General features: G+C 39.6%; 1 protein-coding gene across 4 annotated transcripts; it reads left to right on the plus strand.

Moving 5' to 3' along the window:
* The first annotated feature begins 3,144 nt into the window (after positions 1 to 3,144).
* On the plus strand, positions 3,145 to 94,903 carry GRB14 (growth factor receptor bound protein 14). Of its 4 annotated transcripts, XM_030580991.1 has the most exons (14): positions 3,145 to 3,320; positions 5,735 to 5,867; positions 55,743 to 55,899; positions 65,573 to 65,694; positions 67,595 to 67,669; positions 77,594 to 77,734; positions 79,972 to 80,082; positions 80,274 to 80,369; positions 81,075 to 81,155; positions 83,884 to 84,000; positions 84,095 to 84,164; positions 84,237 to 84,324; positions 89,270 to 89,363; positions 94,229 to 94,903. In XM_030580991.1, exons 1-14 carry the CDS (start codon positions 3,145 to 3,147, stop codon positions 94,373 to 94,375), a joined length of 1,608 nt encoding a protein of 535 aa, XP_030436851.1. In that variant the 3' UTR covers positions 94,376 to 94,903. The 4 variants fall into 4 exon arrangements, with proteins under 4 accessions (XP_030436851.1, XP_030436849.1, XP_030436848.1 ...); XM_030580989.1 differs by lacking the exons at positions 3,145 to 3,320; positions 5,735 to 5,867 and adding an exon at positions 33,396 to 33,580; XM_030580988.1 differs by lacking the exons at positions 3,145 to 3,320; positions 5,735 to 5,867 and adding an exon at positions 33,396 to 33,580 and having other exon boundaries at positions 84,095 to 84,324.
* The last annotated feature ends 49,276 nt before the right edge of the window (positions 94,904 to 144,179 follow it).

Raw genomic sequence — 144,179 nt, forward strand, 5'->3', positions numbered from 1 at the left:
ATATTCACCTTTTGTTAAAACAAATTATCCAGCTAATGGCACTACTATATATAAAATCAAAGCTTTACCATATGTACAGTGTTAGTCCTTTTCCTGCTCCAACACATTTTTTACAGATTTTGTGAAAGTTTAGATGTTACCTTCTTTCTATAGTTTAACTTTATCTATGTCATAAACATCAGACTAAATTTACTACTTTATGATTCCTATCTACCCCAGATCCTACTTTTCTACCTACAAACTATTTATTTTAGTACCCCCCCATATTCTCTCCCCCCTTCCCTTACATTCAGGGTGGAGTTTAACGAGTCACACCTGCCTCAGTGAGTCTGCAAAAATAAATCTGCCCTTCCCTGTTTCTCCTCAGAGGAGAATCCTGCCAGCCTTTTACACCATTACATCAACTCGCCAATTATGATGAGTCATTAGATGTTATAACATTCAGAATACATTTGCAAAAGTCAGTATATAAGAATTCTTAATCAGCCCAAATTTTTCAACTGCCATAGTATGAGTGACAGAGAATGAACTGCTAGAGGACAAGCACAAGGAATTCCTAGTTTTATCAACCTCATGCAAAATCATCTGTAACTAAGACAGAATGAAAACTGCTGGTTGTGTTCCTATTTTAGAACATTCTCACTTAATAATTAAAATGTTATTCTCCATATCTGGATTTCTTCAGTGAGTTTAGAAACAGCAAAACATTTTATCCTGAAACATTTTGTTTTCTCATTAGTCTTAAAACATTTACTTTCTTTAAGTGAAATACCATCAGAAGAGTTCTATGTACTTCTACATACTTCATTGGGAGTTAAGAGTGGGCCCTAATCTTTTCACAAACACTTTCTCTCATATTCACTAGCATGAGTGCATCTTACCCAGTTAGTTCTGTGCAGTTAACATTTTCTCCTTAAACTGAGATTCAGGTGTTTTGTGTTGGAGTCAGTTGAGTGACACCAAAAACAATTTGGAAACTGTCATATTTTTAATCTGAGTTTTGTGCATATAAAACTGAGTCTGAGTTAGGCTTCCTAATCTGAGGATATTGCCCCAAAAGTGCAACTCACAATTTGACTTTATGCTCTTTGAGGATGTCTACACTGCAATTAAAACCCACAGCTAGCCCATGCTTGCTGACTTGGGATCAGGCTAATGGACTATATAATTGCTGTGTAGACTTTTCAGCTCAGGCAGGAGCCTGGGCTCCAGGACCCTGTGAGAAGGGAGGGTCCCGGAATTCAAGCTGTAGACCAAGCCAGAATGTCTACAAAATAGCACCTCACCCTGAGCCTCGCAAGTCTGAGTTAGCTGGCAGGGTGGTGTAGATCTTTGAGTAGATGTGGCCCAAGGAATGTGCGTGAACATGCATCCAGCGTGCTCAAGCCTCCAGCTGGGATGTATAATCTCTTTTTGCATGTCTCTGCATTCCTGTAAGGGCCAAACCCCATCTTGGGATCAGTTCATTGTTTTGGCCCATGGATGTTGCCTTTTGCAGATCTGCTCATTTCTTTCTTCTCCAATGTGTAAAAATATGTTCCTATCTCACAGAGATATTGGGAAGTTTAGTTAATGATTTGTAAAGCACTTAGAACATTTAAGATGTGTATTACTAATGGTCCAGATCCACAAAGAGATTGATGAGAAGGGATTTTGAACAAGGGTTATTCACCGCTCAGGTAGGTGCCCTAACCACTAAGCTATAAAGTCACTTGCAGTATTTCTGGCTGGAGGCATATTTAATTATTTGTACAGAGTAGACTGGTTTCAACAGGAGCGATTGAAAGAGAGAGTCAGCAGAATACGGGTAGCTCTGTGGTTAGGGTGCTCTCCCGAAAGGAGGGAAACTCCTGTTCAAATTCCTTCACATCATCAGGCAAGAGAAGGAACGGAACCAGGATCGTTTAATACCCTAATCACTGGGCTAAAAGTGATAAGGAAGCATGTCTTTCTCTCCAATACTGGGTGAGTCCTGTGTGGAGTTACTCGATCAGGCCCTGCATGAAAGAAAGGTGAGACAACACTTATCTTCCTATTGTTTGAGACTCCTGCTGGGCTGAAGGCATGACATAAGCGGCTGGTTGCGTGCCTGAGGTCTGCATGCTCAGAGGCAGAAATGTCAATGGCTAGGGAACTTTTATAGCTGAAATGTTAGCAAGCACTTAGTGATTTGGGGCACTTACTTAGCTGAATGGAGGTTTTCTGGCCCACAGTAGTGCCTCAATCTGGGATGTAGGCATCTAAGCCCCACTGTGGCTCTGGGCAACTGTGTATTAGTACTCACAGGTCCCAAGGATGCCTGGCCCCCCATTGGGCTGGGGCTGTTTATGCGCATAAAAAAGAGGATCCCTGCCTCAGGAGTTTACAAACTAAACTTGGGGCGTGGGGGAAAGATATTTTAACTTTCTTTTTACAGAAGGGGAAGGGGGCTAGGGAGGGAGATCCCATAGGAGGTAGGTGGCAGAGGTGGGAATTTAATCAAAGGCTTCCTGAGCCTAGGTCAGTCCCTTAGCCCCCTGGCGCCCCAACCCGCGGTGGAGTCAAACCATTGCTAACTGTCCCAAGGAACTGCAGCTGGCCAGGGAGCCAGCGACTCTCACAAGGAACCGCCCGTGTCAGGTGCCGGGAGGGAACAAACCTGCCCCCTTCCCCCGTGCGTTAAGGGTTAATGTCTCTGTTTCTGTAGCGGGGCGCGGCTGCAGAGTGACCCCAATAAGCCGCTGCCCGCCCAGCTCTGGAGTGCAGGGAGCCTGAAGCCCGGGCTCTTCAGCCCGCCCTTGTCCCCCAGGCACCTCCCGGGCTCGGCTGCTGCCCAGCTGACGGGGTCCCCGGGTGTGCGGCTGTGCTGGCGTGGGGCGGGCGGGGCTCGCCCTCGGCAGGGGGGCAATGAGTTTAGGGAGCCCGCCTCGCCCAGGTGCCCCTAGCGCGGGAGTCTCGGCGGCGCAGGGCGCTCCCCATATCGCTGGGGAAGGGGCTTGGGGGGCTGCTGCAGCAGCCCGGGCGGCGCTCGCGCTCCCCCCCGCAGTCCCCACCCTACAAGTCCGGCCCGCCGGCTCTCACGCTCCTGCCTGACTGATCAGCTGCTGCCAGAGCCTCGCGTTCGGGCTGAGCCAGAGGATGGTACCTAGAGGAGGTGCCGCCGCGATGGCTGCCCCGCTGCCAGATTTGCCTAGGAGCGCAGGGAGGGCTGCCGGGACGCCCGCTCCCTCCCAGCAGAGCAGCGGGGACTTGGCTCCTTCCCCCTGGCTAGCCCAGCTGTCTCCTCTCATCCCCCCTGCAGTGCCCCAGTCCCAGGCGGGACCCCGGCCCGGGCCAGACAGGTAAGGTTGGAAGGGGGGTGGGGGAGCGGCTCTGCAGGACGGATGCCGGCGTGGGTGGCTACAGGTGGCTCCAAGTTCCCGGGATCTAGCAGAAGCGTTATCCCGCCCCAGAAACGCGCCGTCTCCCCTCCAGAGCCTCACGGGCGTCTTGGGGGCAGGCTCCCAAGCGAAAACAAGGCTCGGAGATGAACGTGTGTTGGTTACAGGAGGCGACGCTCCTGTTCTGATGCTACTTACACCCAGGTGGTGTGCGTGGCTCGCCCCACACTCTGATCAAAACCAACCAGAGGAAGCCATCGCAAAGATCTGATGTCTGAATAATAGTGACGTGGGACAGGGATAGAACAAAAACTATTTGCACAATTTTCGGAAAATACTATCAAAGATTTGCCACATCCAAGGCAGAATAAGGAAGTTGCAACTGGAAATAGAAATAGAAAGAGCTGTGAGGTGTGCTGTAGCGGGAGCATCTTTTTCTCTAATTAAAATAACCCCCCTTTTTATTGGCTCTGAACAGATACTGTTAGTCCCCACTCCTGCAAACGCTTAAGCATACGCTTACCTTTCCTACTGTGAGTAGTCTCTTTGAAATCAATAGAGCTACTTACAGTAGTAAAGTTAAATACACGCACAAGTCTTTGCAGGATAGGGACCTTTATCCTTTGTGTGGCAATGTTTTAGTCTTCGCTTCTTTAATTTCTTCCTTAAGATCTTTTAACCCACATTTTACTTTTTTAAAGGTTTTAAAGTTGAGTCTTATCAGCAACAAAATATTTCACACAAGCCATCAACTTCCACTGACTTTTTTGGGACATACAAATTGCTGTTTGTAGTTTCAGAACTTGATCTGGCAAGGCTCTGGGCAACATTATACACCACACTTTTTTTTTAAGTGAAATGAACCAGCTTGTAAGATAAGAGAACTCCTTTTGCCAGGAACATCTACTATTAAAGCAGCTTCTGTAAGAGTTATTATCACTCGAAGTGATTTTTGTACCAGGTACTTTCACCAGTCGTTAAACTCACATTTCAAAAGGAAGATATTTCAACTTGTATTAAAAGAAAGGTAGCTGCTAGGCTTTTATGAAGTGTCTGATAGTTTGTCTACATTAACTTCTCCCACACTTCAAAACATTGTGAGCACAATACTTTCCACTTCTGCTAAACACTATATATTCCCTGTAAATTAATGTTCTCTAAATACTCCAAGAAACAAAAGCAGCCTCAACAGTAATTTAATGATGTGGAAGAGTCTAAATATTTTTATCATACCAATTAACAAGTGACCCATAGAATGACACTAATACAGTAATGAAGAGGTTAACTATTAACCCCTGTCTTCAACTCCCACAAATTGGAGGTGAGGAAATGAATGCTTGCAAAATCAAATCAAGATTTCTGGTGTTTTGATTTCTATTGCCTAGAAGAATAGGTGCTAACTTATATTTTACATGTCACAAAATTGTGTAATGTAGTGTGCACAGCATTCTAAAAGCTTAGGACTTGCTGGCTAAAATTATTTATTTTTTAAATTAATGCAAAAGTGATCTTCCAAAAATAATTATGGAAGTGGTAATCTGCTCAAACTCTCACAGGTGGCTGGTGGTATTTGAAAGAAATACAAACTTAGATTTAAAAAACATGACCTTATTCTTTTGTAGTCCGTGTTCACTTATACTTAATTAAGGAGTCAAAAAAAGAAGACAAACAAAGGCAGTTAGAGGCAGAAAGGAATATTTATCCTATGTGAAATTCCAAGCTATGAATCACCTTGGGACCTGACCCTGAAAAAACTCATGCTGGGGCCTTGGGGAAAAGCAATTTCGGGGGCCCCTTCCATAAAAAAAAAGTTGCAATATTATATTCTCGTGGGGGCCCCTGTGGGGCCTGGGGCAAATTGCCCCACTTGGCTCCCCCCACCTCCGTGCAGCACTGAACTCATGCATGTACTTAACTTTATCATGGGTAGCTCTGTTCAAACAGATAGAACTACTCGTTATAGTAAAGTTAAGCACATGCGTAAGAATCGGGGCCTGAAAATATTTGCAATACCTGAAAACAGTATGGACACACTTAAGCCCTCATGCTGTAAAGATTTATGCTAGCAATTAATTTTACATCCATGAGTTGTTACTGGGATTTAATTTAGTCACCCCAGGAATTGAAATTTGAGGGGGTGTTAAACAGGGGCTGGGAAGAGTTGGAAAATGACTAAATTGGTAATACTGTGACCACTGGGGAAGATAGAAGAGTTTGGAGAGTGTAAGAAAATCCTGCATGGGCAAAATTAATCATGTGCATTTTAATCAGTACAGCCTTTTGATAAAAATAACTAATGTGGCAAATCCCCTAATATTAATGTCCTAATGTATACTGTATTTATATAAACCCTGCTGCATATTTTGTTGATGTAGGATCAAAAAGAAAGAGCTTGGTGTGTTGGAAATCCCATCAATTCCAAACCCTTTTCCTGAGCTATGTTGCTCTCCGCTTTCATCAGTTTTGTCAGCCGGCCTGTTTCCCAAGGCAACTTCAAGAAAACAGCAAGTAAGATTTATGAGTTATTTTTTGTTAAAACACTTAGTATTTTTTTCCTCCAATCTTCAATGAAATATACAATTATCTACTTAACTGATCCAATTCTAAATAATAAATATTCCCAAGAAATTAAGATATACAGTCTAATAAACAGACTATTAATGGTGGTGATAATGACTTTTTGGACTCGAATATTTTTTATAATTGAGATGTGACTGACTAATCTGTGACAAGTAAAGAGAAATAGCAAGCCGGTAATGCTTTGTCATCCTTCAGTGAAAAATTAAATTTATACCTTGCCCATCATTATAATTAGACCATAGCAGCTGAGTGTCCACAGTAACTGAACAGCTTTTCATCTAAAGAATCTAATGTTGTCAGTATAGCTGTAAAAACAAAACATTTTGATAATTACAGAGCTTGGATACTAAGCTTCTCACCATGCTAGGTGCATAGCGGGTTTATGTCCAAATTATGTGGCATACATATACAATATTCATTAAGTGAATCTCTTAAATGCGAGTCAGAGGAAGCATTATCACAGCTTTCAAGAGTTCAGGTAAGATTTGCACTCCAATAGTGGGTCATCTTTTCTGGGGAGGAAAAAAATAAGTTGCCAGAAACTATTCTTTTGTAATCCATGTTCACTTATAACATGCTTGAGCATAGATGGATACTAGAGAGCAAAAGCAGTTAAGCTTTCATTTCAGCATTGATCACTGCTGATTTCTTCAGTTCAAACTTTCATTTTGTTCTAAAAAATTGGTCCATCTCAACTCTTCAGTTTCTTTTATTTTTGCGGGCGGAAAAAACTGTATCTGGGTGGAACACTCTCAGTGGTGCTACCTCTGGGGCGTTGTCTCTGCACGCTCATTCTCTGGTTCTCTATGGGATCTTTCCTGTGAGGTATCTTAAGAGGCAGGACAAGTGCAAGAGGAGGTAGAGCTGGTGAGTACCTACTCACTGTAGTACTGTTCCTTGTGCAATCTTCAGATTTTTACTAAGAAACTGTGGAAGATAACATGGCTACCAGCAGCATTCATTTATCTGGAGTTGACCCCCTCCATGCCTGCTGCTGCTGTTCAACAGCATGGGGACTGTCAGTGGCAGCATAGCTTCTACTGGAAAATGTCCTCCTGTGGTATGTGAGGTGTCAAAAATCTGAGGGGGGAGGATCTCTTTGATAATCCGTACCAAACCCTTTAAACCTGTCCCATTAGAGGGTACTGTGTTCTGAAAGAAGTCCATCTGGATGGCATTTTCAGGCCCCTCTTGTTGTCCTAACATGAGAACCCCTGTCATGGAGAAAATCTGGCCCACTGTTCCAGCTGCTGAGTCACGATGTCTAGCTCCTTTCTGAAATGTGTCTTGAGGCTGATGCAAAGGATGGATACAAGGGGCTTATCAGCAAAATGCAAGGGTAGCACTTTGGTGAGATGCCAATTCCTGACCTAGCTGGTCCCTCTTCAGAGTCTCCGTCTTTCAGTATTGGCCTCTGACAACTCATTAAGCCACAAGCAAGAAGCTTTGTTTTTCTCTCTCAACCCCCTTTTCCCTATGACAAGTTCTGCGAGAGTGTCCATTATTTTAACTTTTTGGCAATCTCCTGCTCTGAAGGTTGGGGGTGTGTGGTGGGAGACTGGAGCTAGAGAGCACCACTACTTTAACCTTCACCACCTAATTCTGTTTTGGGTCCTTCTTGTCTTCACCTAGGAATAGCAGTGGTGTTTGCTTATACTATTATTGCTCTGTTTTGCAATAAAGGGGTAAAATTGTCATAATTCTTGTCAGTTTCACAACTGCCCACGGGATTTTGAATGCCAACAGTGAAACTGAGTGCACACTTGTAATTTTAATGCCTGGGAAAGCTCTAAACAGCAGAAGAGGAAGGAAGAATACATTGAATCAGCTCATGTTTGGAAAATTCTTTGCCATCATAAGGGCTAGAGAAATTTTTTTTTTAAAGTAAGTTTGAACATCTCCTATTGAAGGTTTAGACCTGTCTCTGCCTCCACTCAACATGGCAATCTTCCTACTTGAAGCTAGTAAATGGATTTTTCAAGTCCTGCTTTAACATGCAAGAACCCAAGTGCATAATGTTTTAGCCCATCCAGTTGAAAAATACTTGTCTTCATTAGTTAACTCGATACTGAGGTTGGTGTATGAAGGGTGGGTAAACTTTTTGGCCCAAGGGCCACATCTGGGTATGGAAATTGTATGGCCGGCCATGAATGCTCATGATTCCCTGCCAATATGAGCTGCGGGGGTAGCGCTTGGGGCAGGTCAGTGTGTGGAGCCCTCTGGCTGCCCCTATGCATAGGCGCTAGAGGGGGGAATATGCGGCTGCTTCCCGGAGCTGCGTGGAGCCACGGCACATGTGGAGCAGGGCAAACCCTGGACCCCACTCTCCGTCGGGAGCTTGAGGGCCAGATTAAAACATCTGAAGAGCTGGATGCAGCCCTGGACTGTAGTTTGCCGACCCCTGGTGTATGAGTATAAATGTAAGTTTCATATCTTTACTGCTTTTATTGCAGTCTAGTTCAGTTAAAGACTCTTGCCCTGGGACCCAAATCTATTTGGTCCCATTCCTACTCTTTGTACTATATTATTGTCTCTCATTTAAGGAGAAAAATATTGTGTGTGGTAAAAGCAGTATCAATGGATAAAATCTCAGTACTTCTTCAAAGATGGAGTTAAAATAACTGTATTATATAGGGCCTGATCCAATGCTCAGTAAAGTCAAAGGGGTCTTTTCTATTGCTTTCACTGGGCATTTGATCAAGCCCGTAATATCTGTCTGCTGAGAATGCCAGCACTTTACCGATGTAAATTGCAATAAACCTATAGCTTACAGTTAAAGAAAAAATGCTTTAAGTCCAGAAATATGCTTATTAACCAAATATTGACTCTCATTTCTGTTTGGCTTTGCAATTCAGATTTAAACCTTCTAATACTTTTTTTTTTTTTTACAGTAAAGTATTATCTTCCTTGCACATGGGTAAACAGATGTGCAGAGAGCTGAAGTACTTGTCAAAAAGTTTCACAGAAAAAATGTAAGATTCTCTGTGCTAAAATTCATGAGTCCCAGTTCCTAGTGGTCACTTTAGCCAGTTATTTTTACTCCTTTGTAACAGAGCTGCAGTATATTTAATACATATACAAACACTATTGTGACTATTATAACTATGCAGAAGTACTTGAATGTTATACTCTACTGGAAATCTCAAAGCCACCTTGTCATGGTATAATTCCCCACTCTGAACCTTAGCGTCCAAAAGATGGGGTACCAGCATGAATTCCTCTAAGCTCAGTTACCAGCTTAGTACTTGTAGTGCTGCCACCAACTAGGAATTCCAGTGCCTGGTACACTCTGGTCCCCCCAAAAACCTTGCCCGGGGACCCCCAAGACCCAGTCCCTCTGGATCTTAACACAAGGAAAGTAAACCCTTTCCCTCACCGTTGCCTCTCCCAGGCTTCCCCTCCCTGGGTTACCCTGGAAGATCACTGTGATTCAAACTTCTTGAATCTTACAACAGAGAGGAAAATCCACCTTCCCCCTCTCCTTCTCTCTCCCCCTCCCAGACTCTCCCTGAGAGAGAAAGTAATCCTAACACAGAGAGAAAATTAACCTTTCTCTCCCCCTTCCCTCCTTTCTCCCCACCAATTCCCTGGTGAATCCAGACCCTGTCCCCTGGGGTCTCACCAGAATAAAAAAAACATCAGGTTCTTAAACAAGAAAAGCTTTGAATTAAAGAAAGAAAAAACAGTAAAAATTATCATTGTAAATTTAAGATGGAATATGTTACAGGGTCTTTCAGCTATAGGCACTGGGAATACCCTCCCAGCCTAAGTATACAAGTACAAATTAAAATCCTTTCAGCAAAATACACATTTGAACTCCTTCCAGCCAAATACACATTTGCAAATAAAGAAAACAACCATAAGCCTAACTCGCTTTATCTACCTAGTACTCACTATTCTGATCTTATAAGAGCCTGTATCGGAGGGATTGGAGAGAAACCTGGTTGCACGTCTGGTCCCTCTGAGCCCCCAGAGTGAACAACAACCAAAAACTAACAGCACGCACACACACAAACTTCCCTCTCTCAAGATTTGAAAGTATCCTGTCCCCTAATTGGTCCTCTGGTCAGGTGACAGCCAGGCTCACTGAACTTAATCCTTTACAGGCAAAAGAGACATGAAGTACTTCTGTTCTATTAACCCTTGATTATCTGTGTATGACATACCTGCAATAATGGAATTCATTATCTCTCTAAAAAGAAAAATGTAATTTGTTACTGTCAAATACTTTAGCCATGAGAACTATATATAATAAAATGTTTTCTCCTTCATACCTCTGATGTGTTTTTGCAGACTGTCACATTAGACGCTTCCTTCTCACTTTAATTTATTTTCCTGATGAATTTAAGCAATAGAGACAAGTAAAGGAAAATTTTACAAAGTTACCTTCTATATAAGCCTAGCGTATCATTGTCAACCAAGTATGCTTCTAAAAGAAAAATGCCTAAAAACATTATAAAAATAAGACAAACTAGAGAGATACAACAGAACCATTTCTTATATTCAGAAAATACAATATAAAATAACTCTTCATTTTATCAAACCCTTTTTCTATGTGAAGTCTTACCAACTGTTTTACAGGTACTTACCCAAAGACATCTCCAGAGTGGTCCATTTAATTGATTTTTTGGGAGGGATTTCCCAACATTTTCCCTATAATCTTTGGTCTCAGGAAGGAGAGGTTTAATTTGACTCATGGTCTGTTCAAGATATCTGTGGTTTTCCTCTATTAATTTCTCCCACCACACTACAAGTCAAAGTAATCAAACACCATCCTCATGTGGCTTCCAGTTTTAAAATAAACTACAGTAATTCCCTAATTTGAAAGAGATTTGGATTATTTATTGGAATATTATCTCAGATGTTTCAGACACTTGATTGGAATAGACGTGTATAACCTAGATTGAACAATGGTGTCCTCCTAATTTGCATATCTTTTTATTTATTTATTTTATACACCCTCTTAGCTCTCAAATATCCATCACCCAGCCTAATTGAAATTGTCAGTTCTATTTTATTCGTAGTCTTTAAGACACACCCAGAGATGGAGTTACCACTTAGTGTTAATATTTTAAATCAATCTTTCGTTTTTGACTAAGTATGAACTTTTACTTTCCCAAGCTAAAGTGTACTCTTCTGTTGACCTTTTTGTCTCTCTTTAAAGCATTGTCAAACACACCACAGTGAATGCTGACTGACTAGGACACCTGTTTAATGGGACTGACTTGCCGGAATTGAGTTTACGTGGGCTACTAACTTGCTTTTATAGCAGACTGATCAATTGCCTACATGCTTGGGAAGTGGGACATCTGTGTTTAAATGTTATTCAGTTCTGCACTATCAACACAGCTGTCAGTCTCCCATTTCCTCATACAGTTTGGGAAAGTTTTGCATTATGTCATCATTGACTGCAGTTCTGATATTATGGCAACATTTATTAGAACAGAATTTTGTACCACAGGTGCCTGAAACTTACTGTTAAAACAGGTTTCAGAGTGATAGCTGTATAGTCTGTATCAGCAAAAAGAACAAGGAGTACTTGTGGCACCTTAGAGACCAACAAATTTATTTGGGCATAAGCTTTTGAGGGCTAAAACCCACTTTGTCAGATGTGTGCAGTGGAAAATACAGTAGGAAGGGGTGTGTGTGTATGTATTCTTTGCTGCTTTTACGGATCCAGACTAACATGGCTACCCCTCTGATACATGAAAAAATGGACATTGCCATACCAACTCTAATGAGACTAATCAATTAAGGTGGGCTATTATCAGCAGGAGAAAAATAACTTTTGCAGTGATCGTCAGGATGGCCGATTTCAAACAGTTGACAAGAAGGTGTGAGTAACAGTAGGAGAAAAATTAGCATGGGGAAATAGTTTTTACTTTGTGTAATGACCCATCCACTCCCAGTCTTTATTCAAGCCTAATTTATTGGTGTCCAGTTTGCAAATTAATTCCAGTTCTGAAGTTTCTCATTGGATTCTGGTGTTTTTTTGAGAATTGTGACTTTTAGGTCGATAATTGAGTGACCAGGGAGGTTGAAGTGTTCTCCAACTGTTTTTTTTTTTTTTAATGTTATAATTTTTGGATATTCTAATGTTATAATTCATGGATAGTCTAATGAACCAACACCATATAAACAGAATAGCTTTTGCTGAAGAAACTTAACACTCTTGAACAGATAAAACTATACAAGAGCTTTGGTTTAATAAAACAAATAATAATAATAAAAGACTGTGTACTATAAGGCCAGTAGGGTCACAAATCTTGAGTTCTTTTTAAGTGAGGAAAGAGAGACTGAGATGGGTATCCCAAGGAGTGACCTGTACACTTTGAGGCACACTGGTGGTACTTGAACTAATACTTATCAATCTATTTAAGGTATTTGTAAGACTTGATTTCAAGGAGCTGCATGGGTGTGAGATTGCACCTGGGTGGGATTGATTGCAAGATCAGGCCTTGGTCTGAGAATACAAAATGCTAAGTTGTATTGCTCTGCTTAGAGAAAACCAATCTGTTCCCTGCTCTCTCTTATTTTTTCCTTAGTGCACGAGTAATACAAGAACAGAGACAAAATCAGAGTCTGTCAAATTTAGAACACATAAAAGGAAACACTTCATATAGTAACAGTACATATGCAATCAGTCTGTGGAATTCACTTCTGTAGGAAATCACTGTCAAATACTGTAGCTGTAATATAAGATGGCTGGATAGTTTGGGCCATAAATAACTCGTGTATATATGCATGCTCAGCAAAGAGTAATCAAATATCTTGCTTCAGGGCATAATATGTTCCTCTGCAGGGATCAGGAAGAAAATGTAGCCCTAAAGTACAGCTTTGCAGAATTGGCCAAGTGTGTTGGTGGGGAATTTTGCCTTTCTCTTAAGGGTCAACCATTTGTTATCGTCAGAAGAAGTATATAAGAATTGAATCTATGGTATGATCAGGAATGGCAAATCACATTTCTATCTTTGGTATATTTTATTGGATTCTATGCATGCTATACTACATATATTTTTATATTCCTTGTAGTTTCTTAATTTAAAGAGGAAAATAGATTAAAGCTCTGATCTTTGTTTTGTGCTTTAAAGTGTGACCATTAAATATATGAATGTCAGTACTTTCTTCTGTAATTTATATCAAACAAAAACCAACAGAAAAATGGATGTTTGTTTTTCTGATCATTAGCAGATTACCCAATCTCTTTACATTCTCTAGTATACTTTTTCATTTTCCCCCATTCATGTTAAATAAAGACCAGTATTTAAAGGGTTATTGAAATTATTAAAGCCTTGAGTCAGCTAAGTTTCAGTTTTCAGTGGTCTGTGATGACAAAACAAGAGTAATTTGCTCTGGAGTGACAGTTCTTGCTTTGCTCAAGGATAAGCCAAAAACTATTCTACCACAAAAGTCATTCAAGGTAATTAGTGCTTTGAGTTTCCTTGAATCCAATTTGAAGTGTAAAAATAAAACTACAATGAATCTCAAGGTAAAAAGAACAGTTTATTCCTTGAAATGTTATCTTCGTGTGTTTCTCTTTCTTGGTGTTCTCAACAAATGGATATTTTTATCATTGAGACCAAATACGCTTTAAATAATTCCATAATTCTCATTTTAGAAAAACAGTGCTGTAAGAGAACCTTAGATACACATTTTAAGTTCCAGTATGATTTGCTTACTTTCAGAATTTCTTGCCTTGCATTAGTAACTTTATTTAAAATTTCATGGCAAAGAAGAACTTTATGTCATAGAACATGGCTTTCTTTAAATGTTTACTAATCAAAGGTTAAAATTAACATTAAGCATTTGACACTCTCATAACCCTTCTGCTTTACTGCCGCTATAGTTCAAAGTTTTTCAGTATTTCCATTTGAAACCTCATTTTTCACAGTTACAAATAGAGCTGTTAGCAATTGTGCATTGCTAAATATCTGACAAATTTGCTAAGTCCCAGTGACAAAACTTGATTAAAACAAACATTATCTCTTGACTTGAAAACTCCCTCAGGCTTAGGGTTGATTAACTGAAATAGAAAGGGGAGACACCTGTGCTCCCACTTGAATGGTTCATGAATTTCCAGTAAACTGGTGGTGGTTGTACTTGTGAATATTAGGAGTCATGTAGGCCTTTGAACTATCTTATTTTTAGATTCATTTTTGCACTTGTAAATGCTTTTCATATAAATGCCTTTAGGACTCATTAACCTTAAAAGCAGCAGAGTCCTGTGGCACCTTATAGACTAACAGACATATTGGAACATGAGCTTTCGTGGGTGAATACCCACTTAGTCAGATGCATGTAGTGGAATGAAGTGGGTATTCGCCCACGAAAGCTCATGCTCCAATACGTCTGTTAGTCTATAAGGTGCCACCGGACTCCTTGCTGCTTTTACAGATCCAGACTAACATGGCTACGCCTCTGATACATGAACCTTAAAGTTTCATTTCTTTCAAATTTTGTTATTATGCTAAGATTTATTTTTTTTTAAGGCTGAGAGTACAGCAGAGAATTGAATGCATTAATGAGGATTAGATTTTTTGCTTAAAAAAATGAATGAAAACTATATAAAACAATGACAGCAAAAAGTTTTGGTGGTAAGTAGGTAGAAACTTAAGGATAAATGCTATGTTTCAGCTAACCTGAAAAAGTAGTCTGCTAAGCAAAGTCTTGTTCTACATACAGACCTTTGTACTGCTATAACAACTGTGTGTGTGTCTACGTGTGTGTTAAACGAGAATAGTTATATCAGTACAGCCTTTAATATGAATGCGACTCAACTGGTATAAAGGTGTCTTATGTTGGTATAGTTTTTCCTTTTTGTATGCTGAGATATACTGTTATAACCACACTTTCATACTGTAAAAGCAGCAAAGAGTCCTGTGGCACCTTATAGACTAACAGACGTTTTGGAGCATGAGCTTTCGTGGGCGAATACCCACTTCCTCAGATGCATGTAATGGAAATTTCCAGGGGCAGGTATATATATGCTAGCAAGCAAGCTAGAGATAACGAGGTCAGTTCAATCAGGGAGGATGAGGCCCTGTTCTAGCAGTTGAGGTGTGGAAACCAAGAGAGGAGAAACTGGTTCTGTAATTGGCAAGCCATTCACAGTCTTTGTTCAATCCTGAGCTGATGGTGTCAAATTTGCAGATGAACTGAAGCTCAGCAGTTTCTCTTTGAAGTCTGGTCCTGAAGTTTTTTTGCTGCAGGATGGCCATCAGCTCAGGAATGAACAAAGACTGTGAATGGCTTGCCAATTACAGAACCAGTTTCTCCTCTCTTGGTTTTCACACCTCAACTGCTAGAACAGGGCCTCATCCTCCCTGATTGAACTGACCTCGTTATCTCTAGCTTGCTTGCTAGCATATATATACCTGCCCCTGGAAATTTCCATTACATGCATCTGAGGAAGTGGGTATTCACCCACGAAAGCTCATGCTCCAAAACGTCTGTTAGTCTATAAGGTGCCACAGGATTCTTTGCTGCTTTTACAGATCCAGACTAACACGGCTACCCCTCTGATACTTTCATACTGGTAAACTGTTGACCCTAGGGGAATTGTGCCACTTTAACTATATCTCTGTAGTTAAAACAGTACAACTTTTGTGTGTAGACTAAACCTAATAAGCTGCTATGTATTCTCTACATTTTCATTCTTCGATAATTGGAAAGATGTGTTTTAAGATGTTTCCAATCTATTGTTGGGATAAATTTAGCTGATGCGTCAGTTGATGAATACTGTGGTTAGATGCTGATAGATATTTGGCTGTGTGTGTGTGTGTGTGTGTTCGTTCCCTCTATATGCTGCCTGAGCCATGTGCAGACAGCTGGCACAGCAGACCTCAAGTGGTCCGCTCAAGACCGCAAGATTCATTATGGGATGAAGGCACTCACCTAGGTTTGTCAACAAAGTATGGTACTAGTATGCTGTAGACTCTTCTGGATCAGTAATGCATGGATGTCTGTAACAGTGGACCAGCTCACTGAACTGTTGGACTGTTCCTCCCTAGGCTAGACAAAGACACTTCCTCTGAGCTACATTTTTATACCCCAATACAAACAAGTTACGCACTGCCCCTTTGACATAGTTAGTTACTGCTCCCTGACATGGCTAGTTACTACCCTCACCTTGTACATGTTGATTTGATTTAAAACATTTTATTACATACTCTTATCCTGACCTTATCTTTTAGGAGGGGTCAGTGTGTTCCTGTTATCCTTGGGGAATGTTTTTGTACCATCCTTGATATTGGGATGCGTTTGCTTGAGTACTTTGTGCCTACTACATTCCTCTGCTTTTTGTCTTTTTATGGAGAGGATGTTTACCCATTATCCTGGAAAAGCATAATGCACAGACTGAAAATGACCCAGTGGGCTAAAAACTGTTTTTTGGCCATTTTTGCTTTACCCATGATTTATTTCCTTCCTAAGTGAAGTACTTTGTATGTGGTTTTTATTGAATTCAATCTTGTTGCATTCAGATCAATTTGTCAAGGTCTTTTTGAATTCTAATATTGTCCTCCAAAGTGCTTGCATCCACTCCCAGTTTGGTGTCATCTGCAGTTTTTACAAACATACTGTCCCCCAATCCCAGAGTGTCAACTACTCTCAGACTTTTCTATTGTATAAAAAGGTGCTGGCAGGATCTCCCAGAGCAGTTGATCTTGGAGTTAACATCCCACTGATCTACATGATGTAGTTCACGTCTCTGAGCCATTGTCTCAGACTGTCCCAGGCACACCATGCAAAGGTTACGTTTGGTTCCTGTTTCTAGTCAGTTCCTGTTGCAATCATGAGGGCTAGAATCTTTTGTTTATCTTAGATTTCATTTAATCACATGAGAACTGGGACCATTGTCTCTATTCTACAATACCTATGAATTAATCCAGTCCTGAAAGCAAGGAAGCAAAAAAAGTGTCAATGGAAGCTAGTTTCATTGCCAGTCGACTTCCTTTCCAGTTCACTTTGTCCTGGTAACATGGCATGTAGCCTCCTGCCTCAGTTGTTAGTTCTCTCTATTTTTTTCCCTAACCTCCCTCTTTCTCTTCCAGAGAGAAGAAAGTGAGGCAGGGGAAAGGAGTCTAGTAACAGAAGAATAAGGGGTTTAAGATTGGTGAAAAGGAGAGAGAGAGAGGAAGGACAGCAAGGAAAATTCCTTGGCTGCAGAGACTTCCCAGTCTGCTGACAGATAAATAGGATACTCTCTTGACAGTTTCCATGGGGAATCAGATGGGAGAGTCTGAGCTTCCAAGTCATGGGTCTGACTTGAAATTTTGCTCAGAATCAGCCTCTTCTTGCAGGGACAAAGCATCAGCTCTGGCTTCTTCATTGCACAGCCTGTCTGAGAGCTGCTCACCAGCTACTCTAGGAGTTAATCAGTTTGAAAGGTAAATCCAAGTGTTAAGAGACCCTCTTGTCTTTATTTTCATAGGCTCCTGACTTCAGTGTCTATATGCTAAATGCAGTCTCTGTCCCAGCCCTCAAAGCCCAGATTTGTTTCTTGTTCTCATGAGGGCAGCTGCCATGTGTGCTGTTGATGAAGGGAACTTGGAAATGATTGCCTCTTCTACAATACAGTGGGGACCTGTCCTTCCCTTCTGCCCCAACCTGGCTGGAAAACAGAGATCAGCCTGTTGCCCCTAATCTTTGGAACCAAAATAATGATTCAGAAATTCACTCCTGGGAGTTGTAGTTCAGGTGTCTCATGCACCCATTCTCATCTATAGGCCAGGCTTATGATATGCCACAGCCTTTTCTCTTGGTAAGGGCATGTGGTGCATCATGGGATACAAAGTCTGTTCGGGTAGCCTGGCCCATACAGGAGAACAGGGATATGAAGCACTGTGGTGATATATACAAATTGAAATGTTTTTATGTTATATATTTTTTTTTTGGTCAAAACTGTATTGATGGAAAATTTCTGACCAGCCCTACTATAGACCCTTTTTTCCTAGGAGAAACTGACGAGGTGTGTCTATATGTGTTTCTCTGCATTGATTTCCTTTTGCACCATAACCTCTAGATGCAGACACATATAGAAGTGTCATCTTCATCCATATCTCCAGAAAGGCCAGCTTGCAAGATATAGAAATTTCTTCCCACCACTCTGAGGTGTCTGGAGAGCTCCCCCTTATCTTTTTATTTACCTCCCAAGGCAACACATTCTACAGAGCCTTTTGATGAGTGCTTCCTTAGAATCCTCCCTTCTCTTTGAAGCTTCATTGACTTGCCTTCTGGGAAGGACATTCATGGACTCATCATATTTGCTTCCACACCCATCACTCAGTCTTGGGAAGCAGGGGCGACTCTAGGCATTTTGCCACCCCAAGCATGGCAGACAGGCTGCCTTTGGCAACTTGCCTGCAGAGGGTCCAATGGTCCCCCTCGCGGCAACCGGCAGAGCGCCCCCAGTGGCTTGCCGCCCCAAGCATGTGCTTGGCATGCTGGGGCCTGCAGCCGCCCCTACTTATTGTCCTTCCAGTCCACTAGTACTACCTTGCTTTGGCTCAATACTCTTGGCATCTATGAACAGTGGATTCCCAGCTACGTGGGTTGGTGGTGTGAGGATAGATGAGCAAACTGCTTTAGCCAAAACTTGGGGCTAGCTAAGGTTATATGTAGTCTCCTAGAAATGTGATATATTTTTGTTTTTATTTGCAACCATTTCTGTTTCTATTATCTCAGCTTAATATCACTTAAATCTCTGTCCTTTAGTAATGAATTTATTCTTGTTTTATTATAATTAATCTCAGTGCTGTTGTATTTAAGTGAGATATACAGGCTGGTGTATATTCTGTCTCTTTGGAGACAGCAGATCTGTATTTCTGTGGGCATTCAGTGACAGGCTGGATGCTGTAGGGAGATCCTTCCGAAGAGTTTGGGAACGGAAGTACACCAAGGGTTATCTTGCAAGGCAAGGAGTGGCATAGTCCCGAACAGTTTGTTTGGCTTGCTAACAGACTGGGATGGTGGGGAGCTGCCACACATTATGGCATCAGCATATCTTTCCTTTGCTAAGTTAGGAGAGTGGCTTTCAGTTCTGGATGCTGAGAAAGCATCACTGCTATACTGGAGACCTAGTGCCATATACCTTCCATTTAATTTAATGGAAGATGTGTCATTCAGTCCCTTTTCACTGATTTTAAAATCTCAACCAACTTTCTTTTCCCAAAGAGCTAGACATGCCAAGTAAGGATAACAAACCAAATAGGGAAGAAGAACCAGGGTTGCAATAATTTCATCCAGTTTATAGGTTTTAGACATATGGACCTCTTTATTGTTTTGCTAAGAGTATGCCTCCGTCTCAAACAATAAAAGCAAATCTTTTTGCTTCTGTGAAAAGTCCCACTGACTTCAGAGGTGTTCCATGCAGGTGCAATGTTCTGCTTGCACAGATCCAGTTGTAGGAACAGGCCATTGTACTGTATATTTGTAAACCAACTTGGTCATCAGAGGGGATGTGGCTTTTTGACCTCACAACAATTTTGTATAAACATCTACATTACCTCATATACTGTAGGTTTGTAAAAGGGACAACTTAGACACTATTCACTATGGGATGAGATATTAACTAGTTGGTAGTTTTCGCCATAAGCTGTATTGTGCGAATTTCTGAGAAACTAAGATGTTTTGGGATCAAAGCTTTTATTATGACTATCTCTACCTTGTGCCTTTTTGGCTTTTTAAATTTTTTACGTCAATGTAAATCAAATTCAACATGGTTTCTATCCTTAGATACTGTGCAGCTTTTTTTGTTGCAGAAGAATGGTGTGATCCCAGTGCATCTTTGGACTGTTGCATTTTAAATGGTTGGGAAGCTCTTAAGGGGTGTATGTATGAAATTTAATTTTATTATATTTCTATCCAAACTGAAAATAGGAAACCATTAAATTGTGAAGATATGTACTCGGAGGTCTCTGAAAAGAGAAAGTGACCTGAATTCAGGGAGAAACACTCACAAAATAAAAATGTAGCTGCAACAGGAAGAATTTATATTTAAATAAACAGAACATACTGCCAAGCAGATGCCAACAGCTAAACCTGGTCAGTGACATTAACATTTGATAAAATATATAAAGTAATTTTAAGTAACTGTTAACGAAAATTGTTTTGTGTGCATGTATTTACTTTCCAGTTATACGCTATTCAGGGATATCTGTGATGACACTTGACCATTCTAAACTGGACTGTCATTTGAAGGCTATTAGAATGCAAGACATTTCTAATCGCATTTGGATCCTAGTTGTCACCTACGTAACTAAGTTTACCACTGCAATGCATTTAAGATTATTTCTAGCTTCTCGGTGAGAACAGTTCATCTGGACAAGAGTGGTTTTCACTCACGTAGCCCATGGTAAACTGACACTTTGCTACTTATCTTGTTGTCTTTCTGTTCCTCAGCCTATCCACTCCCCTCAGCACTAAAAACTGTGAGTCAGGAAAACCCAGATGGTAAGGAAAGCCTGCTTTCTGTAAGAAAAAGGATGGGGGCCACTAAAATCACAGTTTTTTATGGTAGCGCGTTTGGCCATCTATCAATTACTTAGTGTAAGGGGTTTGGGGCAGGGGAACCATCTTTGTGTACAGTGTTTGTACAGCACTTAGCACAATGGGGTCCTGGTCCATGGCTACTTCTCCTAGGCATTCCTGAAATGCTGCTGCTGCTGCTGCTGCTGCTGCTGCTGCTGCTGCTGCTACGACTACAAATAATTATTAATTTGGTGCACACTTTTTTCCTGCAGGGCCAAAGACTGATACAGCATATTGGGTTTCAGAGCACCAGGACTTCAACTTTCTCCTATGACATTTCAGTCTTAAGCCTGGTCTATACTACACGATTAGATTGACATAAGCTGCCTTGTGTCAACCTAGCTGTGGAAGTGTCTTCACTTAAATTTAGCTCCTGCTGACATAAGTGCCTCTCTGCACCAATTTAGTAACACCACCTCCGCGAGTGCTGTAGAGTCACAGTTGATGTAGTTAGGTCAATGCAGCATCACTGGAGATGCTCTGTTGCTTATGTCACCTGTTACTAGCATTCAAGAACCATCCCACAATGCTCCATGCTGACAATACAATCGATACAAGTGCTCCTGGTGAGGACGTGCACTGCTGACACAAGAAGCCAAGTGTGCCTGCACACAATTGACTTAACTGCAGTGTCTGTATGCCAACATGAGTTAGGTCAACATAATTTTGTGGTGTAGACTTATTAGGGAGGTGAAGAGGTTAATTATCTGACCTTCCTTAGGCAAGATAGGCTCCCCCTATGTGTGTCCTTGCTGCAGAGAGGAAATTAGGTAAATTCCAGCTGGGGAAAGGTTTCTTCAAGCACCTAGATTTGGGGGAACTTTTTCTTATTGTATGTGTCAAGAAGCAAGAGTTGACATCCTTTAGGAAATAAAGGAGCAATCTAGTCTGGAGAAACCACCATCCTCAGGAGAGCACTTTTGCTTCAGAAAAAGCCACATAAAGCAGGGTTCTGCCATAAGGAGCTGGTAGAATTTCTAGCCCAATTATCATAGATGATTGGGCGTTAAGAGATTACATTGGATCACTGAGAATATTCAGTGTGTTTAGTTGTTTCTCTTTGTGAGTGCCTACAATGAAGAGCTACAGCGGTGCAGCTGCAGCATTTTAAGCGTAGACACTGCAGCGGTGGGTTCTCACATTGCTGTAGTTCAGTGGTTCAGACTTTTGTACTGATGGCCCTTTTCACACAGCAAGCCTCTGAGTGTGACCCCCCCATACATTAAAAACACTTTTAAATATATTTAATACCATTATAAATACTGGAGGAAAAGTGGGGTTTGGTGTGGAGGCTGACAGCTTGTGACCCCCACTGTAATAATCTCATGACCCCATGGGGGGGTCCCAACCCCCAGTATGAGAACCCTTGCTGTAGTTAATCCACCTCTCCAAGAGGCAGTGGCAAGATTGATGGAAGACTTCTTCCATTGACATGGCACTGTCTCCATGGGGAGGTTAAGTTGGTATAGCTCTCATCTCTAAGGTGTGGATGTAGCTCTGCTGATTTAAATTCCAATGTAGACCAGACCTTAGTTATGTCTAAAGCTCTTATCACAAGATACTGAGGAGTGTATTCTTCCCATGCAGGCTTGCATGGGGAGAAGGGAGTTCTTAAAGACCATGCTTTTGCAAAGGGACTCATCCTGTCATATAGCTCTAAAATGAGAGCCTCTTAGTGAAGGAGATCTAAAAAAGGCAACGTCCCTTTCACCCAAAAAAGATAATTGTGCAGGGAGGAAGTAATGATAAGATGGGAGAAATGAGATGGCCAACACAAAGGAAACTCCCTCCTCTTCTCAGTCCCTAACTCTGATGCTTGTCATAGGAAGGCATTCTGTTGCTAATAAGCTGCCAGTTTGGCCCAGCCATTTTAATGACAGCTTTGTTAATATGTGAAATTACTGACTCAGTCAGCTCCAGATAAAGATTTCATGATATTGCTTAACTTTGAGAACTTGCGCTGTGTGTGTGTGTGTGTGTGTGTGTGTGTGTGTGTGTGTGTATTTTAAACCAATAAGCAGATACGCTGTAACATTCCTTTTTCAGGTACAAACGTATATACTGTGTGGCAAGTACATGTGCTAAATACTGGTTTATATGCATATACACTTCGGAACTTGCTACAATATTCATGATGTGCAGCAAAGCAAGATAGTATAAATTTTCTTGTGACCAAAACTGAAATTTTCAGCTAGTGCCTGCACTTAAGCTATAAATAGGCTTTTTATATTAGTTCTGTTATGAGAACTCCTATTACTGGTTGCATTAAGACCTTGAGTTTGTGAGCAGCTGCAAGCACTTGATAATGACATAGAAATGCTTTCAAATGTTGAGAAAACATTCTTAAAAACTTCCAGCTCTTTTCCTCATTACTAATAGTTATTGATATATTAAGGGGAAAAGAAAACATGAAATACAAGGGTTTTGTTATGACTGAGTTGACAGAGCTTTGGAGTTAATGTCCTTTGATTTAACTTGAGCATATCAATTATTACATGAATAGCAAAGCATTGAAAAGTACACAGATTTCCAGGAATTGCTTGTTATGAGGAGTTTAACAATCTGCAAATACTGACCAGAACAGGAAGGGTGGGGGAATGGGCAGAGGAGGGGGAGAATCCTGCATTATGCTATCTAATGTGACTTCTCTCACAATTTTTGTAGACAAGAACCTAGAAGAAAGCAATCTTCAGCTGTCTCCACTGTGTATCTAAACTTGGGAACAGTTGACATGCAAGGTGGGAACTAATATCCCCACAGCAGCTGTGCAGATGAATAGTCTAATAAGGCCACAGAACATTCCGGGATTGATTTTATTTTTATTTATAGGTTTTTCCATGTTCATCACCATAATATCGGAACATCTCATAGATATTTAGCCTCTGATATAGGGAAGTATTCTCCCTATTTTACAGTTTGAGCAAGTCACTGAATATTTGTCTCAGTTCCCAGCCAGGGGCACAACCAGAATTTTCCAGGTTACCTCCCAATCTCCTCTGGTCATTACCTCAGCATCTCTTCTCCCTTCATAACCTCAGGGGTTCCCCAGGGACTCTCCGATCTCTTTCCCTGTCCCAGTGAACCTTGCTGGGAAGCACAGCTCAGGAACCAGCACTCCCTGCCAGGACTGAGGAATCTAGCTCCACTTGCTGAGAATCCAGCACACAAGTGGGGCCCTGCCCTAATGCTGCTGGGCATGCAGCAGCATGCCAAACTCGACATATGTGGTATTGGCTCAGAAAATAGATTTTGGGGAGCTGAGCCCCCTCTAGCCCTAGCCACTTGCTGCCTATGGCAGCCCAGGGTTCGCGAAAGCGGGGATCCGAGGCTGAGGCATCCTGGTAAGTAGACCAGACGTGGGTAAGAGAGAGCTGCTGGGACTGGCCAGGACTAATACTTCCCCCATGCTTCCTGCTCTGTGGCCAATGGGGAGGCGCTGCCCCCCCCTGCCATTGTGCCCCTTTCCTTAGCTCATATGCATAATCTGTAGCAAAACCTGGAGGTAAAATCCAAACTTCCTGAGGCCCTGTTAGTGCATTACAGGTATGGTCATCTGGCTAGACTTTCTAGCATGAAAGTGCTTCTTTTTTGTACTTACTGTCTGAATGTCTCTTTGGTCTCCTCCGACAACTGTTTGTCCCCATTGAAACAATGTTTTTTTAAAACCTATTTTAATATTAAATTAAATGTAGTTGTAAACTGTGTTTTTGTGTAGAGCTATATGGAGATTGATTTCACAGCAACTTTCAAGGTATCAGATTTGTTCTTGTTCCATGCTGGAATGTCAACAAAACCTTTTGAACATTTTGCAGAAATACATTTGTATTGAAATGTTTCTTTTTGGATCAAAACCTGAGCTTTTCAGTTCAGGAAGGTCTTTTTGGGTCCTGGGTGCTCTCTGATCCCTTCTGATGAGAACTGACTCTCTCACTTTGTGCCCTGGTGCTTAGAGTATGGGCATGGAATGTTGGAGATCCAGTCTCAAGTTCCTGCTCTGCCAGACTCAAGAGTGATCTGGGCTGAAAAACTCTGCCCTAAGTCACACAGACTCTGATCATCTTTCCCAGTGAAACTGATATGTCTCTGAAAAACTTTTTGGTGAGTTGTCATTTAGTCAATGTTCTGATCAACTCTAGTTTTGTGTTTGCCTTATTAACTGGAGATAAACCATACAAAGCTGATGATTTTCAGCCATCTTTGGAACATGGTGCATTTGGGTGGGGAGCTGAAGATAAGTAGTGTGATAACTAACCAATGTGCCATCTACCACTTTTTTTTTTTAAATTAATGGGTTGAATCATTTGTGGTACTTTGGGGATTTTTTGTGGCTACTAGGTTCCATTAGAATGAATTAGAACATTGTACCACTGTATTTTTTTAACAAATAGAACCTAGACTGCATCCTTGAAATTACTCTTTAGAATAGACAGGCACAGGGATAAAATAGGTACACAGCATTGAAAATTAAATGTTAATAGGGGCTTGAAGTAAGATCTGGCAGGAGTTCTGTAACTCACTTTTTACTCATTTTATCTAGGGCTGTCAAGAAATTTAAAAAAATTGTGACATTAAATAATAGAATACTATTTATTTTAAATATTTTGGATGTTTATCACATTTTAAAATATATTTAAATTACAACACAATACAAAGTATACAGTGCTCACTTTATATTTATTACAAATATTTATACTGTAAAAATGTATTTTTCAACTCATACAAGTACTGAGTGCAATCTCTTTACATAAAAGTTGCACTTACAAATGTATAATTATGTGCAAAAAAACCTGCATTCAAAAATAAAACACTGTAAAACTTTAAATAAGGCTACAAGTCTACTCAGTCCTCTTTCTTGGTCAGCCAGCCACTCAGACAAACAAGGTTGGTTACAATTTGCAGGAGATAATGCTGCCTGCTTCTTGTTTACAATGTCATCTGAAAGTGAGAACAGACATTCACATTGCACTTCTGTAGCCAGCATTGCAAGGTATTTCCATGACAGATATACTAAACATTTGTATGTCCCTTCATGGTTCGGCCACCATTCCAGAGGACATGCTTCCATGCTGATGATGCTTGTTAAAAAATAATGCGTTAATTAAATTTGTGACTCTACCCCTTTTGGGGGAGAATTGTATATCTCATGCTACGTTTCACTCACATTCTGCATATAGTTCACGCTATAGCAGTCTTGGATGATGACCCAGCACGTATTTGTTTTAAGAACACTTTCACAGAAGATTTGACAAAACGCAAAGAAGGTAACGACGTGAAATTTCTGAAAGTAGCTATAACACTCGACCCAAGGTTTAGGAACCTGAAGTGCCATCCAAAATCTGAGAGGGACGAGAGTCTTAAAAGAGCAACACTCTGATGCAGAAACTATAGAACCCAAACCACCAAAAAAGAAAATCCAGCTTTCTGCTGGTGGTATCTGACTCAGATGATGAAAATGAACATGTCAGTCCACACTGCTTTGGATCGTTATCAAGCAGAACCCATCATCAGCATGGAAGCATGTCCTCTGGAATGGTGGCTGAAGCATGAAGGGACCTATGAATCTTTAGTGCATCTGGCATGTAAATACCTTGCTATGCCAGCTACAACAGTGCTATGTGAATGCCTGTTCTCACTTTCAGATGACATTGTAAATAAGAAGCAGGCAGCATTATCTCCTGCAAATTATAACCAGCCTTGTTTATCTCAGTGACTGGCTGACCAAGAAATAGGACTGAGTGGACTTGTAGGCTCTAAAGTTTTACTCTGTTTTGTTTTTGAGTGCAATTATGTAACAAAAATTTGTTTGTAAGTTGTGCTTTCACAATAGAGATTGCACTTCAGTGCTTGTATGATGTGAATTAAAGAAAAGGAATAGTATTTTTCATTTTTATAGTGTCTATATTTGTAATAAATAATATAAAGTGAGCACTGTACACTTTGTATTCTGTGTTGTAATTGAAATAAATAAAATGTAGAAAAACATCCAAAATATTTAGTATATTTTAATTAGTATTCTATTGTTATAAGTGCGATTAATTGCGATTAATTTTTGTGTTGACTACGTGAGTTAACTGCGGTTAATTGACTGCCATATTTTTAACACATGAAGCAGGGGGCTAACAGGTGCACAAATCCTTCATGTGAATGGTGAACTTTGAAGTCCTGTAATACATTGAGCATATTAAAGGACAAGGTGACAAAAGCTGAAGTAATGCATGGAGACTCTATGGCAACAATGGATATTAGTTTGAAGACTAAAATTGGCATGGTAATTATGCCATATAAGAGAAGAAAAATACTCAGAATATGATAGATTTATCAGCTGAGACAAACTAACTCAACTCGGTTACTTTTATCGTCTTCTCCTGGGGTGCTCTGAATTAGAGAGATGCCTGAGTCCTGAACAGCTTAACAAGTAAAAGCTATTCAGCTTCTTGAGCCCCCTCTGAGGAGTTGGTGGTATATCTGCAAATACAGTAGATTGTGGGATGGGGGATATGACAGAACCTTACTAGGAAGAGGAAATGAGTCACTCGGGCTAGACTTCTGATAAAGATAGAAACTGAGGAGATGTGGGGAAAGGAGAAAAGAAAACAAATAGTAGGCGACTTTCTTTTATGTCCATCTAACACATATATAGTCAACAAGCCCATCTCGGGTCCCTGGTGTCTGCTTACAAAGCTCCTCCAGCCCCAACACTAAAACTGCTTGGGAATTTTCAATTAAACTGTTTTTGATGGAAAATGAATGATTTGGTTTTAACACAACTTTAATCAGTAAATTTTCTCAGGTCCATGATGGATTTTCTGGGCAGAGAGAGAGAGAGACTCTCTTGACCAACAATAGCCTGGTGGTTTTGGCACTCACCTGGGATGTGAGAGAACGGGGTTTAAGTCCCTATTCCAAATTGGGCAGAGCAGAGATTTGAAGGAGTGTCTCCTGCCTCCAAGGTGAGTGCACTAACACCAGGGTATTGTGGGGTGGGTTGGTCTGTCTCTTTTTGCAATATTTTTTGAAATGTCTCAGATTCATCCTAATGTGTAATGAGAAAAATTTCTGAAATCTTAAAAATCTTTGCAGGATAGGAAAACCAGTTCCTGCCTACCTCTAACCCACATCTAAAGAAACTGGCAGCATTTTACCCAAGTCCCAGAACCACTTCTCACTATTTCTTTCCGGGGGGGAGGTCCCTCTGAGTGAGGCTGGGGGTGAAATCTATTGCTGGTGCTCTGAGGGCTGAAAAGAAGGGGGACACATGTGCTGTGCCCTGCCCTGCCTGCAGGGTGCAGCAGAGAAGTAGCTGTTCCTTCACATCTGCATGTCTGAAAACAAAATGAATATAGCCAGGAGTCCTGGATTTTGTATAATGTTAACCTTACATACTTATTTAAACCCTGAGCTTTGCCAGAGGTTATAAGCTGTGTGAGTTTCATGTCAGTGTTTTTTTTTTTTTTTTTTTTTAAAACCACTGTGAACTGCATGCTAGTGGAACATATTACTAAGTGAGGCCTAAAACGTGTGGCTCGTGGTAATTATTCCTGGTGAAAATCAATCCTGCTTAGCTTCTGAGGCCTTGAATATGATTCTACTCAGGATGATATTCATATCCACACTCTGTTTCATGTACCCTCTGCTAGGTAATTATGTGACGGGACTCCATGTTTCTAAAACTAAACTGACTCTTTATTAAGAGAACTATTCATAGTGGTGCTGCATCTGCATCTAGCATTCCATCCACATGCATGTAGAGAAGCTGCTTTGGTATCTCCTCCAAACTTTTATCTCTTGCAGCCTGTGCTCCTTCTGTCAAGTTCCATGCATGTTACTACTTACTCCTATTGAGGAAATAAATATTGAACCTTGACAGAAGTTTGTCTCTTAGCACAGCCTACAGAGCTTGTAAGATCATCTGAGAGCTACTGTTCTTAGAATAGAAAAGTGAAGCAGCATATGTCTAGGCCTTGTTTGTCAGTCTTTGTGTCTCTGGCAGCATGCAAGTGCCAATTTCCATCTCCTCTACTCCATTAGCTAATTACTGGGTCAGTCATGATAACACGATGCAAGTGGATGGGACGGGGGCATGGATCAGTGGCTGTGTCTCAATTCCTGTGGATATCTGGCACAAGCTGAAGAAGTTAATAATGATACAACCAGCTGACCAAATTCGGTGATGAATCCTGCTCACGTCCCATCTGAGGGAAGAAGTAGAGGGGTTTCAAAATGTACACAGTACACCTGTTTCTTTGCCTCCTCTTGATCCTGGTTGCTGCACTGGCAGCTGGCTGTTAACTGAGCACCACCAATTGACTAATCTGGGTTCAGTTTTCAGCACAGGACTCAGAATCTCAAGGCTATCATGCTTTGCTCTTAACTTTCCCTGAAATGGATGATGTTATACATGGCTTGTACACAATATAGGCTGGAGAGGTCCATGTGGTGGTATCCTCCTACAACTGAAGAGTGTGCTGTTGGAATTCTATACTGTACCAGGCTAGTTTTAAGAAGTGCAAGTTAAGTAGATGGAAGATCAATGTGGAAGAATAGAGGTACATAGTTAACGATGATGATTCAACCTTAATTGTAAACTTCCTAGGTATCTAGAATTCAAGTTTAAATATTTGGCTATATGTACTGTGAATGTTGTTTTACAGGGTAATACTTTAATGCAGCTGTCTCTACGTGGGAATTAATAAATATTTACGCCAGACCTACTTCAAGCATATCTGAAATCACATTCCATGTTCAGTTTGGAAATAAGACCTTGTTCCATTTTATGTGAGGAAGCAAAATGACTTTAAAGTCTGAAATGTTTTGTCTGGTATGCTTCAATTTTACTTAAGAGAATACTTTTTCAGAAAAATGCAACTCTACCATATAACATGTTTCCTCAGTAACCTTGGTAGTATAACTTTGATACTTCTGGTAAAGAGACAGAAACTGTCTGACCCATTTAATGGCTCTGGTAAAGAAATGCAGATGCTATAGCTAACAGACTTCTTTAACTATATGTTGGTCTTTTATGGTCATCTAATACTAATGTATTGGGTTAAAATAATAGTTCTGCAGCATCTTTCATGTAAGGGTCTCAAAGCTCTTTACAAATGCTAATGAATTTAGCTTCTCAATGGTATTATCATTATTCTAAAAATGTAGAAACTGAGGCACAAAGATTGTGACTTGTCCAAGTTCACATGCTGTATTTGTAGAGGAGGTAGCAACAGAACTTAGCTCTTGTTATTCCTGGGCCAGGGCTTTCATAAGACCAGCCTTCCATCACTAGAAGTGTATCCATACTTCATGTGCTATTGAAAAAACACTTGATTGTAGCTACTGATTTTCATGAGCTTTGCACAGGTTTTAGATATGCCCCCCCTTCAGTTGATTACTCTTATTAAAAAAAAAAGGCAACAAATGTACTTGCTTCTCTAGAATTTATTATCCAATATAACATACATTTATGTGTAGTTACTCTCAAAAGTACTATGGAAAAACTGCCACCTTTTTACTCAGCTGATCTGCTCCCTATATGTATTCAGAGTAATATCTGCTATTTTAGTGATGAAAACAGTTAAAAGTGGTACAAACACAGAGTGGGCTGGATTCTATTTCTTATGCATCATCAACATGGATGTTTACTAAGTTGCTGCTCTAGAGCTAGATCAGTAATAACTTCAACCTACAGAAGGCAAAGGAGTTGAATACATGTACTTAAGATATTAGCCTGAAAAATTTTTCTGAAGTTGAGGTCTGCTTATCTCATTCATCAACTTAACTTTGCAGAGCTGGTAGTTGAAAGTTCACCTGTTCATCCCTTTCCTTTAGGAGTCACAGTAAGAATGGGATTACCTGAATTGCTTTCAGTATGCTCCTAACGCTTGCAGCTCTGCACTATAAGATAATGACTATAATCAAATCTCATGCTTCAGGGCTTCAGATGGTCACTTGTAAGAGTCAGGAAGGATTTTTTTTTCTCCTGAATGCACATTTGTCCAGATGTTTCAGAGGAAGGCAAAAAAATCCAGACTACATCAGAGATTGGCCACAGCTGGAGATGGGGTACCAGAAGGAGTGGGCCAATGCTGTGCAGTGATCAAGAGAATCTTCTTTCTAGATGAAATAGCTAAAGGTAAATAGCTAATGGAATGGGGGAGGTGGAAATTGGCACTTGCATGCTGCCAGAGACAGGGAAACTGCCAAACAAGGCCCAGACAAATGCTGGTTTCCTTTTCCTTTCCAGGAAAACCACTGTCAGGCCTATTTCACCATTTTATTGAAATATTTTTTTTGCCTGAGAATGTCCTTTTATTTATTTATTTATTTATTTATTTTTTCATGCACACAGCTTGTAACTGAAAATAGCCTAAACTGAGTTCCCTTGAGATAGCTCACATGTTCAGGGTCATACTGACTGCCGTATTTGGTATCAGGAAGGAATTTCCCCCCAGGTCAGATTGGCTGAGACCATGGGGGTCTCTCATCCTTCCCTCCAAAATGAAGCATGGTTTGGCTGCTGGGATCATCTGGACATATGTTACCTAATCAATTCTCTGCCACTGCAGGAACCTCAGGCATTAGTGGCACCTTAGTCTCTGCTGTTTTCTGCCTGTGTCACACAGTTTAGTCTCCCAAGAACCAAAATGCTTTGGTGTCGCTAAAATATTGTGGGTTTAATATAGGTGAAAACTAATGGCCCATAATATACAGGCAGTTTAATGGTCTCTTCTGGTTTTATCTCTATGCAAATTTAAAAGTTATATTTTTCTAAACAGTGCTGATTTGATATGGATATAATTAAAAAACTGGAGCAGACAAACACAAATAGTCTCTCTGGGGAAAATAATCCTCTGCTTCACCTTGTAGACAAATAGGAAAATATTATTCATTCAACGAAAAGCATTGAAATTCTTGGCCGCCAACAAGGAACTTCAGGACTTGAGGGTAAGATTAAACTGATTTTGGTTATTTTTATTCCCTTTGCAATAAAGTGGTTGATGCAATGTATTGGGATTACTATTATTGGGGTGTTTTTTTAATCTCACTTTTTTGTAGAAAATTAAAAAAAAAATCTTCATGGGATCTTAAAGCTCCAATGCTGCCAACTTGTGCATGTGTAACTGTATTCCTGAGAGTAAAATGTTTGCAGGATTGGGGCCTAACACCAATGTTTGTGTCTCAGGTTTTACTGCAAACATGTTAGTCACATTATGGGGTAAATGGTGGAAAAAAATATACAATCAAACATTAGCTACTATAAATGTCAAAATCTGAGAATGGTGGTAGGAGGAGATGCTCTTTCCAGATGCTATAGAAAGGTAATTAAAATTTGAACTTCAGAAGTAACTATATCTTAGAAATTTCCAACACATAGGTATAATGAATTCTTTACCTAAACCTTGAGATAAGCATAGTATAAAGTAAGTGAGTACCATGTCTAACATTTGGGAGATTACAAAGTTACCATGATTTTGGTTTTTCTGTAGCCTGAGTGTGAAATGAACCAAAGTGAAAACTGAGCATCTTCTACTGAGCTAACAAAAAAGATTTTTGCCACATTTTAACTGGTTTTATGACTTATTAAAACTATATGATTAAAGTTAACTAGACAAGGATCAAATTCTGGCCTCCAATCTAGATCCTTTTATCACTGTGCATCAGTTTACAGCAGCTATTCATCCCTGCCCTGCCCCGCCTGTCATAATCAAGGCCAATAGATTTTGAAACTGCAGGAAAATGTTTGCCTGTACTTCCTATTATCTGACAATATTTTGTCATTCTTTAACAGCATCAACATACTACAGGTGAAATTGTTATATTTAATCTGCATATTGCTCTGTGCAAAAGCGCATTAAAGCTCTGATTCAGGGCCTCATTCTGCAGAGTACTTAAGAATGTGTGAGAGCCCCTGAAGCCAACAGGGCTTATCAAGGTCATCAAGCACATGCCTAATTTTAAAATCATGAATGGGCACATTGAATTTATGAGCTCTAATTATGCCGTATCAGTACCAGTGGCATGTTAGATATGATTATATTTTTTGTTAATTATAGATGATGGTATTGTTTCTCTTTAACGCATCAGCATTTAATTCTTTAAAATCACTGACTAATGTGGCTTGTAATCAGTTTTCCTTCCCCAACACATTCTGCGCATAAATGGCTGCCTTCATCTTCCAATTATTTTCCCTCTTCCCCTCCCCCCACATCTCAAGGATAAGGTGGTTTTGGCATAGATTATTATAGTATTTGCCAAGTCATCTCTGAACATTTCAAGGATATGTACAGTACTCAGACATGCACTAAATAATTTACTCAGTGTTTTTTTAAAGACCGCAATAGCTGTGTATGTTACACATCATTATTTGAAATGTTATGAACTTTTGACATGAACTGTTGTAGATTGTTTACCTTGTTAGTCTAGTGTGAGCGACATTTTAGATGCTACATATTCGATCAAAAGAGGCTTGTGTTTAAAACATTTTAATCTTATAGTTCTAATCATATCTACTGCATAATCTGCTTTAATTTAAGTCATTTTAAGAACAGCATATTTTAAATGTAATCTAAATATGCCTACTTCTTAAAATTTTAAAATATAATGATGTTCTGTCTGTAAATTAAATACTTAAACAAAAAAGTCACAATTCTTTTTCTTCCAACCAGCAAAGAAGGCATACAATTGCTCTAGTTTTTTGGGGGGGGCGCGGGGTGGAGGAGGCTCCTGTGTGATTTAAATACTTGTTAATCTGCTTCTTTAAATATCATAAACAAAAGTATCAGAACATATTTCCAAGGACAAAGGAGGAGTTTGCAAGCCCTGTGATTGGTTGGTTGCTAGTTAGTCCTGTCCCAGAGTCATCCTTAATTGGCTTTGGGTAGGGTTGGATTCACATAAGCAGGGTGACATTTATTGCATTCTTACTTGTTTCTTTGCACTGACTCTAAAGTATTGGGTTCTGAGAACTGAGGCTTCAAGGAATATTGCCAGGGAGTGACTTTATTTCATGTATGACCTGAATGGAGGCTGTTAGTCTAATTCTGTGAAGAGCAGACATGAGCTTGTATGCAAGAAGGGTAACTTTGCCAGCGATTACTCCAATAGTTCTTCAAAAAAGGGTAGGGCATTTAAATAAGTGTGTAACATTCACTGTAGTGTGTGTGTGTGTGGGGGGGATAAGTGGTTGCACAGTTTAAACAAACAATGCTTTAAATACATATAATGTAGCCATATATAAGCAGATATGATTTTTAAAAATCCTGTAATATTTTAAGAAAATAGTGAAATGTCTTAATTTCCTCTAGTTAATTTAATGCTTATTAGACTACTTGTCGCACATACCTTTTTCTCTCTTATAATTTTTGTTATACTGTACCTTACAGAGAAAATTGTATGTACAGAATATCTTAGTTGGGCCAAAAAAGCTAAATATAATTCCATTTATTAATATTAAAATATGCCCTTTTTATAAGGTTTTTAAGAGCTCGATCCAAATCCCACTGAAGTTTGGATCAGCGTCTATATTCTTATACTCTCTTACTGACTCTTTTGGCTAAGTTTCAGTTTAAAAATTGAATGTAAGCATTAATGTTTAGTTTTAAAAAAAAGTTAGAAACTGTTTTAAACTTATTTGTTCCAGTTCTTAGTATAAGGATTTAACTTTTAAAAATGTACTTATGATACAAAATCATACAATTTTGATATTACAGCTTGCAAATAATAACCAGAGTTAGAAACTAGCCAGTCTACATCATCTGGCGGTATAGACACTTAAAAACAACAAGTTGAGTGAGGGAGATGTCGTCTTTTCTAATACAGTGGTATTATTTTATATTAAATGCAGGAATCTCCATCATTTTTTAATAAACCCATGGGATTTTAAATAGATTTGCAAAGGTAGGTTTCATTGCCATGTGCTATAGTTTTATTTCCCTGAAATAAATGAAATTCTAGTGAACAGGGTCTTTTGTTACTCAGTTGCTCTTGAGACACTGTCACAGCTATGAAAGATGGAATTTCAGTGAAACATCGTTGTAGTTCTCAGAGGCTTTCAAGGCTGTCTCTACAGAAATAAGACACAGTGCATGTTGTTATGACCTGTTTGGCCCATGGTGTGTACACTATTTGATCATACAGCTTTTGTAGCTCTTATTACTCAGAAAACAGTTTTGGCTCAAATTTTCTCTCAAAAAAAGTACTTTAGGAGAATGGTAAGATTACCCAGTTCAGCATTCAAAATTTAGGAAATGCCACAATTAAGGTTTTACATATAACTTAATTTTTCTGTCTTATGCAATATGCATTATGATACTGTCCTAATTAGATGATTGCATACTATATCTAGGGTATAATATCCCTCCCCCCCATCTTAGATATGCAAATAGCATGTTGTAAATGTCTGTGTCCTTGTCCTTGTCTCCTGGCATTTTGTTTGTCCTAATAGTCCAATCTTAACTGATTTGCTAGAGAAGAAAATTTTCTTCTCTGGCTTCTAAAACATTTGAATGTTAAATTAATCAATACTCTTGTATTATGGATTTTATTTTCAACAATCCTTTCATGTATTTTAGGAAATGAGGTAGTTAGCTTCCAAGATAATTCAGTTGTAAACTTAGGTGGTCTACACGTGCCACAACCTTTCATTATTGCTCTATTTTTGTTTATTGGGCATTTTTTTAATGCACTTTGCGTAATATAGACAGAGTAATACACAATATTACCCATTACACTTGTGCTGTACACACTGACATAGGTAAAGGTGTACCTGTAACTTTGGAGTTCCCTGGTTTTTGAATACTTTACTGGCAGCCTTAAAGTTTTTGTCAGAATTTTGGGTGTGCACTAATGAAGGAAAAATTTAATTCCACATTGGGGAGTTTATTTTTTGCTGTTTAGATACCATCCGTGCCCAATCCTCTGAAACTTTATAAGGTATGCCTGAAAGACCCCATTCTTCCACGAATCTTGGAAAGTGTTTAAGTGTTCTTTACATACTTTACGGATAGACAGTGAATGGGACAAGTGTGCCAGTCAGCCCTTACCCAAGCTCCACACAACTTCACTAAGTCTTTTAACATGCAGCTAAGTGAGCTATGCATGCATGCTTAGTACAGCCTTCCACATTTTATAAGCTCAGTGAGAAAACTGCAAAATGTACTATGTGCACCCAGAGTCCGATAGTCAATGGATATCTGATCCAAACAACTTTTTACACTGGAATACTCAAAGGCACATGTCCTTGATTAGGGCTAATTCAATGCCAAATCTACACTTCCTGATACAGGTTGTGCTCTTTGTATCTGTGCATGTGGCATACCTTCTGTATGGATCTCTTTTCTCCCCGCTCCCACACCCACCCCTTGAAGGATGACTTAGCCAATTCTGTAACACCATCTTCCTCAGTGTTTTCCCCAGGAATTGAAATTCCAGGGGAGTGTTTGAATATATGGGGGACGGGGAGGAGAAGAGGATCGACGAGGGTTGAGATTGTGAGGGTGAAGATGGGCTGTATAGTGCCATAGTAAAAATGCTACTCAAGCCTACTATGAAACACTACATCTACATCCTTCTCTTGGCTTCTTGTAATTTTGCACAAGTCTTTGGTATCGTCTTGTATGTCCATTACTTACAGTCCTTCATGATATGATCATGCAGAAGGCAACTTCTTTCAGAACACAAAATTCTATTCAATGAGGAAAAAGAATGCTCAACTGTAGCTGTTGTGACTAGGAGTAGTAAGAGATGAATTCCTACTTCTTTAATCCCAGGAAACATAGCACAAAGATTGGGTCAAACCACTAGTAGTGATGATGAAAAAGTTGAAGTTAAATCTTCATTTGTTTGTTGTATGAAATGCCACTCTGTGTTCAAAATTCTCTTTTCTGTCCTGATCACATAGCAGTCCCGTGCTGGTAGCACCTCACTCCACTCAACTGTAGGTGTTTTATAAGACAGAATCTGTAAAAGCAATGTAGAAGTTGAGTAGAGTCAAGAAATCACTATTGTAGATTTGTAAGAATCAAGTCTGTGTACTTTTTCAGCTGGCTTGACATCCTATAAAGAGTCAATATAAGTCAACTTCTGGACTGAAGTCTTTGTTTCTTGCAGTATGTTTTCAGTGGATATCTCTGATCCAAGGGTAGCTTCTATTGCTGGACAAAGATCTATTACTGTTGTAGCAGATGCTGGGATGACATTGTTTAATGACCCAGGTGGTTTCAACAGTAGACTTACCAGAGAGAAAATGGTGACCATCTTCTCTGAACTTAGTAACAAAAGTAGTCCAGCAGCCTCACTACTTAGATCTGTTCCATCTCGGTAGGTACTTTCCAAAGCCAGTAATAATGGTTGCAGTAATTTTAAGACGACAGCCAAGAATCACTCATGAGAAAGCCAGCAGGTTTTCCCAGGTTGGACTGATCTGAAATTCAGTCCCAGTGTATCTTCTGTTTTGTTTCCAAGATGTTCAGTCCTTCTGGACTCTTGCAGAAAAAAGAATATAACACAGCCATTAAATTTCTGGCTTTGTTAATGTCTTTTGAAGATTCTGCAGCTCGTACTAGAGCAAGCTGGAGTGGATGGCCTCTGCAGTGTGTATAGGAGAGTTTAGAATTACACTTTTCTCTGAACAAAGCCTGCACTCCACTATGTCTTCCAGAGAAGTTTGCAGCTCCATCAAATGCACAAGCAGCCATCTCTTTGGGGTTCAATTTACAAGCATTTAACTCTAAGATATCACGGATGCAGCCAATGTCTCTTCTATAACCTGAACATCTAGAATGTATCTGCTGGTCTACCACAGCTATCAAGATAACATATGCAAGAACTTAATACTTGACATCCGTTTGCAGCGGTGCATTCATCTGCCATGTATGCAAATTTTCTGAATGTGGTGAGAGAGTTCTTTACTTTTTTTTCAATTACTAAGTCTCTCACTGTTGCACCGCATGCTTCTAACCAGTCAGTTTTGTTTCTTGCAGAAAGATAATGAGCATTTGCTGGTCTTGTTCGAAATCAGTGTACAACTTCAGGACTAACAAATGACAATGCACTTAACATTGGCCTCCAGTTTTTAGTGTGTAGTATCTCTTGCTTAAATAGAAACTATCATACAACAGCCATGTTGGTTGACATAAACTGAGTTGTCTCCAACATTATTAACAGCCTTATTAAGTACTTCTAAAATTGGCTTTGATAGTGACTAGCTTATAAGGCTTTCTGCATGCTGAGGCAGTCCATAGGCATGCAGTCCATAGGCATTTCATGTAGGTTGTCAATATTGGCTTGGCTGATCAGTCTGAAAAACCAAGTTCCTCCACTTTTACTTTATAAATTGATGAGACGCTCACATCTTGAATACTGTATTCCAAAGATATATTGGAATTGGAAAAGGTACAGAGAAGGGCAACAAAAATGATTAGGGATGTGGAAAAGATTCCATATGAGGAGAAATTAAAGACTGGGACTTTTCAGCTTGGAAAAGAGATGACTAAGAGTGGATATGATAGAGGCTTATAAAATGTTGACTGGATGTGGAGAAAATGAATAGGGAAATGTTATTTACCCCATCATTTAGCACAAGAACCAGGGGTCACCCAATGAAATTGAAGAGGCAGCAAGTTTAAAACAAATAAATGAAGTATTTCTTCACACAATGCACTGTGGAACTTTTTGATAGGAATGTTGTGAAGGCCAACATTATAACAAGGTTCAAAAAAGAACTGGATAAGTTCCTGGAGGACAGGTCCATCAATGGCTGTTAGCCAGCATGGGAAGGGATTCAACACCATGCTCTGAGTGTCCCTAACCTCTGTTCGCCAGAAGCTGGGAGTGGACGATGGGATGGATCACTCCATGATTCCCTGTTCTGTTCATTCCCTCTTGTCATAAACAGATAGTTAAGGGTTAATGTCTCTTACCTGTAAATGGTTAAGAAGCTCAGTAAACTTGGCTGACACCTGACCAGAGGACCAGTCGGGGGACAAGATACTTTCAAATCTCGGTGGAGGGAATTTTTTGTTTGTGGTTCGCTCTTGGGGCTAAGAGGGACCAGACGTGCACCCCAGGTTTCCCCAATCTTTCTGAAACAGTCTCTCATGTTCAAAATAGTAAGTACTAGCTAGAAGAGGCGGATTAGTCTTATGTTTGTTTTCTTAACTTGTGAATGTGTATTTTGCTGGAAGTATTTTTACCTCTGTTTGCTGTAACTTGAATCTCAGGCTAGTGTATATGAGCTGAATACCCTGTAAACATTTTCCATTGTAATTTTACAGAGCTAATTTTAACTTTTTCTTTCTTTAATTAAAAGCTTTCTTTTTTAAGAAACTGATTGATTTTTTCCCTTGTTTAAGACCCAAGGGGATTGGGTCTGAACTCACCAGGGATTGGTGGGAGGGAAAGGTGGGGGAAGGTTAATTCCTCTCTGTTTGTTTGAAGATCCAAGGAGTTTGGATCAGTGTAGCCTCTCAGGGTAACCCAGGGAGGGGAAAGTCTGGGCAGGGGAAAGGAAGAGGGATGGTTTATTTCTCCTTGTTTTAAGACCCAAGGGGTTTGGGTCTTGGGTTCTCCAGGGAAGGTTTTTGGGGAACAGAAAGTGTGCCAAACACTACATTTTGGCTGGTGGTGGCGCTATCAGATCTAAGCTAGGAATTAAGCTTAGAAGGGTACATACAGGTCCCCACTTTTTGGACGCTAAAGTTCAAAGTGGGAAAAATACCTTGACACCTCTAAAGCAACTGGGATTGGCCACTGTTGGAAGACAGGATAGTGGGGTAGATGGACCTATTGGTCTGACTCAATATGGCCATTCTTACATAAAATTAATTATAATAATAAAAAATTTTAGTACAGAATCTCCCCAAGATAATGACCTCTTGAGATAGCGATGATGTGAGATACCTTGGCAAATAATGCATTTTAAAAATCTTGGCCTACTAGGAAACACATATTTATGTACATTTCCCTGTCACAAATCTAGCATTCTGGAGTGAAGTCACTAAAACATAGTCCAACAAATAAATGCTCTGGCTGCTGTTGTTCATTGTAATACTGTTCACTTCATTGCTCTGTCCCCAATGACCCTGCACTGTCCCCTTCTGCTGCCACCTGCCATTGTGACCTCTGCGAGTTGGTCTCTCAAGGTTCCACCCAGCTCTCAGTCGGGGAACCTCGCTGCTAGTGCAGGCTGGGCCGTCTCCTCCACAGAAACACTGTCCTGCAGCAGGTCTAAGCACTTTGACTCTAGTGGTCACTTAACAAACCAAAAGGCTCTCTATGGAGTCTAATCAGTTTTATCTCTAAACAGGAGAGAGGGAAAAGTCTAATAGTGCTTGGGACTTTTGGGCAGAGCCCACACCACCAAGCAAAACACCTGTGCCCAACCCTCCGTCCCTCTTCACTAGTATATGCCATCCAAACCTCATGTGTAGGGAGTGCAGTTCAGTTGAGGGTGACCAGTGCTTAATTTGTAATAAGAGGGGTGCCGGGGCTCAAGCAAGTACTTTTATAACTGATGTGACAAGCCCAGAGGTCCCAGGGCTATGAACTGCCAAACCCAAGGGGTGCCGGGGCTCAGCCCTGGCAAGCACTAGCACAAATTTAAGCACTGAGGGAGACACCCTCATTTAGGCAGGCTACGTACAGTTCTGCTGCCCTTTACTCATACAATAAGTATAACATTTCATGACCCCCAAATTCAATACTAAAGTGATTTGTAGCCCAGCACCAGCTAAAATTGATCAGTTGGGCAGCACAGCTCTGGCTGCTAGATACCTAGGCAGAGTAGGTGTGTTCATGTAAATACAGTCTGGTCCTGACACCTTTCCACCCACCCTTGGCTCATCACTAGCTGTCAAGGGAGAGCTCATTCAGACCTTGCTTACAAATCATAATTTGAAATCATTAGGTAGGCCAATATAGCTGGCAAAATGTTCTGACATTATAATAAATAACAACTGTATGAGGAAGCTAGACTTTGTTTATACTTTTCAAACTCATTATTCTTTCTCAGGTACAAGTATTTTCTCCTGTACTGTATATGTTTTTAAAGTGTGTATTGTTTAAATTTCAATTCAAATTTTCAGCCAACAACTAAATTGGGAACACTGCATGTAACTGGGGGGCGGGGTGGGGGAGAAATTCAGGGGGAGTGTAGACCCTTCCCTAGGGAAGTGTAGGAAAATCCCTGATATTCCCTGACTATGGGCTGCCACAGTGGAGGAGGGAACAGAGACTTGGGAGGCCAAAGGCAGGAGTGCATATGAGATGATCAGTTGGGATATGTATCATTTTGTCTCCTTGTGGACATTAGGCAAAAGATAATAAACAGCCCTAGGCTGTGTTGATTTCTGTATAGCCCCCTCAACTAATGCTTCTAGGCAACTACCACGGGCAGGAAGATCCCCTAGTAGAGCAGCTCCAATGGAGCTGTTTTTCCAGGGACGTGGGGAGAAGGGGGTAGTAGAGGGAAGGGGTGCAGCAGGTCTCCATGGGTATAGTTGTAGTATTCTTGGGATCCTCCAGGTTTGAAGGTGGGTTCTGCAGAGAGCAACCCCCACTCCAGAACAGTTGTGGGGAACGCCTTGCAGAGACTTCCTCCCATGAATCCCTCCCAATAAGTTTTATTACAGCTATTTAAATCGCTCTAGTGTAGAAACAAAGTTGGGAAAATGTTTATAAAGGGGGAGAGTATCATTCTCCTTTTAATATAAAAACCAGTTCAGATCTTTTTTTGGTTAGTTCTTACTAGTATATTTATAGTAACTACACAGACTGCATCATGTAGTATAACATGTAAGATCTAATCATACTATTATTGAAATCAAGGTCAAAGCTCTCCTTGACTTGAACCACATCATCTTTAGGCTTTTCTTACATTACATACTATTTGAAATAGTAGATTTTTCCTTAGAAGAATGAATGCACGTTTTGAAAGCAGTCTCCCCACTGTTTTCTTTTTTCCAAAAATATGCTTTAAAAATGTCACAAATATACTATTTTTCTCCTATTTTTTGAGTAATAGATTTATATACAATGTTAAAAATGGAAAAAAAAGTGAAGTATGAAATGTTATGTTGGTATTCAGTGGTTATTGCAAATATATTGTCAGACAATTTTAGAAATAGCAGCTCTACTTCTTTTCAAATGAAAACTGAGCCTTAGTTCACAAAGTTTTTTCAATTGATGGTCATCTATTCCATAAGAATTTGACTTAAGATGTATCCAATAGAGTGGGCAAAAGTGAAGGTTTTTCAATTATAAAAATTATTGCAATGGCATTTTTTTTCATGAGAAGAAAAATTAGTTGCATTACTTAGCTGATCTTTGGCTATTCTGCTAGTTCCTGATGGATGCTCTAGTCACCTTCATTTTCTTTTTGAAAAGCTGAAAGGAATACATACTCCAAATATGTATCTGTTGTACCCTAATATAGACAAATGCTATTCATACCATTGCCACTCAACTACATCTCATAAGAATAAAATGCAGTACAAGCTTTATTACCTCTAGAATGTACTTCCATGATTCATGCAATTCCTTTTCTACAGACCATACATGGACACTGCTTGCTACAGATGTTATTCTAAAAGGGTCTGACTTTTTCTCCAAAAGGGAAACCCTAAAAGTCAGCCGGAAAGGTGATTTATTGAATATACATGAAAATATGCATATCTCTAAGCATTGTTCAAATCAGATCTGTACATTTTGGCCCCAAGATCATTCTAACAGTCAGAATTAATATTGTTCTCTCTCTCTCTCTCTCTCTCTCTAGTCTTGGTAACTTTTTACTCTTCTATAAACGTTTTTTAACGAATATGACTAAAAGTATCAGTCTGCATTAAAAGCATTTATTTATGTTTGTCTGAGAACTAGTTAGTCATTAAAAATAAATGCTGATACATTCATGGGATTAGTTGTGGTAATAGGTAAACATAGACACTACCATGTACATGGAATGAGGAATAAGGCATGATAAAAGCATTCTGTGACATTTCATGCTAACTAGGATCTTCTTTTATAAGGTTTCATAAGTCATACTGTGTATAAAAACCAAGTGCATATATAGCATGACATGTAACTGTGTCATGCCCATTGTTTAAAAAAATATTACGTAAGATAACTTATAAATGACAAATTGCAGTGTTTTAAGAACTGATTGTCTGTCTGATTAGATTGGTTAAAGTCAGGATGGGTGTAAAGAACCAATTTGAAAGTTTCCCCCCACGCACCTAGTGTACCTAACTTCTGGCCTGCAACCGCCATTATACTTTAATCCTGGGCCTTTTCTCAGCAAAAATTGCCACTTAAGCTAACTCTTATTCAGAGTTAGTGATGAGAACATATATCTGTTAGGCTGAAAGCCATTTTTTCAATTTGTATTCTGGTCCCCAGAGGTGAAAGGTTAGTGCATTAATTTGGGAACTTTACATAAAAGCACTCAAATTGACATACCAATGGTGTCTATACATGGATACATCTGGAGGCAGTAGTTTCTTCTTGGAATATTTTGTCTTCCTAATCCATAAGGACGATTGGAAAAATGGACTTAATTAAAGATGCATAAACACCTGAGCACCTTTTTTTATTTCAGTATGAAACTACTTTGTCTAAAGGCCTGACTGAACAGGGAAGTCTTGTTCTGCTTCTTGAAGCTCACAAAATCCCAGGTTCTGGTATATTGCCAGAAGGAATGAGTTTGTTGTGGGCACTAACTATATTCAGATCTGCCATCTGCTGGGTCTGGGGAGTTCAACCCAGAAATCTACAGCAAGAATAGCTCACAAACTGTGACCACTGAGACTGGAGGCAGGAAACGAGGTAATTCCATCCTGGTTAGAATTATGATTAGTGTGCTTTTGTCCTAATCTAATATTGTCTTCTAGCTCTTTGTTATTAAAAGTATGAAGTATTGCAGCAGCACAAATAACGCATCCATGCTGGTTACAGAGCTACTGTAATGTCTGATTACTGAAGTGCTCGGCTTACTGCTCTGGTTATTGAAGTACTGCTAAACCTACTCCACATGTGGGGGGGGGAGTATGTGAGTGTGAAGTTTTTCCATAACTGCTAAGTCTTTCCATAACTTCCCATAGGTGTCTATCGGGAGCTGGCTTGTGTGGAGAAGAATCAGAATAAAAACTGTTCAATAGCACTACTGGATGGTTGATAAAGTACCTTCTTAGCACTTTCTATGGGATAATACAGCTAATACTACTAGGAATTTTGAGACCATATGAGAATTGCGGCTGAAATAAAGAGGAGGATAAATATTGTTGGTGGTTTTTCCATTTTTGGCCCAGGTGATTATTACTGACCACTGTGCTGCATACAGAAAAGTGCAAGCACTTTAAGGGTACATCTACACTGCAACTGGGAGTATACATCCCAGCTCAGAAAGACAGATAAGTGATAGCAAGCCAGTGGTAGTGCAGATGGTAGCTCAGGCTAGCTGCCTGAGGATATACCCTGAGGGGGGTCTGAGAAGGTTTTTATCAAGTGGCTAGCCTGAGCTGCTTGCCTGTGCTATCGCTGGCTATATTGTGACTGACTGATTTATTGAGCACTGGCTCAAGCAGAGCTAGTGTGTGATTGATTGTCTTCCTGAGCTGGGAAGTATGCTCCCAGCTGTAGTGTAGACATACCCTAAATGAAGGATGAAAACCACTATTAATATTGTTTATTATGGAGTCATTTAAGGGCCAACCAAGAATGGGACCTGTTGTGCTAGGCCCTGTACAAACACAGAGTAGTAGACTGTCCCTGCCTCAGAAAGCTTATCTAAATACATAAGACAGACATAGGGTGCGGGAAGAGGTATAATGCACAAACCACCTACATAGCTGAACATCTGCAATTTGAATGTTTATGATATTATTAGCCTAATGCTATGGAAGGCAGCTACTGGTGGGAAGCTGCTATGTCAGTCATCCTGGGCTGCTCTGTAATAAAACTGGGGGAAATAAAACTGTTTGTTTATGTTCCTCTACTCAGAGGGGGACTAAGATGAAAATGAGGTCAGGTGGCATAGTCTAATAAGGTAAGGCACTGCTCTGGCCATCAGGAGACCTGGGTTCTGTGCTTGGTTTGACTACTAACTTTGTGTAACCTTTGGTAAATCACTTCACTGCTCTGTGCCTCAGTTTCCCCTTCCATTCTGTGTGTATCTGACTAACTTAGACTGCCAGCTTTTCAGGGCAGGACCTGTCTTCTACTGTATGTATATATAGCATTTAGCAAATTGGGCCCCTGTTTCAGTTGAGGCCTCTGTCTGCTGCTATCATACAAATAATAAGGCATGGGGGGAAATGTGGTTAAAAAAACTGGGAGTTTGGACATGTATTCCAAGTGCATTTATTTTAATATTGGGCATTTAGATTGTTGTGAATGCACTACTGCGCTTGTCTCCCCTGTAAATCCTGGCTGTTTTGCCTGACATAGCTGTTTGAACAGAAGATGCAGCTGAAAGGCTGATCTTAGCTGAAAGACACCTGTGATTAAATTTTAAATTAGTGTGATTTTAGGTCTTATTAATTTCCCCAAGTCTGCAGATATTTAACTGTATACATGTTTCTGAAACTTAAATGAACTTCTTCCATTTTCCATTGCGTATTCAAGTGTCCGGCAAGTGATAAGTTTAGGCTATGCTGAGCATAGTCTGAAGAAAAGGCTTGAAAAGGGAATGAGCAGAATTATGGAAGGGCTTAAAGACATAGACAAGAAACTTCAGTTTAATTGGTGGAGAAGACAGAGGGAATAGAAGAGTCCAAAGATAGTGGTGATATGGTCAGAACAATGCTTGAGGCAGATTATTTTAATGGGCATGGGTTTTTGGGGGGTGTGTGTGTGTGTGTGTGTGTGTGTGTGTGTGTGTGTGTGTGTGTGTAGACTGGAAACGGGAGGGGAGCATGGTTTGTCAGTTGGACCAGAGAGAAGATGGTAGAAATAATCATAAGAGGAGATCATGAAGGCCTAAATGGGATTTTAAGATGTAATGGACGGATTCTAGACATGACCACTAGGACAAGCAACAGATTTTCAGATGGTTTTGATGTGGAGGGTGGGGAGAGGGATCATAATAGTCAAAGTTGACCTTAAGGTTATGAGCCTGAGTGACAGAGAACAGGAGGAGTAAAGAGCTGTTTGGGAAGGAAGATAAAGGTTTATTTTGGTGGTGATTAAATTTTAATTTGATTGAGAGACAACCCTAAAGGAGATGACAGAGACCAAATATGATTCAGATTGAATGGAGGGAGACAAGTTTGTGGCCTTGCCTTCTCTATGTATTGAAATGGCTGCCCTTTGAGCAGGGGAGAGAAATAGATAACTACTTTAACATGCACATACAGATTATTTAAAAATTATTTCAGCAAATAGCCATGTTTGTTTACAAATATGCAATAAGGTATTTTGTTAGCCATTTCAAAGGAATAATCTTAAAACAAAACCTAGTAGGAAGACCAGCGTTTTGGTTTTTCCACAGTCTTTGTAAAAATCCCGTTCTGGCCTTTTGCTTTTTCTAACATGTGCATGCTAAATATTTTTATCATGTGACAAAATACTGTGTGTTAGATTCAGTTGCTGTATGCTAGTCACTCAATGACATTCTGGGCTCTACACTTGCTGTGGCTTTTTCAGATGATTTTTAGTTACAGAATTCACAATGATCTAATGTGAATTGTATGGCAAAATGTAGCACAGCTCATCTGAAATTTGTGTATGTGAGAGAGAAGTCATAGATATGTGGGTTTTTTCCAAGTCTTTAAATCTCAGTGGTGTAATGCATTCTTTCATTACTACTTGGCTGGGGTGATTTGACAAGATTTAGTGGCACAATTAATGTTGCACTCCACCCCCTCTCCCTCGTCAGTTCTTTTGATATGTTTTTCAGTTTCTTCTTGACTTCTTTGAACATCTAACATTCTTCATATAGTAACCAAGGAAATTGGCAATGTTTAGTGCTCTTCTCTGCTCATAATCCTTTCCTTTTGGCAGACATCCTTTGGAAGAAAACTGATTTCTCATCAATTGGGGAAAGTGCTTGGCCATTTCCTAGTTGAGTCTCCTATGAAAAAATTTAGGCTTCCAGTAAGTCAGAACTTAACCTTCAGACTCTGTTATCTAGCCTTGAAGTGTATCAAGAACCTTTGCTCAATAGTTATTTCTGCTAGGAGTAAATCTCTTACTTAATAGACATGATTCTGCATAGCTATATATAAAGGCATAAATGTAGCATACATACAGCACAAAAGGAATTGCTTAGGCTTTTTACGCTAAAACTGAAGTATTTCCCATACCCCCATAACTAAAACTTTATGTGCAGCTTTGAGATTATTCTAATCCATATAAATATCCAGTTACTTATTGAGGTATTTGAGCTTTTTATAAAATCTACACACACTAACTTGCCTGGAAGAATTCAACACAATGTACTGAATCATTCATCAGGTTTAGACTGGTCTTCCCTTTTTCCATCCCCAATTATTCTCCTTCTTCAGTATTGACACTAATGTGTCTTTCTTTTTCCTACTTATAAGCCTCTAGATCTTCTTTATCTCCCTCTCTTCACACAAGCATGCTCCGGTCTCCCCCACGTACCTGTCCAAATATCAACCTATTTCCTTCATTTCTTTCACCTCTAAGCACATTCTGTGCTTTCTGCAACTGTTGCCCTCCAACTCCATTCTGAATTCCCTCTTATCTGGCATCCGCCTTCTCCTCTTCACTGAAACTGCTCTCGCCAAGTCTCTAAAGACCAGATCTCAGGGCCTCTACTCTGTCCTTGCCTTCTTTGACCTTTGTGCTGTTCTTGACATTATTGATCATACTGTCCTTGAAATCTTGCCTTTCTTTGGCTTTCATGTTTGTCCCTTCTACCTACTGACATATCTACTGACTGGACAACCAGTGTCTGGTTACTGTGGGTGGAGAAGGCAGAGAGGTGCCAAGTCATCACCTGCATCAGCCCTACTCAGCTGGGGCCACCTTCTACCTGTGTCTGGTGGCAGCAGCTCCCAGCCCTAGCTCAGCCAGCGAGTCCCTTTTGACCCGGGTGGGGTAGTGGGAGGGGAAAAGCAGAGAGTGATAGGAGGGGGGAGAAGAGGGTGGGAGGAAGACTCTGGGGAAGAGTGGGGCAGGGGTGGGTCCTTAGGGGAGATGGGGGGGCACTCCCGCTGGAGTGTCTGTTTCTTTAAATTATTAAGAAGTTGGCAACCCTAGTGAGTAATTCTCCCATTTCCTGTGAGATCAGCTATGTCTGACTGATGTAATTATAACAACATAATCCCAGTGTAGACAGAGCTATGTTGATAGTGCTTAGGGCTTCCATTAATATAGCAACTTTGTTTAAGTTGGTGGTGGTCCTACACCACAGGAAAAACCCCTTCTGATGAGTGTAAGCTGCATCTACACTACAGGCCTATGCCTGCATAGCGATGCCAGAAGAGTCTGCATCATGCAGACTTAAACATATTATGGTAAAAACTGAACTCCTTACCTATTCTATTCTTCTAGACTGGCTCCTCCCACCCCACCCCATTTTGTCAGCTTTAACAACACTAATATCCTTTTGTCATTTAAGCCTGTAACTTGGGTGTCTTCTTTAAGTTCTTCTTTTCCCTTGCTGTACACAGCCATGCTGTGTCCAAAACTTCCTGCTTCCTCTATAAAATCCCTGAAATCCAATCTTTTTGTTTCCATGTTAGTAAAACTCTTATTCCAGCCCTCATCTCAAGTGTTGACAATGTTAACCACCTCCTATCTGGCTTTCCTGACACCAACCTTGCCCCCCACCTCCATTCTATATTAAATTATCTTTTTTTGTCTATTCATCTGCACTTTCCTCTTTCTTCACTACATAACATTCAAACTTCTTATCCTTGCTTTCAAGGCCTTCCACAACTCAGCCATTTGATATGTATCCACGTTTGTCACTTATTTCATCATCCCCATCCCCCAACTTTGAATATCCTATTTGTCTACTGCCACAGACATTGTCACACTTGTTGTCCTTTAGGCATGGAATTCCTTCTGTAACCATAAGACAGTATCTTTATTCCCTACCTCCCATTTTTTTGTTACGTTCACTTGTCTTGTTTCAAGTTAGATAGATGTTGCCCCAGAGATATTTCAGTCTTCCTGTTTGAGCTAGATACTTTAATAAAAACAAAGGGTCCTTTAGGCTTGACCACAGTACAAATAATAATCCATGGGAGATGTGGCATATATTTGTGCCAGGTAAAGGGAAAAATTTGCCTGGACAATGTAGGCTACTATCAGAGAATAATGCCTTAACAAGCAGACAGATTATCAACTTTTAAATTTAAAGCTGAAATTTAAAGACTTCTCAGCTTTGTTCCCTAATCTATGTTCTTTCTCTAATGACACCAGGAGGATAAACTGATATTAATATTGGCATTTTTACCTTGAAGCCTGTATGTTATAGTTCAGCCTAGATTTCCTGTATAAAATTGCTGCCCCGAAAGAACATAATCTGCTCCTCTTATTGAATAGCAGGAGCTGCTGCAGGATGAGTGCAGGGCGGTCTTGCTTTCCAACAGCCCCCTCCCTGAGCCTCGTAGCTCCTTGGGGCAGGAAAGGTGGGAGTCCCCTAATTCCCTTAGTGCATAGGTCTCCCAAATGCTTTAATCCAGCCCCGAATGTGTCAGTAATGGATTTACTTTATGTAAGAACACCAAATTCTATTGCCCTCTGACAAGCAAAGAATATGTTAGACAGTTAAATATAAAGCACCATTTTAAATATTGGTGACACTTGACACAAACAAGAACAAGGAATTCAAATGTATGACTGATGACCACCTGCCCTTAACTTCACTGATCAGAGCAAACAAAAATGAGAAGTATGTGGTGTTAGCTTGATTTTGTAACTCCTTTCTTTCCCTCATTTTCATAGGTGACTTTTTTTTATTTTTTGTAAGTGTACCTGTATGTGGGTGTATATTCCTAGTTTAGGAGGAGAACTGTGAGTGCAGTGCAAGCCCCCTCGCTCCTCCATCGTCCCCTGCCTCCCACAGCCTGGGACTCAGGAGATAGTCCCTGCTCTGGCACAGACTTGCTGTATGACTTTGCACAAGTGACTTAGTGTCTTGATGCCTCAGTTTCCCCCATCTGCAACACAGCAATAATAATTCCCTAGCACGAGTGTGATGAGCACAAATTCACATGTGCTTGTGATGTACTCACATGTAAAGGAGGCCATATTGGTGCTATGGTAATACAAATAATATCACCTAATTAGCTTAGAATAGGAGAGAGAAATCTGTTATGCTCACATTTTCCTTCTTTTTTTTTTTCTTTTACATGATTGCATAAGGTAGTTTCTGAGAGTTGTGATGGTCTTTTCTGTCTATATACCTGCTCTTTGTGGGTAAATGCTAGAGAATGAAAAATTAAAAAAAAAATTCTGGTAAGGTCCTTAAACTCTCTAGATTGGCATTCCACCACACCCAGGAAACCTACCTGGTGATGGAGACGCTACATGATGGGCAGATAGAATCCTGCCTGTTGGTTGATAGGCTAACAGTAGCTTTTTAAAAATATCCACATTTTCTTAACTGTGTTGCAAAATTTTCCCATTTCTAGTGGAATTCTCTGTGATAGTGATGGGAATATTGCTGGGAGTTGTAAAATGTTTCAGAATGCCTCCATTGTAGTGCAGTGTGCTACAACTCTCATTGCCCTACTCTGCCAGCTCAATAAGCAAACCTTTCAGACTAGAAGAGGAGACAGTTGGGAGCTAGAGTGCAAATGCTTCAGGCAAACAGCCTGTTAGTTAACTCTAAGATAGTGGGTTGTTGATGATCATGCATAATACCTGGTTTTGACATACAATAATTATCTGTTTAATACATGACCGAAACTGTAAAATCAGTACAACATGTGCAAAGTTCTATTCACAGGGCAAAAAAAATAATTGTGGTAGTGATGACCTAACGTTAAGCACCTAAATCTATATAAATGTGGACTGGTTTTCAGAGATGTTGCTCATCTATGGTTGTCAATAGGTGTTCAGAGATGCTCAGTATCTTCTGAAAATCAGGTCATTTTGATTTCAGTGCCTAGGTTTTGGCACTCAAGCTCAGTAGTTTTGGCTGTTAGCTCTAGTTCGCTCTTTACTTGTATGGTAGTTTATACATCTTATTGCATTGTCTAGACCACACATTAAATGAATTAGATTTTAAACTCTTTAGGACCGAGAGTGTGTCTTTCTGTATGTTTGTATAGTCTCAGCATACTGAGGCCCTCCTACTGTATTGTAATACAAATAACACAGTCTGAAGAGAATACCAACAGGAATTAGTTTTCAAACCTGATTCTGTAGGATTTGCAAGACTCCTCCAACAAATCCATGAAGTTCACAGTTGCAGCCCTTGGTCTGGTAGGAGACTTCTCAGCATGACAGATTGGGAGAATTAGGGGACAAAAAAATCCCCTGCTCTGGTTACCTTTATGCTTCCTTTCCCCTCTGCTGCTCCCTCTTCATTTCAAGCTGTTACTGCTCTCCTATGTTAATGATATTTCAAAATAATTCACACAGTATTCATTTCCACCTTAAATAGAAGTCAACTGTGATTTGACAATCTGAATAAGATGACTAAGGAAACAAATATAATCAGGGCCCACGAGAGGGGCGGGGAGCCAGTACAAATTACCAGGGCCTGGCGGGTCCAGAAGGGGGGCCCGCTTCCCCGGCTTCATCCGCCCTGTTTAGCTGGTCCGCCCTTATTGGGAGGCCCAAAAATTTTTCTTCATCAGGGCCAAAACCCGCTCTCGGTGGCCCTGAATATAATCCAAATAAAATTTATACTGTGACACTTCTGGGTTTGTCTTTTGGCACAAATGCTTTCACGAGTCTCTTTCAATGTTCAAAATGTAGTGATAATAAATAAATGATAATTAAATTGATCAATCCCCCATCCCACCCTTCAAGCAATATAATCACTTAATAATGCCTGTTGCACTAGAGGTGGTGCCTTCCCTTTATGCACAAACACTTATCTGAACTGAAGTAGAAACTCTTCCACTTTAAGACCCTATGTCTATCTACGCTGAAATGAAAAACCTGTGGCACCAAGTCTCAGAGCCTAAGTCAATTAACTCAGGCTTGCAGGGCTTGGGCTGCGTGGCTAAAATTTACAGTGTAGATGTTTGGGCTCAGGCTGGAGCCTGGGCTATGAGAGCTCTACCCTCATGGGATTTCAGGGCCTGGGCTCCAGCCCAAATGTTTTACATTGCGATTATTAGCCTCACAGCCTAAGGTCCTCATGCTTGAGTCAACTGACCTGGGCTAGCCACAGCCATGCTGTGAATCTTCTATTGCATGTAGATGTACAAGTACCAGGGTCTGGGGCCCACTTTTAAAATGTCCTACTGTACTGGCATATAGCTTTACACCTGCCAGGTGCTTAAAATAAGTAAAGGAAGCAGCCTTTGTCTTCCTTATCTTTCTGTTTCAGGTCACTGTCTTGGTAGGTGTCAGGAGACAGCCAGCCATCTTCATTCTCTATCCATTTCCTAAGTTCAGGAAAGGTATAGCAAAAATAGAGACAGACATTCACTTCTACAGCTTATGAAGTACCTGCCTATCAGGGGAGGTCAGTGTGGTCACATTCTTGGCCATCACTTTATCCTCATTTTACTTCTAGAGAGCATTTCTCTTCTCCCTGCTTCTGGCAAGAAAGAAATGTATAGCTCTACATTTTAAGGAAAGCCAGCGTCTCCGTACATCCGCTTTCAGGTGACTCTATTCTTGGAGACCTTTGAAACAAATACATTCTTAAGAAATTTGCCTTGGACTTCTCTCAAATGCATATACCCAGAAAATGCATATGGTATATTTTTTCTTAATTTACAAAGAAAACAAAAGGTCACTCTAACTTGATGAGACTTACCCTGTCACGCTTACTTCATCAAACTGTAACAAAAGTTCAGAAAGATTCTTATGCAGTCAGTTGTCTCCCAGCAAAATTTGGATCTTTTGCAAGGAACAGAACTAAATGGCACAGTGTAGCTATGCTTTTACAAGGCATCACTTGTCATAGCTGAGAGTAGGGGGTAATTGGATGTCTTAGACTTAGGCAGGATGTATTCGCCTGTACTGAGAAAGTGAGGAGACTTAAAATATAAACTCTACTTTAAAAACCTTTTTTTGGTTTTGCTTCAGCTGTAATGTTATGGTCCAAGGTGACCTCCAAGGCTTCCCTGTCCCCACACCATATGGCCTCAGTCAGTTCATTATCAGGATGTGTGTTGCAGTCTTCAGTATTTTAAAAAGCCAATTTCTATATGTTCAGCAGTAATACAGAGATTAGTCATCTGCACTGCAACTCTTAGCCATTTTAAAAGAAAAATGTGTGTAACAAAGGCCTCAGCATACACTGCGTGCATATTCTTGCTATGAAGTGACATTACATGACTCTTGACTTGATGTATATCTAAAGGAATCTCTATATGAAAGATACATACTGGCAGGAGACGAGTTTCTGGAATGGGAATCACATCTAGCTCTGCAACCAAAATGTTGTGTTACTGTGGGAAAGTCACTTTGTTCTGTTTCTCTTCCACAGTTTGGCTTATCTGCTTAGACAGTAAGCTCTTTAGGATAGGGCCCACTGCAATGGGACACCAAACTTAGCTGGAGCTTCTGGGTGCTATATTACTGTATATGATGAATAATACCAGTGTATCTTGAACAGTTGAGCATCGTAATTTTTTTTTTCTAGGACTGATAGATGCTTCTTTGCTAAGTTGTTCCAATCTCCTATGACCTTTGCAGAGACAGGAATCATTCCAATGCATAGATCTAGTCCCAACACCTACAGGGACAGAAGCTGGGATGATATTGGGGGGAAAAAAAACAGTTAATGAGAATCTGACACACATTCAAGACATTTTAAGGAACTAACTCCATCACTAACAAACAATCTCAACTACCCCTCAGGCATCATTCCCTTATGTTAAGGCACCTCTTTCCCATTGTATTGTAAGAATTGCCATTTAATCTGCCATACAGTGACCTAAGGTGACCAGATAGCAAGTGTGAAAAATTGAGATGGGGTAGGGGGTAATAGGCGCCTATATAAGACACAGTCTTATATATCAGGACTGTTCCTATAACATCAGGACACTTGGTCACCCTAAAGTGACCTTGCATTCTGGCTGCTCTCGTGGCCTATATCCCCTGGAAAGCTCTATTTGGATTTGCTATCTCTTAGCCTGGGCACATGTTGCTACTGCTGCAGCAATGTTGTCTTTTCTTGAGACACTGACTGCATGAGTTAGGGGTGGGATTTTCTGCTGGCTGTCTAGCTAATACTTGAGTGGAGGAATGGAGTTCCAGGGTGGATTTGGCCTTCAGTGCACTGCTGCTGATGCATGGATCAGGTGCTCACCAATAAGCCTTTCACTGGTTAAGTGAGATGAGATTCAGAGAAGGATGAAGCAAATGTTTAAGGGATGCAGGATTGCCTCATGAAGGAAAGCTTTAAAAGGAGCCAAATACATGTAGCTCATTTAAATTACAACATAAGGGAGGACAAAGACATGATAACATAGTGTGTCAACCTCAGAGGACCAGATGAGTTATGCACACTAGCATGATAAAAGGGTCTCTAGATGCATTTTCTCCTAGTGTAATAAAAGACTTTTAAGTTGAATATCAAGAACAACTTTATAATGCTGAGGTCTCTGTGTCATGGACTTTGAAGGGAAGTGAGACACTTAGTAAGACAGCAATTTGTCTACTTCAGAGTTGTTTCAAGCTACTAGAAAATACATACACTAGGGAAAAAGCTCTGTACTGGTGGGAGATATTAATGAAATGGTCTAAAATTTATTTGTTCTCTACCTTTCAATGATTTTAAAATAGCTGTAGGATTAAAATACTCTGTCCAGAACAAACAAAACTCAAGCTAATAAAAATAAAGGGCACAGTTTCAGATTGTGCCATTTTACTGGACTTCAGAAGATCTAAAAGATCTTTTTTTATATGCATATTTCTCCTGCACCTATGTGATATGTTGACTGATCCATCATTTTTATAATTAAACTCAAAACACTTACTTATGTTAATTCAGTGATAAAGTTGAGTTCTAATACCGCAGTGAAGTAAATGAGAGCCCAGGCTTTTGCCAGTGTCTTCTATATTTTTCATTGCTTATTTTTGTTATCTCTTTAAAAATGGAAAAATAAAAATAAAGGCAAATTCAAAATACGGTGCTGAATTAATTCAGTTTCAAGATTCTGTTATAATTGCATGCAAATCAAGAAATAAAAAAATGTTTCCTGAATACCAGAAACTCTTCCATGTTGATTTTAATTGGAGCAGTAGTGCACAGCACTTCAGAAAATACACCAATAGCAAGTTTCATTAATTCCATCTGATTGGTTGTAGTTTGGTCCTTCAAAGAAATGGAAACAAAACAAATTGCATCTGAATTGACTTCTGTATGCATTTAGAATTCATCTTTTGGCTGGGTACAAACATGAGCAATTTCAATTCAAACCTTCAGTTCTTCCAAAAAGCTGTATGGTATTAAAATAATACACATTTCCCTATTTTTCAGAAGTGTGGATCTTTACTGAAATTTTCAAGTCAACAGCTCCTCATTGCTGAAGATCACCAGAAAATTACAAATTTTATATAAAAAATGTAATACAATAGGAAGGAACTTGGAAGTTGTAAGGATAAAAGATAAGCAAATCAGTGTGTCCACTTGTGCTGTGTTCCCTCCTACAATATTTTGAACTACTCCCTAGTTACTCATAGCAGTCTTTCACATGTATCATTTTTGTTCAGGTGCATGTTTTTAATTCTACTTCCATTCCCTTGTGTCTCAATCCTTTTTTAATGCCCTGATTCTTGCTTGTCAAAATTCAAACAGTCTTGTGGAATCTATCCTTTCTATTCCCTACAGAATTACATACACTCAAATTAGCTCACCTCTCTTTTTTGTCTAATTTCTTCCAACAAATTCAGACCTGGTTTCACTAACCTTTCTGTATAGCTCATTCTCAGGATCCTTGAACTGTACCATTCGTCATCTGCAGCATCATCCTTGTCTAATATTAATGTGGAGATCCAGTTACTAGAAGGGGACTTGGAAGCTTTCTGCTTTTGTTGAATGTCATGTTACACTTTTAGGTTCTTGTCTCAGTCATAAGGTTTGGAGATGAGTAAGTTGTCTGGGCTGATTTAACCAATCCCATGCAATTTTAAATGTATGGGCATTTTAGCTTTTCCAGTTTATACTCATTGTTTTTGCAGGTAATTAAAGTATACAGTGAGGATGACACTAGCAGAGCTTTGGAAGTGCCAAGTGATGTAACAGCCAGAGATGTATGCCAGCTATTAATACTGAAGAATCATTTCATAGATGACCACAGCTGGACACTGTTTGAACACCTTCCTCGCATAGGTATAGGTAAGATTGCCTTGTTCACAGCATAAAAAAGGTATCATAGCTGCTTGTGTTTTTGTTTCGTTTTTTTAATGTAGGAAAATTCTAGGAAGCTATTCAAACTCATTCTTCTGTTTTCCGCATTTTTTTTTCTGATGCAGAGTCATAAGGGATGCTCTTGCACTGATCCCAAATTACCTTGACCTGAATCTGAAGCAGGGGTCTTGAGGACATAGATTCTTCACACTTATGATAAATGGCTTTTAGTTCTTTCCTGCTTCTTTTTTTTTTTTTTTTTGGACAGTTTTCCCCCTTTTACTTTCTTGACTTGCTCTTGTTTACCTCTAGCAAAAGAGCTGGGCCCATATTCCAGTGCAAATAGTAGCTGTGCCACTTCAACACAACCAGTTGAAATTTTTGAGAGGGCGTAGTTGATGAATATCTCTCATACAAAGGACAGAAGAGCTGTCGTACTTCATACTTTTATGTGGACAGTGGGTGTCTATCCCTCTAAATTACATCTTTCTATTGAAGTAGACTTGTCAACATCCTACTGCAATACAGTCAATTAGCTTTGTGAGGTTTTGATTTAAACTCCAGAGAAATTGACCTACATTTTTTTAAACTTCCCCCCCAATCTACATATTAAATACAAAAGAAGCCTACATAAAAACAACTGAGCTTAAGATTTTAAACCCACAAAAATCAAGATATTCATACTTCCGCTTCCACAACTATATTTGCCTTGTTGGTATTATGTGTTGTCATATAAAGTGTAAATGTTTCTGCCTTATTTATGTGTAATGTGACGGACACCAACTTTTCTGTGTCTCAGATAACTACTGTAATGTGGTGGTGGTGTTGTGGTCTCACTTCCTGATTTCAGTGTATACATAGTTTCAAAACTCTGCAATAAAAAAGTAAAGTAAGATGTATCAAGTATCGGACATGTTAAAAATGTGTAACACAGCAAAGATTTGCCAAAGAATTCGTGTAGATGTCTTCTCCCAGAAGACATCATCTTAAAAGTTACTTTACTCAGACAGTCTAAATATCATTTTCAGTATAAAAAGGACAATATCTTCCCATATTAGATTTTGTGATTTATTTTTTAATTTTTTTTGAGAGCTATAGTGGAGAAATCTACTATAAATCAAGTCATAAAACTTACCTCCCCCTCCCCATCAGCAGCTATGAAATCACCTGGATTCAATTTGTAACTAAAAGAATAGTCAGTAATGCTAGAGTATTTGCCCAGCATAATGAAATTTTATTCTCCCTATGTGGCATGGAAACACCATAACGACTTCCAGTGTAGGACTATGGCTAGAGAACAGGAAGCGGAAGGCATTGCTGGAATGTTTTTGCATCTACAGCTTCTAGAAGATTCTTGTGATGTGAGATAAATTTAAAACCGTCTGCAGGCTGTTCTACCACATGAAGGGAACTATACTAATACCTAGCAGTTCCAGGACTGAAGCTACCTTTGGCCACCTCTGTGTTTTGTGCTGAGTGTTCCTTGTTGCACCAGAGAGTCTGGCCCAATCACAGAAGATTAGGGTTGCAAGAGCCCTCGGGAGGTCATGTAATCCAAGCCCCAGCTCAAAGCAGGACCAACACCAACTAAATCATCCCAGCCACGGCTTTATCAAGACGGGCGTTTAAAACCTCTAAGGATGGAGATTCCACTACCTCCCATTGGTAACTCATTCCAGTGCTTCACCACCTTCCTAGTGAAATAGCATTTCCTAATATCCAATCTAGACCTCCACCACTGCAACGAGACCACTGGTCTTTTTCCTGTCATCTGCCACCAATGAGAACAGCTGAGCTCCATCCTCTTTGGAATCCCACTTCAGGTAGTTGAAGGCTGCTATCAAATCCCCCCTCACTCTTCTCTTCTACAGACTAAACAAGCCCAGTTTCCTCAGCCTCTCCTCTAAAGTCAGGCGCCCCAGTCCCTGGATCATTTTCATTGCCCTCTGTTGGACTCTCTCCAATTTGTCTACATCCTGCCTGTAGTGGAGGGACCAAAACTGGACACACTATTCCAGATGTGGCCTCACCAGTGCCAAATTGAGGGGAATAATCACTTCCCTCGATCTGCTGGCAAAGCTCCTACTAATGAAGCCCAATGTGTCGTTAGCCTTCTTGGCAACAAGGGCACACTGCTGATTCATATCCAGTTTCTCATCTACTGTAATCCCCAGGTCCTTTTCTGTAGAACTGCTGCTTAGCCAGTCAGTCCCCAGCCTGTAGCAGTGCATGGGATTCTTCCGTCCTAAGGCAGGACTCTGCACTTGTTGAATCTCATCGGTTTCGTTTTGGCCCAATCCTCCAATTTGTCTAGATCACTCTGGACCCTATCCCTACCCTCCAGTGTATCTACCTCTTCCCCCCAGCTTAGTGTCATCCGCAAACAATGTGTGTTTATGTAAAATGATACCCGACTGTGCAGCTCAGAGTGTATTGTTACCCGACGTTTTGGTCCCCTTGTGGGTTAGCATAAGCAGGCAGAATCCCTGGAATGATGACACAGTCACAAACTCAGTAACAATAAAATGTGGTTTTAGTATTGGAAGAGCGAACAAAAGCAGCTCCCTTCCGGCTTCTGGTGCTACTAACTTCAAGCCCTTTTTCTTTCCCATTCAGGAAGCATACTCTCACTGTGCTGTCATGGGTCCTTCCCTTCTGGGAGGATCCACACCCTGTATAGGCTGCCTATGCATATGCCACACACAGAGACCGAGCCAGAACATACTGCACTATGTTTAACAGCAGTATTTTAAAGATGAGCCACAAAGCTAAAATTGTTTTTGCCCTTTACTGCTCTTTTATAGTGTATAAAGACAGCCAAAAATATTTTTGCAAAAAGGTTTTTTCCTTTGTAACATTTCAAAGATATTTCTAACTTTTTACCCTGAGTGCATCAGTTATAAGATACTTCCAGCTCAGAGAATAAGGCCAGAGTTAAAACTGTGTCAGAACTGTACATTGACTAAATGTGCTATCGGGAGAAAGCTAGGGATACTATTGCCTAAAGCTATTGTATAAATAATAGAAGTATTTTCTCTCTTTATCAATGAGACTGGATTTTATAATAGAGAAGAAAGTTAGTAAAAAGCATTAAGGAAAACAAAAATGAATTATAAACCTAAAGAAGTGATTCTGCAATGGTTCCTGGCCCAGTCTGTCACAGTTGTTGATATAATGCATATGTTGTCATGTAATTGGACCACTTCAATCCTAATGATATTAGTTGTTGCTGAAATATCAATCTTCTAGTTGTCACTTTTTTCTTAAGATATTCGAACAAGGGGAATTTTTAACCATCTATGAAGTACTATGTTGAGACATGTCCATTCCTTTTAGAGAATGAGATTGAGACCATCAAGGTGTTTCACTTAAGCATACAGACTCTTCCAGTAGTAACTACTGAGCTCTGCTGAATGTGAACCAGTACTAAGGCACTGCATTCCCTAACCAATCCTCTGGTTCTCCTTCAGGTGTAATTTTAGTAAGAGACTATATTTCCCTTTTTTAGTCAGTCTGCCTTCTCCAAGCTGATGTTAGAGACTAATGCGGTACCAGTTGGTATGGAGATTTGTTCTCTTTCAGGATGCCGCCTCCTTCTGTAATACTTAATGGTTAAACCACATCTACTGTTTGTTGTTGTTGTTTATTTGTTATAACACAAATGTAGACCCTTTTTAGGTGTGTGATATATTCACAAACTGATCTTCTTTCTTATAAGCAAACCAATTCACTATTTGTAAGTACTGTACTAAATGAATAACTTTCAGTCTGTGGTTTGTGAATAGTTTGTTGACTGGTTGCTATGTATTGTACTGTGGTGTGATTTATCCACTAAGACACGCGCACACACACACCACATTTTTTTTTTTCAACTGTCTGGTTGAATGACTGAAGCACTTGAAACAGGAAATAGTGAAAAGCTCATTTCCAGTAAAACATTTTTTTGTACGAATAATAATTAATGTTAAAATTCCTGAATCTGTCATGGATACAAACATTTTAGCTAATATCCAACAGCTATCCAAATACTTGTGATTTTTTTGACCCCATGAATCACAGTAAACTGAACATGGTGCTTTTTATTTGCAAATAAAGCCACAAGTCAGCTGTTATTTATATAAACATGACTTTAATTATCACAAAGTCATTGGAATATGCTCTCATCTGTGTACATATATTTGAGTAGCTACTTGCACATTCAGATGGGTATGTACCCTGAAAGGGGATGTGTTTACCAGAAATTATTTCAGAATCTGGTAGACTTCATACATTTTTAAACAGTTTTTAAACAGTGTTTTTTTTACCTTTGTCATGGACAGCAAATACTAAAATATATTTGGTTCTCCATAGTACATTTTAGAGAATTGTTACGCTTTTCTCAAATGTTTAACCCTACAATTCCTTCTCTAACAATTACGCTCATCACAGGCGTGTAGGATTTTTTTTTTAATATCCACTGGATGTCACTATTGTTACTCATATACAGGTACTGTACTAGATTTATTTGAGCAGAATAAAGGGTAGCACTTGATTCTTAGGCTGTGTTTACACAGTCTCACAATTCAGACTATAGGGTGTACAAATTGCAGTGCGCATTGGATTGCCTCACTGTAATTCCCCTAAGTGGATGCTGAGGGCATAAACTAAAAAGTACTTTGTTTGCAGTTAAATAGTCTTGTTTAAAGAAGGCCATGTTAATGCAGACTAGGTACCTTGTAGTTTGCAACAGCAGTGTCCATACAGTGGAGTGCACTAGTATGTGCTACAATTCACCCTTCCATAGTCCAAAGTGAGGAGCTCTGTAGACAAGCCTTTAGGCTATGTCTACAGTTGGAGAGGGGAGTGTGATTCTCAGTTCCAGTAGACCTCAAGCTAACATGCTAAAAGTAGTAGTATAACTGCAGTTTTCATGGTTCTGGGCTAATGCACCTCTTTTATCCCTCTGTGGTCTGTTCTGAGGCTTCCAGCTCCCCTGCATTCACCTGTCTTGAGGAGAGACGAACATCTGTCTCCCTCTCTCCTATCCGAGGATTTCCATGCTGCCCACTGTGAATTCTCCAGCAAAGCAGACTGCCTCAGCAGGCCTGTTTGCCTTTCTTCTTCACAGGCTATAAACAACATAATTGCCCACAGTTAAGTGACGACATAGTTCTTTCTAAAATAATCACATTTATTCTTAAAGAAAAGAATTATGGAGAAAACATTAAAAATAATACGTTTGCAAATTATCTTACCAGAGATTACCCTGACTCAACAAGAGCTCTGGCAGGTAAACAGTCCTGCAGACACCGACAAGGGGTTTTCCAGTGGTTACAAGTTCATAACTGCCTTGGCTCAGAACTAGCACACCCATGAATCTGTGTTGTTTTTTTTTCTCCTTTTATACAGTTTAGGTCTTTTTTCCTTAGAGGCCAGGAACTAGGTGATCAGATGGACAATGGGTTTCTCCACAAGGCGAATCTTTCAAAGGTTTGGTCTGGAGGTGTGGAATTTGCATTTCCTCCCCAGGGTATTTCCCTAGGAAATCTATTTAATTTTGTTTTCCTCCAAAATATACTAACTTATCTGGCCTGTTGTTCTAAAATAGGCCTTTGACTCTCATAATGCTTCCTAGGAGACATTTGTCATATCTCCTCCCTAGAGATGTTACATACAATCCCACAATAATACATAACTATTTGCATTTTTAATACAATGAATTCCTAAAATACTTAATTCAGTAAGGTTTGTCCAGAACATTGTAGGAAATAGCCGCATCTGTCAGAGCTGTAGAACGGTGAGCAGTGGCACAAGCTAGAACCCACTTCATCAGATGCACGGAGTGGAAAATACAGGAGCAGGTATAAACACATGAAAAGATGGGAGTTGCCTTACCAAGTGTGAGGTCAGTCTAATGAGACAATTCAGTTAACAGTAGGATACCAAGGGAGGAAAAATAACTTTTGTAGTAGTAATGAGAGTGGCCCATTTCAAAGAGTTGACAAGAATATGTGAGTAACAGTAGGGGGAAATTTAGTATGGGGAAATTAGGTTTAGGTTTTGTAATGACCCAACCACTCCCAGTCTTTATTCAAGCCTAATGTGATGGTGTCCAGTTTGCAAATTAATTCAAGTTCTGCAGTTTCACATTAGTCTGTTCTTGAAGTTTTTTTCCTTGAAAAATTGCCACTTTGAGGTCTGTTATTGAGTGACCAGGGAGACTGAAGTGTTCTCCTACTGGTTTTTGAATGTTATAATTCCTGATGTCAGATTTGTGTCCATTTATTCTTCAGCGTAGAGACTGTCTGGTTTGGCCAATGTACATGGCAGAGGGGCATTGCTGACACATGATGGCATATATCACATTGGTAGATTTGCAGGTGAACGAGCCCCTGATGGTGTGGCTGATGTGGTTAGGTCCTAGGATGGTGTCCATTGAATAGATATGTGGACACCCTGGTGGTAGCTTCCAGAGCTGTTGTTTTTTTTTTAAGTCAGTGAAGGTCATTTATTTCCCAAATCCTATTGTATTTAGTAGATTATGGTGAGCTGCTGCATTTTTCCTTTGGATTAGGCATGATGTAATAATAATAGCGGGTTTTCAGGACTAATGTCAAATGTTTCTTTAAAGTCCCTTTAATTAAGGTGGTTTTTACCTTGTCACCATTTCATCAGAGGAAGCCAGTTTGGTGGATTTATTTATAGCATTTATTTAAGAGCAGAAACAACTATATGGATAACTAATTTCTCATACTTCCTTCAAGTGCTAAACAATATGAAAAATACATTGGGATTATATTATAAATAAAATTAGTCAATCAAGGAGTTAACCAATTTTGGTAGTATTAACTAAAAAGATAACTGTTTAAGATGAACAATTGGTCTAATCATTGCATGAGTATTATCAGTATATGTGGCCTGCAATGAGTCCACTTTTTTTTTCCTACTTGTAGAATTTAGCTGTGTGAATGTAATATCTCACTCAGAGGAGATTTGGAGACTTCTTGACACAGTAATTAATCTAGGTTTGCAGACTTGACCGTATTTGGGCTGTGGATAGTATTTCTTGTTTTGTGAAGGTGGGTGTTGCCACAAGAAGTGAAGACCGTTGATGGAAAGAGGCTGCAATTGTACTCCTACCCTTTTAATTCTTTCTGGGCCAAGATATTCCAAAGTAATTTTTAAAAGATTTTGTGTGCCCAACTTGAGATATCTTAATTAGGGTCTGATTCACAGAGGACAGGTGCTCCACATTTTCTATTTGGGGCCTCAAAATCACTTAATCCCTTTGAAAATCTTGGCCTTTGTGTTACAACAACAACAATTTTTTAAAGGGATAGAGGTGTACTGTTTTTCCTGCTACTTCTGTCCAGCAGCATGCGAGCTGCCCGCATGTCGCTAAGCTTGGTGCCCACCCTGGTGGACAGAGCTGAGGGCGGTACAGCTGCACTGGAGGAGCAGCCTGGACTGGGCTCTGGTTCCTATGAGTGGTGGCCTGGCAGGCCGCTGTGGTTCCTGGTAGAGCCCTGCAGCCTTGTATCCATGGATATTCACATCCTCAAGTACAAATTTTGTATCCGTGCAGAGCTCTGCTTTTAGTATTCATCCTGTCAACAGTTTGCTGTTGTACCTTTTAACGTTGTGTCTCTGAGAAACTGAGAACTCTCCTGAACTCCTTTTTCCTTTTGATTTTATTCCCATGGGCCATTACCAACCACTTCTTTGAGTTTTGTAAAGTCTGCTTTTTTGAAGGCCATTGTCCCTATTTTGCTGCTTTTGCTCCTTTTTCTTAGGGTCACATAATCATCATTTCATGATCACTTTCACCCAGATTACCTTCAACTTCAGATTCACAACACTGTTAGTCAGAATAACGTCTAAAATGGCAGTTTTCCCTAGTTACTTCCTCCATCTTCTGAAACAAACATTTGTCCCCAATGTATTTCAAGAATTTAATGGACATTTTGTGTTTTGCTGCATTACAATCATTCTGTTCATACAGTCCTGGAAAGTAGTGTTGCGAGCTCACAATTTTATCACAAGTCTTGAGATATGTGGTGGTTCTTAAAGCCCCAGCTCCTGGACTAAAGTGACTACGTGAGAGTTTCAGTAATTTTTTTAAAATTTAAGCTTAAAGCCCTCATGATTATGGAATAAAGCATGAGAACATGAATTGGCTGTACCTTTTTAAAGGCTGAAAAACTAGAAGGAAAAGACATAGAACCCCGTGTCTCTCTCTCTCTCATATGTATTTTTAGAGCTTGACTATGGTGGTTTTTTTTGGTATGCTCTTGCATTTTGGCAATACTTGGGGGTGGGGAGGAGAAATAAAATAAGGTTGTTGTATAAAATTTGTATAATTGGCAGGGGGACCCAGGAACAGTAGTTGAAACTATTTTAAATTGTTGATTTGTTGGAACTAATTAGATTTGAAATTGACAGTGACCCTTTAAATACAATTCAATAAAGTTCCAGAAGATATATTCCCCACTTACATTTAAAATAACTTGTTTCCTCATTGGTTCACTCTGTCAGCAAAATGAAAATTGCCCACCAAACTTTTTCCTGTGCATTTTTTCTTTGTAGTATGAATGTTACATAAGTTGTTTGGGGTTTTTTAAATGTGATATCCAATGTACAGAAATAAATTTAATCACAATCCTGCAAATGGTTATGCATGGGCTTCCCTTTACTCACTATACGTTGTCTCATTGAAATCAATGATAGTGCTCCTAGAGCTTGTAGTTAAGCACATGCATAACTCTTTGCAGGATTGGGGCCTTAAATTCAAAACCATATTTCCTTTCATACAAATGTAGTTTAGTATTTTTTTACATTGCAGGAAACTGTCAAAAATGAGATTAAAAACAGCTTGCAAAGGAAATGCATTAGTATTCTGAAAATCTTTAGAAAACTCTGGAACAGACATAGGCGGATTGATTGGTTATTTATTATCCATTTACATAAGTCCTTTGCCATTTTATTTAGATTTTTCTAAATCCCCAATTACTGTAAAGTTAATTAGCAATCAGAACTGGTTTTCAAAAGGTTCAAATTCCCCACATGGCTTTGCAGATCTAAATGTCTGGCATCCAACCTAGCTAATGAGCTCACCTCTATACAAATGGGATCACTTCTAATATCTTTGCCAGCTCTTGAGTAATTCAGGATGAACTCTTCCAATGTGAAAAAATGCTTTATGAATGAATGTTGGGTGTTTTTGTAATTAACCATTCCCCTTAATTAATTTTGGCTCCAAGTCTCTAATTTCTCAAAGAAGGAAGTTATACAACTGAGAAGTCTAGCTGCCAAAATCACCATCTCTCTATTCCAAGCTTTGTAAAAAGTTACAGTATGTAATAAGTTGGCTTTGGAAGAGGCAATACCTCATTTTGCATTTATGTGAGATTTTAAAACCTTATTGGTGTTTGAGGAAGAGGAGGAGGAAATTCGCTTCCTCACCTACTGCAGACATTCATGTTTCATGAGCAGAGTTGGTGTATAAAAAAGCACTGTACAGAATACTGACCTTGGTGACAAAATGTAAAACAGACTTGATGAATTGAAGGTGTTCATGTTGGGTTGAACATAACTCTTCATTTGTGTCTGAGCCTAAGTTCTTATGGGTTTACCACGATGGTGGGCTTGGGTGCAAGGCTAAGTATTTTTCTTTGTTTTACAGAAAGAATTCTAGAAGACCACGAATTGGTAATTGAAATTCAGTCACACTGGGGAATCGAAGAAGAAAATAGACTGTATTTTAGAAAAAACTATGCCAAATATGAGTTTTTTAAACACCCAGTGGTAAGTCTGTCGTCTTAAAAGCACTGTTTGGGCAGCTGCTACAGCTGCCCTGACATCTGAAGCCATGTGGCATAGTGATGAGGGGAAATGCCAGAAATGCAGGAGAACCTAGAGTGAGCCTTAAAATGAAATCTTCCTGTGACCTGTTAAAAGGAAAGGAAGAATCACTATAGGTATGTTTATGCCAGAGCTGGAAGGTGTAAATTCCAACTTGTGGAGACATGCCTGCAGTGTGCTAAAAATAGCAGTGTAGTCGCCACAGCGTGAGCTCTGGGAAGGGCTAGCTGCCAGAGTACAAATCTATGGTCTCCAATAAGGTCGTACTTATGGCAGCTCCCCTGCTACGCCCCATCATCCTGTTCCCTACTGTGACTACACTCTAGTTTACCACATTAGCTTGATCAGAGCTAATGTGGGTATGTCTCTTCAAGCTGGAATTTACACCTTCCAGCTGTGGTGCAGACATACCTTTAGGGACCTAAGAATTTGGGTTCTGTTCCTTGCTCTGTGTGTATTATCTTGAGCAAATCACTTAATCACTCTCTGCCTCAGTTCCCTATTTCTGAATGAGGATAACTACATCTCAGAGATGTTGCTAAATTAATTAATAGTGGGGGGTCAGATATTATAGTGGTCCATGGAAATGACTTTATATAATTATACCCAGTACATTGCATGACCATGGTCAACCAGCCTTGGTGGGCAATATAGGCTAACCAATCAGGGCCCAACAAGAAAGATATGATCCCAAGAGGAGATGGAATTTAGAACACTGTATCAAAAACACTTAACTCTTAATTAATCCTAAAAATAATACACAGGATCATTTGGAATGAAAGTCTCTGGTGATCCAGCTACTTTACATACTTTGAAGGATTTAATTTGGGAGTTGTCCAGCTATTATAAAAGACTATAATTTTAGATCTGGGGCCAAATCCTCAACGGATGTAAACGTGCATAGCTACAGTTCAGTCAGTGGAGCTATGCTGACTTACACTGGCTCTGGCCTATAATATCTTTTTATTTTTTATTTTTGCAAGTTTCCACCATTTGATCCATATTAATATCATATAGAATAAAGAGAGCATTCACAGTAAATCAGAGAGGATTTTTTCTGCATTAGTAAAAGATAGCATAAAATATATTGACCAACATTTTGTTTCAATATAATTTAAGTAAATGTTTTTGACAGTGTATTCCACTTATTTCCTCATTCCACTGGGATACCATATCAAATTCAACAAAATGTCCCTTTTAAAATGCATTTTCCCTCTTCCTAGATAGTAATATATTGACGCCTAGGGCCAGCCTATGCAGCTGGAAGGGGAGAGCGAATGATTACCTGTCAATCTAAAGTTACATCTACACTGGAAAAAAACAAACAAAAACAACAAACCAGAACCTGGCAGCAAGTATGAGCCTGAGTCAACAGACTTGGCTCATGGGACTTGTGCGGGTTTCAAACCCTGGACTCCAGCCTAAGTAGGAACATCTATACTGCTGCTTTAGCCCCATAGTGTGAGCTGAGTCAGTTGACCCAGGCTCTGAGACCCACTGACACAGGTTTTTTGTAGTATAGACATACCCTAAGTATGGGCCTTTCTGCAGTCTGACTTGACTCAGCAGATCCTGGTCCCTGCATTGAAATCTTAAAAACAAACAAACAAACAAAAATTTGAAGTTTGGTCTCACAAACTCAGCAGGTGAATCTAAAAGATACCACAATTTGAGGCTATTTTAATGCCCTCCCCCCTTCCTAAATTGTTTGAGAGTGGGGAAATCTCACTGTCTTTTTGCTCTGTGCAATTGGGTGGTGGATATGTTTATATGTCTAAGAGAAATATGAAGGTTTTTGTATTCACATTTACAGAAGTTTTAATAATACGTTCTATTGTGACAGAATTATTTTCCAGAGCATATGGTGTCGTTGTCAAGCGAGATTAGTGGAGTGATAGGCCACACACAGATATTACAGGTATGCTGTATTTGCATTAAGATAAACCAGTTCACAGCAGAATACCTCAATTTCAGGTGTCTAGTTTGTGTGTACAGAGTATTTTGTCACTGACAGAATTGTAGTGACCTATTGGACTAGAGAGACGTGTTGTCATGAAACATAAAGATAATATTCCTCCACTGATATAACTGCACCTGGAATGATTCAGTTTTGGGGAATTCATTGCCATAAAGATATTGACCAGTTGGAGGGAGTTCAGAAAAGAACAAAATGCAGCAAAAAAATGGTTAGGATCAGTTGGGTGGAGTAACTTACAAGAACTGATTGAAAGATTGAAGTAGTGTAGCCTGGTTAAAAGGATGGGAATTCAACAGTCTTCAACTGTATAAAAGTGGTATATGCAAAAGAAAACAAGGAGTTTGTTAATACATTACAAGTGTTACAACCTTTAAAAATCAGGCCATTTTTCTTTTGCTGCCTAAATATGGATTTCAGAGTCTAACTTTAGGCACCTATGTTTCAAAATGTTGGCCTCTGTGCTAATAGAATTTAGCATCTCTTTATCTCAAACGTGATCAGGTAGTTTGAAAGAAATATTTGACTTATTTTTGTAAACTAAATGATATCTACTAAATACCTGTGTGCAGAGTAAGTTTAAGGCCTGTGTACCATTAAGTCACTTGAGTCCTCAAAAATAGTGTTTAGACAGTGAATAGTTTATATGCTGGCCTTCTGCATAGGGGTCAGTTCTACCCCAAATAGGAGATTACAGGTTAACTTGTAAATCAATCAAAACTGGATAAACCTGTATTTCATGTTACTATTTTTTTTACATTGTATTGTCTGATTATTTATGTTTGGTTCAATAGGAGTTGCTAGACATTAAGTACAGAACGCCTTTGTGAATTACAAAGCCATCATGCACATTTCAGCAAAGCCATTCAGTAGATCATTTACACTATGCCACTCTTTCCTTGGAAACTTTCATTAAGACAAGTTAATGGGCTTGCATTATTATCTGTGACATGCTTGGTCAAGTGTCAAGAGAGATGTTAGTTTTAACAACCCAGTTTTGAAATTCTCTTACAGTTTTCTGTGGGTTGAGCTATGTGCAAGTAAAATATTCTCCAGCTATGTGTTAAACATTTTTCTTGCCTTTTGTTATAAGGCAAGAGTAAGAGAAGGCAAGAATTCTGGCTCCTTCCTTTTAACTCAGAGCTAAAATATCTAAAAATGTACTGATTTGTTTTCCTTAGTTATTCTCTAATAGTCATAGAAATGTAGGGGTGAAGGGGACCTCAAGAGGTCATCTAATCCTGCCCCCTGCACAGAGGCAGGACCAAGTATACCTAGACTATCTCTGACAGGTGTTTTTCCAGCCTGTTCTTAAAAACCTCCAGTGACAGGAGTTCCAGAGCCTCCCTTGGAGGCATATTCTGGTGCTTAGCTATCAGATGTGCATTGATTTGTAAAAATTATTTCTGGTAGTGTTTCCCAAAGAGTGAGAGGTTTAATCCCTGCCCCCAACAAGACTTAAGCCTAAAGAAGAAGGTGAAGGGAGTGCGATGCGTAGATGGTATGTGGCTGTGTCATAGTTTACTTTAGGGAGGCACAGTATTTGTGCATATGTTTCTTGGGCATTGAGTGTGGAATCAGTGAGCATAGCTCACGTTCTGGGTTTTCATGAATGTGATCAAATTTAAACATAAAAAATTAATGGAGCAAATGGATTTTAAACCTGAGGCCTTCACAATAATATTAATAGAATATTCCGATATTTCATTTTTATCTGCTTCTTTGAGAAATTATAGATCTCATAGTATGAATGGATTCATTTATAGTTCACCTATTTCTGGTAATTAAATGTGAAGCTGATGTCTTCAAATGTAATTTAAAATCAGATTTTTTTTTCACTTGTAAAACCTATTCAGTAGCTTGCACCATAGTTTACTATGGAACCCCCCCCCCCACACACCTTTTAAATAACAATATATGGATAAAATCTCATGTTGTTTAGTTCTTACAAATACTCCCATTGAGTTAATCATGTGAATAGGATTAGGCCCCATTTGAGCTAATTTGGATAATGAGTGAAATCCTAATCCCATTGAAGTAAATGGTAGTTTTGCTATTGACTTTGATAGGAGCTAAGAGTTCATCTTTTACTTATATGAATAACACTTCTCTGTTCTTGTACTATTCAGAACTTTTGGCTGCAGTGTTTTTTTTTTGGACCAGGATTAATTTTTTTCACTCTGAAGAATATTGTTAATTATTTTTGTACTTTGAGAGTAACAATTTCACAATTGTTAGTCTGTAAAATTATCCTGATGATTATGCTTTTCAACTTTTTCTTTAAGGGTAGCTCTATTCTCCCCAAGTCCAATTCAATAGATGCAATTGATATTCAGGTTCTGTAGGTGTACTTTGAGTTCAGAGTGCAAATCTTCTATTGACTACTTTAGCTGCTTCTTTCTTATTGCCTTTTCAGCAGAATGCAAATACATTAGAAAACACGTGTAGACAGCATATGTACAAGTCATTTTTCACAAGCAATGAAACAAAGTATTTTTATCTAAATGTAGAATATATGTTAAAGAACAGGGCACATTTCCTTTCTAGACAATTTAAAATAATTTTGTGTGAAATACCTACACAAAAATGATGATAAAAGAGCATGAAGGCTGCAAAGCACTCAATTCTGGCATGTCTTAACTTTTGAGTACTTGACTTTGCAACCTTAATGTTCTCTTTAATGTAGTTTTGTGTGTGTAATTTCTGAGGTTCTAAAAAACTGAAAAACAGAACATTAATCCTATGGGAATAGCCACATGGGACATCAGCAGGGTTCGAGCCTTTAGATCCACTTTACAGACCTTCGCTAGTAGAGCTAATGAAGTTACTGATACCAACAGTAAGCTGTCATCCTTTGTGGGCCAGCCACTAGAGCTGGATGAAACATACACTTTGCCAGAGGGTTTCACAGATATTTGCTGACAATAGAGAAATGTTGAGACTCGGGAATCTTGAGGAATCTCCCCTCAAACTTGACCCCTTTTGCCCTGTCCTTTTTTCTCCCCCTTATCACTCCCAGCTCCTTGTCTCATTCCTATTTCTCACTCCTCTGTGCTCTTCACTCCAGGCCCCATCGCCTGCTCTGGGCTCCTCAGCAGAGTCTTAGTCTCCTTTATCTCCCATCTTGGCTTTCATTCCCAGTCTCCCTCCTAGGCTCTTTGCCCCAGTCTGTCCCCACTACCTCTTGCTTCTCATTTGATCTCAGTCTCCCCCGCCTGGCTCCTACATCCAGTCTCCTTGCACATCCAGGCCCAAACTTCCACAGACCTCCCACTCCCAGTCTCTTCTCAACCCACCTCACTTCCTTGTCCCAGTCTACTTTCTTCACTGCACTCCCCACTGCCTTCTGTCCCCTCTGCATTCCAGACAGGCTGCCATACTGCCTGGGCACTAGCAGGGGGAGCATTGAGTGTCAGTCTCCTTGGTCTCAGTTCTGATGCTTGGTGCTGCAGCATCCAGGAGTGGCAATTACAGGGAAAATCCTGCTTAGCCCCCTGTAGCTTGGGGCTGGAGCATGCCCCATTCAGACAGAATCCAGAAAGTTCACTTGTCAAGTCTCTACTGAGCATGTGTGAGCTGTTTCCCCCCACCCCTCTCCAAGGTTTATAAACGGAGGTAGCTGGGAGTTATTCTGCAAAACATTTATTTTCAGAAAATGCTACTTTGTTGGAACCTAAACTTTTTGTGGAAAAGTTTCTCAGGGGATAGAGAGAGAGATGATTTATCTAAAAGCCTAGTGGATAGGACACTCACCTGGAATGTAGGAGACCCAGGTTCAAGTCCCTGCTTTGAATCAGCCAGAACAGCAACTTTCACATCCCATGTCACTGTTCACCAGAATGTTAGCTTTTTGGGGTGTCTTTCTGGTTTTTCATAAACATTTTTGATAGGGCTTGGTTTTGCCTCAATGCAGAATGGGAAAACTTCTTTCCACCCAACTCCTGTTTTATAACCTGGCCAAATCTGGGCTGGGTTTCCATGGCAACAGCAAAGGTGACTTCCTGCCAAATTTCACTTCCCTGCTCCAAAGAATGAAGGCATTATAACTTAGCAACAAACATGGTGAAATGGTTTTAAGATGGGAAAACCAATATATTTTTCCATAACCTTTTACGGTGAAATTGATGAACTACTTTTGCAGAAATGTTCCAAAAATATTCCCCCAGAGGCAGATGCCCAGCATGGAAAATTTCAGCATGGATAGGTAAAGTTTGGCAAAGTTTGAAGCAACTGAAAACTGGGCTTTATAATGGGAGTCATTAGGCAATGTCACCTGTTTACTGTGCTACCAGCTCTGCCTAAGCCCAAAATGTTGGTTTTTCAGTTAGTAATTTTCAAAGATTTCCAAAATATACCCACAACTTATATGCTAAATGTGCACATATAACCCTCCATTTATGCCTGCATTATCACCAATTTGCTTGCAAGAGGGCGTGCTCACTAATTTATTGGAACATTTTTGGAGGCAATTCTTAAATATTGACCAATAGTAACACACATGGAGCAATAAGGAAGCTTTCAACACCAAATTTGATTTTATGGGACTGAGTTAAACTCTGAGCAATTAAGTAGAAACTTAAAAGGAGTCTGGGTACAAACTGGATACAAAATTGGGTACAATTCAAATCTGAAAGTTTAAAAAAAGAAGCTGGCTTCCTCTGAAATGAGTCTTCATCCCATTCTGTGAGAGTCAGAGTCTCTGCTCAAGAAGCAAGATGGTGCATCTAACTTCAAGGGCACTGTTAACACCTCTAGCACTTCAGATGTTTCATTGTAAGTTTGAGAGATATATATGAATAAGTTCATATAATGGGAAACATAACTTTAGGCCTAGATGTTCTCATGCAAGAACATCCACCTCTTGTAACTTCCTTGGTTTTTATGTTCATCTCAGACATTTGAGTTTGCATGAATTCATCTGCTGAATTCATCTCTCTTTAAAAAGGCTTTATATGCTTTTTATATTAAAAGCTATAAATGTCTGATACTGTTGTATACTAGAATCTGTAGTACACAATGACATTTTACACCAATGATATTTACAGTTCATTTGCTATAAATCATATCATATATCTCAACCCTACAGAGTAAAATAAATTGAATATTACTGCATTTTATATAACCAACATGTGCTTTTTTTTTTAAAAAGAGGAACCTCTAATTTTCTGTACTTTTTATCCAATGTTACTTGGCTCCCTAATAAAGCTTTTATTTGTCATTGATAATTTCTTCCATCTTTAATAAACTTTGGTCTTAACTTAACTACTATCTTTTACAGCTCCATAAACTGAAGAGCAGGTTATTCTCCTCATTGTCTAGGATTTTCAGTATTCTTTCATTGTGGCAGTAATGATTTTGTCAGATGCTGTTAGTCATGATGTGTCTTGCCATACAGTCTGTTGCTATCTGGGAAGAAAAAAACCAGATCATTTAGTCTTGCCTCATTACAAGTAATGTTGTTGTGAACTACTTTAAATTGATAACACTAGTGTGGGTGCAACATTCACTGCTAAAGCAGAGCTTTGTGTTGCTTTCAGTAACATTGGCCTGTTCAAGGAATGATGTTTTGGTTATCATTTTGTCATGCATATCTTCCTAGTGAGAGGATAGGTACAAGGATACAGGGGGTCTTATGGGGTTAGGGAGCCATTAATTGAGTCTTCAGACAAAATGGGCAAGGTACTAAAATTAAGAGCTAGTATGGAAAGGAGAGGAGAGAGATTCTTCTCCGCAATCTCGATGAAGAAAATCAACAGCTGGCCTGTACTAGAAAGTTAGATTGACCGAGCTGTATCATTCAGGCATGTAAGCCCCAGTGTAGGCAATGCTAGGATGACTGAAGAATTCTTCTGTTGACCTAGCTACTGCTTTTGAGAGGTGGATTTACTGCAGCGACTGAAGAATACCTTCTGTCACTGTTGTAAGAATCTATACCACAGCATTGCAGCAGTGCAACTCTTTCAAACTCTCCTAAAGCTTCCCTTTGAAATTGGTCTGTCGGATTAAATTACAGCTTTAATATAGTCTTTTTATTCACTATCACATGTGCCTGAAAAAAATGTTTTTGTATGTTTACGTTATTCATCTTCCTCTTTGTCATATGCCATAAAACCTTCTTAACCTTGATAATATCTCAAAGACACATACACTCTCAAGTTGGGATTAGAAAGTCTTTGCTTCAAATTTCTTGCTTCTAGAAGCCAGCATTATCTGATATTTGTGGGCTCATCAAGCAATGTTCAAAACCAAAAGTAATAAGAAAGCAAAATTAGGGTTTCCTTCTTTTCACTAATCACAATTTTTATGCCTCCTTCAAGTGCACTCTTGCATGATAAATCTCACTTACGGCTGCTGAAATGGAGCTGTATTGTGCTGAAATGGAGCTGTAATGCAGTGCCTACATTGCAATGGAGATGTCAGTCCCTTCAGCAGTGAACAATGCTGGAAAACCTTTCGTGTAAGCAGCTCTAGGCCCTGATTCTGAGACTGTTCTGTGCATGAATAGTCTTATTGATGGGACTGTTGACATAGACTCATAGACTCTAGGACTGGAAGGGACCTCGAGAGGTCATCGAGTCCAGTCCCCTGCTCTCACGGCAGGACCAAATACTGTCTAGACCATCCCTAATAGACATTTATCTAACCTACTCTTAAATATCTCCAGAGATGGAGATTCCACAACTTCCCTAGGCAATCTATTCCAGTATTTAACTACCCTGAGTTAGGAACTTTTTCCTAATGTCCAACCTAAATCTCCCTTGCTGCAATTTAAGCCCATTGCTTCTTGTTCTATCATTGGAGGCTAAGGTGAACAAGTTTTCTCCCTCCTCCTGATGACACCCTTTTAGATACTTGAAAACTGCTATCATGTCCCCTCTGTCTTCTCTTTTCCAAACTAAACAAACCCAATTCCTTCAGCCTTCCTTCATAGGTCATGTTCTCAAGACCTTTAATCATTCTTGTTGCTCTTCTCTGGACCCTCTCCAATTTCTCCACATCTTTCTTGAAATGCGGTGCCCAGAACTGGACCCAATACTCCAGTTGAGGCCTAACCAGCGCAGAGTAAAGCGGAAGAATGACTTCTCGTGTCTTGTTTACAACACACCTGTTAATGCATCCCAGAATCATGTTTGCTTTTTTTGCAACAGTATCACATTGTTGACTCATATTAAGCTTGTGGTCCACTGTGACCCCTAGATCTCTTTCTGCCATAGAGGACCCTGTGTATTCTGCAATTCTGTGGGAAAAATTTTACTGAAGAATTTGACCTTTGCTGCAGAATTGTGCTCCACAATCTTTCCTTTTCATTTAAAATATGTTTCTAGTTCTTACGGCCATTGGGCAAACCTCAGAAAAATGAAGAGAATGGTAATTAAAGCAATATGCCTGCCTGAATCTGTAGCAAGGCTGAAACAATAACTCTGAGATAAAAACAGCTCTAATATAATTCAAGGCTTTGTGGGCTCAGTGATTCTGTAACCATAAGAATTTAGCATATTTCCATGGGATTAGCCATTTTTCTGCAATCAGGTGCCTGATACTTTGTTCTGTCTTCCTGCTCTCTTGGATTCTGCCTGCAACTTTTTGTCTCCAGCTTTCGCTACAAGAGGAAGTTAATTGGCTCATAGCTTACAGATTCTAAGTCCGGATAATCTAGTCTGACCTCCTGTATAACACAGGCCGTTGAACTTCCCCAAAATAATTTGCAGAGCATAACTTTTAGAAAAAACAACATCTAATCTTGATTTAAAAATTGTCAGTGATGGAGAATCCACCATGACCCTTGGTGAACTGTTCCAATGGCTAATTACTCTCACCATTAAAAATTTACTCCTTATTTCCAGTTTCAGTGCATGCTTCTTACTCTGTGACATGAAGCCCTATTGCTGGGATGCTACAACAGTTGTCCAACATTCAGACAATGAGCGGGGAGCCTCAGAAATACAAGTTCATGAGCTAGACGGCTTGGAGAAAAGTACAAATGCCAAGACTCTGGAGCCAGGGAGATGAGCCACTGCAGCTAGCTACAGCATTCTCCCTTCCTTTCCACACATGAGGGGAAGGTGATTCTGACCTGACTGCGTAGAAAACATTGTGCATAGTCCAGGCCCATGGTGTGGAGATTGCCACAAAAAAACCACATCCTGAAATAACCGTCATAGAAAACAATAATTTTATTTCAATATTTACTGTTGTGTGTGTTTGTGAGGGTGTAAAGATGTGGGAATGAAGGGTATTGCATGATAGAAAAAATGTAATATTGCTTCAGAACATGAGTTTATGATGCATAATTTGCTGCAGAGTGCATAAAGTTACATGTCAGCTTAAGACTTTGCAGGATCATGGTTATTGTGTATCAGACAAATTACTATGTTAGTAGGAGAACATACTGTATATACTCGATCATAAGCCATTTTGTTTATAAGCCGACCCACCCAAGATGGATAAGTAAAAATGGAAATTTTTTATGACCCATTCATAAACCGACCCTATAATTCGGGGTCAGCAAACTTTGGCTCCGAGGCCATCAGGATGAGCTATTGGTGGGCTGAGACGGTTTGTCTACCTCGACTGTCTGCAAGCATGGAGGTAAACCTAAGTAAACAAAGTGTCCCGACCTGCCAGCAGCTTACCCTGATGGGCCAGGATAGCAACCGATGGGGAAATTTGGGGTGAGAAGAGAAGCTGGGAGTCAGGGTAGTAACCCCAAAGGATTCCAAGTTAAGAGATTTATATGAGGGAAATGGATTGAGAACCCCTGGCCTGGAGCTGAATCTGTTTCTTGGGTTGAATTAGGAAGTGTTCCAGTATCTGATACAATTTCTTGGGGCATTCTGTCAAATTTTCAAAAGGCATGATATATTCCTTTAGAAAATTCAATACAAACAGCAAAGGCAATGTATTGAACTAATAATGAATTCTCTTTATGGAATATATGTACCTTTATCTGTCTATTAAAGGCCAATTCCCTCATAATAAATGGTTTTTGCTTCTCTGTGGCTTCAATATTTGTAAAACTATAGTGTCACATTGGCACAGAACGTTGTGGTAACATACTGTGTAGATATCTGCAAACTATCCTAGTGAATAACAAATTATTACCTTGTCAAGGACTTGGAATATTTCTGTCTAACGTATTTGCAAAATAATACAGCTACATTTTTTTTTTCCTCTAGAAGGAAGGCCTTTCTCCTGAGGGTTTGAAATTAACTTTGATTTAAGGGTCACTTTTATGTGTACTTTAATTTTCAGTCAGTGCTCAAAGTGTACATGTTTGGATTTTTGTGTGGTAGAGAGAGAGAGGGGTTGTGTGTTTAAATGGTGATATGCTCCCTCACCCCCAAATGATGGCATGTGCCTATCTCTTATAAACTTGTTTCCTTTCCAGTGGTTTTTCAGCTGGCAGGAGTTAGAATTGGGAGATATGGCATTAACCCACCACTTTTAAAAACACAACAAAAACAAAATACCCTAGAGCATTATTTTTAATTTAAACTTACAAACTACTGCCAGGAATATCTATCTGAGCTCTTCAAGTTTTGTAGAAGGCTGTTCTTTCTTTCAGGGTGCAAGAACTTAGGTTTTATATTTTATATAGTGTTATTTATTGCCTTCTCTAAATTTCTGATGATCTTTGAAGGTTTAACCTCCTCCTTTAGTTACCAGAAGGTTGTTCAGTGTCTTTTTATGCTGTTGTAAGTAGATCATCCCACTGTTTTGAGGCATGTATATAATTTTCCATTTTTGAAGTGTGTATTTTCACCATTTAAAATTTTACTATAATGTTGGCAAAACTGTTGAACAGTATGTTAATAGAAGAGAAAGCTGGCTTCAGGTGGGAAATACATATGCAATATTTTGTTTCAGATGTTCCTAAGTTCCAGCACATATCCTGAAATTCATGGTTATTTGCATGCAAAGGAGCAAGGGAAGAAATCATCATGGAAAAAATTATACTTTCTTTTGAGAAGATCTGGCCTGTATTTTTCCACTAAAGGGGCATCAAAGGTAAGACTAAAATATGACAGAGAACAATAAGATAGGGCAAGCGTGTATTTTCATTTGCAGTAGTTTTTACCTAATTTTATTTCAATCCATGGTAATTTAAAGGAAAAAAATCTTGCTCCCAAATTTCCTGTTCAAATGTTCATTCTAAGGATACAATGCGATTGGCGGGAGTAAGGATATGTAAGAACAGCTCTTTGGAATAAATTAGAATTTCTTGTATAAACCTGAGTACTCTGGCCTAACAAGTCTGGTTCATTCCAAATATATTAATTTAAATTTATTTTTTAGTCAGGCAACACCAGAGCTCTTTAAAAATAAATTCTGCATTTCAGATCTACTGATTAAGAATTGTGAACGGTGAGAACATAAGCAAATGTTAACTGTTGTTCCTGAATATACCATTTGGATCTGTCTTTCAGAGCATTTATTTATTTTTAAGCAAAAGAAAGGAGAAAATTTGCGGAACAATAATTTGTAGGAAAATTTTTGAGCATCTCAATTTTTATCATGACCCTCTGTATCCATACCTCCTCCCCGCTTTACTTGTTCATTTTTATTGGTCTGTAATGGAAGCATAACTATTGACACCTCTGTTAAACAGGGTGCTTTGGAGATGAGAGAACTTTTATGTAACCCACTTAGAATAAAGATTTTGTTAGTCTGAACTTCTGTGTTAGCTGTCAACATATTTCCACAGCTGTCCTCATTTAACTGAGGACACAAAGAAGCAAACAAAAGAAACTTGACTGGTTTCAACTTGGGGAAAGGAATTAATATTTAGAATGGGACTGGACAGTAATTGCTAAAATATGTTTTCTTGCTTCTGATGATGTGTTTTAAACAAGGGAATTAAAAATAAATTGCAAAGTGTCTTCAAAAGTTGTTACATTTTAAGATGTAATGAATCATTAAGCATTATGGCTTATAGCTCATGTATGCTTTTCCAGAAATCAGTTCATTGGTGCTACACATGTTTCTCGCAGAAAACTGATAGTTTGCTTTTTGGCTTTGTCCAGTTTTGGGCATTTTCCTCTGCTGCAGCAGGTAGAATGTTCAGTGGCCTTTTTCTGGATTTCTTCAGCCAGTTCAACTTCTCCTGTCATAGTATCAGGCTGCCATTTGGAACAAGATAAGAGCTTCAGATGAGTGTAGTTATTAGTATTTAAAGAGGCTGTCTGGCTAAAAGGGGAAGCACTCAGTGTTTCTCTCCCTGAAGATGTTCTGTGTAACTTACTCTTTTCCTAACTTACTGTTAATTTCCTTTTAAAGGTAAATTGCAAGTTTAAGTTTTGTAAACTTCCTCAAGCAATGTGTGTGGTATTTTTATTTACAAGCGGAATGCTATTATTGTGTCTTGAGGCACATGCACAGAATGCAAATTAATGCTATACAGTCCCTCCCTCCTTCCCTCCCCCCCCCCCCCCCCCAAAAAAAAAAAAAAAGGAACAAGCAGCTCCCTTCAGAACAAACAATTCCTGGATGACGAGCTAATCATCACATTATGCAGTCAAGTTTGTGTTTTTAAAATGGAGTAAAAATTCCTATTTCTCTAAAAGTACGTGGCAAGTTGGTGTGACATTTCACACCAGGTTGGTTTTTATACCCTTTTAATTTTCTATGTAGTGTGGTTTTGGTTTCTCCTCATGCATTTTTAATAGTTAGGATTTAGGCTCCACCTGAATATTTTTGTGTTTTTTCTTGCAAGGTTTGCTTTTCACTGTTGAGTGATATCTCAAAAACTACTATCTATCAACACAAAGATTGTTAGGAAGGTAGAACTAGAGGTGATATGATGCAACAGTTTTAAATTTTTGATTGAGGGCCATTTTTTGGCCATTATTCACATTATATATGAAAATTTATGCATTATGCAGAAACCTTATTGATGGAGGCTAGGTGCAAACTAACCTGATTAATAGGGTTGGGTGCATGCAAATCTGATTGGATCAGATGTATATAAGACTCATAGATGGAAAGCACATAACTTGATTGATGGTAAGGGCCAAGGCACATGCAACCCTGAGTGGTTGATAGGGATAATTTTTTAGCGTAGGTATATCTATTTTTTTTAAATATGGATTGTAGTGTATTTCCAGGAGAGAGATTTATCATGCATTTAAATAATTTACTGTGTAAATATTTATATTTTTGTTTTTCATTTAGTTATTTATTATTTCCTTCATTGGTTTATAGTAAAGTAAAAAGGGCTAATTGTTTTATATTGCTTTTCCTTTCAGGAACCAAGGCATCTGCAGTTTTTCTGTGAATTCAGCAGTAGTGATATGTATATGTCTTTGGCAGGCAAAAAGATGTCTGGAACACCAGCAAACTATGGATTCTGCTTTAAGGTACAGGCTTAATATTTTGATAAATATATGCTAAAGCAAGCCACAGTTCTTAGGTAAGCTTCAGTTTCGATAAGATTTTAAAAAAAGATTCAGTTGTCTATTATAAAATAGGAGAATTAGTGGCTTTTATTTCAACAGGTATTATCTGCAAGATATGCATTAATGCTAAACAATGTGCTGTGGCCTTCTAGCCTAACAAAGCAGGAGGAGCCAAAGACCTGAAGCAGCTCTGTGCAGATGACGAGCAGAGTAGGACTTGCTGGATGACAGCAATTAGATTACTTAAGGTAAAATCTTCTGTGAAGTTAATTTCTTGCTAGTAATTCACTATGTTAAATGCTTTTACATTTTGAAATAGAGAAGCAAGGGTAACTTGTAGGTTTCAATATAATAAAAATCCTTAATTTTGTACACTGTGGGCTCTTTTTTACTTCTCCCAATAAAGAAGATAGACACCGAATTTCCAGTACAATAGAAAAAGCTGGCACTGCTGCTACTGGTGCTGTCCCCAATTATCATGCAAGAACTTATTTGAGTGGTAGAAGAGGCTGCTTTTAGTGGCAAAGTAGGCAGAATGAGTCATACAGTGTCTGTAAATGGCTAGAATTGAACATACATGTAAGTTATTTCTTAAGAAAATGAAAATTGTAGCCATTTACTCATTGTGGCCAACTTTTTGTGTGTTTTGTGTTTTTGAGGGAGCAAAATTTACACATTCCAGTTTTATACTTAGAGAATTCTCTTTAAATGTAGTGTCAGAAAACCATAATGACAAATATATTTCTAAGGCAAGGATTCCTATTGTCTGTGCAGGCGGTTCTATTTTTAAATTAATGTAATTAAGCTAATAAAAGTCAATCTTTCTAAATGAAATTCATTGTGTAGTATTCAGGAGCTCCTGTGTAATTTTTATTTAATACTTCAAGGTGGTACTACTAAAATCCCCATAATAAACTTTTAGTGATAAGGTATATTTATTTTTTTGGTTTTAGTATGGAATGCAGCTGTATCAGAATTACATGCAACCATATCAAGGTAGAGGTGGCTGCAGTTCTCTGACTATATCACCTATGGTATGTACTGAAATAACTTATTGAGCAAGTAAACTATTTAAAATGGAACCTATTGCAGAAGCAATGTAACCTGTGTCTGTGATCCTAGAAATGTTTATGCGTGTGCTTAAGTTTAAGCATGTGAGCACTTACCAAAACCTTTCGGAACAATGGTCAGATGCCCTTATTGGCATTGGAGCTGAAGGTTGAGCCAGTCAGGAAGTGCTTACTGATTCCATGCACTTCCACTGTGTCTCTTTCTGTGTCAAGTGACTCTTGATGCAGGAAAGAATCTAGCCCTGTATTTGCACCATGCTTGAGCTAAGGAATATTAAGCAAGTCACCACTTTTGTGTAGAGAAACCAATCAGTCCAGCAGCACTCTTGAAAAAGGATTAATATAAATAATCAAACTGAGATTGAATGTGCAGAATATTCTCAGTACAGAAGGCAGTTAATTTTTCACATCCCTGAATCATAATTCACAGCAATGCAGATCCCATTCTCTAAACTCCCCTTTTATCCAGACATCACCTTTTGTCCAGTCCTTGTTTGCACCTTTTGTAAAAGTTTAAGCAGATTGTAATTCATTGGCCCGATCTTCTGCTCAGGATATGGCCCCAGGATTTGAAGTTATTCAGGTGTGATCTGTGATGAAGTAGTTGTAATTAAATGTTTTTTATAGGAGTAGGCTGTCCTAATACCTATTATTGAAATCTCTTCTGTTCTGAGTTCTAAAGGAACCTTTCTAGGGTTGTAACCAAATAGGACTATTTTAAGGCTACATATTTTTGGTTAGGAAGCTTTAACTGCACAGGCATATCTTTTGTGCGCTACATACACATTGCTTCAAATTAGAGAAGGATAGGGATTGTTCTATTTATTCATATCCCAGTGCCCACCAATAGTTGCTGTGGAGCTACTGTACTTAGTATCAAGCTTATTTTATAAACCAGAGTGCCTAAGATACAAGTGCTAACTTTGAGTCTTCCTTTCCTGTGAATCCATGTTTACTCAGTTACATGAAACATTAAATTACTTCCCCCTTGCAAACCTGACCATCAGAATATTTTATACAAGAACTTGCATTTACTGTTTTTATGCTCCTTCATAACAGCCAGGAGTTTAACAGAAAGGTCTGAAGTAGATCTTACAATCAGTGAAGGCATACAAACTAACATTACTCAGTTCATCTTAGCAGTCCCACAAAAACTTCCACTAGAAGTTTAGATTGTGAAGCCTAGTGTACAGTCACACATACTCCAAGTATTTAGCAAGTTTGGTTGAATTTAAATGGCCTGGGGAGAGGGGAAAGAGATGGGGGAGAAACAAAGTAGAGTATAAGAATCTTTCTCCAAGGGTCTGAAGGTGATCTCAATTCCCTCTCCCTCCTTGTTTTAGGGGTGTTGTAAAGGGCTTTTGAACAGAAAAGAAAGTGCCAAAGCCACAGAAAACACAATAAGATTGTTATTGGCACCCTCTATTCCAGAGCGGCTTGATGTCTCGGAAAAATAAGGCTCTTTGGCTCTTTGAGCACTAGCAGAAAAATTCTTGCCTAAAGATGGTTAACTTCAGGCTGTACAGGCTGGCCATATTATGTCCGCAGCATTGGACACAGACGACTCCAGGCTGAAGTGTGGAGTTAATAGGCTTTCCTACTTATGTAGTAATGTGGGCTTCCTCCCCTACCCCATCTCAGCCTGCCCATTCACATGGAACTGAGCTCATCGAGTTGAGTAGCACTGTTCTGTTTGAAAGAGGTCTGCATTGTGAATACCAAATTATATTAAGCAGTATGTGTTTAGCAGTTCTCAAAAGCTATAATAGTAGGTATGCCCCTCATATACCCACTCTTAAATTTAGATGGGACCTTGGTAAAGCTATATTTTCACAACTGTACTGTGGTACTCACATCGATGTATGATTTAGCTATCAAAAAGGTTCCATTGTTTTTTCATGATTTGCAGTTTTCTTTAATAACTCTATTCAGTGTGGCCATTGAAAAGGAAATTGCATCCTTGATGGACTTCCCCTCTCTCTTAATGTATCAGAGTCTCAGATCAGTGATGGAATATTACAGAATCGTCTTGGAAATTTTTAGTCCTTTGGAAATGGTTCAATGGGTGTGGTTTTTTTGGTAACAGTATTTGAGTTTCAGGGAAGTTGAAATTACTTCTCAGCATGTGTGAGTACAGTTATTTTGTAAGGATCTAGTTTTACAGCATTGGTGAGACCACATACTCCAGTTCATACCTGTGGCTTTTTTGGTAGATGGAGGCTATCATTTGAAGTAAGCAGAGCAAAAGTTTTTTGTGTCTAGTGTCTCATGACAACTATCTTAAACTAGCCATAAATAGTAAGCTGAGAGAGTTTAAATTCACAACTAGCTACAGCTGGTGAGGACCAATCTTCAGTAGCTTAAGCATCTTCAGACCAGGTACTATTGGCTGCAGTGATGCAAAAACAAGACACATATTATAAGTCTTACGATACTAAGTAGTCATTACCTTCTCCTTCCTCCCACATTTATCTTGCCAACTGGCCAAACTTTAAAGTTCAACTGGATAGTCTTCCTTGAAGAGAATTAGAACTACAAATGTTGTCCAAAGTGAAACAAATCTTGGTTGAGAGAAGAAAACCTTATAAAAATTTGAAACACAACCGGCAAAATGTAATGTTATTTCAAAATAAGGTGTTTGTTTTTTTTTTCAAATCTGAATTTCTCTCTTTCCCCCCGTCCTCTGCCCCAGAGAAGTATTTCAGAAAATTCCCTGGTAGCAATGGACTTCTCAGGACATAGAAGCAGAGTTATTGAAAATCCAACAGAAGCCCTTTCAGTTGCAGTTGAAGAAGGGTTAGCATGGCGGGTATAAACACCTTTACTTTTTCAAAATATTTTTTCTAATTTTATTTTCACCCACAAAGTTTTGACACATGAATTTTTTTTTCTCTCCCACTCAGAGAAAAGGGTGTTTACGACTCAACACACATGGAAGTCCTACCACTTCTCAAAGTGCCACATCTAGTGTAGGTATGTGTGAATTAATTTACAGCTCCAGAAGAGATGCAATAATGTTTATAACGATCTTTATAATTTTTCCAGCAATACATAGAACACAACTGTGGTTTCACCATAAAATCTCTAGGGATGAAGCTCAACGACTTATTTTACAGCAAGGACTTGTAGATGGGTAAGTTGATTTCTTTTCTTAACTTTTTTGGGTTGTAGTTACAGTCAGAAAAATAACTATGTAGAAACATTTGCTTATTGCAGGGTTTGTGACATGATATCTGCTTAATGGAAGTAAAATAAAAACATTCATTTTATTAGAGCTATGGGAGTATGAGTTGGATTGTATTAGGGATCTTTCTTCAACAATAAAATAGCGCTCTGAAGCTCTGATCCTGCAGTTGAGTGGATGGACTGCTGCATTTTCACAGAGCCATGTTGAAAGCAATGGGCTCTGGATTGGCACAACAATCTGTCATCTATACTGTCAACTGTAAGATCAGGGCCTCAAATTGGATTCCAGCATCTCTTACTAGTGATGACTCAGAAAACATTGCTTGGCTTTCATACCATCTCTGCCCAGTTTACAAATGTAAATGGATTCTTCCAACTGCCAGCGCTAGAAACTCAACCTCAGATTTGAAAGTAATTGAGAGAGAGTAAATGTTGAACTTCAGGATGAGTCATTTAGTCTTCTAATGATATACTTTAAATATTCTTTCTCTGGAAAAAAAGTACAAATATAATGTATATTTCATATTTATTTGTCTAAATTTTCGTATTTATTTGATTGCTTCCAAATCTCTTCTCCTGCCTTGCTGTAATACAGCCCTATAACTCATCTGTATAAGTTCCCCTCTTATGTTGGCCTCCCTGCTGGCCTTCCAGATATGAACTCTTACCATCCATCTAACCTATTAGATTGGGCGACTACTTCAAATCTTCCTGGAACTCATAGCAATGCTGTTGGGAACCCCTTTAGATCACTGATTTAACAGTTTCCTATATCTGTCAGGAAGGGCTTCACAAAAAGTGGCTCACAGTGCTGAAAACATTTTCCATTGTGGAGCTCTGAATCTCTGCTGCAAAACCAAGAGCTCCATCCTCCTTGGATTCTGTTCACTGCAATGATATTAGCAGCTGGTCTAATAAAAGAAAGTAAGATTTCTAGTAATGTACCCAGCAAGTAATGGTTCTGAGGTATGCAGATTTAAAGTTGCAAAACCCGCTTTTTAAATGAAAAAAATAAGAGAAACTGGATTGGGAAGCAAAGAGCATTTGAGCCTAGAAAGTGACCCAAAGTTACCTCCGTACAATGTTAGTGTGTGATAATACCCTGGTGTCTATAGAGAGATGTGCATTGCAGTTTGGTAGGAGGGATCTTGTTGAATAGACTGTCTCTAGAATTGTTTGAAACTGCTGGTACCTGTAATCATGGACTGGCAGCTTGTATTGAACACAGATATATCTGCCCAAATTGTAGACTAGACTTTAGTGGTAACTGGCACTGATAATACAGTATGTGACAAATGTTTCACTTGCTTAGTTGTCTGAAAAAATGAACTACCACCTTTAATGTAGAGGCTTTGCATGAGAGTAATAAGATGTTCTTCCTGTATAGGTTTGCACATGTATTAGGCAAAATTCTGCATTCCTTGTGCAGAGCCTTGGTGGGTGTCAGTTCAAAGATAAGTGTTCCAGGCAATGAAACCCACTATGTAGATGCAAACAGATTATAGGCTGCTGTTCTAATGTGTGTCCTGATAAATAGTGTTCATACTGGCTTATAAAAAAGGAAAGTTAATAGTTTAACAAGGGCTATTATGTAAAGGAACTGCAGCAGGCTGATAATGGTGCCATCATGTGAAGAGAGTGCTGAACCTAATTACAGATAGCAACAATTTTAAAGCATTTTTTTGAGACTCATCATGGTACAACCGCTTTCTCAGGGGATCAAGGGAATACTAATGAGTCACAGATCTAATCTCCAGTAATTTTTACAAACTTGTCTATTTCTGGAAAGTTTGTGAGCACTGCATGTTTCTAGGTCATTTTTCTTCCCAAGTTTTACTACATGCCAAATTTAGGTGAAGTAGTGCGATAATAATTTTGAAAGCATTTGGGGCTATTTTACTTTTAATCCAAGTTTACATGTTTGTTAGTTTCTCTGTGGAGCTTAGGAAATGCAACAAATAAATAAAATACATTTATGACAGATATACAACTGGTGTGTGTGTGTGTGTGTGTGTGTGTATAGAGAGAGAGAATACTCTGGGATGTTTCATTTTGGATCTACTAAATTTTAAGCAATGATATTTGCTTTAAAGCATGGCAGAAGCTGCAGCGAGATTATGGTTATGATATTTGACTCTTAGTGGCTGTTTGAAGGCTTTTTAGTTAATAAATTGCTGACAGCCAGTATTTAAAACTACTAGGCTTCTGATGCATGGAAAGGATAATGTCATTGTCATCATCAAAGAGCCCAGTTCACTATGCATCTGGTCAAGCAGGGAACTTCTTACAAATCAGGGTTATTTGGGCTTTGGCACTCAAGGTACATGTTTGTATGTGTAGGTCGGGGTGGGGGGTTGATGATTTTAGATATATACCTGGATACTTTTGTTTGCTCATTCATTATGTGAGCTTTAAAAGCTCCTGAAGCTTAGGGTTGAGGGACTTCATCATCTAAAAGGAAATAACCCACACTTAACACAAAAACAGGGTTAGGAAAGGCTTTAACTAGTTTAAAAAAAATAAATAAATAAGAAAACAAAGGATGAGGCCCAATAACAAAGAGACAAGGCTGCTGAAACGAATGGGCCTTATGATGTGCCCTAAAATGAAATTATGAATATGAATGTGTTGGCTGAGTCCTGATCCTCCTTTCCAGCCTCTTCTCTTGTGGTCTGATGTAATTACCCAGGATGTTTGATTTGGACAGTAAGCTGCTTAGGATGGGGGCCTTATTTTGAATGTCTGTAAAGTGCTATGCTCAAATAATGAAATTGTATGTTTTCCAGACCAGTTTGTCCATCCTTAATGTTAATGTTTGAATTATAAAATACCATATGATTTATTCATAGGATCTAACTGTAGCCTGAAAACTTTTTTTCACAGCCCTGGAAAGGGCAAAGAGATGATTTTTTGGCCACTAGATGGTGTGCTAGAGCTTTTTTAGAAAAGTCTAAGTATATTCATCACTCTATAACTTACTTAAACCCAATTAGCTACTTTTACTGGTATAATATATGCATAGTTGCCAATATATGTATTTTTTTTCTCCCCCTGGACATGTCTTCAAATGAACTGAGCATCAGGGTTCTGAGGTTATCCTGGTGAATTTTAGTTTATTTTAAAATAAAATGATCAGGGACTTCAGAATTGCTAACCCTAGATAAATCCTCCTTTATAGGTATTGTTATAATAACCATTCATTGGTGATGGGAGAAACTCAAAAGTTTGGGGATTTACATTAACATGTAGCAGTTCGGGGGCCTATATGAGCCAATGGAGGACCCTATAAGATTCCTATCATCCTCTTTTTCCCACACAACTTTCCTTCCCCTAACGGCCTATCCTTTGAATGTAATTGTTTGATAGAAGTGTGTGTGTGTGGGGGGGGGGGGCAAATTGCTCACTACCCTTACACTCCACTAGCATGTACATGCAGAGGATAGAAGACTAGTTCTTATTCTATTGGTGACTATAAGAGGCAGCCACTCATATTCTCTACCCATGTTGATTTCTCCTTCAGTGGATTCTTTCTTCCTTTCCCTCTTTATTTTGGAGTGGCTACCCCTCTCTCAGTTCTGCATTATTATTCATCCAGTCCAGATTGTCTCCACGCCAACTGTAGCAACTGCTTTGTTCTATATCTTTTAAGCTATTCTCTTCTGCACATATTCTAGCCCCGAACCTAAAGATTAATTGAAGCAGCAGAGGACACGGCTATGGCAGGTGCTATTCCATCCTTTCTGCATAGCAGTTCCTATTGCCAATACTGCTCCAAAATCCCTCCAGCTGCAGTGTTGCCCAGGACAATGGCTGTCAGAAAAACTTGTCTGGAATGGCTTTTCAAGTCTTAGAACAGCCCAACTAAGACTGGGTCTGTTAATATTTTACTTGAGCTCTGCAATAAAACAACCAGTAATTTGTAAGCTTGAGAGTTTGATCCTGAATGGGGAATTTTCTTGCTCTACAGATAATGTTTGTTGTATGCATATATTTGCCAGTTGTAACAATCTGGCCAACATAAAGTCTTGTACCATATCTCCTATAAACTTTCCATTGAACCAACAGCTTGCAAAGTTAGCAATCTCATATGCATTTGCTGTTATGCCATATGAGCAACACTCACATAAATTGGGATTTTCAAAAGCCCTTAAAGGAATTAGATGCCCAAATTCCATTGATTTTAATGGGAGTAAGGTGCTTAATTCCATTAGCCTCCTTTGAAATTTCCAGCCATACTATTTGAAGATTTAAAGAAACAAGTAGCAATGTACCAAGTGGACTATTGAATATAGAAACTGAAATGTTCTCCTTCACTCTGAAGTATATTCTAAGGTAAAATTTCCATATGTCAATCTACTGGATATTGGTACCTGTGGCGGCTTCTGATGAAAATAAATAAGTTTTTACAATTCCAATTCCAGTGTGAAAAACCACAGGCTGCCAATTCTTAGCATTCTATCCCTGTATAATTTGTGATTTTTGGTAGCTGTCAAGATCTTGGTCAAAACTTTGCTAAAAGTGCAAACTCTTAAACATGGTTTTTATGTCTGGGATAAAGAGCTACACCTTGATATTGACATACAGCAGCTGTTAACTTTAAATACTTTGTATCCATCACTGTGTAGATGCATATTTTTTTCACATGAGACACAGTGTTTGATGAAATAAACTATTTTAAAGCTTGTATTTCCAATTCTGATACTTTCTCAAAACATATAAAGGTTTAAAGCAGAACTCTTGAAATTAAACTTTGGTACAAAATTGGTTGAATTATTTTTGATGTTCCTTAATACTGTGTTTGCAATTCATTACAGTGTTCATTGGAAAGCTACAAACAATTTCTGACAATTCAACATGAGCTTACTTTGAAAATTCCTAATCTCTCTCCCTAGGGTTTTCTTGGTACGGGATAGCCAAAGTAATCCCAAAACGTTTGTATTGTCAATGAGCCATGGACTAAAAATAAAGCACTTTCAAATTGTACCAGTAAGTAACACTTCTTAATTTGTATATAACTGAAAAGGCGTAATAGTGTGCCATACTTTTGAAGATATTTTCTTCTGGTATATGGAAGATGGTAGATATTGGTACTATAGTATTAGACACTAGAAAAGCTTGTCTCTCTCACCAGCAGAAGTTTGGTCCAACAAAAGCTATTATCTCACCCACCTTGTGTCTCTAATATCCTGGAACCAACACAGTTACAACAACCCTGCAGAGATAGAATTAAAGATTTTATGGACCTTGCTGTTTGATTTGTTATAAGATTTGGCAATATTGTTTGGGTTTTGTGTGAGCTGTCCTAAGATGAGGGCAAGTCTGTTTTTCAAACTAAATAGACAACACCTCTTATGGGATAAAAATGTTTTATTTTCGAATGTCTCTCAGCTTCCTGACCCCACACCTTTTTTTTCTTAAATTTTGGTTAGATGGACCCACCTAGGTTAGAAATCTTAGCCACATGCACAGGCACTCGCTCTGTTCAGAGCAGCTTCTTTCATGTCTCAGGGCCCAGTCTTTTTGATTCAGTGCCCTGTGACCCTTCTGTCCCCACACTGGTTATCAAGAAGCTCCCAGTCAGCACCTGGGTCCAGTACAATGAGTAGTTTTTAAAAAATTTAAAAAATTCTGCCCAAATATATAAAATGTTCTCCTGATCCCAAAGGGTCAACCAATCATTTAGAGTCTAAAACATGCCAGCCAATCTTTTAGTGTCTAAAACTAAACGTTTATTATAAAGGAAAAAAAAGAGAGAACAAAAAGAGAGATGGTAAAGCAGTCACATACATACAAAGACTTCAGTCCATCAGGTTCCTAGCAGTATTGGTGAGTTTGCTGGCTTGAAAGTCCTTCTGTAACGCATGGAAGTACAGCCATATTTCCATTACTTTCTCAGTGAAAGCATGTGATGCTCTTGACATGACAGTGGGGTAATTTCATCCATTGCACTGACTCTGGAGGCAGTATTAAAGTTCTTACACTTTCTTTCCATCCTGCTTTGTTGAAATATATTTTCATTGCCTGCTTTAGCCCTGGTGCTTTGCCTTTACCTAGGAGCCACAGCTACTATTTCTCTTTCCACAAAGAACATCCCTCCCAGACAGTCTTCTACCCACAATCTCCAGGCTTCTTGATAAACCCAACAGAGGAAGCTAATTATCAGGGGATTCTTCTATTCTGCAGGACTGGGCGCTTTCCCAAATGCTCTTTCTTTTGACTCACTGGTGCTTTGTGGCTCCAGTGAGAGATATCAGAGGGCCATCATTTGGTATTTCCGTGCTTCACCCTGCTTCTGTAGCCTGCATCCTAGAAACCCCCCTCTTTGCTGCACAATGGAGCTGAAACACTTCAGGGGATTCAGTAAATCTGATCTAGTACTTGAAAACCAGCCTGTAACCCCTTAAGCATTGTGAACCATTAAGCAAAGTCAGTGCCAGGAGAAAAACATCCATAGTTTTGCACTGCCTAGACAGCTGGGGTGGTGGTATCTCTCACCTAAATAGTTCAAGGAGGTGGCTCTTGGCGCCAGTGTCTTTCCTCTTTGGACCCACCCTGTGTTCCCTATAGTCAGGGCCACCAACGATGTAACTCCGTTATCCAGTTGTTTCTATCTGTCCTTAGATCAGATGGACTATAGTTGAAACAGCTTCTTAGATTCCATGCAAAAACCGAATGATTCAGTTCCATCAGGATGGCACTCCTTTGACTTACCAACTTCAGAGATCACCTTCTCTTTCCCCTATCAGGATATAGGCCTCTAGTTCTTTAACTTCTCCTGTGCAGGAAACTTCAGTTCCTCTTTAGAAATTTCCCCTTCCCTCTGACCCAGACACGCCTCCAATTCCCTTCTGAAAAACCAATCATTTCTCATACACCTCTGCAGGTTGCTCTGCAATAGGATCCCTGGTGGTGGAAGAGGAAATATCCGCTTGGTAGCACTCACAGTCAAGAGTCAGACCAACTTTTCCATGAGATGATCTGGAGGATCTCATCACATTTATTCATACCATTTGGAAACCTAGGAACCTTTGTCTACATCACTTCAATCCAAACAAGATTCTCTTAAAATGAAAAGTTAAAAAGGCAAAGCCGTTTATCCTATTCCACAGTCACTAGAAAAAATAGTGTAAAACAGAACAATTCAAGCCAGAAAGAGAGCACACAAGAAACCGAGCCTCATGAAAATAATAGGTCCAAAAGGACAATGTTCTAAATTCTCATCCATTCCAAATATTGATCCCTCCTCCTTATACCTGCGCCAAGAGTGCTCTCTGTGTAGGAAGATACTGATTTCAGTTGATGGAGCAGGGGCCTGAGACTTTGATTTTTTTTTAAGACATTTCCCTAAAACACAAGATTATTTTACTCCTACTCCTTCTGAAGGATGGCATGCTTCACTTTTGTAAAATAGATTTGGAAAGAAGTTGTCATCTATTTTTTTTTAAACAATTATTTTCCCCATCAAATTTTGATGGCTCCAGCATCTCCATTAATTAATTGCTTAGAAGGAAGTATGACCTGCATGGGCAAATGTATGGCCTAGTAATCCTAGTTTGAAGGGACAAATATCCCTTGTTTAATTCCTCACCTCATCTTTTTCCAGGGATCAGAGGAAAAAAAAAAACCCTGTCATTTTTTACACAAATGAAACAATCAGTCCAGTTCCCACTGATCACTAAAGTCAGGAATTCTGCTTCATGTTCTTCAGATCCCCAAAGGATTGGAGGTTTTTGCCAAGTTTTGGATGAGTGAAACTTAAACTGATCTGTTAATAATGTCTGCTTTTGCACAAGGCCTCTAGCCTGCCAGTGCTGAGAGAACACATCAAATGAGTTCTTGTATTTAATGGATGTAAAGCAGCATTTCTCCAGCTTCGCCAATATTAGCAATTTATTTAGCGATTCGTGCAGGGATGTTGCACGATCACAAATGGATGTGTGATTGGAAAGTTGGAAGGGGAAATGGCAGAAAACAATTTCTCTTTATGAGATGCACCATCTGTGAGAATGTTTGAATGTTCCTTTAAAAAAAAAATCCTTCACTGCTATATGTTCCATTCCCAATTTATGCTTTATGACTCTGGGCTGCCACGATCAATTAATCACCATATATTCTGCTCTTCTAATGTCTAGAAAGCTAATGGCTATTCAGCTGTTCAAGTTGAGAGAGGAAAGGGATACAATTACAGTAGTTCTTGGACAATCATCTTCTAATAAAAACTTGATCATTCAGAATAACAACTTTGCAAACATGCTGAACATGTCAGATTCTTAGACACTGTTTTCTTCATTAATCTGCTGAAAAGCTGTGTTTGCCTTGAGGAAATATTCATGCAATTCATTTCAAGGCAAACATCGGTTTGGGAATAACAAAAAACAGTTGAATTTTAATTCCTGGTTAACAAATGCCTCAGCTCTGCAATGTCTATCATGTTGGCATGATGGTTGTATGCATGCGTAGAGTCTCCTGGATGACAGTGTATCTTCATATTTCTTGCTGGAAAATAGGCATTATCAGACCCATAGTGTGACATATGTTAACACTTCCTTACCTAGTAGTGTTTGTCCTGGACTGGTGAAATCTGAAAAAAGGAACTTAGAAGCTGCCTCCAGACTTAGAATGGGTAGGATAACCCAGTAGTTGTGGCCAGTGCAACTGCTGCTTACACTGAGAAACCTTAATTACAGGTAAGAGAACTAATTTTATCCATCCCAGAAGGATGGTTACATCTTTCCTCTATGCTGCAGTAACTGATGCTGCAATGTGATCACCATTTTAGGGCCTTCTTTTGTGCACTACTATCCGCTGTTGATAAATTGCCATCTTTCATTAATTGATCAATATTACTGTTAAGTATCAAATGTTTTAGTACCAAGGCTTCAGATTCCCTTTTCTGCTGATTGAGGACATTCTTTTAGCCAAATAATTAGTTTAAGAGTTAATTAGGTGATGCAAATTATGGGGCTATCCATTTGTAATAGTTTAAAATTGGAAATATTCCCTGTAAATCTGTGTGTGTGTATTTTAAAGTTAGCCAAGGTAACCTTACAGTGGGTATTCTCCTTCTCCTTCTCCTTTCCTGTGGTTAGCGTGCTAGTATACACATGGCTGTCTGGAGCAGCAGGAGTCTTTCTCTCTTTTTCCTCTCCTCCTGCTCCCCTGTTGCTCCCTCCGGAAGCAATGAACATATTACTGTGCTGCCACCATCATGGTAATCAACAGTAGAAGGCTCCTGCCTGGAAGCACCTTCTGCAGCAAAGGCTACATCAATGCACAAAAGTAACTATGAATATACAGCCACCCACTGCTACACAAAATATACTAGGTACACAGCAAATGAGTATAACGAGCGTAGAACAAAAAGTAGTTCTAATATGACACCTCTTTGTTTGGAGGGAGAGAGAGAGAGAGAGAATGTATGCCTAAATTCAGATTTCTTATTTTATGAAGGCTTAAGGTTTTTATAGTTCCAATTAAATCTTTGCATGTGATATTAGATGTTCTTTCTGAATAAAAGCAAAGGCATAATAGGCTGATGTTAGCAATTTTCATGGCCTAATGTTCTAATACATATTCAGCCTTGCTTCCTTTTACCTTATGCATTTGCCTAAAATTGACAAGAAGTTAGAGAATGCACTACTTTTCTATTGGTCACTTCTGAATTTGCTATGAATGAACACTAAGCTTCTCCCCTTCACCACAGACTATAAATAACTCAGGACAACGAATCTACACAAAGATGTCACAAGGCCTGATTTCATTAAAGATCAACAATGTACATATTTTGAATGTCTGACAAACACTGTAGCTCAATAGCGTTTTGTTATTTTTTGTGTTTTTCCCTTTTACAGCTGGAAGATGATGGAAAGCTATTCTATACACTGGATGATGGTCACACTAGATTTACTGATCTCATCCAGCTTGTGGAGTTCTACCAGCTCAATAAAGGAGTATTACCTTGCAAGTTAAAACACTATTGTGCCCGAATTGCTCTTTAACCAAAACCAAGTTGGTTCACCAAATAGAAAAAAGGAGATGCTAGAACACTTTTCCAAGGCAATTTCCTAGGAGGAAAAGTCAATATATTGAAATGGTTGTGATTTTCAGATGCAAAGAAAAGTTTATATGCTCTGTACAGAAAGTACTTTGCATTGTAATTATCACTGCAAAATAACTTTACAATCAAATGAACTTCAGAAAATATTTCATGTGAAATTATGTAATGTTGCAGCACTGGAAATCTTTTTCAAATGCAAATAGATATTTTTAATATTATGCAACTTTATTTACCAAAATAAAATTGGAGGGTGCCTCATTGTTAGTAATAGATGACTAATAAATGAGTTAATTGCATTCAGAAATGCTCTACATTGTGGAATAGAAATTGTGTGTGCGGAGTATAACATCAGCTTTTGGGTGGAAAAACTCTAGAAGCTGGATCGTACTTAATTTGTAAATCAAAATTATTTTGCACTATATTTTTAAATGCTATTTTGTGGCTTATTGCATTCAAAAGTGAAAATATTCTGAATTAACCCATTAAAATTTCTTCTAATGTCTTGACTAATTCTGGATCAGTTGTGTTATGAATTATGCTGTTGCTGTTGTGATAGTACCCTTTAAAGGTTTTCTCTTTTAAGTAGTGACTTAAGCCACATTTTATTATACAGATTTGGAGCTGTTGTGCATATGCACATGCATATATGTATTTTGCAGTACACATAATGTGCATGTATACACATGCAATCTTTTATTTATCCATAGGCACTTAAGAAAGCCCTGATTTTAGTGTTATATTTTTGAAGTAAGGGTATGTGGAATGCTATCCCCTCCCAAAATAAGTGTTAAACTGGATTGTGGTTTTCTGTGTGTGTGGTTCTGTCATGATACAATTCCCCACTCTGAACCTTAGCGTCCAAAAGATGGGGTACCAGCATGAATTCCTCTAAGCTTAATTACCAGCTTAGAACCTGTAGTGCTGCCACCAACCAGGAATTCCAGTGCCTGGTACACTCTGGTCCCCCCCCCCAATACCTTGCCCGGGGCATCCCAGACCCTCTGGATCTTAACCCAAGGAAAGTAAACCCTTTCCCTCACCGTTGCCTCTCCCAGGCTTCCCCTCCCTGGGTTACCCTGGAATATCACTGTGTGATTCAAACTCCTTGAATCACAAAACAGAGAGGACAATTTACCTTCCTCCCTCCTTCTCTTTCCCCCTCCCAGACTCTTCCTGAGAGAAAGTAATCCTGGCACAGAGAGAAAGCAGCCTCTCTCTCCCTTTTCCTTCCTTTCTCCCCACCAATTCCCTGGTGAATCCAGACCTAGTCCCCTGGGGTCTCACCAGAATAAAAAAACAATTAGGTTCTTAAACAAGAAAAGCTTTTAATTAAAGAAAGAAAAACAGTAAAAAATAGCTTTGTAAATTTAAAATGGAATAGGTACAGGGTCTTTCAGCTATAGACACTGGGAACACTCTCCTAGCCTAAGTATACAAGTACAAATTAAAATCTTTTCAGCAAAATACCAATTTGAACTCCTTTCAGCCAAATGCACATTTGAACTCCTTCCAACCAAATACACATTTGCAAATAAAGAAAACAAACATAAGCCTAACTCGCTTTATCTACCTCATACTCACTATTCTGGATCTATAAGAAACTGTATCAGGGAGATTGGAGAGAAACCTGGTTGCACGTCTGATCCTTCTGAGCCCCCAGAGTGAACAACAACCAAAACTAACAGCACAGCACAAAAACTTCCCTCCCTCAAGATTTGAAAGTATCCTGTCTCCTGGTTGGTCCTCTGGTCAGGTGACAGCCAGGCTCACTGTTCTTGTTAACCCTTTCCAGGCAAAGAGATATGAAGCACTTCTGTTCTATTAACTCTTACTTATCTGTTTATGACAGGTTCAAAAAAAAAATCTCCCCAAATGATTGCCTACAATATTAACAGTCTGCTGATAAGATTGCACTATTGACCAATTGGAAAGCAGCTAGTTCAACTTTGCAATATTAGCTACCAGCCCCCTTTCTAAAAGGCCTTTAAATAGCTACTCAGCTTCTAGTACTTCCATAAAAACTAAAACAAACAAAAAACCCTACCAATCTGTGCCACACACCAGAGCCCCTTTCCTCTTGAATGTAAAAATGTTTGTTTTCAAAATGACAGTAGAGCTTGAGGGCTTGTTTATACTTGAAATATAACAGTGTAGTACCACAGCTGCATCACTGTAGCACTTCAGTGTAGACACTACCAGATACAACACCAACAGGAGGGGTTCCCCACTGAGGCAAGTAGTTCCCGTTCCCATCAAAGGAAGAACTCTTCCATCAACTTAATGTTGTCTACAGTGGGAGTTAGGTCAGCTAACTAAACCGCTCGGGGGAATTGATTTTTTTACATCCCTGAGTCATGTAGTTAAGCTGGTGTAATTTTCTACTAGAGACCAGGCCTAAGATGAGCATCATTCCAGAACGTGCATTGAAGATGCAACTTGTGTTGCCCATCATCTCATACAAATTAATACTGAATTTTAAGGTTTTTGCATCCCAAATACATTCAAATTTTAAATTAAACCTGAAAATAAACTCAAATTCTAAGGATAATTTTAATAAAAAATGCTTCCAAGTTGCTATTGCATTATTTAATGAAATTTGTTGAACCTCAATTTAACCATGTATATAGATTTCTTTTGGGCATTGCATGGCTCCAGGGATTGCAAATGTAAGAGACAAACATCCTCCACTTCACTATCCGAGGCAAATGACCACAGGTTGTCATCTGATGCCTAAAACAAGTTGTTTACTTTGGTCCATTTCATAGTGAGAAAGTGTCATTTTAAAAAATACCATAATTGCCATTTTGGCACTCAAGCCATTAGCTTTCTCCGTGGAGAAGTTAACCACTGAATGAAAGTGGAGACTGAATCCTTTCACCTTGGGTCGCTCTAGGTCAGAGATGAGAAATGTAAGTTCAGGAGTATGAACTACCAACTTTGCTTTATTTGTTTTATGGACAGAGGGTTCCATGGCTCTCCAATCCAGAACTTTTCACAAATGCTAAATTAATGGAAAAAGATAGTACAGTGAACTGGCATACTGTTTGGACATTTTTAATGCTTTTCACCTGGGAAGTATTCAAGACAAAAATGTTGTCTTTACTTTAACAACCCTTCTGACAAAATAGTCTAAAGCAGAAAATTATGCTGAAATTCGTCTGAGAATATAAAATCTTATTTTCAAATATGCACATTTTCTTTTATTTGTGTAATGTTTGAGAACATTGATAAAACACAAACATTATAAGTAGTAAAAATCTAAGTTGGTATTTAAAAGACATTTTAAAAAAATGGTTTTGATCAAATTATAGTGGTAGAAGTACCTGAAGAAAAAGCAACTTGAACAAGAGGTTAACATGTAAAAACTATTGGCATTCCAAAAGTCTTAAATAGGCAAAATTGTACAGACTTGTTTATCAAGCTCTCTGTTAGCCACTCATTAAGGTTACATGGGGTGGACTGTAGCTCATTTGCAGTAAAAGTTGGAAGCTACCTAGTGAATAAGACAGATGAATCTCACCCAGGATAAACTTACTTCTATTCTTGCTTCTACCAAAACTTTTTACATGATGCTGTCATTTTAAACCAAAAATTTGCCAGGTGGCCCCTAGTTATATATTTCTCATTTTCTTGGTGCCAAAGTTGAGAAGGCAATCTAGAGATCATGAGTTCCAATGCTGACTCCACCATTTAATTTCTGTGTGACTTTGGGACTCTCTATCAGCTTCCTTATCTGCAAAATAAGGTGATACTTTCTCACCTACCTCATGTTGTAAGGATTAGCTAGTGTCTGCACAGTGCATGGAATGTATAAAGGGTGAAAATTGGGACACTTTGAAGTCAATGGCAAAACTCCTGTACGTTAAAAATATTAAATTATTTTGAAAAATTGTTCCAAGATGTCTCAAGTTGGGTGCCCAATTGTTGAAGAACCATAATTAGTGCGCACACTGCAAATTTTGGCTATAGGCTCTGTGCCTCAGTTTGCACTCTGTAAAATGGAGATGATAAACATTCCTATCTCACAGGTAAATGAACATGCACTCATTAAAGTTTGAGAGACACTTTGATACTACAGCATTGACTGTTACAGAAAACCTCCTGAAAAGAGAATTCAGTATTCAGTACAGAATTTGGATGGTGAACAGTAAATAAGGCATAGTGACACACACTGCATGATGAGAATAAAAAGAAGTATTAAACAGCTACCTCATTCTTTGAGCATGTTTTATCCTGTGCCCTGAGGGAGGGGGATCTGTGGGGAAATAAAATTGATTATATAATTGAAGACTATCAAATACATATGTTCAAAGAGCAGAATTCAGTTACATGACATATCTGCCACTTCCTAACTTTCTTAATGTAAAGTAAAAAAACTCAAAGGTTTTATTAAGATTGTAAATTTTTTGTATGTAACAGGCAAGTCTTCAATTCAACAAAGCATTTTATGTGCTCAAGTCAAATTAACTTAAAGCACATGCTTAAAGTTAAGTATGATCTGAAGTGCTTTGAGTCATGGCTATCCTAATAAATACTACAGCATTAGATATATCATTGGCTAAAATTTGGTTCTTTCAGGAAGAATTGAGTCTTCTGTCAAAAGTTGCCAGTGGCATAGGCATTCTATTTGTGGTATTGTAGTATTCTGTTTTCTCTGAGGGAAGAAAAATCTATTTTGTAGATTTTTTTTTTATTAAATATTGTCAGCTGACTTTACCTTTCCTGGTTCAAGAAATCAATCATCTTGTTTTTAATATGATGTACAATTTGAAATGATCATTTTCACCAAAAGAAGAGCAGCTGACTCTAATTTATATTTTGAATGTTAAACATTTTTATAAATATGTAATTGGAAGCTTCCACACTATACTTTAAATAGTCTATCAGTCAATGAGATTTTATTACCTTTTTATTAGTTATTTTTTTTGCAAACATATGGTAGCAAGACATAACTTGCACCAATAATTAATTTTTTTATTACTTCTCTGATATTTTAAATTGTTATCCTTTAGCATTGGAATGTAATTTTTCCTAATTTAGGCCATAGCTGAAATCATCCAAGCTGAGACACACTGTGTTATTTGAAGCTTGCTAGCGTTTGGAGGTTAAACACTTGATGGTCTATGCATAATCAATGTGTATGGTAGCCCAATTAATGTTAACTTTAATGAAAAGTATGAATATTTAAAATGTAATGAATCTGACTTTATAGTTGGCTTTATAGTCCAACCAAAAGAAATGTGAACAATATTGAAAGTTGGCCTCTGGATGTCAGCAGTGTATCATGGAATTCCTCCCATCTGCTGCTGTTTGCCTATTGCCTCCCAGAAATATCTGTGACTGGCAGTCTCTGCGCACCTTCAGAACACCCAGTGCTTTTTCCTCTTATAAATTATTCACTTGTTCTGTACCAATTAGTTCTACCAGTTGCTAGGTTTGTTATCAAGTTAAGCTTCAAGACAAGAACCTGAACTCAATGAATGATTAAAAATTTATTAGTAGAGATGATTAAATATGCAGATAGTCTGTGAAGCTTGTTCTTGAAACCATTACATTACCTTTTTAATACTAATGATTTGTATAATTAATTAAAAAAAGACTTTTTTAAAAAGCAGAGTAGGACATGAGAGAGGATTAAATTCAGCGGAGGCAGTGAACCTATCACATGAGATGGTAGTAAAGTTATTTGCTGACAGAAAATTTTTGCTTTTTTTCCCCCTTTAAAATAATTGTGTCATTAATGGTTTCAAGCTCCCCACAGACTAGGGCTTATCAACACAAAGCTGCACCAGACCTTGCTATAACAACAGATGCAAAATCTGCAGCCATATCTCCACTGCTACAATGATCTATACCTCCCACAGTGCACCTTTCAAGATCTATGGGGCCAACACATGCCTGTCACATGTGGTATACCTTATCTAGTGCACTAAATGCCCCAATAACAACTATGTGTGTAAAATGAGATCGTCACTATGCTCATGAATGAACTTGCACAGAAAAATGATAAAAGACACAAACACCATATTGCCTCTGGGCAAACACTTTTCACAGGATGATCACTACCTATATAATCCCTCAGTCCTCATCTTCAAAGGAAACCTACACAACACCTTCAATAGAGCTTAAATTCATAATTTTGCTAGACACTAAAAATCATGGTCTTAATAGAGACACTGGATTTATGGCTTATTACAACAATTTGTAACCCACTAAACCCCCACTTTTGTTCTGTGACTGCTGAGGTGTTAATGAGCCATTTCACCTTGAATAATCCCGTGGTATGTGTTAATTTCTTATGCTAAACAATCTGTTCTGCCGTTGAGTACCTTTCCCAGACCTGAAGAGCTCTGTGCAACTTGAAAGCTTGTTTGTTTCACCAACAGAAGTTGGTCCAATGAAAAATATTGCCTCACCCACCTTGTCCCTACAGTAAGGGCTTGTCGACAGACACAGTACTGCACTACATCTGATGTAGAGTTCTCCTGTCAGCATAATAAAACCAATGAGTGGTGGTATAGGGCTGTCTACACTGGTACTTATGTTGGTGTAATTTATGTCGCTCGGGGATGTGTGCTTTATTCACACCCTTGAGTGACAAGTTATGCCTCCATAAGCTGTAGTGTAGACATAGCCTAAATGTTGATATTTTGGCTTCACCAGTCAGGATGGGTAAATTACAAATTAAAGTGCCCTTGGATAAATAGTGAGCTACACAAAGTGAAAGCTTAATTTTTATTTTCACTTTTCCCACTCCTAACTTGTGAATGGTGTTTGAAGCTGCGGCTTTTATGTCCTTTGACTTAACATGTTTTCCAATATATAAATATATTTGAGGTCACTTCGCTTGTAATATCCATTTTCAAATGTATGTTGGCTTCTATATTCTGCTGAAGTTTGATTTTTAGGGTGTGATTTGAGAACATGTAGACTATCTGAGGATAATTAAAATATTTATTTTTTCCTACTGTTTACCTTATCCTAACATAGCAGCATTTTTAATATTGCAAATAGAGCTATGCATAATGTTTTAATTCCATACAAATTGTACTTTTTTCATCATGGATACAGGTGAAGGTGATTTTGTTTTCTAATACTTGTTTCAGATTACTGACCCTTTCCCCACTTTTGAAAACATTGTTTGTTAGAATATTATAGTAAAACATCTTAAGATGATTTTATTTAAACACCTTATACTTGAACACTTCTTGTCTTTCACGTGATGTGCCAGGGCCAGATTCTGCTTTTAGTTACACCTGAAGAAGTCCCCTGGAGCAATAATTTTGAGGATGTGTCATTGGACTCATTTTCTACACTGTGGATCTTATTACCCCAGTGCAGTACTCCTTCACATCTGCACCCAAAAAGGCCCAGTTTATGCTTCTGTAGTAGGATAGAAAACCTAAGGCGCCAGTCCTCCAAAGACTTATGCAGGAGCTTAACTTTATGTACCTTGAATAGGCTTATTGACTTCACTGGTGTTACAGTGCATAAAATTAAGCAGATATGTAAATCTATGCTGGATTGAGAACTAAGACTTCAGAACTGGAAATCTTCAATGCACTATCAGCAAAGGTGTAACTCAGTGGTTTTCAAACTTTTTTCATTTGTAGACTCCTACAAAATTTTGAATGGAGGTATGGACCTCTTTGGAAAACTTAAACATAGTCTGTGGACCCCCCAGGGGTTCGAAGACCACAGGTTGAAAACCACTGGTGAAATAAAATGATGCTTTCATTGTAGTTGCAATGGGAATAATAGCTCATACACTCTCTTTCTGTATGAAAATGTTCTAGGTTTACACTAACTGACCCATGCCTGTCTTTTCTTTGAGGTAAATTAAGAGAAACATATGAAGAGAAATTAAAAAATAACATTTTGCCTTATTTCCTCTTTCTGTGCTTTGTAAATTGATAACACCATTGGCAGTTAATGCTATTTGTTGCAAAAATGAGAGTAATCTTACCTACAATAAACAGTTGGTAATAGGATGCTTACACTTGAAATGATATTGTTTGCTGTTTTGTACAGGACCTTTTATGCTGGTGGTGGTCAGTAAATAAAAAAAAACATAAGGAATCCACATTATACTCATGAATGAAAATTATATTAGAAGCTAACAAACACAACAGGAATAAACTGTTGTTTCACCCATTCTCAGAGAGTAGTTATTAGTGGTTCACAGTCATGCTGGAAGGGCATAATGAGTGCGGTCCTGCAGGCATCAGTTCTGGGTCTGGTTCTGTTTTATATCTTCATCACTGATTTAGATAATGGCACAGAGAGTTATAAAGTTTGCAGATGATACCAAGATGGGAGGGGTTGCAAATGCTTTGGAGGATAGGATTAAAATTCAAAATGATCTGGACAAACTAGAGAAATGATCTGAAGTAAATGAGATGAAATTCAATAAGGACAGATGCAAAGTACTCCATTTAGGAAGGAACAATCAGTTGCACACATACAAAATGGGAAATGATTGCCTAGGAAGGAGTACTATGGAAAGGGAGCTGGGGGGTCATAGTGGACCACAAGCTAAATATTAGTCAACAGTGTAGCGCTGTTGCAAAAAAAGCCGCTGTTGCAAAAAAATCGAACATCATTCTGGGATGTGTTAACAGGAGTCTTGTAAGCAAGACACAACAAATGATTCATCTGCTCCACTCCACGTTGATTATGCCTCAACTGAAGTATTGTGTCCCCTTGTGGACACCACATTTCAGGAAGGATGTGGACAAATTGGAGAGAGTCCAGAGAAGAGCAACAAAAATGATTAAAGGTCTGAAAAACATGACCTCTGAGGAAAGATTGAAAAAATTGGGTTTGTTTAGTTTGGAAAAGAGTAAACTGAGAGGACATGATAACAGTTTTCAAGTATGTAAAGGTTGTTTCATGGAGGAGGGAGAAAAATTGTTTTTCTTAACCTCTGAGGGTAGGACAAGAAGCAATGGGCTTAAATTGAAGCAAGGATGGTTTAGGTTGGACATTAGGAAAAACTTCCTAACTGTCAGAGTGGTTAAGTACTGGAATAAATGGCCTAGGGAGGTTGTGGAATCTCCATCATTGGAGATTTTTAAGAGCAGGTTAGACAAACACCAGTCAGGGATGGTCTAGATAATACTTAGTCCTGCCATGAGTGCAGGGGACTGGACTAGATGACCTCTCGAGGTCCCTTTCAGTCCTATGATTCTATGAGTCTATAGGTAGCTATAAATAAATTGCCACACCAATTCACAGCATATTCAGTGGTGCTGAGGTGCTAAAAAGGGATTCCCCACAAAATGACCCAAAGAAAGAAGCAAAGCTGTAGAAGAAAATACTTGTAATAAGCCAATAGCTTGGTCTTTGCTTAGGATAGTGCCATTCACTACAAAGGATTATAGATTGTTATTGTTAGTTCTATTAAATAAATAATATAATGAATAAAATTACTAATTTGGCCATCAGAAACATCTGTTCCACTCTTACTGCTTCTTTCATTTTGAACTAAGGCTAAACATCTTGTGTGAATTCAGAGTCAGAAAAATGAACCTATTGTTGCCATCACATTAGTTGTAAAGATCAGAAAGAACTAGCTGATGGTATTCTTTCTAGATTTTTTAGTCTTTTCTCTCCCTGCACAACTTCTTTTCCTTTATCCTTTTCTCTTTGCACAATTTCATCTCACCTTTCATTTTAAACTTTGAACTACTTTGAACTACTACTACTGGTGAATGACCTATCATGGAGGAGCATTTGATTGCTGGCTATATTTTATGCTCTTCAGAGACAGGGAATGTGTCTTATCTATTTTCTGTAAATTTGCAGAGTGATATAAATGTTCTATAACAATAAAAGTGCAACTGAAAGTAATGTGAGTGCTACACCCACATGTTTCATTAATATGACAAATCTGCTTCTGGGGAAATGTGGCAATGAAGGGTTAAAGCACATGTACTTATTGTGATGTTGGGAAAGAGATGCTTTCAAAGCAGTATTGGTGAAAAAAATTGGTATAATGATAAACTGCATATTAACTTACAATGTGATGTGGGTGGCAAAAAAGCCAGTGCAATACTACGTTGTTCAGGCAGAGAAATAGCATCTTGGAGCAGGGGCTAATTGACCTCTTCACAGAGAAGTGGTTTGCCTGCATTTGGAGTATGCTGGACAGTTTGCTTGCCCTCAGTTCAGGGAAGAAATCAACACACTGGAAGTGATCCAAAGAAAAGCTACAAAAATGATGAAGAACTTGGAAGGCCTGACCTTCAAGCAAAGGTTAATAAACTACTGCAACTTGGCCAAACATAGACTATGGGAGTGGGTATTACAAGTCGACAAATAAATAGAAGAAAGGCATGAACATTAACAAGGGGAAGAATAACTGAGGATATTAAGAAGAAACCAAGAGAAGTCTGAGCTAAGGTCAAATGAATTAAGGAACAAATTTCAAAGGGAAGTGATGGAGGTATTCAAATTTAAGAGTATACAAGGTTGTGAAGAAAGTCATATAGGAAACAGTTGTGCACTAATTGGTGGGACACTGGACAGACTTATTCTTCATCAATCCTGAACTTATAATTCAAGAGCCTCATGTTGCTGGAAGGGTCCTTGCAAGGATTTATTTTGGAATCTCTGATCAGAGATTCTGATGCTCTGGCTGGTATCATAGTGCTGGAAAGAAACAGCCCTCACAAGATCATTCTCCTGTTCTGACTGTGTGGTGGAATGCAGAACAAATAAAGAGATGTCAAGAAGAAATGAGAGAAAGAAATGCCACCTTCAATCCAGTAGCCAAGAAGCTTGGGAGAAAAATGGAGTATGAGAAAGACAAACTAATCAGTGGAGCATTCGAACATTGCTTTGTGATATTGGACCAATGTGTGATAACAGTTGCAATGAGGTAGCATGGCAATGCAATTCATTTGTTTTGTGGCCTTCTCTAACTGGAGTTTTTTACACTGAGCTTGTGGCTCTCCAACACTTCCAGACTAATGGTTCCAACAGGTATTTTTAATGTTTTACATTCTATGAAAAGACACTTTAATAAATAAGCCAGTTGTTCTAGAGTTGTGGCCTCTTGAATGAAGTCCTCATACTCTTCAAAGTTTCATCAGATATTTAAAATGTAAAGGTAAGTTAACTGCCCCTTCCTGATGATGAACCTGCCTCCTATCAAGATGATGTAAGGAACTGAGCAGGTGGAACCCTAATCAGCATGAACTTTTACAAAAGGTAATTTAAGGTAAAAGAACAATAATTCCAGGTGACCTCAATAAGCCAGAATGCTATTATAAAAGCAAATACACATGTTGACAGCTACATCCATAAATTTGGAAACTGCAAATATGTTCAGTGTAAAGTAATGAAAGTTCTTTTAAAAAGCTCTTAATTTGCCCTTGTACTATTTTAGGAAGCACTCTCCTTTCCTGTTATAGCTTTCTTTTCGTATGTAATCTCTATATGGAACATTGATTTTTAAAAATGTTCTGATTATTTTTCACAATGCCACTCCTGTCACACACTGCAAGTGCAGATATTCATACATAGCATTTTTAACTCAGTGACAGATAGGCTCAGTGAAATCCTCCCCTCCACAAAGAAACAAAACGTACAGTCCCCTTTATTGTGTCTTTGGGCAAAGGTCTCTGCAATAGGACATGCAGCATGTCCTTAAACTTAGCAAATGCCAGCTTTGATGGAACAATAGAGAGGAAATTCTAGAATCAAGGAATACCACTAAGCATGTCACCTGTAGGAGAAAGAAGAGAATCTATCTGTCTTGTAACATGAGCACCACTTTGGTATCTGTCTACAGAGTATACGACTAAATTATTGTAGTGAACACAAGGTGTCTCTCTTCTTCTCGCTCTCTATCTGTCTCTTCTTCCTCTCCACCATTTTGTCTCTCTAAGTACTCTTGTGGCTTTCACTTGAGCACTGTACAGGCATACATGGACTTCACAACTCCCCCCCCCCACCCCGCCAGTGAAGTAGCAAGGTAGTAGTATTCCCACTTTGCAGTTGGGTCCTGCAACAGATACAGAGAAATTTAAGGGTCATGCCTAATGCTATATTGTGTTTGTAAAAGAACCTGGAACAGAAACCAAATCTCAGTTCTGTAACTTAACCACAAGACTTTCTTTGTTAGGGACTAATTTTTATAGACCCTTTGTTTGAAAAATGTGACTTCTGGGGTATTGAAGGACAAATGGGTCAAACTTTTCTTTCTGAAGGCACTGAGGTTTGTAGTCATTCTAATCTCTTTTGGAACAGAGTTCCAGATCTGTGGGTTAGTTACTGAGTTAGCTCTGTCTCCAGCTTCACTCTTGAGGCTGACAATTCAACTGCTCTAGCCATGGGAGACTATGATCTTATAGGATGAGATTTATAGATTCCAAAGCCAGAAAGGGCAATTGTGATCATCTAGTCGGACCTCTTGTATAGTACAGACCACAGAACTTCCCCAAAATAATTCCTACAGTGTATCTTTTAGAAAAACACCCCATCTTGATTTAAAAATTGTCAATGTTGCCATGACCCTTGATAAATTGTTTCAGTGGTTATTATTAAAATTTTACTGTTTATTTCCAGTTTGAACTTGTGTTTAGCTTCCATATTATATCTTTCTCTACTAGACTGAAGAGCCTATTATTGAATATTTGTTCCCCATGTAGGTACCTATAGCCTGTAATCAAGTCATCCATTAACCTTCTCTTTGTTAAGATAAATTCAAGAAGCTCAATCTATTTATCACTATAAGGCATGTTTTCTAATTCTTTAATCATTCTTATGGCTCTTCTCTGAAGGCTCTTCAATTTGTCAACATTCTTCTTGAACTGTGGGCACCACAACTGGACACAGTATTTCAGCAGCGATCACATCAGTGTCAAATGTAGGGGCAAAATAACCTGTTTACTTAGATCCCCCGGCTTATGAAGAAAGTAAGGGCCAAAAAAATTCTGATGAACAATACAGTACATACTCTACTAGTGCTGTGATATTTATTGATCAAGAACTGAAGTAAAACCGTAGCACAAATACTATAGGATTTTATGCTAAAATAATGATGATATGCCCAAATGTTGCTAAATTTGCATTAAAAACTTGTCCCATCAAGCTAAAAAACACAGTTTTTCTGATGAAAGATCTTCTGTGCTGTGAGGTGGACATCAAATCAGCATGAAACCAAATATGCTGTAATTGCTGTTAAAAACCAGGAAGAAATTGACAGAGAGACTCATCCGAATGAGATTAATTGCTGGCATAATTGTACTGTTCTCTGGCATCTTTCAAAATAACTGAACATAAGCTCCTTAACCAGGCTTTTTATTACTGAATACCAATGGAAACCATCTGGTTAAGGGAAATCTGTTTGTGCAAAATACTTCTTTATTTCCAATTAGGGGCTTCAAACAGATTTTAATTTCCCTCAGAATATATTGTGAATGTGATTTATGAGCAGTGGAAAAATAGCAGAAGTATATTTCATATATAAAATAAGTGACTCAACAGTAGTTATCCTGATTTCCTAAGTCGTAGGCAATCCCTCGGAGTTTGAGGATGATTGTCTTCCATAAAATGATAGCCAGTTATCACTGGTGGATCTGCAGGTGATTAATGAGACTGATACAGGATCCACAGTTCTTGTCACAATTGAGACAGTCATTTCTCAATGGAAGGGGAGGATCTGGATTGTTGAGTCGGGCTGCAGTGTGTTCTTTCCTTCTTTTCTATTTCTTCATTCCTGTTGTCTACATTGCATCTCAAAATACTGGGATCCTAGCCACAAGGTCCTTTCCCATTTTGGTCATTGAGGGCTTGGGTTTCCCATGACTTCATGTGCTGGTTGCTTTTCAGGTGATCCATCAGGGTTTGAATGATCCAGGTTCCAAATTTCATTGTTCAGTTTTGACTGCAGTAAGTCATGTGGTTGTGGATGTGGTTATCCAGTTTGGGGGAGGGAAGGCAGACTACATTTAGGTACCTTTTCTAGCCACCTCCCTGTGGAAAGTGGATCCTAAAAAGGGCTGCTCAGTCGCAGTTGTAGCTGTCAAGTTGCACTCATGCCTCTGTGATTACCTCAGGGTAGTCACCTCAGATATAGGAAACCCAGGTTTGAGTCCCTGTTCTACCTGATTTGGATCAACGACTTGAACTTGGTTTCTCTTATCCCAGGTGAGTGCCCTAACCACTGGGCTATTGGTTATTCTGGGGACTGTGGCAGTTTCTGAGAGTGAGGCTGTGTTTGGTATGTGTGTGTGCACAAGCTGTCTTTCTGTTAGTTTGGGTTTGCTTTGTTACTGGTGTGTTTCTTTTAGGGGTGGTGATGTTTCTCTTCCCCCTGCTTTTTACCTATGCGGGACACAGGGTACTCATTCAGAGGCCTTCCAACCCTGATATTCTATGACTCTATGAGCTTTTTAACATTGAGCAGATGTGAGTTGAGATGGGATCAAACCAAGAAGCTGGATCCAAATCCCAGGCCTGAGTATGGATCACAGGAGTGTTCAGTTGGTCCTGCTTTGAGCAGGGGGTTGGACTAGATGACCTCCTGTGATCAGTTAAATCTAACTATATAACATTGGGGAAAGCTCCAATACCTATCCAGATGGGTTTAGCACTCTTACCCACAGATATGGGGTTTGATGTGTGCCTGTGTTTCCTTTTCTGTGGAGGACCTATTGCTGAGTTTAGGTGAGGTTATTGGCTGTGCCAACATAAAATCTGCCTCTCAAACAAATCTATAGTGATCTTCGTGACCCAGAAGCAGTTTGTGACTTGTTTGGTCCTGGCAGGGCTCTGGGTCAGGAGTCTTTTGTTCCAGTTTTCCCTTTGTTTACCACTGTCATTAAAACAGTTTTTCCCAGTCCCTCCTTTCCTTTGCAATGAGACCCTGGTGTCTGATCTCTCCTGCTATGGGAAAGTAGTTTCTCCTGTTTGGATGATCCTGCTAGCGTGTAAGAGCCCAGACATAAGGTATGACATGTTATTCCCAACACCAGGTTCATGTGGTTTTAAATGACCCTAAGCAGCCCTGGTGATGGGACAGATTATACAGTGTTTGCCCCCACTGAGAGTATGAAATGTTTCTTGTGTGGTGAACCTGGTCACCTGAGGGAATCATGTCCATGTACCGCTGGCTCTGGAGTAAGGGGGAAGGGACATCATAGCAGAAAACTTCTGTATGCACAACTTGGATCTGCTCTCGCTCCTCTCCCTAGATGGTCTGCTGCTGTTCAGGGGACAGTCCCCGTAGAGGAGCCCTCTACTGTAGCCCCATCACTTGTGCTCAAACAGAAATGAGTCCTAGAGTCTGAGGAGCACCTCCTTATAGAGCAAGTGGAGACAGTTGCTGGAGATGGGGGTGAGAAGCAGACTAGTGAAACTGATCTGTGTGGGGCTGTTATTAAAAAGGCCAAACATTTGAAGGCCTCTGAGCTGTCAGCTGTGGCTGTGAGTGGAGAATTACAGGCCCCTGTGGAACAAGATAACATGGCTCTGGGTGGGATGGCTCCATGCCTGGCATAGCGATCCTTCAGGCCCCTGATTGTACATGTCATCCTGCCTGCCGCTCCCGAGAGGAGAAAGATGTCAGCACTCCCACGGAGTGCATCTCTCTTGTGAGTGATGGAGGTGTTGCAGCAGTAGCCCAATGCTCTTCTGAACTTGTGGAGTCTGAAGGTGAAGAAGAAGATGATGATGACCTTTGAGTCCTTGCTGGTCCCTGATATTCCAGCCAGTCAGCTGAACAGGAGGGTGGGCAAAGTGTGCATGAAATCAGTGATTTCTTAGGTAGCACTAAAGTGGAGCAGTGAGTTGAGGTTGAGGCCTATTTCCCTGATTTGCTGTGCTTTGCCCATTTAGATGCCCTTATTTTGAGAGAGACCTCTCTCGATTGCAGGAAACACTTTTCTCTCAGGAAGTTGCTGAGTAAGGTTAGGAAGCATTCAGGGATGGTTTAAGGCATATTGACTTCCCCTTGGCTCATGTCTCTCCAGATACCCCAATTTCCATTGATTCTCTCTTCTCTGTGGTGTAATAGACTTTCCTAACATCCCACCATTGTCTCAGGGACTCACACAAGGGCTTCTTTTGTGGCTACCAATGTTACCAGAACTCAGCCTGGGTGAAATTCAAGTTCTGCAACAGTTTAGCATTAAAGTGCCAGTAGGAAGCATGCACAGGAGAGACATAATTGTAGTCAGACAAGTTGTGTGAGAGAAGTACCAGCTTCTGAGGTGCTTACTGAAGGGGAAGGTTTAGAGAATCCTGGTTTGGGCCTGTTTCACCCAGCTGCATGACACTGATGTTCCCACAAGGTTTTATTTATTCATTTTTGGTTTAGCGGAAAAGACTATGGATCACCAGAAGATTCACAGTCTTGGCTACCTGGTGGTCATCTGATGACTGATGCTGCAGAGATCTGGAGAACAGCTGTTTCCTTTTACAGTTCTGTATTTGCCTGAAGCCTGTGATGTCCAGGTAATGGATGAGCTGTACCAGGTGTTGCCCAGTCCAAGTGGCAAAGAGATGTGGTATCCGAATGCACCTCTCTTTGTAGGAGCTCTCTTGCAGTCCTGCAGCTCTCTATGGGTAATACCCCAGGTTTCAGTAGATAGCCCTCTGAATATTATAAACACTTTTGGAATCTTATTGGTTCTGATATTTTCCTGGTAGTGTTGAAATGTGTCCAGGAGAAGAAGGTGCCCCTCACATGCCATGGGTCACTAATTACCCCTGCTGTCAAAAAAAGGGGACCTTTATGATTTAGGGAAATGAGACCTGTTTCATGTCTCTGTTCTGATTATAAAATCCTATCTGGGGTTTTAGCAAATAGGCAGATGAACTCTTAGGACTCTTTGATGCACCTTGATCAAACATATTGTATCCCTAAACTGCTGTATTTTTGATAACTTGTTTTTAATTTGTGGTATTTTTACTATAAGCAAATTTCTTAATCTGCATATGGGGTTTATTTCAGTGGACCAGGCAAAAGCCACTGTGAACTCTGTCAAAAGGTATCTTTTGAAAAATGTAAAAGCACTTGGGATTTGGCCAGTGTTTACATCATATTTTTTTATTGTCAGACCATTTTTAGTGTTTTAAAGATTAATGGGGGTCTTAGCCGCTACTTCCCAGTATGCAAAGGCATTTATCAGGAATGCACTCTGCGTGGGGTGTTCTATGCCCTGAGCCTGGAACCAAGTGACTAGCCTCTCTGTGCCAAGGGTGCTGGATGCTTTCCCAGTCTGTCTGTTGATCTGTGCAGATGACATCTCCACTTTTATCACACCTGAGGGTCATGTGCGGGCACTTTGCCTGTTTGTGAGTATACAAACAGGCATTCTCTTCCCAAATCAATTGGCTGCTTGTGCAGTAGTCCCCTACTGTTGCTCCAGCAATTGCAGTGGGGCACTGTTACAGGCTGGCTGGCCTTTTAAGGCAAGCTGGTCTCAGTCTGGCCCATGACCCAGCAGTAACCCCTCAGACTAGCTCCTGGTCTAGCCATGCTGGGGCAATTAGTAATCACATCTGGGTGAAGTGGAGTTAGTAACTGATCTCAGCTGCAGAAGACTACATAAACAGAGCTGAGCTCAGCTGAGGAAGATCCATGAGAGAGAGGGTAGAGAGTTTCTTCTCTCTGGGAAGGATCTGGGGAGTAGGCAGACTGAGGAAGAAGATCGTGTGGGCAGAACTGATCCCTGTGGCAAGACCTGGGAAAGGGGGCAAGATACAGGGAGAGTCTGTAGAGGAAGCAAGACTCTCCTGTGGAGAGAAACCTACAGGCAGTAGCATAGGTTCCTGTGGGAGGAATCCCTGAGACAGGGTTTCTAAGTGGAAGTAGAGACTGCCCAAGGAGGGCAGAACAATTATTTGGATTTGTCTCAATTTTTCATTTGGACTTATTAGTTACCCTGGAAGGGGTTTGAGCTTCATATGTCTTGGGCAGAGGGCTGAGCTGTGGAAGGCCTGGTGAGGCGGTGCCCGCACAGAGGATACCAGCAATGTTACACACAGATGGAAGAGGGTGCTCCAAGGGTGAGTGTGCTCCATCCCAGGCATCTCTGGGATTAATGTTGGATTTTTGAGGGGTGGGGAGTATCTGAACAATAGATGTTAAAAAATTCAGAGTGGGATGAGGAGAGGGTGCAGGGCCTGCTGCAGAAATGGCATTGGCTTCTCGCTTGACTTCTTTCTTGGGGATGGATTTGGATTGTAAACAACCTTGCCTCAATGTTGTTGCACTAGTTAGTGTGTCTGGATCTTCCTGGGGGCTCCTGGATGAGAGGCCCATGGACTGCACTTTTTTTTTATTTAAAAGAACAGTTACAATTGTCTGGACCCTGCTTTGTTACTGTTCATTTTTTTTTTGGGGGGGGGAGGGGGGGAAGGTTGTAGGATCTCATCAACCTGATCAATAATGTGGTAGCTTTTCACCTTTGTTCTGTCCAGTCACTGCTGTACTCAGATTCCCCTCACTCTCTTTCCCTTCTATCACACTTTGACTCTCATTTGTTTCTTGTCACAGCTGGTCACTTAAAGAGCTTAGAACTGCTGATGTATGGGGGCTCTGAATGAGCTCTTCCCTGACATCTAGTGATGCAGTGGGGCAAAAAACTTCAAGAGCAGATCATATTGGTACAGACAAACTTACTTTGCCTGATCGTTCAAAACAGTTGATGGTGTGTGGTTTTTTTTTTTTTGTTTAACTGATTTTGGGTTACAATTCACTTTAATATTGAATATACAGGTAATGTTACATCCTTATTGTATGAGTTGAGGGCAGCAGAGCTATACTTAGTTGGCCTGATTAAAGGTGTCACCCTAAATTGACTCTCCCTTGTTAAGAAGGCAGTAGGAATGCCAAATCCCATTGAAGCTGAGAGGGGCTGGGCACAGATATGCCTACCTGATGGTGTGGACTCTGAAGAGTACTAGACACAATTTGACCCTCTGCATATCAGTAGTTTCAATCATATTTGTTTTTACTCAGTTGAGCATCCTTGCTTTTGTTGAGTGATTACTAGAGCTGAAATCACTGATGAGGACGTCTAGGGGCTAAGGCTTGGGCCTTGTATGGGGCAGTGTTGCAGTGCAAGATAACCAAGAGGCAGCAACACAGAGCTTCCCCCACTACACAGTGAAATCACTAAAAGGTGGAATTAGTAAGAGCTGGGCTAAGTAGGGGAACCTCTGAATGCAGCACTGCAGAAGTGGCAGCAAGAGGACAGCAGAGGCAGAGAAAGCAGCAGTGAAGTAGTTGCAGAGGCAGTGGCAACAGCAGCATTGTTCAACGCCCCTTTTTTCTTTGTTTTTTTTTAGGGTTGGAGGTGGACTTATGTGAATGCAACTCTGAGACTTTGCTCACTAAGGACAACCAATTGTGAGTGGGTGCAATGGAGAAAGACGGGATTGGTGTGTTAGAGAGACAGTTTTTGGACTTTCCCACCCCAAGATGGGGAAACTTGGGCAAAGGATGTTGCCCAAAATACTGTGGGGTGGCTTTTGGCTTATGGTTTCATGCTTTTGAATATGGTACATGTAATGGTGTTTCCCCAAATTAATTCTGGGTTCCCTTTCCAATAAGATTTTTTTTCTTTTATTACATGCAGACTCCGTGCTTGTGGGTAGAGAGGTATTGCCTCTAAGGGTCTGTCTACGGTATAATTAGACACCCACAGCTGTCCTGTGCCAGTTGACTTGGGCTAAGGGGGCTATTTGTCTGCAGTGTAGACATGTGGGCTCAGGTTGCAGCCCGAGCTCTGGAACCCTCCCACTTTGCAGGGTACTAGATCCCAAGCTTCAGTCCAAGCCCTAATGTCTACACTGCAATTAAACAGCTCCTTAGCCCAAGCCCTGTGAGCCCGAGTCATCTGGCACAGGCAAGCTGTGGGTATCTAATTACAGTGTAGACATATCCTTAGGGGCACCCAGGGGTGATGAGGGGGCTTACTGGGGCTCGAGCCAGTCCTTTTAGGAGGAACTCCTAGATACTGAACTTGGCTGACTACATCTGGCAGAAGAGTTCTACAATGAGGTTTTTTATAAAAGGGTTCTACCACCATTCTTCAATGGCATTTTCAATGCCTGGGGACTCTTGCAAAGTATTTGGTCAGACCGAGTGTTTTCTAGTCCATGGCTCTTGGAAGAGCTACTTTGAGGCTCTCATAAATTTGTTTTCTGCTGTTTAACCAGGCTGGGTTGATCAAGCAGTCCCATTGCTCGTGGTTGGTGGGGATGGAAGCTGGCAACAGCCCTGTCTGCTCAGATTGCAATATTGTCTCTGCATTTTACATATAACTTTTTTTTTTTGGGTGGGGAGGAAATAAGGTCCTTTCTGATTTTTCATGCAGTGGTCCCTCAGCAGCATGCTAAGGATCTGCAGAGTCTCTTCTTCTGTGGGGAATTCTGTGCTCCTTTCACTAGTTACCTCCCCTTCGGTGGACAGGAGTTGTGTGCAGCTGGGGAGGTGGTTGTCTTGGAAGGGTCAGGTAGCTGTTCCTTTGCTAGCCATGAGAAAGAAGCAGCTCTGTGGTATGTGTGGCATTCTGATAAGAAGTTTCATTTTTTCCCCTCCATTGCCCCCGTTTGCTTTTTTTTTTTTTTTTTTTTTTTTTTAAGCAGCAGCTGTTTGGGACTAGTTTTCTTCAAGCCCCAATTTGTTTTGGGTGTGAGATACAGTGCCCACGTACAGCCTGGTTCCTGCTGGCCTGTCTCTTGCTGGGTTAGGCCAAACTCCTTGTTTTGAAATCTGACAAGGACAGAGTAGCTGGGGATGAGGGGTGTGATGGGCTGAGTCCATTTCGTGTGCTGCAGATGGACTATACTTTTTATTAACCGACTTAACCTAAAATTGAAAGGTGTCAAAATTTAACTTGGTGGTGATACCTTGGTGATCCATGTGTAAGGATTGCCTAGGGTCTGACTCTTTATCTTCTGTGTGTGTAATCTTAATATTTGACACTTTTTTGTTTTATATGGGATGTTATGTGAATAAACATGTTTCCATGTCATCTCTCCTTGCTCCCCTCCCTGCTTTGCTCAAACTCCTTCCTGCCCTTTAGAAGGTTTTGTTGAAACTGATGCATTCCTGTGGAAACTCTTGGTTTCTCTGAAAAATGCTGATTTATCAAAACCACGTTGTGTTGAACAATTCCAGATTAGATCTAGTCCTAAGGCATTTATATTTTTCTGTATATTTAGAGTCTTCCTTTAAGCTTGCATTTTGTAATGCCCTCTTCTCTACTGTCCTAACAGCCTACATAAGAGTTATAAAACAAAGAATAACAAACTGAAGTGGGTTAAATACCAGGGGGTGCATCTACAGTTAATAGAAACCCAGGAAACATATTACTCCACTAGAGGGTGACATCACGCATTTGAACTGATCCAACAAGCCACCCAGGAGAAGGCAGTGAACAACCTAATAAGTATTTTGGCACAGATGATCTCTTGGTCCAGCAACAGCTGGATGTACTGTGGAGTCAGTGCAGTCAGAGTATATCCCTAGCAGTAAGATGCCTCCTCAGCTGATCTAGGAATATGGGCTGATGGTCTTTGGATGGGCAGGCTAGCATAATGTCTGTAGCAGAGAGGGGAATGGAGTGACTTTAATAATGTATTTTAGTCTAGTGCTAACACTACTATGGAGGGGAAAGTAATTGGCTCAGTAAATCCAATCTCATTCCAGCAATCTAAGAGAAGTCTGGGTGAAAGTTTTTTTGTGGGGAAGGGGGAAATGATAAAGACCTCAGATACACTCATCACAATGGTGGTATAACAACCTAGATAGATGGCAACAGAAATAAACTTATGTAAGACTGGAAAGTTCTTTTCATCCATAGAAGCAGCAACTCCAGCAATTTTACATCAGAGGGCTCTGTTGTGGGGGAAGCAAAAAAAAAAAAAAACAAAAACAAAAACAGAGTTGACCACCACAGCACGATGAATCAAATAAATCGTGCTATAGTGGTGGAGGTATGTAGTAGTTGACTTGGAAAGTTTGTGGTTTTATCATCATTTCTAAGATGAGGCATCGTTTCAATGCATGGGTTCATCTTTGGTAGCTAACAGCTAAGGCTATGATTTAGTCGTGGAAAATTTTTAGTAGAAGTCATGGACAGGTCATGGGCAAAAAACAAAAATTCACAACCTGTGACCTGTCCATAACTTATACTATAAACATCTGAAATTAAATCTTGGGGAGGGGGTGGGCACTGCTGTGGATGGTGGACAGTGTCACCAGCTGCTGGGGGCCATGGTCTGCAGCTGCTCCGTCTGTCCCGGGACTGCTGCTGGGGACTGCCAGAGCAGCGGCTGGTGTGGCTGTCCCAGGGGCTACCTGAGCAGCTGGCCCTGGGATCAGCCACACTGGCCCCTGCAGAAATCACAGAAAGTCGCAAAATCCATGACTTCTGAAATCTCTGAGAAAGACACAGAGCCCTACTAGTGGCTTATTGGAGGGAAGAGAATCCTACTGGGGCAATGCTATGGGATTGGGTGAGGGTATCAGATTAAATTAGTGTAATCTTTTTTAAATTGGCAAGTGCAAAATGACCTAGAATATGAACATACTACATAATAGAAGCAGAGATTGTGGCATTTGACCATGTGCTAGCAGAAACTTGTTACTAGACAACTCTTGCACTATGTAAAACGATGAATTTTCTATACTTGCTGAAAGTCTTCATTGAAATTTTAGTTTAAAGTAATGGAATTAGTGTGCATAACATTTTTAACATGCGTATCTGGTACCAGACAAACTAAACATACATAACTGTTAACTTTGTTGACCCAAACTGAAATGAGATTTTAAATGATCCGTTGTATATGGTAGCATATATCATCTTTGAATGATGTACGGTATGTTCTCAAGCACAAAAATCATGGGGTAATAGTTTCTCCCCCTCTTTAGTAGGCAGCTGGGCAAAGTACAACATATCATATGGTAGCAGCCCATTCTGGATCCTTCTTTGGCAGCAGCAGTAGTATGTTCCTGAAACACAGGGGTGGCCAGTGACTCCTGGCTTTCTGAGGCGTCCACAGGAAAAGCCTACTGTGTGGGATGAGTGGTCTCAATGGGTGTCTATTCCTGAGGTAAATCTGTCTGGGGTGTTGTCTCTCAAACAAGTGTTTGGTTGTGTACTTGCCAAGGAACACACTCTTCAAAACTTCAGATACAAAGATGATACATGCATATTAACAGGCTACTTTATACTGGACAGACTGTAATTTTTCCATTCAGACTTTACATGATACACTTTGCATAAAATGTCTTGCAATAGTATAACAGTGGTAGCAACAATGATGCAAATGGTAATCTTCAATCCTGCAGTATCACAGGGTCCATATGGAACTGCATGCAATTCATCAGGGAGGTGTCCTCACTGGATTCAAAGCCCAATTCTGTATTTTTGACACCTTTCTCTTATTTTACACCTCCCAAGTGTATACTCAATATAATAAACACAGATATTATTTTTAATATCTTGTGGAAATACACACTGGAGATGTTCAAAAAGGCCAATGACCAAAGTAAACCCTCTAGGTTACAGTAAATGTGCATTTTTAGCTGCTACAAAACCTCTGACCAGAATTTTGTACACCAGAAAGTTCCTAATCCCTGTTAGAAGTGGAAAAGCAGGTTGATTGTGTGTGTTTATTTTTTTTCCCCTCCCCTTCCATGGAAACAAACAGATCTAAATTATAAATGAGGGTTATATAGGTAGTCGGGCATTGCATTAGCTTGGCAGCAGCTGGTTTGATGACAGTAAGTGAAACTGCCATTAGTGCCAGGGGTATTGCTGAGCTGGAAAGGATAATCTTTGCTGTTAATGTGGGGGTGAGTTTGTGCCTCTTCATACTGTGAGCAAAGGACTTCTGAGAGATACCTTAGGGCAGTTAGCAGCTGAATGAGAGGGGATGATTACTCTGGACATTGTCCATAAGACTCTAAACCATACTCTTCTTAAATACAAAAGCACAGATTTTATAATTTATGTAATGATTTAGTGAACTGGAGAAGGCCAAGACAGTAGGATGCCTTGGGCAGTGGACAACAAAGAGGGCAAAATAGGAGAGGAAAAAATTATTTATTCTTTTATAATAAGTTGGCTGGGCTGGCTTTCTAAATGAAGAAAGGAATTGATGCTGAAAATTAAGGCAGATGAGAAGAGGGGACTGAAAACTAAGGGTTATAATGATGGCAATGGAAGTTATGCAATTAAAGGTTTGGCAGGAGAAGCGTCCTGTTTTTGTTCAGAGAATCACTGGGTACTTTTAATTACTTGTAAAAATTGCCAAGTGTAAACTCTCCAAACTGCCAGTATGAATGGACTGGGTAGACTTCTCCCATCCTCTCCTCTTCCCTTTGCAAATTTCATTTCCGGTTGGACTCTGATGTACAGCATTATTTTGTCACTTTGCAACACTTATATCTAACACAATGCAGTGATATACTGTGCAATGATAGGTGCAGTTGTAGTAGCTATTAGAACAGCTAAAAATGAACACTTTCCATAATCCAGATTGTTTACTTTGGCCACTGGGCTTTCTGCACATCTCTGGTGTGTATTCCCACAAGACATTAAAAAGATGTATATGTTTTTATGGTGTGTGTGTGTATACACTTTGGTATGTGTAAAATAAGTTTACATTTTAAATGCCTTTGTGCTGCTATCAGAGAAAAGCAAAACAAAATAAATTGATACCAGGGGAAATGTCAGGCGTGCAACACAGATTTGTTAAATAAACATTACTGTGTGGCATTACTTAATGTTATTACTTTGTGTCCCTCGTGACTCTTTTTTGATTATCTGTGTTTCTAAAGAATATACACATTGGGAGCAGAGCACAAGGAGTCTGCATGTACTGTTTGTTGGAGGGGAGGGGAGTGCCAGGCAGTGTGTGGTGTGTGGGTTTTTTTTTGTTTGTGTGTTTTTACAAAAATTTTCTTGGTGGAGAAAATTGCAGAAATTTCACCTGACATTTAAATACAAATTTCTAAAAAACTTATTGCTTCCCTCTGCTTTTAATTTTTTTTTTGGATTGGCAAAGACTGATTTTGAGGTTGTAATAAGAAGTGCACACTAAACTCTTTCCTCAAAGTTGTTAATTTTAAACAAGAGTGGATGGGGGGAGGGGAAATGACCTGTAGATTTTGTAAGCTTACTACATGATGATGCTGTAGTCTCAAGCTGATGTCAAAATACTAGGATTCAGCAAAACACTATGATCTGATCTTGCATATCCATGTTAGCCTAACGAGAATCTCAAACAATTACATATAGGACAGATAAGCTTGTCCATGGCTATTCCAGGCTGTTGTATCCTTACTTTGTGCAGTTTCTTTTCACATAAAAGATGGTCTTGCTTCAAAGCGGTCAATGGCAACATGACAAATCTGCCACCACCTGGCTCTGTTTGTAGGCTGTTTCCCACTTCCTGGGGTCAACCTGACATGCTTTCAAATTTGACTTGTCTTTGTTTGTACTGGCCACTGTGAGAACAGGTGCCTTGCTTTAGCTAGCCATAAAATATGGCCTTGCATATTTTCAAGTTGGCCATATGGATGAGATGTCCAGACAAAGCATCTGAGCTTTTTTAAGCAGGCTTTGAATGCTAGACTTCTGCCAAGGATTAAGGACTGCAATATGGTGAATCTTGTCCCTACAAACAAACCCAAGACTACATAAGGAACTGATCGTTTCCTAATGTGGTGGTGGCATGTTGTCCATGTCTCAGTCATATAGGAGCATTGCCCAATATACATTTAGCTTAGTGCTTATTTTGACTGCCCTGTTCCCTAGGCAGTGTGACAGTATTCCAAATGCACTGCTGGCCTTGGCTGTGGGATGGGTAATCTCCTCAGTCCCAGAATGCTATTCCATAGGTGGAAAAACGTCTGTATGGACTTGAGAAGAGCACTGCTGATCATAATTGGGTAGACCTGTGCATTTCCTGGTACAGGCTGGTACAGTACTTCAATTTTATTTAGGCTGACTGTGAAACCAAAATGATTAACTGCATGACTGAAGTGATCCATTATAAATTGAATGTCATCAATTGAGAGAGCAACTAGTGCTTGGTCATCAGCAAACAGCACCTTAATGGGTAAATCTGCCACTTTCATGCAACTATTGAAGTATTGCAGATATGAAATTGTTCAATCAGCATGGAACTGGATAAACTTGCTACTTGCATGAGGATCAAAGGGGCTGATCCTATACCCCTTTTAGAGGTAACCAGTTCTTACTCATACAAATAGTCCATTAATGCAAATCAGCTCGTAAGTAAGGTTTTGCCTATAATACAAGTATGTATCCTCACTGATGAGAGAAATTCATGTACCTCCGTTTTCTTCAGCAGACACAGGGTCTGGATTGCTCTGGAGGCTTGTAATGTCTATAGTGCGTTAACCTCTAAATTGCTGGATCAAATCCAGCTGTTAATAGCAACCATGCATAGCAGTATCAACTCGCTGTACTAGTCTGATCTGAATGAGCAGCTATCGTGTTAGATTCAGGTGCACATCTGCTAAATTTCAAGTTCCCACTCGAAAGCACATAGACACTAAACTTCTAAAACAGTGGTAAGACTATTTATCATGGGTAAAACAACATATCTTTTTCCTAATCTTACTCTCTGCAACAGCCAAATCATTTTCCAAATAATTCAGCATGGAAAGTATTAGCCCAAATGGTTGAACTTTGTCAAAGATATAAGCAACTTAAAATAGGAAGTATCAGAGGGGTAGCTGTGTTAGTCTGAATCTGTAAAAAGTGACAGAGTTCTGTGGCACCTTGTAGACTAACAGACATATTGGAGCATAAGCTTTCATGGGTGAATACCCGCTTCATTGGATGCAGGACTTTGTCGTTTTTTAAAATAAGTGTCAGGTGACCTTAACTATAGGCAGGGTGTGCATGTTGAATCTAACATATATAGAGTTTGTATTACTATTTATCATTTATATATGCATGTGTATGTCCGATGGGGACACAGGCTGAATAGAATCTTTCTGCTGTTAAGGAGTATGATGTGGTTCGTGCTTTGTTGCACAAGTGTTTGAAAGGGTCTATGGCATTTCAGCCTACACATATTAAATAGTTTAAAACTAAAACCTAAAAATATGCTTTGTCCTGATCCCTCTGAAGTCAATGGCTGCTGTGCCATTAATTTCAGTAGGAGCTGGATCAGGATCTAAATTATTCTCCCTTTATTACAGGAAACTAAAAAGGAAAAATTTCAATGGGTTTTGCTGTAGGTATAAAACTAATTGCCATAGCTCTAATTTCTAGGCTGGTTTTCAACTTTCTTTTAAAAAATGAACTGAAAAAATAACCCCTCTTTTTTTGTTATTGTTAACCCTATTAATGGATTTCATCACCTAGCAATAGGACTCTAATCCTGGTACCCACCCTTCTCCATAATATTCCTGAAATCTATCACACGCAGCATGTAGCAATGAAGACTCATGGTGACATATTTATCCTTAATATCAGGTTTTGCTGGGATTCATGCTTGAGTCCATTTTTCTTATCTTTTTCAAATGGCCAAAGTTAACTGATTTGCAAGGGCCTCATTTTAAATTACAGTCATTCAATGAAAACAGAAATTAACACTTAGAGACATCTATATGCTAATGATTGTAGCTCAGGGAATACCCTTCTAACCTTTTCAAAAGGAGTTGGTAAAAAGCCATTTCACTTGAAAGCAACTTAGTAAAACTGGTAGATTAATTAAATACAATAAAATTTCCCTAAAATCTTTATTCCATTTATCATTTATATCATTATTTTTCCTTCTTGCATACCTTAACTCCAAACAGAATATTTCAGGATGCATTTATTCTGGGATGTCACAAGCAAAACAGTTTTATTAGATGCTGGAAAACAGAGGTTAATAATGTCATTGGTTTTAGGAATGGTAGGCAAATGGGGGGGAAAAGCACTTCCATCTATCACTCTACATATGATACTAAGTGTGTGAATTTTTTTCAAAGGGTCAAGAGTAGGGAGGAGGAAAGATTTCCTATAACGCTTCCAAATGCTAAGCTGTGAAATTAACAAGAAGATCTCAAGCTTTCAGACCTTTTAAGTGCTGTTCATGTGCACCCATTAGAGATGGAATTTACAGTAAATTCCATGTGGATATTGCCACATATAGACATAACAAAGTATTGGCAGGTATATGTTTAGGAGTAGGCATAGTATATGCTTATTCTTGGCTCTGCTTGTAAGAGGACAATTAGTGATCCTTCCCTGTCAAGATGCCAACATTCATGATGATCCGAGTATCTCCAAGTACTCTGGGGCACTTTGGCTATATGTATGTCTAATACTTCCTATGCTGGGGCTGTCTTGCATAGAATATCTATAACAAAGCAAGGGGACAACAGTTTGTAAAGAGATTATAGATCTTTGCTTGTCACATGGCAACTTGGGCAGAGTATAGCAGAAAGGGGAAAATACCCCAATGGGGAAGGGTAATTGGTTAGAACAGGGAAAGCCTGTTGGAATTATTGCCCAATGTTTCAGTTGATTTGGAGTCTATTTTTTTTTGTGTGATTGTTTTTGTGCACAATAAAACAAGTACTGAGGAAAGGCCTGAAAAGATGAGCGCCTGAAGCTGTCTTCCTTTATTCCTGGTTGCTGAAACCACCAACAGTTTATAGTCTCCAAGTGTCTAGCAGGAAGTTGGACTAGGGGTCTAATGAAGGGCTCAATACATTATTAAGGTGTCTGCCTTGGACTAGAAGCCATTTTGCACTTGAGGAGTTGGGCAGTTAAGATGCTTGTTTAAATCTAATAGCAGCAAAAATCCTATTGGAACAGAGGGACACTTATTATATTTGAAATTCCTGGAAAAAAGCATGGGGGGAGATCATAGGTCTGCATTTAGTGAGCAAGTGAAAATCTGGTTGTAAAAGTGATGATCCCAAGGGATAGTTGTAGGCATTTTATTTTGCAGCTGGCTTTAGCAATATTTAACTGATGAACACCAAGCTTAAAATATTGATAAATGCACATTGGAAAATATAATCCCAACTATGCATTCAAAAAGGTGGGTCTAAATTAGTTGCTGCCATTCAGGCAAGATCTCTGAAAACATCTGCTTGCTGTGCAGCAAGAGTCAAAAAAAAAAAAAAAAAAAAAGCTAACAAATTAGGAATCATTGGGAAAGGAATAGATAACAGAAAATATCATCACATCACTACATAAACCCATGGCATGCCCACACTTGAATACTGCACACAGTTCTGGTCACCTCCTTTTGGGAAAAAGATTAGAATTGGAGAAGCTATAGAGAAGGGTAACGCACATGATTAGGGACCTGGAACAGCCTCAATATGAGAAGACATTGAAAAGATTGGGACTCTTCAGGTTAGAAAACAGATGACTACGGGGGAATGTGGTAGAGGTCTAAAATATGAATACTGACAAAATGAATAGGTAGGTGTCATTACCTCTTCATGTAAACATTAACTATGGGCCTCCCTATGGAAATTAATATGCAGCAAGTTTAAAACAAACATAAGGAAATACTTCACACAATGCACCATCAACCTGTGCAACTCCTTGTCAGGGATGTTGTGAAGGCAAACAATATAATTGGGTTAAATAGTTATGTTCACAGAGGATAGGTTCATCAATGACTATTGACCAACATGGTCAAGAATGCAACCCCATGTTATGGGTGTCCCAATACCTCTGGCTGCCAGAAACAGGTACTGGATTGCAGGGGTTGGATCACTCAATTGCCTTGTTATGCTCATTCCCTCTGAAGCATCTGGCACTGGCCACTGTCAGAAGACAAGATACTGGGCTAGTTAGGCCATTGGTCTGACCCAATATGGCCATTCTTATGTTATTAAAAGACTGAAAAGTAGAAGGGATGTAGTGAGTCCTCTGGGATTCTGCTAGAAACCCAACTGTGCCATAGGTTTTATCTGCCTGTGGATTCCAGAAGTAATGACCCCTGATGCTCTGGAAAAAGGTTTTCTGCAGAGTGACATAACTAGCTACTGTCTAATTGTATGGGAAACTGAGGACATGGAGTTAACCATTTATGAACAATTTTTATATTAAGTGCAGAGTTATCTATTTACTAACCAAGCAATTGTTCTCTTGACTCCACTGAACTTGCCATTCTACAGGATTTTTTTTTAAATGGTGGCCACATCTATTTCTGTGGGGTTTTGAAAATATCCAGATTGGGCAGGGCACTGCTGTGTGTGCAGAATCATTCTGTTCCTACTGTAACAGTGCTGAAGGCTTTTAAATCCTGCAAAAGAAACTCCCCAAAAGCACAACGGTCTAACAAGCAACCATCACTTCTGCTCAAATCTCTCCACAGATACATGCCCAAGTTAAAAAAAAAAAATTTAATTTATAGCTCAATGCATTATGTTTTGACTTTATCACTTTAAGCCACTAGGAATTAAGAACTCGTATTGGTTACAGGTTTGCCTATTTGTGTATTCTAGGAGATAATTACTCTTTAGTTCCTTGTGTAAGGCATGTGTCTAATAGCTTACGACTGGATTTTTAAAGGCACCTAAAGGAATGGACCTAAACTATTTGACTTGGTTCAGGAGGTGTTTTGCTGTCTCTATGACAAGTACCATACCCATCTGTTGAGAGTTCAGTATGCTTCTTTATAATTTGACTGATCTACATTGATTAACTCCACCCTGAATATTACATTGGTTGTTTTGGTGTGGTTTGTCTCTCATTCTAAATTGCAAGCTTCTTGGGTCCGAGGGTCTGGCTCTACTTGTACAGAACCTTGGATATTTTGGGCACTGCCGTAATACTATGTGAATGATCATATTAGGCAGGAAAAATGTGAATTATTTAAGGGCTAGAAAATGAATTATTTTCAATATTGATTTCTGAATGAAGTTCTCTCTGGTTCCAGGCTGAGGGTTGCTATGTGACCACCTGTTAGGGTGAGGTGGATGTGCTGAAGTGTGCTGCATTTTAAGGGTGATGAATCAGTTAAAATATGTATTTCTTGATCCTATGAGCAATGAAGGACACCTGAAGTGATAGTGATAAGGCTAATGCAACAAAGAAGCAAAAAAAACGTTGCTAGAAGAAGCAGCATGTAGAAAATCTGTTGCTTTAATAGGTCTGCCATAAATCAGACCTTGGATACCTAAACTCCATGAGTCAGATTCAGCACTGACTTCAATTCTCTCAACCACATTGAAAGCAGTGGGACTGTATTGGCTGTACCAATAGGGCAGGATAGGATATGGCCCTTTGTAATGCTTAGCTGATGCACACATCTTCCCCATTGTATGTCCTGATTTTCAGTGGTATGACCCTTCAGAGACCCCTAAAGCAATTGTTTAAGGAACTGTACACACGTTGTGACTGTACTTGAGACTTTAAGAGAAGAACATATTTAAATTATACTGAGACAAACATTGCTCTGACTTGTACTTGTGTAAATCTGGGATAATGCCATTGACTTAAGTGTCACTAAGATCATCACCTGGCTCTGTATGTTCCCAGACTTTTCTGTCTGGATCTACTTAGCCTACTTTTCTATTATTGCCCTTCTGTTCTTAATGTTTTGTAAAGGCTTTTTTAAAAAAAGATTTTAAATCGACTTTGCGTCGGTGCTGTTTTTTGGTGCCTTTACAAAACTCAGTGGCACAAACAGCTGCTGTTTCACATTCCTAAACAACATTGATAACCGTCAGTTGATTAGTAATAGATTACTAAGGGAGAGGCATCAATGGCTCTGGGGTATGCTGTCCTTTTCCGAAGTCTAAAATTGCCTTTGCATGGCTACTCTGCACAGAGGGAAGCCTGTGAGTTGGAAAACCGAATGTAGGGGAACAAAAGGCTGCAGTACTCACGAAGACTTGGGAGATCTGTGTGGGGTAAATGGTGCTGAGTCCACTTCTCCTGTCAGCAGGGGATTTTGTACAGATGTGAGTGTGGAAAAGACCTTGAGGGAGAAGAGCATAGTCTTGCTGGTGGTTGGGAGGGGAATACTGCAGAGAGACGGGCCTAGCAACTTATGGAGAAGCCCTACCCTGCTCTGTGGGGCCTACTTCAAATCCCTTTCCTCTTCCGCCACCCCCAAAGGGAGCATGCAGCCAAAATTGTGAATGTCTAATGTGGAGTTTTTTACAGGTTTTTCTTCAGGAGGTTTTGGACCTCACTGAGCAAATACCAGGGGAGTTCCCATGTCTATATTGGATGTCTGCCAGTAAATCTGCCCACATCTGGTTCACAGCAGTCTGTAGGCTATATTAGCATTGATGCTGATGAGGAAATGACCTATCTAGCATCTGTACTTGATTCATGCTTCAGAAAAGCAAAACCTCCATATAAATCCCTATCCACTGCAATGGAACTGGAATGTGTAAGATTCTACCTCACATAGTGCTATGCAATCAATTTCCTCAGGTAAGCCATGTAGATATGGATTTAAAACCAGGGGGAAACTTAGAGGAATTGAGCAAATCCTCTCCATTAAACACATTAGTGGCTAATCACTCAGTTTACCATAGCATGGAAATGGACTAGCTGAGATGGTTATCAGTCAATGTGTCTCAGCCCTTTGAACAACATTAAAACTGACTGGTGATTTTATGCTAATGAAGATATTTTTAAATATGATAGCTATATTAAAAGACAAAAATTCTCATGGTTACAAGAACAGAAGGAAAAGCCTAATAGTAAATTTTCTAGGCAAAGATAATTAAACAAAATTCAAATCACTTAATATTCTATTATAGCAAAACAGACCTTTTTGGGGAAAGCATTTAATGAAGTCTTTGTTATACTTGTAGGCAAAAATTTTACTTGCTCAGGACACTTCATAGTCCATAAGTGCATCTAAATCTATAGAATAAATATTGATTCTATCTTGTAAAACATTCACTCTCTAGCTGATTTGACATTTTATCTATTGGCCAGTTGCAACATGTTCTTAAAACAAGGGACTATCTTTTGGAAGAAGAATAGCTCAGGCTTCTTTAGAACAAAACTTCAAGAGAGGATTGCAGGAAGCTGTGTTGTGCCCACAGATGCCCTTACCCCCATTAGAAAAAGAAGAAAAGGATTTGGAAGAAAGTGAACAATTTTACTTTTTAGGGGGAGTTTAAACTATCACTTTCCCCTGTGTTGCTATGGAATCTAAAAAGTGTTAATAGCTTGACATAATCTCTTCTTCATTGCTTCAGCCATTCTAAGCCACCCAGACATCAATGGGTGGTAATGTTTGGAAAATTATACATTGGATTTGCAGTTCCTGAAATTAATTCAGGTAAATGTTGTGGGAAAAACTCCCATTGTGTGTGAGACCAAATCAACATGGTAATGTTTAATAGTTAAAAATAAATGTCCATATTACTAGTCTCATACTAGTGCCATAGAAAACAATATCTATGAAAAGGATGATTGCTTGGTTGAGGGTCTTTAGTAAGAAGACTGAGTGTAATGGAAATGGGATACCCTAAGGTTTCTGGGAACAACTATGGAGCTCTTGCATAGTAAAAAAAACAACCCTTGTTTTGGGATGTTGCTTTTCATGTATTAAACTTTAAATGTAGTCATTCTTCCATTGTAAATACTCAAATGCTTTTCTGATGATACATAAATCTACAGAATACTAGATCCTTCATACTATATAGTGTGTGTCTAAGGACCTGTACATCTTCCCTCTGTACACTTGTTGCAGAAACATGTGGGCTAAACTCAACACACTTTTTTCTGATGATCAGTTGGAAATTGTGGTTCTGATTCTCCTCTACCTTGCACCATATGAAGACTTCTACAGTGTAAAATGTCCCCAAATTGGAACAGTAAAATTTTACACTTATTTTGCATTCACAGATAAAAACTACACAATGGGCAAGATAGTGGAGAATTTGGCTCTTTGTGGTGGTAATACGTTAGGATTCTAATGGCTAGACTTCCAAAAATAGCCTCTAATTTTGCCCCTGCAATCAACTACAGGTGCAAGCATTTGTAACCAATCATGGGTGCAAATGACAGACATTTTAGGTCTGTCTACCTCATCTGTGGGCACCAACGGTATTTTCACCAGCCAGTTAGGTAGCGAGAACATGTAGATGTTAAGTCAGAAGCCAAGCAGAAGCCCGTTTGGAGCAGGAACTTCCTAATTACAGAGGTGGACAGCTAAATATACATTGTGCTGACCCACGAGACTGAAAACAAACTCAGTTGCCCCTGAAGAATTCCTCTTGTGTTAGGAGAATTCTCTAGTAGTTTAGGGCTTCTATCCCCTCATCTTGTACACGACTGCTGGGTTGATAGAGTTCAGCTCCTTGTCTATCAGTCTATTTAGATCAACAAAGAAATGGTTCAGGGCTGACATAGCCTGTAAGTATCTACATGGGGAACAGATATTTAATAATGGGGATCTTCAGTCTAGCAGAGAAAGGTGTAACATAATCCAGTGGCTGGAAGATAAAGCTAGACAAATTCAGATTGGAATCAAGGTGTCTTCTTTTTTTTTTTTTTTTTTTTTTGCAGTGAGTAATTAACTGCTGAAACAATTTGCCAAGGATTGTGGGGGAGTCTCCATCACTGATAACATCCAGTCTTGATTTTATCCTTAAAAGATGTGCTCTAGGAATTATTTTGAAGAAGTTGTAAGGCATGTATAATACAGAAGGCCAGTCAAGATGATCCCAATGAGCCCTTCTGGCCTTAAATTATAAAACTGCCAGTTTCAGTACAGGTGGCTGGGCCACCTTTGCACTTGTCTCATCCCCAGCAGCTACAAGGGCTCCTGTGGATCACTGGTAATCTCGTAGAAGACAGCAGTCTGAGTCTGAAGGCTACTCTGTCCTGCTCCAAGTTCTGGTCTATCACCAGATGGATGCAGTATTGGGCAAAATGCAAATGTGACTTTACCATGCTCTTGCCTTCCTGGACTTGTGCTGTGTACAGCTCAGTCAGACCAGAGAATACACACTTCTATAAAGATGCTGGTTCCACACTTCTTAAAAAACCTATCAAAATATACACTGCCTGCCTCACTGGTCCATGTCTGCTTTGTCACTTCCCAATAGATTTATTTGCCCCAGATTAGTTTTAAGGCATTTTGTTGCCATAAGAAGTCCTCAGGTAGGCAGACTCAAAGCTAGCTTTGAAGGTTTGAGTCTCCCACTTTGCAACCAGGCACAGAGCCAACATCCAACTAATATTCAGTGCATCACCTGAAGGGGTGCCAGTGGGTCTGTAATCGAGCCAAAACATCAAGCCTTCTTCTAAATGTAGCCACATAAAATACAATAATAAATTTTATTAATTGAAACAAACTATGCTGCTGAATTCAGGAAACTTGAATTTCTTGGGCAGCAGGACTTGGCAAATCTGCTTTAGAAAAAGATATGTCGAAAATATACTCCCTTTATGTACCATATGTAGGGTGCAGATGACTTACATGGCTTCAAAATCAGAGGGCTTAAGGTTTTAATGGTACTAAATAGGGGCCTGATCCTACATCCTTTACTCATATGAGGAAGCCCCATTGGCCCCACAACCTGTATTTATTTCCAGAAAATTGAGGGGTGGGCCCTGTCCAGGACTGGTGCTAGTGTTTTTAGCTCCCTAGGAGCACGACCATTTCGCCGCCCTGCGTGCTGGCCTGCGGAGAGGGTCCGCTGGTCCGCGGCTCTGGTGGAGCTGCCACAGCCATACCTGTGGGAGGTCCACTGGAGCTGCAGGAGCAGGGGACCCTCCACAGGCACGACTGCAGCAGGTCCACCAGAGCCGCCTGCCATGCCCCCCCCGGCAAAATGCTGCCCCCCAATAATCCTGGCGCCCTAGGTGATTGCCTAGGCTGCCTAAATGGAAGCTCCGGCCCTGGCCCTATCAGACTATTTGTATGAGTATGAACAGTCTAACTGATGTCAAAGCTTTACAATTGTCTTTCAGTATGCACAGGTATAAACATACCTACAAAGGCCATAATAGAGGCTGCAAAGAGTGACACAGACCCAAAATAAAATTCTGTGGGATTTCTTCCTTTAGCATAAATATATTCTGCAACCTCTGTTTCATGATTCTGTACTTCTGATGGAAATAACATTCAAGGAAAAGCAAATGAAGGCCAAATGTATGTGAAGTTTAAATAATTTTGAAAATGGAAAAACATTTGAGAGGCATAGATGTAAAGAGAACCCATGTTTAAAATACTGTGTAGCCTTTTCTAAAACAAACCTACCTTACCTTGCTGGGCACAAACACCAGTTTGAGTTGAAAATCTGTTTTTATAGATTAGCTTTAAACTATTAGGCAGGTCAAAGTTTATTCATGATTACATATTTTGCACAGACCCCTGGATAAGACAAAATTCGATGCAGTTTTCCTTTAAGGTAGAAAGACACTCATTTGGCTTCAGTAGGTCTATTTGTGGGAGCATAAACACAGGATTGACTCATGATGCATTTTTGGTCTTCTATGATCATGAATTGGGAGAAGAGGGGGAAGACTTACTGTACCTGGAGTTCTAAAATGAAATTAAAAAACCCCCAAACCTCAATGTACTTGACTGACTCTGTACTGCTATTTGTCTCCAGTTCCTGGCAATTTTTGACTGCACCAAGGCACATTAGATAGTGCAGAATGTGATGCACTATGCATAGCTTGCAACGCATAAGAAGGCAACCACTGAAGTTAATGCAGCTCCACACAGGCATGGAGCCATATGTGGCTCACATTGCAGAATTGTGGCCTTGCTTTGTAATATCCTGCTAATGTTAAGATAGTCAGTCTGTTTTTATAAAACTATAGTAAATTCAGCAGTAGGATTTCTTTTTTCTATGTAGCTCATCTATATAGATCCTTTACAGTAATAAAAACAAGTTTTTAATAGTGAGGACTGGAAACCAATGTCCAATGTACTTTAAGGTTAATGCACATGCTGTTTCTTCCCCCACCCCTGCCTCCTCCATGACCACCTTTGCTTTTTAGCACTAGTTATATGGAGAAACTGGATGCTACCTTATATATAATGTATTAAAGTGCACACTGTTAAGAATCTGGGAATTCCCTCTATGGAATATTTTGAAAGTAGTATTGGCATTCCATCCCATGGTGTTACCAGTGAATGACATGTCAGTGCCTTGATGCCTGCTGTTGATTATTCACAATCTGCCATTTCCACTGCACTGAGATGGTTTCTATCTATGCTGACACATAAAATACAGCAAACAGCATTACCAGACTCTAGAGGAAGGTGAAAAGAATCAGCTTGTGCTAGAGGAAAAACCGAGGATACATATTGGCAAGAATGGTTACAAATACACTTTGCTCAGTGTTGGGGAATGCATGCTTTATTCTTGGAGGGTTCATAGCCATATAAAGAACAGTGTTTGATATTAAAGTGTCAACACTTAAAGATACTGCACGATCATTTCCTATTCTAGCTACATGGTGTTTCAGATGTATGTGTGAGGTAACTGTTGACAAATTCTGGGTTTTTAATGGTGAGCACTGTAAGTAGTGCTCTTCTAGGTTAGAATTAAGAACCTGAAGAACATGTGCCTCCAGAAGAATTTGAATTAATGGTGTTTGAACTGAAGTTCCTGTACTGAAGACAAAATGGTTCACCAATGTTAATGTTAGGGCTGTGATCAAAGAGAACATTGGAGAGTTGGTTGAGCCTATTGTCTCGATTGGCAGATCAATCACTGAAAATTCACAGAAGTTTTGTCTCATTTTGCAGAAGGCATGTGCACTGATGGAAAGATAAGCATTTTCTAGCTGAAACTGTTCAGTGAGCTGATGGCAACTCATCACTATTCCTGAATGACAGAACACTTATTCTAGCAAAATCACATTCTAATCATACTACTTAATCCTTAACAGTCTAGTCTTTAAAAGTGACTTATTTTAGTGAGAAGAGGTCCATTTAAAAATAGCCAGTCATAAGATTTCATATTTTTGTCTGTTTAAAATTGAAGCAATTCCAGAGAAAGCAGATTGACACAACTTCAATGGAATAGATAGTAGTGGTGTGTGTTTTTTGTTTTGTTTTTTATTTAAAGTAGGGAGTAGTCTTTTATTTAAGAATAATTTTGAAATCTTACATACAATGGTAATAGCTTAAATGTAAAATAGTTGACAAATTTTGGCTCACTTTTTTCTGCATCCTTTCTCTTACCACAAGCAATAAAATATGCTTAATTGCTGGGTACTACTGTATTAGATCTAAAGAAACTATTTATTTTTACAAATATTAAAATAATAAGGTGGGTATAGGGCTCATGGTTTAAATATTAATCTGCTAAATTTCTTTTGTTTCAAGATATCATCTTGTCCTTTTCCAAGTAGTATCTTATGATTTTATCAGTTGTCCTTTCTAATCATGTCCTTGTGTTAAGTCTTAAATGGGCACTCTTGGGTCAAATGGCAACATTATATTAACTTCCTGGAAGCCTAAATCCCAATAGATGTTTTCAAAATAATACACAGGGCATAGGGTTTTTTCTACAAGAGATTCACATACTTTTGCAGCATTAAGATACTGCTTGAGATCAAAGTGAAACTTATTAGAAACTGACTGAGCAAACAATGACACTGACTAGAACCTTTTTTTGGTCCTTCAAGTTGGAAACAAAAATGCAGAAAGTCAAAGGAAACAAAGTGAGGAAAATAAAACTTTAATTCTTTTTAAAAAACCATTCTCTGATTTTTAATGAGCAAGTGTAGTGACATGAGGGATATTTTGTTTCAAATATAGTGTATATATGGTTTTAACCTGACATTAACAGAACTGCTGTGCTCTTTTGAGCTATTAGTCACATGGCCAGCTATTTTGGAAACTGATGTGGTGCCAGCACAGTTGGAAATATAATAGGTGATCAGCCATCTCACTGCAGCTTTCATTCAATGTGTTCCTCTTGGTAGAGTTGATAACTTCACAAATATCTAAAGCTCAGGTAACTTCTTTCCTGATTCTCCTGAATAACAGCTGTGATGCTCTCTTCCAGTCACAAAAGGATATTGTTTCCTATATTGGAGACAAAAAGTACTAACAAGAACTGGCAGATCATGCAAGACTGCAGTTCTGTACATGACACCAAAATGTGACCATTTTTAGAGGTTGCTCATGTTGAAATCAATAGACTTTTTGGCCCATGTTGACTAAAACAGACTTTGGCTTCATATTATCAATTGTAGCAGAAGGAACACACTACTTCAGACTCAGGTCTTGACAGATAAGTAAAGTTTGTCTTACATAAGTGGGAAGCTTCCTGGTTGACTTTCCCCCTCACTCTCTATTCTGATTTCTTTATGGACCTACTAATAAGCTGAGCAGTTGTGGATGTGTAAAACGTATAAATTTTTTCATGTTTTTCAATAGCATTTTGAATAATTATGCATGGAAAGTGGTGACATTGACTGCACATACAGTTTTAGGTTTTAGGGTCGTATTGTGCCTTTCAGACTTGCACAACATTTTAGGATCAAGCTTAGAAGAATTCAGCCTGCTCACCATCTTAGTCAACTGTTTTGTAGTCTAACCCATGGTTTTAATTACAGGTCTATTTGGCTGTCCCAGAGATTTCAGATCTTGTGGGTAGTCTCAGCAAAAAGCCCATTGAATGGGCATACAGAGTAAACTATTCTTTCCCCTCTACAAATATCTCAGTTTGAGTAAGATTGAAGACTAACTGAATTTACCACTTGTCATTTTGGGGAATATGGAGTTTACATCCTAAACATCTCCACTACTTGGTGGTTCAGATCACAGCTGAGAATTCTATTGGCAGAGAATCTTCAAAGGCCTTTCCTCACTTTTGTACCATAGAGAGGATGACTACAGGGTACTAGGTCTGTCAATCTGCTCCCTTTACACCAACAATACACTTGCTTAAAGGGAGAAAAATGTGGTCATCCGATCCTTCTCAGACCCCCAACTGCTGCTGCAGCATTTGGCAAATCCGAACTTTGTGTTCCAAAGAGCAAATGTCACACATCCAGTGGAATCAGTTTTTGATGCAATTCAGGGTATATTTTGGAACAAGAAAAATGTGTATGGGTTTTAACCTGTGTGAAGTACATTGAAATAGCCAATAAATGCTGCATACAGTAGTTGGGCCTGAAAACTTTAATGAGCTTGTAGGGCTTTTATTTTATCTTTGGATGTTCTGTATTTTCATCATCAAATAACTTGCTGGCTATTTTTTTGTTGAAGAAGCCTGAAACCATCAAGTTGGAGTGCTGAGCCTGTCTACCCATTCTGTCAACAGGATGAAAGCAAATCTCAAGCTCTTTTAATTACAAGGATAACATCTTCACTCTTCTAATAATGAAGATGGTTAGCAATTTTAAATTTTAATAATCAATTACTGAAAGTAATTCTCCATTAAACCACAAGAGAGCTATTAAATATCAAAAGATGGAACATGCTGTATGTAACAGCAGCAAAATGTCTATTTTTAAATATCATTAGGGAATATCTGATTTTCATTTCTCTGCATTTCTTGTACATCTTTTCCTCATGCAGACCATCTAATTTTCAGTAGGAAGACAGTACATGATCTTATAAATAATAAAAGAAAACCCTTGCAAGACTTGATCCAGTGTATGAAATATGTGCTAAGAATCTAATTTGTTTCAATATAGCATATTTTGACTGGATAATAAGGAAAGTGACTAATGTTGTAGTATGAGGAGAGCTAGATATGGTGATTTGATATACTCCAGTTTCTCTTCAGGAGGACTCTTTTTCAAATTTGACCTCAAGGCAGTGAACTGAATCCTGTGGTCTGTCTTGTCTGTTGTGTTGTAAAGATCTCTCTGCCTTTTGAGAACCACCACAGAATCCAGTGCAACTGGTAGCTTCCGTTTTGAGCAGGGTAGGGCTAGGTAGCAAGGATACCACAGACTGGGACTGAGGTGGATTGAAAGTGGCTTAGCTGTCAGGATACTTGCTCATGTGTAGTCTCGTTACATTTGGCTCTAGCCAGTGCCATCGGGGTGTGTGGTGGAAATAGTAACCCAGAAGAGAACGCAGCTATAACACAGTATTAAATTAGTTATATTTATCATTTTGAATCCAAATATTCTATTTCACAGTAACTATACACAACATTTGACTCTTAAAGAGCTGTAGTATTCTGTAAAAGTTTTACTGTTCTAAAAATAGAAATGTATAATCTCAGCCAATGTATAAGTGGAAGGGACTCCCAGCACAAGCGCTAATATTTGAGATTTTTCTCTTCCAAAACTAACGCAGTGATTGTTCTCAAATGCAGCTGTTTGTTGTTTTCATGGTAGAGAAATCACTGGTGTTTGAGTCCCCTTCACGTTTCCAAGTCAGGCTAGATTAGGTCAGGCTTCCCATTTCCAGTCAGGGCCACCCAGAAGATTCAGGGGGCCTGGGGCAAAGTGGGGGAGCTGCAGTGCTTGTACTCACCTGGTGGTGGTCCGGATCTTTGGCGGCATTTCAGCGGCGGGGGGCCCTTTAGTCGCTCCTTGTCTTTGGCAGCACTGAAAGGCCCCTCGCTGCCGAAGACCTGCACTACTTCCAGGCCAGGGCTTGCAGGGGCCTGGAACAAATTGCCCCACTTGCCGCCCCCCCACCCCCACCCCCCGGGCGGCCCTGTTTCCAGGTAACATTAGGTCAGGCTATATTATGCTGGTGCTATTGGACTTGATTTGAGTCAGCAAATTACAGAAGACCATGTAACATACGAGACTCTATTAGTAGAAAAGCTGGAGCTAGAGTTCAAGGGTTCATAATTCATTATCTTAACATGCAGGTCTCAATATCTAATGAAACACAGTGCAATTTCAAGTTCATTTATTTTCATCTGTTTCCAGCAGGGATGCATTTGCTTTATTGCTGTTTACTTGACACTCCTTTAATTAAGGAGACCTAGCAGTGACCTAAACTTTATATACCTTTTGAAAAGTGCTAAAGTGACACAGGAGCTGAAATCCCATTTTCAAAAGACATAGCTACCTAAGTGCTTAAATCTCATTGAAAGGCAGGTATGTTTGAAATTTTCCCCCACCTCCTGTTTATGCTGTGTGGACATTCACACAGCCATGACTAAATTCACAAAGTTCTGGGCTAGCATTCTCTGAGCACAGTGTAAAACCTGGGCTAGATTCTCTGGTCCCACTTCTTCCCTTCTCCTTGGCATAGGGATTGAGGGAGTTAGCCTGAGAATGGAGGCATTGTATTGCCATCACAGTGAATATGCCTGAAGACTCATCTAACTTCGGTCACTGCTATAACAGCTGCTGTGAGCTAGTGTGTATTGCAACATGGTATAGAAACACCCTGGCCATGTCTTTTCCCTTCCCTAGCCTGTACTTTCCTTCATCTACCCATGACATGCCTTCTGCGCTGGCAACTCCTGAGGAAGCCCAAATATGCTCAGGCTGCTTCCAGAAGTGGGTCAGAGTTATGAGGAAGGGACTTACAGCTATGTAGTTGATGCCAAGGGACTGGCAATCCCAGCAAGACTAGACTGCTTCTGTGGCCAGTCTTCCCCTCGCCCCTCCTTTGCATTGCTCTATCAGGTTTTTGCATTCTCTCTTTCAGTGAGCTATAAACTGTAGAAGAGGAGATGAGACTGCACTTTGAAATCTGGTTATGGGTTGAATAGAGCTTCCATGTATTTGAACCTACAATTCTTTGAAAAATTATGCAGTGGCACAGGAATACTACCTAGCTTTGATTCGAAGCCATCACTTCTCTTAATTACTCTATTTCAGCGTCTCTGACAAGCCTTTGGTAAATAACAGCTGCTAAATAAGTGCTGTTATTAGTTGAGGGCAACTTCTTTTTTTAATGAAAGTGAAGTTTCCCACAACAGGTGGGATATGAGGGCAGAGCAAACAGTGTATTGCCCTTGTTATCCTGTCTGTAGTGCAATGAGCCTTTTTGGGGGTGGGGGTGGTGTGTTTTTTTTCTTCTTCTACCAATTAATCCATTAAAAACATCCAATATCTGGATGAGCATAAATGATAAATGAGCACACCCCAGAATAAATGTACACAAAATGTAACTAGTCAACTGAATTGCTTTTAGTTTTTACTGAACTGAAATTGAAATGAAGTGACACACTCCTGAAAACTGCATGAGTGAATTCAGTTCTGCAAGGCTTGTGGCATCACTGCATCAATACAGAACCCAAGACAAGAATTGCCCTTGATGGCAGTGATCTCTCTGGAAGTGCCTAGTGATCTGAGATGTGCAGAGTTGGAAAATGGTAATGCTCTGGTGGATCCCAGCTTAGATGGATAGGAAAAGACTCTCTCTCCAGAGTCATTGCTACTCTGGTAAATAGCTCATCAAACCATGTTCTGAAAGATTGCTGCTGTTCCAGGCAGGGGCAGGATGTCCAGCCATGATGAGTTGCCATCCCCGAGCAAACTAGCTGCAGCATTTTCTGATGGCACATATCCCATGTTTGTATTCTTTAATCAGAGATTGACTGCTAGCTGTGCTTTACTGCTCCAAAATTATAACCATCCTTATCATGCAAATTCTTATTCCACCTCCATCTTGAGGGGGGGAAGGCTCTATTGCACCATGCATAGCTGCTGTTCTGTCTCTGTTCAGTCCCTGCAGGGGAAAAAATACTTAAAATAATGCCTTCAATTTTTTTGGGGGGTGGGGGTTAGAAATCAGTCTGTCTTTCTTTCTCATGTGACTGTAGAGAATCAGAGGGAGGACTGTTTGACACTGAGCATAAATGGTCTCCTGGAAAACTCTAGAGAAGTTTGGCTGTCCCACCAACATTTTAACATTTGTCAATTCCATGAAGACATGGCCAAGTAACCTCAGATGATGGCCTCTCTAAACAATTCCCCAGGTCTAATGGGGTGAAACAAGGCTGTGTGCTGATACTGGTCCTCTTTAGTCTCTTTGCAGCCATTCTGAATTATGCAACTGACAACCTTCAGTAGGGCATCTACATAAGGTACAGGACTGGTGGGAGAATTCTTCAGTCTCTGAAGGCTTACTGCAAAGACCGACATTGTGGAATGCCTGTGTGAAGCTTTTTGCAGATTGTGGTCTATTTAGTCACAGTGGAAAGTGACTTACAGCTTCTCCTTGTTCGAAGCAACCAAGGAGTTTGGGTTCACCATTGGCCTGATGCGGGGTGGGGGAAAAATGAATTTTCCTTTCAACCACTTCCCCCATTAACCAGTGTCACTGAGTCAAATATGACCATTGGAAGTACAAACCTGAAGAACATCAATCATTTTACATACTATGGCAGTACTACCTCAAGTGATGGTTCCCTGGATCAAGAAATATCAAATAGAATATGAAAGGAAAGTCAGACTTTCAGAATACTGTGCCACAGGCTTCTCAGCAGCATACCATCTAACTGTCAGCAAAACTGCTGATCTACAATGCAGCAGTAAGCATCCATTTTTATGGGTGTGAAACATGGATTGTTTATCACAAATGTATCAAGCAACTTAAAAGATTACACATGCTTTATTCTGTAGGTCTTAATGTTTCACACTTTCTCCATTGGGTCCTTGAGCAAAAAATCACCAGCATTGAGGCAATGATTATCAAAACTCCACTTAGATGGACAGGTCATGTTATCAGAATGGGCGATGACAGACTCCTGAAGAAAGTTCTCTATAGTGAGCTGAAACTCAAAGCACAGGAAAGATGGTAAATGCTTCAGATGCCTTGATGCAGAATCTCAACTCATGCTGTATGAATATTAACTTTGAAGACACTGTTAAGAATAAACCTGAATGGAGAGCAACTATTTAATGAAGGTTGTAAACACTTCGAGAGACATGAACAACTGATTATAAAAAGGGCCAGGCATCATGCTAAGGATTCAGTGGGAGCCTGCACATCCTTTGTGACATCTGTTTGATGATCTTGCACCTCCAGATTGGACTATACAGTTAGCAATAATCATAGATTATTAGGGTTGGAAGGGACCTCAGGAGGTCATCTAGTCCAACCCCCTGCTCAAAGCAGGACCAACTAAATCCCCAAATCCCTAAATGGCCCCCTCCAGGATTGAACTCACAACCCTGGATTTAGCAGGCTAATGAGTTCCAAGGGAACATCTGAGATGCCATGATGTTTTCTGGTATGACAGATAGCCATACTGTAATAGAAGAGCAGCACAGTGAGTGTTGTCCATCTGGGCATTGTCCATTCCCCAGCATAATAGGATTTCTCAATGACACTGCCTTGTTGGGTGTGATTGCCACCTTCCAATCAGGGCAATGTAATTGTTTCCTCATTTAGCCCTTGTTTTAGGTATCACTAAAACAATAAGAAATTTACCACCCACTGACTAAACTGCATGCCAAAATAGTGTATGAACCTTACAGATTTCTGAGGGATTGGATGACAGATGGGGCAGGGGGAACTGACCTGGTTGCCACTATGTGAGAGGGAAGCAGGAGAAACAACAAAGCAGTACCCAGAAAAGGCATCAAGGAAGCCTGAGAAACAGAGAAGCACTTGTACTATGATCTGAAGAGGGATCTGTGAGGTAGAGTGCTGCCTGGAAAGAGGCTTGGAGCTGTGAGCAAAAAACTGTCAATGTTTGCCTCCCACTGTGTGTGGGGGGGAAATGGGACTTTATCCACATTCTTTGTAAATAAACAGAATTGCACACAAATATTTAACTCCATCCTCAATTTCTCTCACTAGTAGAAAAAGATTTTAAGGCACTTAAGGGTTAACTCCTCTGGCCAAAAGGATAAATAGTATTTGCTGCCATCCAGTCCAGATACATTCTGGAAGGAACTCGGGGGGGAAAAAGCAACAACTGTCATATGGAAGGCTGAAGGAACTGACTTGTAATGACACATTTTAAAGATCTAGTGTAAACATGTAGAGCTTGACTATGTGTCAACTAAGAGAACATATAGCAAGAGTCTACAAATAGTGAAAGAGATTGAACACCAATGAGTAAGAGGAATTCTTTAGGGTGGGACTCAGGCTTTAAGGTCAGAAGGGACCATCGTGATCATCTAGTCTGACCTCATCCACCCACTCCAGTAATAGACCCCCAACCTCTTGCTGAGTTACTGAAGTCCTCAAATGATGAATGAAAGACTTCAAGTTACAAAGAATCCAGCATTTACACTAGTTTAAACCTGCAAGTGACCCGTGAGCCAGAGGAAGATGAAACTTCCCCAAGGTCTCTGCCAATGTGAGCCGGGGGAAAATTCCTTCCCGATCTCAGATATAGTGTTCACTTAGCATGTGGGCAGGATCCACCAGCCAGACACCCAGGAAAGAATTCTTTGTAGACCAAACAATTGAAATTGAGAAATGGAAAATTTAGGTTGACTGTCAAACACTTGGTGGCAGTGGCAACTATTCTGCTGTGGATTAGTTGTGCCAAGAGAAGTGGTGAAAGCCTGTAGCAGTATGCTCACCACCTCCTGCCTGGAAGGGCTTAAAACCTAGGCTGATTGGGGAAGTAGTCACAGCTGGGCCATGCTTGGATCATGCTGCAGCTGGCCCTTATAAGAGGGCAGTGGACCGGGGAGCAGTCAGTCTCTCTGCCTTCAGAGAGAGAGGGGCCTGGCTGCTGGGAAGCTCAGGGTGTCTAGAGTGAGGCAGGACTGGGGAAAGGCCATAGGGGCTGGGGAGCTCCAGACTGGCAACTCCCCAGGCTGCAGGGCCTTGTCCAAGGCCCCATAGAAGCACTGGGTTGCAGAGAGAGGCAGCAGGTCCAAACCCAACCTTGCCTATGCTGAGTGGCTAACACTGCAGTCCTCCCTAAGGCGCAGGGGCAAGTTGGTGACAGGCAGTAGCCTATGATCGAGGTGAGGTGGGGATAGGGGCTGGGGGTTCCCTGGAGAGGGGAGACCCTGAGACTGAGGGGTGTACTGCCAGAGGGCAGCACCCCAGATAAAGGGGCACGAGTCCCAAGCGGCAGTGAGATACAGGCCTGCAGAGGGCACTCCAAGGCTGGAGAACTAATTCCCGGAAGAGACCAGAAGGAGGCGCCACCGGGTGAGTCTGCACCAACTTACAAAGCTCTATCTAGAGCATTTAAAACCAAACACTAGACTATGTACTTTAGGGAACAGTCCTGAGTCATCAGGAAGCTGGACTGGGTAACCTACCTAATACATCTATTCCATCACTAACATCTGATTTTATACCCTGGCTAGAATCACAAGGGGAAGAGAGATGGCAATTGCAGAGGAACATCTTGCCTGACTTTAAAATGGCTTCAAGACTACTCTTTTGGCTAGCATAGCTAAAATCTGTAGGCCACAGGAAGAATGTGTGAAATAGAACTGCTTCTCCTGATGCGGCTCTAATGTTAACAATGCCTGTAAATGCATTCTTCATGTTTAAATTCACACACAGTGTGTGTGTACACATACATAGTGGAGAGACCATGTGGCATTTTTTGGCTTGGTCCTCCCACTCCGTTCCTCCACCTCTAACTTGACATGTTGCCTTTCTCAACTCACCTAATAATCCAGAGACACTGCACTTCAACAGAGGTCCCACCAGACTGCAACCCACTCATCCTTCTCTGCCCTATGAGGTGTTCTCTCAAACCAATCACTCTCCTTGCTGCTGCTGTTTCCTTGCTGTTGGATTTTCCCCTACTTGGGATTCTGACTGGCAGTATTCATATGATCAGTCTCTTCCCTGGTCTTCCAGTTTACCCTTAAAGCCATTCAGGTAACTGCTGTAACGTTGTGCAAGAAGCAGAAAGTTTTGGACGTGGTGCTACTATTTGCAGTGCTCTAAGGAAAACACTAATGGGGCAGCAGAAGACATTGCAACTTCTCTTGCATGAGTAGTGGGTAATGGGCCCAAAGATTCCTTACTCTTCCACCATGGGGCATAAAGTGGATCACATTGCAACCTAATCCTACTAAAAAGCTGCATGTGTACCCTAGTTACAGATGTCCTTAAAAGTGCTTCTGAGCACCTGTTAGGCAACTCATTGAGGGCTCTATAATTCATGGAAATGCAAGCTACTTGCTGCTGGGGAAGGTCCTTATGGAATGAGTGAGGCATGATCTGGTGTACTAGAACTCCTACCATTAAATAAATTCCTCCTAGAACAGGAACTGCAATACAATGGCAAAATACAGTCCTGGGATCAATCCTGGTTTCACTGCTGAAATCTGATGTTTAGGGGTTTTTTTAGGTGATTTTTCTTCTGAGTTCTGTGCACCTTGGCCAGAAGGCTGGGATCCTTTTATTGTTTGTAGGGTGACTGGGCACTGCAATGATGTGTCATGCTCAGTTAAACATTATTCTGATTCAGTAAAGCAACTGAAAATCTCAGCTTCTCCTCCTCCTGTGTGGCACCCTCCCTCCCCAGAGTGTCTCTGAATATATGAAAATCAATCACTATCAGTATGATCTCCTCTCTTCCTCTTCCCTTCTCATAATGCTGCACCACTCATGTGTTCGACACAGTTTCTCCCCAACCCCGACCCCAGATATCTGGGATTGAAAAATTACTTGGGTTCCTGGAACTGGTATGTCTTAATTTGAATGAAGGAAGTGATGTGTAAAACTACTGTAGCCCAGAGGTAAAATTATTTTAATTTGGTTTTATTTACTAATTTTTGAGTGTCCCAAAGCCAGAATGACCACTGTCTGGGGCTTGTAAATTCAATTTGAGGGCTACTTTTTGTATCCCTGGCTGGTTCATAGATCATCTCGTATTAGCTTCTTGACATTAAATTAACTAGAAGAATTACCCCTTCGACACCTCAAAGCTTTCTTATTCTGTGCATAATAGTGCAACATTCTCTTGAGGTCTTTTAGATGAGATGTAAATTCAAGGTCCTGACCACTTGTGGTCATTAAAGACTTCATGGCACTTTTTGCAAGAGTGGGAATGTTAACACCAATGACCTGGCCAAATTCCAACTCTAGCAATTACATTCTTTTAGCAAAAAATGTCTGCAGCTTCAGTTGGAAAAGACGTTATTTTCTCCCTATATTAAAGCACTATATGTGGTGTAGCTGTTCAGTATTAAGATACTACTTTTGTGTTCTGCCCTGGAAGATGCTGCATTTCAATATCACTATGTTATTGGTTGGGGTTTTTTTTTGTTTGTATCTTGGTAATGCCTAGAAGCCCTAGTGAGGGACCAGTATCCCATTCTGCTAGGCAATATACAAACACAACAAAAAGATGGATGGACCCTGCCCCAAATAGCTTACAGTCTAGAGCAAGAACTTCAGTTTGATTCTCGGATCTTTTACAATGAAAGGGACTCTGTAATTCTAAGGAGATTGTTACAGTATGGCCTCCCCACCCACCTTTTTAGCCCCGTTTTTCCCACCTCCTTCCCCTACATTTCTTCTCTCTCAATCTTAGGACTTCTAGGACTCTGTCCCTCCTACAAACACTCTTTTAAATTTAATTTGCATGTCACTAAAGATTTCTAGAAATTGATGTCCTTTGTATCTCCAAATTAGACAGGAGAAGTTCCAGCTTCCATGCCTACATATTCCTGATAGTTTCTCTCATCCTTTGAACAGGAGAAGCGCTCTCTAGTGGTGAGAGGGACATTCACGTTCTGCTTCTAGTCAATCCAACACGTAAAATTAAAGGCAAGTTCTTCTTGGCATCTCTTTCAGTGTCTGCTAGGTCCTTTACTAGACCAGCAAGCCATTTTTTACATTTCATGTTTACCTTCTTATACATTATTTTGCAGTGGCTTGACGTGAGAAGAATAAGTAACAATTTATCAAAAACAGACTTTAAGGAGGGCTCTGCATTAGCCCTGCTAGATTTTTGGTACAAG

The sequence above is a fragment of the Gopherus evgoodei genome, chromosome 11, assembly GCF_007399415.2.
Source record: "Gopherus evgoodei ecotype Sinaloan lineage chromosome 11, rGopEvg1_v1.p, whole genome shotgun sequence".
NCBI lineage: Eukaryota > Metazoa > Chordata > Testudines > Testudinidae > Gopherus > Gopherus evgoodei.

Excerpts from the sequence above, each read along its gene's own strand:
- GRB14 (XM_030580991.1), top strand. The coding sequence starts at position 3,145 with ATGGCTGCCCCGCTGCCAGATTTGCCTAGGAGCGCAGGGAGGGCTGCC. Across the intron at positions 81,156-83,883 it reads CTCTGACTATATCACCTATG|AGAAGTATTTCAGAAAATTC; the intron begins GTATGTACTGAA and ends CCTCTGCCCCAG. Across the intron at positions 84,165-84,236 it reads AAGTGCCACATCTAGTGTAG|CAATACATAGAACACAACTG; the intron begins GTATGTGTGAAT and ends TAATTTTTCCAG.